The sequence below is a fragment of the Sus scrofa genome, chromosome 2 (assembly GCF_054392235.1).
Source record: "Sus scrofa isolate SSC_HxYL_T2T_F1_AM1 chromosome 2, Sscrofa_HxYL_maternal_Yorkshire_Landrace_v2.0, whole genome shotgun sequence".
Taxonomy (NCBI): Eukaryota; Metazoa; Chordata; class Mammalia; order Artiodactyla; family Suidae; genus Sus; species Sus scrofa.
In genome coordinates this window covers 76743086-76864981 of record NC_139384.1, presented here as the reverse complement: position 1 = coordinate 76864981, position 121896 = coordinate 76743086, and the positions used below count along the sequence as shown (strand labels likewise).

The 121896-nt window shown below is 42.8% G+C and overlaps 4 protein-coding genes, 1 long non-coding RNA gene and 1 pseudogene across 11 annotated transcripts in view; 1 reads left to right on the top strand and 5 right to left on the bottom strand.

Annotated features, from left to right (window-relative positions):
- The first annotated feature begins 829 nt into the window (after positions 1–829).
- LOC102167351 (uncharacterized) lies at positions 830–15185 on the top strand. Of its 2 annotated transcripts, XM_021083749.2 has the most exons (5): positions 830–991; positions 9417–9504; positions 11157–11283; positions 11485–11545; positions 12840–15185. In XM_021083749.2, exons 2-5 carry the CDS (start codon positions 9427–9429, stop codon positions 14557–14559), a joined length of 1986 nt encoding a protein of 661 aa, XP_020939408.1. In that variant the 5' UTR covers positions 830–991; positions 9417–9426; the 3' UTR covers positions 14560–15185. The 2 variants fall into 2 exon arrangements, with proteins under 2 accessions (XP_020939408.1, XP_020939409.1); XM_021083750.2 differs by lacking the exon at positions 9417–9504.
- Positions 15186–29923: 14738 nt separating this feature from the next.
- LOC146405482 (uncharacterized) lies at positions 29924–31789 on the bottom strand. Its single transcript, XR_014837559.1, has 2 exons — positions 31672–31789; positions 29924–31211 (listed from the first exon to the last, which is right to left on the bottom strand). It is a non-coding gene; the product is annotated as an uncharacterized LOC146405482 (long non-coding RNA).
- Positions 31790–32188: 399 nt separating this feature from the next.
- LOC100517751 (uncharacterized) lies at positions 32189–62376 on the bottom strand. Of its 2 annotated transcripts, XR_014837539.1 has the most exons (5): positions 62205–62376; positions 46350–46476; positions 46088–46148; positions 42993–44793; positions 32189–32238 (listed from the first exon to the last, which is right to left on the bottom strand). XR_014837539.1 is itself a non-coding variant. In XM_021083746.2 (4 exons), the coding sequence occupies exons 1-4, from the start codon at positions 62205–62207 to the stop codon at positions 43074–43076; spliced, it is 1911 nt and encodes a 636-aa protein (XP_020939405.1). In that variant the 5' UTR covers positions 62208–62376; the 3' UTR covers positions 41848–43073. The 2 variants fall into 2 exon arrangements, 1 of the variants encoding a protein (XP_020939405.1); XM_021083746.2 differs by lacking the exon at positions 32189–32238 and having other exon boundaries at positions 41848–44793.
- Positions 62377–70246: 7870 nt separating this feature from the next.
- LOC100518295 (zinc finger protein 791-like) lies at positions 70247–102448 on the bottom strand. 5 transcript variants are annotated; one of them, XM_085012785.1, is made up of 5 exons: positions 102330–102448; positions 76774–76900; positions 76518–76578; positions 72312–72426; positions 71049–71153 (listed from the first exon to the last, which is right to left on the bottom strand). In XM_085012785.1, the coding sequence occupies exons 1-4, from the start codon at positions 102330–102332 to the stop codon at positions 72330–72332; spliced, it is 288 nt and encodes a 95-aa protein (XP_084868911.1). In that variant the 5' UTR covers positions 102333–102448; the 3' UTR covers positions 71049–71153; positions 72312–72329. The 5 variants fall into 5 exon arrangements, with proteins under 5 accessions (XP_084868910.1, XP_084868912.1, XP_084868911.1 ...); XM_085012784.1 differs by having other exon boundaries at positions 70247–72426; XM_085012786.1 differs by lacking the exon at positions 102330–102448 and adding an exon at positions 81337–81447 and having other exon boundaries at positions 70247–72426.
- On the bottom strand, positions 74099–75209 carry LOC146405481 (uncharacterized; annotated as a pseudogene).
- A 19145-nt stretch (positions 102449–121593) lies between the features above and the next one.
- The window catches only part of LOC110255283 (uncharacterized), a 12914-nt gene continuing 12611 nt past the window's right edge, over positions 121594–121896 (bottom strand). Inside the window, exon 4 of the mRNA XM_021083745.2 lies at positions 121594–121896. This exon is cut by the window's right edge and continues 3136 nt beyond it. The gene's annotated coding sequence lies outside the window, so the exon portion shown is untranslated.

Below are 121896 nucleotides of genomic sequence, written 5' to 3'. Positions count from 1 at the left end.
CCCAGAACCCCTTGCTCTGGAGTCCATCTTTGCCAAAAGATGTGCATGCATGTGGAGGGGTAGGGGAAGAATTGGGGAGGTGAGCCTGGGTCTGGTCAAGTGTGAGAAATAGAACAAGATGATGGCCAAAGGTCAACAAAGACCCACAAGAACTGTGCTGTGTAAGTGATTTAAATCACCTCTCTGGTGTGCTAACTCAGGAGGCGGCCCACACCCACACTCCTCTTTTAGGAGTGTATTACTACTTTGCTTCTGACTTAAATAAATTACTCCTCTGTGTGCTCTTCCCCATGTCTTACTGTGACTCTTAACAATAGGCTTCGTACTGGTTTTTTCTGTCCTTGCCTCCTTGAAAAAGTATTGCTTTCAACAGAGGGCAAGAATCAGAGAAATTCTGCTCCCAGCCTCTCCCTGGTCTATCAGCTAGGATTCCTGGTTTTCATTCAGGCTGCCCAGATTCAATTCCTAAACAGAGATTCTTAACTGATATAGCTTTAAGCCATCACTCACTGTTATCTCTCTGAGATCAGTTCGCCCTGTCACCTCAATGCTTTGATAGATCTACGCAGAGCGCTTGATTTTAGGTTTGTTTGATGTTTATAGTGGATGGGAATCACCTTCTAAGCGCCTTAACTAACTGTGAAGCCTTATGATTCATTGCAGGGTCTGTGGAAAAGCCAGTTCCCTGCCGCTGCCGGCACAAGCTCAGCTCCAAGATCCGCCCTCTAACCTACGGTGACACAGGCCCGGGAGGGTGTGGCCTTGCGAACTGTCCAATCAGGGGACTCGCGGGTTAAGAACACCTTCCTTGTGCGCGCGTGCGTGTGTGGGTGGAGCGGGCTGCCACCAACTGGCTGTAGCGGCCGGAAGCCAAACTGGGTCCACTTAACTGCCTCAGATGAGTCTGTCACCTCCTCTGTCATTGTGACCCGCGCTTGCCGGCTGGGAGTCGTGGTGGTGGACGACCTGGAACCGGAGAAACGGAAACATGGTGAGTTGTGGGACCCAGTATCGGCCATGAGCACACCCTGGCTTCCCCGCGGCGGACCTGGGTACCCAGTCCGCGGGGGCGGGGGCGGGGCGCAGCGTGGGGCCAGGGCCAGCAGTCCGGGTGCGACGGTTTTTGCTCTAAGTTGTGCTGTGACCGCAAAAGGTCACTGGGGCAGCGGAAACTCGGTCTCCGAGGTTGGTGCGTGGAGGAGCTGTGGTCTGTGGGGTCCCCTGTCCCTTCTTTCTTCCCGGGAGACCCGTTTGCCCTCTTCGCTTTTTCAAGTTTGAGGAGCAGGGTCTCATATCCACGACCCTCCCCTCCGCCCCCGCCAAGACCAGTTTCTCCCAGGGCTGGCAAGAAATGTCTTGAAGTTTCCAGATCTTCCCTCTCCTATTCATAGCTTCCTTATTAACTTCTTTACGCGGAGCTCCGTGGCTACCTCTTAGGCCTGCATTTACAGCTCCAGTTCTCCCCTAGCCTGGGAACTTCGTATGCCGCACTGCTGCCCTAAAAAGCCAAAAAAAAAAAAAAAAGTGGGCACTATTTTGCTTATCATTTCTGCACGGAGCCATGGATGGCTTTTTGTTTTTTGCCTGCGCATAATTTCCAGGAGAAGAAATCAGGTGCTAATCACCTGGAACTACCTTGTATAGAAGCCCCACCCCCAGAATCTTTCCTGGGCACAGCCATCCTATTTGAGTCCTTTGGGTAGAGATTCCTTTTTGGAAACTGCTGGGTGGTTTGTCTTTTCATCACAGTTCCAGGTAGCCCTGCCTGTCCCTGAGTTTGTGATTTGGTTCTCTTTTTTAAGTCTCCTTTTTTCAGGTAAATATAAAATGTATTTAATCAATAGATTGGAAAATTACATTCCATTTTAAAAATTTTAGGTTTCTTTTTTTTTTCTTTCACCCCATGATTGAGTGTAGTTAAAGATCTGTTTTTCTCTTTTGGGTGATTTCAAATGCAATATCAGAGCTATGCTTCCATATCCAGAAGTGTGTTGGATTACAGTTGTTTTCCAGTTTCTTGCCACGAAAATAATAATCAACTGACATTTATTTTCTGAAATGAATGGATATTGCGGGAGCGGGGGTTGTTGCTAAATTGACAAAATGCCTTGCAGTTTTCGTTCGTCTTTTATACCCAAATACTGGGTTTTGGTGATTTTTAGTGGATTGTTCGAATACCGGGTGTGTGTATTTAAGGTATTAATGCTGGTCCAGGGCAACTAGCTGGGAAGCAGAGACCTGAAGTCAGTGTCTCTAAGGTAACCTGACCCTGCAAGGGAAGTACTTGAAAGCCTAGTTGATTCTTCTGCGGAGCCTCTCTGCCTGCGAGTGCAAACACCTGCTATGGAAGAAACCTTTTTACCTGAGAGAAGCTACAGACCTAGGAAGCCAGGGGTCTGCTGTACGTGGCAGGAGGGGCTTGTCGGAGGCTGGGGAGTGATGCCTTTTGTGAGGTTCTAATTGTGTTTTCCTGGGGCCTGTTTCTAGACATAGGCTTGACTTTGGCATCCACGGTGTGGGTGCACGTGTAGTAACTTGTGTATGTAGAGGAAGTCTGTGAAGTCAGGAGATTTGTCTTCTGGACAAAGTGTTTAGGAATTGGGGGGTTCATTTGAGTCACAGTCTGAAATTCAGTCTGGCCAGGAGTTTCTTTACTTGTGAGAAATGAAGCCTCAGAGGAGGAGTATTTCCATTATGTCTTGAGAAAAGAGAGAGGGTGTGTGAAGTTACCAGAGTTTGTTCCTGACACTGCTCAGGTGTCCCACAACCCTTCCACACCAGGGACTGCCCCACTCGAGGGGTTGCACCCCAACAAGGGAAGTCTGGACCTCGAGCTTGGGAATGTGGGTTTTCTTCCGGAATATGGGGAAGCAGTTGCTTGTCCTACCTGATTCAAATATTTCTATTTCTTGCCATGTAAATGTTTATATATTGAATATTGCAACTCTTAACTCTATTTTCCCTTGGTAGTGTGTGATATCCTTCCTTCCTTTCTTTTCTTTCTGTCTTTTTTGCCGTACCCATAGTATGTGGAAGTTCCTGGACAAGGGGTGGAGTCCATGCCACGGTTGGAACCTACTCCACAGCTGTGACCACGCCAGATCCTTAACCTCCTGAGCCACAAGGGAACTTCCTGTGATACAATTTTTTTTTGAGTGTGTAAGATTTTTCATAATTGAGCTATTTTAAATTTTTTTCATTAGAGTATTATTGAATTACAATGTTTTAGTTTTAGGAGTACAGCAGAGTGAATCAGTTAAACCTATACATATATCCATTCTTTTTCAGATTGTTTTCCCTTATAGGTTATTACAGAGTATTGAGTAGATTTCATTGTTTTCCCTTATAGGTTATTACAGAGTATTGAGTAGATTTCATTGTGCTATCTAGTAGGTCTTTGTTACTTATATATTGTATACATAGTGGTGTTTGTATTTTGATTCCAACCCCTAACTTATCCCTCCTCCCACTGTTTCCCCTTTGGTAACCTTAAGTTTGGTTTTGAAATTTTTGAGTCTGTTTCTGTTCTGTGAATATATCCTTTCATATCACTCCGGTTTTTTTGGGTTTTTTTGTTTTCATTTTTGGCCACCCCGATGCATATGGAGCTCCCAGGCTAGGGATCAGATCCAAGCCTGAGTCTCCACCTAAGCTGTAGCTGTGTCAACAACAGACCCTTAACCCACTGTGCTGGGCCAGGGATTGAACCTGTGTCCCAATGCTCCCAAGATGCCACTGATCCTGTTTGCCACAGCAGAAGCTCCCATTTTGTATCATTTTTTAAATTAGATTACACATATTATTGATGTTATATATTTGTCTTTCTCTGTCTGACTTGACTTAGTATGATAAACTCTAGGTTCATCCATGTTGCTGCAAATGGCATTATTTAGTCTTCTTTTTTATGGCAGAGTAATATTCATTGTATACATGTACCACCTCTTTGTTTATTCCTCTGTTGATGGACATTTAGGTTGCTTCCATGTCTTGGCTATTGTGTCTGCAGTGGACATTGGGGTGCATGTATCTTTTCAAATTGTGGTTTTCTTTGGATGTATGCCCAGGAGTGGGATTGCAGATCATATGGTCATTCTGTATTTAGTTTTTGCCTCCATACTGTTTCCCACAGTGGTTGTACCAATTTACATTCCTACCAGTAGTGTAGGAGGTGGAGTTCCTGTCATAGCACAGCAGTAACGAATCTGACTAGGAACTATGAGGTTGTGGGTTCGATCCCTGGCCTCACTCAGTGGGTTAAGGATCCGGCATTGCCATGAGCTGTGGTGTAGGTTGCAGACGCGGCTCGGATCTGGTGTGGCTGTGGCTGTGGCGTAGGCCAGCAGCTGTAGCTCCAATTAGACCCCTAGCCTGGGAACTTTCACATGCCGTGGGCATGACCCTAATATGACAAAAGACAAAAAAAAAGAAAAAAAATTAGTGTAGGAGGGTTCCCTTTTCTCCACACACACACTCCAGCATTTATTGTTTGTAGACTTTTTTTTTTTCCCTCCTTCAACCACCCTGTAGCATATGGAGTTCCAGGGCCAGGGATCTGATCTGAGCCACAGCTGTGACCTACACTGCAGCTGCAGCGACACTGGATCCTTTAACCCACTGTGCCCAGCCGGGGATTGAACCTATGTCATGGCACTCAGAGACACCACTGATCCTGTCCTGCCACAGTGGGATTATTGTTTGTAGACTTTTTGATGATGGCCATTCTGACTGGTAGAAGTGTTACCTCATTGTAGTTTTGATTTGCCTTTTTCTAATGATTAGTGATGTTGAGCATTTTTTCATGTGTTTTTTTTTGTTTTTTTTTTTTTTTTTTTTGGTCCATCTGTCTTCTTTGGAGAAATGTCTACTGAAATGTCTTATTTAGATCTTATGACCTCTTTTTTTTTTTTTTTCGCTGCACCCATGGCATGCAGAAGTTCCTCGACTTGAACCCGCCCCACAGCAGCGTCCTTAGCTATAGTAGTGACAGTGCTAGATCCTTAACCCACTGAGCCACAGAGGGACTCCTCCTGACTTTTTTTTCCTGTCTTTCTAGGGCAATACCCACAGCCTTTGGAAGTTCCCAGGCCAGGGGTTGAATGGGAGCTGTAGTTGCTGTCCTATACCACAGTCACAGCAACACCAGATCCAAGCTTCGTCTGGGATCTACACCGCAGTTCATGTCAGTGCCAGATCCTTAACCCAATGAGCAGGCCCAGGGATCAAACCCGATTCCTCATGGATACTAGTCAGGTTCCTTACCACTAAGCCAAAACAGGAACCTCCTGACCATTTTTCCATTGGGTTGATTTTGATATAAAGCTGCATGAGCTGTTCGAATAATCCCTTGTTGGTCACTTAGTTTGCAAAGATTTTCTCCCATTCTGCAGGTTGTCTTTTTTTTTTTTTTTTAGTTTTTCTTGGAATTCCCGTCGTGGCACAGGGGAAACAAATCCAACTAGGAACCATGAGGCTGTGGGTTTGATCCCTGGCTTTGCTCAGTGGGTTAAGGATCTGGTGTTGCTGTGGCTGTGGTATAGGCCGGCAGCTACAGCTCCGATTAGACCCCTAGCCTGGGAACCTCCATATGCCGCCGGTGCGGCCCTGAAAAGCCAAAAAAATTTTTAAAAAAGATTTTCTTTGCTGTTCAGAAGATTTTAAGTTTAATTAGGTCCCATTTGTTTATTTTTCTTCTTATTTTCATTGCTCCAGGAGGTGGATCAAAAAAGATATCACCGTGACTATGTCAGAGTGTTCTGCCTACGTTTTCCTCTTTTAAAAGAATTTTATAGTATCTGGCCTTATGTTTAGGTCTTTAAATCCATCTCGTGTCTTTTTGTGTGTATGGTGTTCTTTTTTTGCGTATGAACACTCTCATTCTTGGGCTTTAAAAGTGTCAACTGGTTGAGAGTTACAGTGGGAGGAAGGCAAGAAATTATGGAACCAAGCAGAGTATTTGGATAGGTGTATGACCCTAGAGAACTTTGAAAACTTAAATGCTATAATGGTGGTAAGGCAGATGAGTTCCTATTTTAATTGATAGGTGAAAAACTACTCAAAACTTAAACTTTTGAAAATCCTGATACATTTAGTGGATTAGGAACAAATCCTGAGTGTATTATAAAATGTTACCTATTCCTGGGGTTCATGCTATTGCACAGTGGGATAGGAGGTGTCTGCAGAGCCAGGACTCAAGTTGAATTCCCAGCCTGGCAGTGGGTTAAAGGATCTGGCGTTGCCACACAGCTGCAGCGAAGGTCACAACTATGTCTTGAATCTGTCCCTGGCCTGGGAATTCCATATGTTGTGGGGTGGCCAGAAAAAAAAAGTTAACTTATTTAGAGTGCCTGTGGTGGTTCAGCAGGTTAAAACCCAACAACAGTGTCGCTGAGCATGTGGGTTCAATCTCTGGCATCACTCAGTGGGTTAAGGACCCTGTGTTACCACAAGCTGCAGCATTAGTCACACATGGGGCTTGGATCCAGTGTTGCTGTGGCGTAGGCCTGAGGCTACAGCTCCCACTCAATCCCTAGTCTGGGAAATTCCATATGCCGCAGGTGCAGCCTTAAAAAAAAAAAGAACTTATTCTCCTGAGATGATCCCTAGAGTGAGATGTGAGGAGAAACTATGATGTCTCTTGTTATTTAAGTTGGACGGGGATTTGAAACTTCATTTTTTATGGTTTAAACTTTAAAAGTATTAGTCTTGAAGTTCCTATCATGGTGCAGCAGAAACGAATCCGACTAGGAACCATGAGGTTGTGGGTTCAGTCCCTGGCCTCGCTCAGTGGGTTAAGGATCCAGCATTGCCGTGAGCTGTGGTGTAGGTCCCAGACACTGCTCAGATCCTGCAATGCTGTGGCTCTGGCGTAGGCCAGCACTTGTAGCTCCAATTTGACCCCTAGCCTGGGAACCTCCATATGCAACGGGTACGGACCTAAAAAGCAAAAACACATAAAAAAATTTTTTTTAAATAAAAGCATTAGTGTTTAAAGGAGTAAATCTTAGAATGCTTTCCTCTGTAGAAAAGCAAAAATCAAAGTTTAAAATGAAAATTTTAGGAGTTCCTACAGTGGTGTAACAGGAACAGTGGCATCTTGGGAGCCCTGGGTCACAGGTTCACTCGCTGGCCTGGTACAGTGGGTTAAGGATCCAGCATTTCCACAGCTGCATTTTAGGTTGTGACTGCAGCTTGGATCTGATCCCAGGCCCGGGAACTCCATGTGCAAAATGGAAAACAATTTAAAAAGTAAAAAATAAAAAATTTAAGACAAAAGTAAGTTAATTAAGAATAAAGGCTATTAAATAGAAAAAATATATAAATTACTCAGTTTATTTTATTATTTAAAATTTTTTTCATTTTATATTCATTTTATATTGAGTATAGTTGATTTATAATGTGTTCGTTTCAGGTGTACAAGAAAGTGATTCAGTTATGCATATATCTATTCTTTTTCAGATTTTTTTCCCATATAGGTCATTACAGAATATCGAATAGAGTTCCCTGTGTTATACAGTTGGTCCTTGTGGAGTATCTGTTTTATATGTAGTAGTGTGTGTATGTTAATCCCCAACTTCTTTTTTTTTGTTGTTGTTGTTGTTGTTGTTGTTGTTGTTGTTGTTGTTGTTGCTGTTTCTTGGGCCGCTCCCTCGGCATATGGAGGTTCCCAGGCTAGGGGTTGAATCGGAGCCGTAGCCACCAGCCTACGCCAGAGCCACAGCAACGCGGGATCCGAGCCGCGTCTGCAACCTACACCACAGCTCATGGCAACGCCGGATCGTTAACCCACTGAGCAAGGCCAGGGACCGAACCCGCAACCTCATGGTTCCTAGTCGGATTCGTTAACCACTGCGCCACGACGGGAACTCCCAATCCCCAACTTCTAATTTGTCCCTCCCCTTAGTTTATTTGAAATTCTAATTCCTTCATGGGAAGGTTAGCAAAAATCTGTAAGAGGAAGAAGGTCAAGTAGACTCTGTTCAGAACATCCTGATCCACTCTAGGATGTCTTCGTTGGGGTTCATCGATGTGAGAGTGAAGCAGTGACACAGGCTGTATGGGACACACATTGAAGAGGGGGATTATATCCTGTGCAAGAGGTAGGTCCATTGGGTGGTCAGCCATGAAGAGGAGTTATGTAAAAATACAAAGAGAAGAGAGGGAGCAAGGCTGTATTAGGATGGCTGGCTTGAGTCCATCCCTCTAATTCCAGAGGGCTCCCTAGGACACTGAAGTGCCTCTGCTAATGCAGCTGCTGCTGCTGCTGCCTGTGGTGCAACAAGAATCCTGATCTTCCGGGTTATAGAGGACAACACTGTGGCACCCCTGTGGAACAGCCAAAAGATTAGTTCAAACCTGACTTCAGCCTACGTTCCTCATACTTTATAGCGCAACCACTTGTAATGGAGGAGGCCGGTCATCCTGATGGCACTGATTTAAGACTCCACGGAGGAAAAAATCATAAATACCAGGGTAGAGAGGACATCCCTCCTCTGAAGCATGTTCACTGACAAAGGACAAAAAAGAAAGGAAAAAACCAAAACAAGCAAAAAAAAAAAAAAAAAAAAAAAAAAAAAAAAAAAAAAACACGGAAAGACAGGAGGGAGAGAAAAAAAGATTCTGAAACAGATGTTCAAAATTTTTTTTGACCACGCCCATGACATGCAAAAGTTCCCAGGCCAGGGATTGAACCCTCGCCACAGTGATGACCTGAGCCACAGTGTCAGCAATGCCAGATCCTCAACCCACTGAGTCACCAGGGAACTCTGTGTACAAGGTTTTTTGGGGTTTTTTTTTGTCTTTTTCTAGGGCCGCACTTGCGGCATATGAAGGTTCCCAGGCTAGGAGTCTTAATTGGAGCTGTAGCTGCCGGCCTACACTAGAGCCACAGCAACTCGGATCTGAGCCTTGTCTGCAACCTACACCACAACTCACGGCAACGCTGGATCCTTAACCCACTGAGCGAGGCCAGGGATCGAACCCACCACCTCATGGTTCCTAGTCAGATTGGTTAACCACTGCGCCACAACGGGAACTCCCTGGTTCTTGTAATTATTAATAGAGGCAAGTTGAAGGTTCTGCCTTACATTTGTGGATTCATCAGTTTCTCCTTGCAGTTCCATCTGTTTTTTCCTGGTGTACTTTGCCATTCTATTGCTGTGCACATAACCCTAAAGATAGCTGTGTCTCCTTAGAGACTTGACCCCTTTATAAATATGTAATGCCATTCTTTATCCCAGTGCTTTGTCTGAGAGTAATATCGATGTTCCAGCTGTTTTTTAATGATGACGTGGGATATCTTTTCATCTCTGAGTCTTAATTTCTTTACTGTTAATGTAATTTTATTAAAAACAGCATATAGTTGGATGGGTGTTTGTGTTCTTTTTTCCTTAATTTTTAATTTTGTTTTTCTTTTTTAGGGCCTCATCCATGTCACATGAAAGTTCCCAGGATAGGAGTTCCTGTCGTGGATCAGTGGTAACAAACCCAAATAGTATCCATGAGGAGGTGGGTTTGATCCCTGGGCTCGCTCAGGGGGTTAAAGATCTGGCATTGCTGTGAGCTGTAGTGTAGGTTGCCAGTGCAGCTCAAATCCTCTGTGGCTGTGCCTGGGTGGCATAGCCTGGCAGCTATAGCTCCAAATCTAGCCTGAGAGCTTCCATAGGCTGCAGATGTGGCCCTAAAAAGACAAAAAAAGAAAGAAAAAAAAGAAAGTTCCCAGGCTAGGGGTCACACTGGGGCTAGAGCTGGTGACCTACGCCACCACAACAGCAACACTAGATCTGAGCCAAATCTGCAAATTACACAACAGCTCATGGCAATGTTGATCGTTAACCCACTGAGCGAGGCCAGGGATTGATCCCACATCCTCATGGATACTAGTCAGTTTCTTAACATGCTGGGCCACAACAGGAACTCCTGTATGTGAATGTGATCATAAAAAGACAACTCCCATGTGCCTTCCCTTGCTCTCTCAAGCTGTTTCATGCTCTCTTGAGAGGCCTCCCTTACCCTATCCATAAACAAAACCTTTGGAGGAATAAACCCTTTCCTAACCTCTTGCCAGTGAGGGATTCTCATGCTCGGGGGTTGAGGTCTCCTGCTCCTTTACTGCAAGGGGGATCATAGAAATGACAGACATTGGCTGGGTGGCCTGTAGAGCAGCTGGTCAGGAAACACTTCCTCCTGATTGGAGACTGGGGATTTTACGTTCTTTGGAAGAAAGCACTGCTGACACTTACACATATTTTATAATTGCGGGGAAATTCAGTATCAGACCATCATGGTCTTGAGCGAAGTCTTTGCCGTCTGCAGCTCTTAACGTGTTCCTCAAGGCAGCAGGGCCCAGGGTAACTAATGGTTCTGCCAGGAAGAGCTTTCTGGCCTATCGTTGATTCAGTTGGTGTTCCTGTGTGCCAGGAATTGGCTGGAAGCTGCTCAGAGGCACATGGGTATATGGATTTTGTAATGTAAGTTGTCACGCCTTCTTCCTTATGTCTGCGTTCTCAGATCCAAATTACTCACTAGCCCATCAAATACAACAGAGAGAGAAAGGAAGAATTGCATCTGTGATGATGATGACACAAGTTAAAAGTAATTTTCTCCACAGGAGTATTTGCATCTAGCCATCTGATTCCTTCTAATGGCCTGAAGAACCCAGAACTCTGTGGCCAGCTAGGCTTTGTTAAAGATTTGCTTTCCACAGGCCTCTTGGAATCTCATGTTTGGTGATGAAAATAGAAGAGAAACCCTCTAGTTCCTCGTCATGGTTTTATTCACTGGGACCTCATGGAGTGCTGTGAACAGTAGGTAATAAGGACAGAGAGCAAAGGTTTTCTCACAAGGAATGGGTGAAAACCATAACGTGTGTTTCATTTATAGGCATTGGGTCATTTTCCAACATACTCTGGACCCTGCCATTAGAGAGCAATAGCATGTAATGTGCTCACAATGAAGATGTATATAAATCACATCTGCGTATTCATGATGCTGTAGGTTTATGAGGAAGTCAGTGTGGACAGAGAGTTGGTTTCTGATGATCAAGTCATGGAATCGAGGTTTGGCGATGACAGAATCAGACATCGCCTTTCTATCCGTAGACTATAGTCTGGCAATGTCAGGCTCACACATCCTACCGTATCCACATTTGGCTATTTTAGGACTCAGTGGTTTTTGAGGATGTGGCCGTGAACTTCACCCTGGAGGAGTGGGCCTTACTGGATCTTTCCCAGAAGAAACTCTATAGAGATGTGATGCGAGAGACCTTGAGGAACCTGGCCTTAGTAGGTAAGGGTGACACCTTTCCTTCACTTTGTCAGAGAACAAGTTTTTCCTGCCCGTCAGCATTGTTCTAAGATGTAGAATGTGGAAAGGGGGCACATTGGTGAATAAGCTAGGCGTGGTCGCAGCTCATTGTAGCGCTAGAATCTGATATTTTTGGTGTAATTTCTAATGCTTTGGAGTCATTTTTCTGGGTTTGCATTTTAGGGAGAAAATGGGAAGGTCATGCCATTGAAGATGAGTACAAAAATCCGGGGAGGAAACCAAGGTGAGTCTCTCACAATAGAATAGAAAGTAACTGTTTCATGTCAGAGTCCTGGTATATTGTGAAATTTTAAAAACAAGAAAAATAAATAAGCTTGTCTACAATTTAAAAAAATTTTTTTAATTGTTGTATTTCTTTTTAGGGCCACACTCATGGCATATGGAAGTTCTTGGGCTAGAGTTTGAACTGGAGCTGCCATCACCGATCTACACCCCAGCCACACCAAAGCTGAGCCTCATCTGTGACCTATGCTGCAGCTCTCGGCAATGTGGATCCTTAACCCACTGAGCAAAGCCAGGGATCAAACCTTCATCCTCATGGAGACTGGTTGGGTTCTTAATCCGCTGAGCTACAACAGGAACTCCATTTTTGTTTTTAATAATCTAATCTTAATGGTACATGTGTTCCTTTCTTTCTTACTCTTTCTCTCTCTCCTACTCTCTTTTTCTTTCTCTCTCTTTTTTTCTTTTCCTGTCTTTTCGTTTATTCCTTGGGCCACACCTTCAGCATATGGAAATTCCTGGGCTGGGGATCAAACTGGAGCTGTAGCTTCTGACCTACACCACTGCCACAGCAACACTGAATCTCAGCCACATCTGTGACCTATGCCATAGCTTATGGCAACACTGGAACCATAACCCCCTGAGTGAGGTCAGGGATTGAACCTGCATCCTCATGGATAGTGCTTGGGTTCTTAACCCACTGAGCCACAATTGGAACGCCTCAAATGTATTTATTCTTAGAAAAATGTTAATGCTCTCATTAACATTTCAGTATTGGCAAAAGAGTTCACTTGGAAACAGTATTAATAAAGCCTATATATGAATGTGATTTTTTTTTTTTTTTTTTTTTTTTGGTCTTTTTTAGGGCTGCACTCACGTCATATGGAAGTTTCCAGGCTAGGGGTCAAATTGGAGCTACAGCTGCTGGCCTACACCAAATCCAGATCCAAGTCGTGTCTGCAACCTACACCATAGCTCATGGCAGTGCCAGATCCTTAACCAACTGAGAGAGGCCAGGGATAGAACCTGCATCCTCATGGATACTAGTCAGATTGGTTTCTGCTGAGCCACAACAGGAACTCCTGAATGTGACTGTTTTGATGGTAGCAAGGGTGAAGTCTTCTTGCACAGTTTTCAGTATATTCAATTCCAGATAATTTAGATGGGGCAAGAAACCTGCACTTTTGAGATAAATCATAAAATGTAGCTCACATGTTCTAGTAATGAATATAAAATCACTAATGAAGAAATCATTAGTAACTTGCATTTCCTTTTTTTTTTTTTTTTTTTCCCAGAAATCTTGTGGTAAGAAGACTCTGTGAAAATAGAGAGGGTAGTCCACCTGGAGAAAACTTGAGCCTTATTCCAAGTCTCAGTTTGAATCAGAAAACTCCTGGGGTGAAACCACATCCATGCAGTGCTTGTGGAAAGGGCTTCATGCATCGTTCATCCCTTAACAGACACATTAAATGTCACACTGAACCAAAACCAGATGAGTGTTGGAAATATGGAGAGAAGCCATATACATGTAAGGAAGATGGGACAGCCTTCAGTTATCTCCAGGTTTCTGAAAAACATGAGGGAAATCACAGTGGAAAGGAAATCTATACGTGTACAGAGGGCGGAAGAGCCTTCATGTGCCTCAGAGGTTTCCAGAGACACAAGGTAATGCACACTGGAAATGTTCCTCATAGATGTAAGGAATGTGGCAAAACCTTTACTTCCTCAGATTCTCTTCAAATACACGAAAGAACCCACACCAGAGAAAAATCCTATCCGTGTATACAGTGTGGAAGAACCTATAGATCCCATCACAATTTTCAAGCACATTTAAGGACTCACATAGAAAGGAAACCATTTGAATGTAAAAAATGTTGTAAAGTTTTCATTTGTCCTCGTTCCCTTTGGAAGCATGAAAGAATTCATAGTGAGGAGAAACCCTATACATGTAGAGAATGTGGTAAAGCTTTCCATTCTCTTGTAGACTTCCAAGTACATGAAAGAAGTCACACTGGAGAAAAACCCTACAGATGTGAAAAATGTAGTAAAGCCTTCAGTCGTCCCAGTTATCTTCGAAAACATGAAAGAAGTCACATCAAAGAGAAAAACTATTACTGTAAACATTGTGGAAAAGCCTTCAGAGATTACCAGTTCTTACAAATACATGGAAGAACTCATACTGGAGAGAAACCCTATGAATGTAAACAGTGTGGTAAAGCCTTCAGTTACTTTTCTTCCTTAAAAATACATGTAAGGACTCATACTGGAGAGAGACCCTATAAATGTACAGAATGTGGAAAAGCTTACAGATACTACAATTCTTTTCAAACACATCAAAGTATTCACACAGGAGAAAAACCATATGAATGTAAGCAGTGTGGTAAAGCTTTGACTTCTCAGAGAGGCTTCCAAATGCATGTAAGAAATCATACTGGAGAAAAACCGTATGAATGTAGAAAATGTCATAAAACCTTCAGTTGTCCCAGTTATCTTCGAAAACATGAGAGAATTCACGGTGTAGAAAAACCCTATGAATGTAAGGATTGTGGGAAAGCCTTCATCTGGTACACGAGCTATCAAAGACACACGAAAATACACAGTGGAGAGAAACCCTATGAATGTACGCAGTGTAGTAAAGCATTCGTGTGTTCAAGTTATCTTCGCAAACATGAAAAAACTCATGCTAGAAGGAAACGCTATGTCTGTAAACAGTGTGGTAAAGCCTTCAGTTTTCACCGTTCCTTACAAACACATAAAAACACTCACACTGGAGAGAAAACGTACAAATGTAAACATTGTGGTAAAGCCTTCAATTATAACTGTTCCTTACAAACACATGGAAAAACTCATGCTGGAGAGAAACCCTATAAGTGTGGAAAAGCCTCCCTTTGTCGCCCAAACTGTCTAAGACGTGTGAGAGTGCACAGGGGAAAGAACCACATAAATGTGAAGAATATGAGAAAGCCTGTAGTCATCTTAATCCCCTTAGAAGGCACAGAAAGACTCACTGGATAATCTTGAATGTAAACAGTGTGGTAAGATGTCATGAGCCCACATTCTTACATGTGTAAACTCCTACAGTGAAGAAGAAAAAAAGTAAGTAACATGACCAAGTTTGATGGAAATTAATTTATGTATGATGTTCCAGAAAACTTTGAGCCTGAAAGACTCGTTATTAATGTTGTGAATTTATTATGTTTATCCAGTCTCTTCCTTGACGTGCACCACTGGACTGTGGATTTCTACCTGTTAATTTTTAGAAAGGAATATTGAAGTGAGACTTCTGCGAATTGTTTTTTGACAGTGGTAATATGAGTACTAGGTAGTAATTTTTCCTTAAAAGAGTTAATATTTTTTCTCTCCATTTTGAGCCTATTGGATCCATGTGTGAGTTAAAGTGTGTTTCTGGTACATAGTAGGTTAATTGGTAAATAGTGTTTTCTTTGTTCTGTGTTAAGGGACCATTGAAGAATGATAGTTTGGTATTGGGATTTCCTCCCTGGCCTTGTGCGGCAGTTTCTAGATACCCCTACTCTATTATTTATACAAATATTCCACATTTGTTACAGACAAAGCTCTTTTGGGGTAAAGGGTATGTGAGCGTTTTCCCATTTTACATTCTAATAAACAGTTGAAATAAATTTTTATGTGTGTCAAATTTGTGAAAGAATATAGTTTCACATGAAATACTATTTTCTTATTTGGGCCTTTGCTTTTTGTCCATTACTCTGGCTGGTATTTGGTGAAGAGAGTTTGACTTAAAAAGAGAAGATGATAGGACCAAAAAAAGGTAAAAATGTGATATCCTCCCTGTGGATAATGTCAGGGACTAGATTTTACAAAACCCATTCCCATTTATGGTTCCATGTTAGAATTCACCAGGAGCCTCACTTGCATGGGATTTGGAAGGCAGAAACAAACAAGGCATTCTTAGTCAGAGTTTGGAGCCACCATCCAGGGAGAGAGACCAAGCCACAGGAGCTTCAAGGATTCCATCTTCCAGCCTGTTTTCTGGATTTTGTGGACCTTTTCATCAAGAGTATCCTCAAAACCACCCCCAGCTGTTTGATTTCTGTTTTCATAGAGCCGTAGGTTTGCGCTGATGTCTTCCTAAGATCCACGTCAAAGATCCACTGGAGTTTGGATTTCTTGCTGGGTTCTTTGGTGTCCATCAGGAAACTAATTGAGACTTTCATGCTTGGGAGTACTGTCTGATTCCCCACTTCTCTAATGATATCCATCTGAGGTCTAATTGGTATGGGAAGCACTTTATGCTTTTCAGAGTGCTAGGGGGAATGTTTGCGTCTACAAAGGTGCAGTCAAAAAGGACATGGGGGTGTGTTTCTCTACTGCCTCGTGCACTGGCTGCCTTAAGTGGTCCTTCCCTGTGAGAATAGGCACCTTCCTCCTGTCATGTCAGCAGGATGGACTGTGGGTGTCTCCTGTTCCCTGCAGCTGAATGTATGTCTCAGTGTTTTCCAACATGTATGTGTGTTTTTTTGGTCAAAGGAAAGTTTCTGTATTCCTTTCATTGAAATCTATTCTTAACTCCTTTCTAAGCTATCATATGGTAAGAAATATTGTTTTTTAAAATATCCTGAGAGGATATATTAATAATATGTCCCATTATAATTGTGAAATTTTTTTTGTCTTTTTTTAATTTTTTTGGGGCCGCACCCACAGCATATGGAGGTTCCCAGGCTAGTGATCTAATCCGAGCTGTTGCTGCCAGCCTATGCCACAGCAGTGCCAGGTCCAAGCTGTGTCTACAACTTACACCACAGCTCACAGCAACGCTGGATCCTTAACCCACTGAGCAAGGCCAGGGATTGAACCCTCAACCTCATGGTTCCTAGTCAGATTCATTTCGGCTGCGCCACAACGGGAACTCCCTAATTGTGGATTTTTCAAAGAAACTTGGTGATTTTTTCATTTAGTGACTCTAAGTTATGAGTCAGTGTTATCTTTTCCATAAAATGTTCTGGTAATTTGTCCTCAAGCATGTTTTTTTCTTCTTCAATATTTATAGTTTTTGATGTGAAACTAATTTTTCATTCATAATTTATAGCCAAAACTTAAATTACGTATTTTCAGTGCCCTCTTCCTAGTGACCCACACGATTGCACCTGTGGTCAAAGAGAAGGGTGTAATGAATTCTGATAATAAGAATGACCACAGCATACAGTGACCACGTGCTGTATCATAAAGGGTAGTCTGGACTTCTGTGGGTTTTGGCTTGTGTCATATGATTTGATTGCTATTGAAAGCATCAGGAATTTTTTTGTGTATTGAATGCTGTGAGGGCTAACCTTTATCATTGGTAATCATGAAGCTGGTTTTCTAGAAGGCAAAACAGTTGAATGCAGTGAAATCGAATTCATGAGGAGCCCCCCCCCCCCCCGCCAGTCCATCATAATAGTAAGAAGAGGGAAATATTGGTCATTGTTAGGATTTGAAACAGGTTTATAAAATCCCTTTATATGTGTCTTGACCCATGATGGTCACTGATTGCCTTTGATGCAGGAGGTCTGAGACATTTTGTCTTCAGCAGGATAAGATTAGGCCTTGCAGTGAATACAGGCCAGCTCCTGGTCCTTTGGAACAGCTTTTGCCTTTCCTGCTTATGACTAAAAACTGATGTATTTTTTAACATTGTTTTGGATTTTTTTCTTTTTGCCATAAAGTCTGTCAGTTAAAGTATATAAATTGACTTCTTAGTATGTGCTGTGTAATAGTTTCAGTAATAACTCCCTTATGATTCAACTGGGGCATTTAAGTAAATTGTGAGAAAACACAGGTAGCAAGGGAAGAAGACAGGACCTCTGTCCTCATCAAGCCTTCTTGCTCAGAGACTGTACTCTGGAGGTGACTGGTTCAGCATCTCTCATTGCCATGCAGTTGAGTCCGTCTCTCAGTCCCCTGAGACCTCTATCAGGTGAGTCATAAGCCTTTCCTGTCCTCCCGGGGTGTGTGTGTGCGCTACGCTACCCGGGCAGCAGTCTCAACCCCACTTCTGCTGGTGACCATGACAGCTGGCACCGTGAGCAGCATGTCCAGACATGACCAGCACCCGTGGGTCTGTCTTGCTTGGACTTGCTCACCTGCTCTGCTGTCTATTGGTGGCCAGCACTCGGGGCTGCTGGGGGCTGGGGAGCTCGTGCTGTGACCTGTGCTGTTCTGTGTTGCACTGTTTACACTCCCAAGCCTCAGTTCTGAGTTCAGCCCATCAGAATTGTCATTTTCAGAATTTTGAAAAACATAGTAGGCTAAACACTCTCTGACATAAACCACAGCAATAGTTCTCAGATCCACCTCCACCTCCACCTCCTAGAGTAATGACAGGAAGAGCAAAAATAAACAAATGGGACCTAATTAAACTCCAAAGTTCTTGCACAGCAAAGGGAACCCTGAACAAAATGAAAAGGCAACCCACAGGATGGGAGAAGATCTTGGCAAATGAAACGACTGACAAGGGATTAATCTCCAAAATACAGAAACACCTCCTGCAACTCACTACCAAAAAAACCCAAAACAACCCCATCCAAAAATGGGCAGAAGATCTAAACAGACAAATCGTCACAGGAGAGAGACATCAGACAGCCAAAAAACACATGAAAAGATACTCATCATCACCCATTCTTCGAGAAAGGCAAATCAGAACCAGGATGAGGTACCACCTTACACAAGCCAGAATGGCCATCATCAAAAAATCTACAGACAATAAATGCTGAGGAGGGTGTGGAGAAAAGGGAACCCTCTTACACTGTTGGTGGGAATGTAAACGGGTGCAACCACTATGGAAAACAGTATGGAGATTCCTCACAGAACTGAAAATAGAATGACCATTTGATCCAGCAATCCCACTCCTGGGCATCTATCCACAGAAAACCATGACTCGAAAAGACACACTTCCCCAGTGTTCACTGCAGCACTGTGTGCAATAGCCAAGACATGGGAGCAACCTGAATGGCCACTGACAGAGGAGTGGCTGAAGAAGATGTGGTGCATATACACAATGGACTGTTACTCAGCCATAGAAGGAATGCAGTAATGGCATTTGCAGCACCATGGAGGGACCTAGAAATCATCATCCTAAGTGGAGTTAGACAGTGAGACACAAAGGCCATATGCGATCACTTATATGTGGAATCTGAAAACAGGATACAGCAAACTTCTTTGCAGAACAGATACTGACTCCCAGACTTTGAAAAGCTTAAGGTTATCAAAGGAAACAGGTTGGAGGTGGGGAGGGATGTGCTGGGGGTTTGGGATGGAAATGCTGTAAAATGGGGTTGTGGTGATTGTTGTACAACTATAAATATAATAAAATTCATTGAGTTAAAAAAAAAAAAATAGGCGTTCCCGTCGTGGTGCAGTGGTTAACGAATCCGACTAGGAACCATGAGGTTGCGGGTTCGGTCCCTGCCCTTGCTCAGTGGGTTAACGATCCGGCGTTGCCGTGAGCTGTGGTGTAGGTTGCAGACGCGGCTCGGATCCCGCGTTGCTGTGGCTCTGGCGTAGGCCGGTGGCTACAGCTCCGATTCAACCCCTAGCCTGGGAACCTCCATATGCCGCGGGAGCGGCCCAAGAAATAGCAACAACAACAACAACGACAAAAGACAAAACACACACACAAAAAAAAAAAAAAAAGATAAAGAATTCTTAGGCACCCAGTAGGAGGAATGTGAGATGAGGCTCTCCTTAAAGAAGTCCAGGGTCACTGTCTTAGTCGGGATTTGTCTGTGTATTGAGTGAAGCCGTGACAGAGGCTGAGTTGGGCACAAAACGTAGGGCATATGTGCCTTGGATGGTCAGGCATGAAAGAGTAGTTACATTAAGACAGAGAGGAGTTCCCGCTGTGGCCCTCCTTTGGCGTCTTTGCAGTGCCAGGACGCAGGTTTGATCCCCAGCACAGTAAGCTAAGGGATCAGCCATTGCCGCAACTGCGGCTTAGGTCCCAACTGCAGCTTGGATCTGATCCCTGGTCCAGGAATCTAGATGCCAGCGGGATTTGGGGAGATTAAAAAACAAAACAAAACAAAACAAAGAACAGCAGAGAGGAGAAAAAGCTGTGTTAGATCGTGGGCTGAGTCCACATTCCTAATATTCCAGAGAGCTCCCTAAAACCCTGAAATGTCTCTACTGCTGCTGCCTCCTTTGCAATGAAAGGTCCTGTCCTTCAGGGCTGTAGAGGACTATGTCACCCCCGTGGAACGGGCAGGGGATTAGTTTCAACCGGACTTAAGCCCAGGTCCCTTGTACCTAGTGAAGCAACCACTTGTCTCAGGGGAGACCTCTCACTCCAGTGGCACTGATTGAGGCTTTCTGGAGGAAGACATTTATAAATACCAGGGTAGACGGCACAACCCCTTCCCTGAATATAACACTGGTTTACTGAAGAAGTGGCTATCCCCTTTGCTTTTTTTTTTTTTTTTTTTTTTTTGTATTACGGCACATTGACATTCATGTAACCCTTTTTTTTAATTTGGCCACATCCTTGGTGTGTCACAATTCTCCCACCAGAGATCAAATGTGCCACAGCAGTGACCTACACCACAGCTGTAGCCCCTTTAACTACTTTGCTACCAGGACTTCCTGCTTCCCCTTTTAACAGCTTTATTTGGCCCGTTTTTCCTTTCTTGTTTTAGGGCCACATCTGGGGCATATGGAAGTTCCCTGGCTAGGGGTCAGAATTGGCTACAGCTGCTGGCCACAGTCAGCCATAGTCAGCCACAGCAACACCAGATCTCAGCTGCGTCTGACCTACACCACAGTTCACAGCAACACCGGATCCTTAACCCACTGAGTGAGGCCGGGAATCAAACCTGCATCCTCACGGACACTAGTTGGGTTCTTAACCCGCTGAGCCACAATGGGAACTCCTGGCCTGTTCTTGAAGTTGGAAAGAATGATTGACACCTGAAAGTAGGTACAGCAGTCCCCAACATGGAAATTTTTTTTTACCCCATCCATTCAGTATCTGGTAAACATACTGCTCTCACTAATTTGGCTAAACCTTTTGTGTTTGTTTACTGCCTGCGTCAGAAGCCTCTCAACTGCAGTTTACCTTCACTTAAGTAACGTGATACACCTTTACCTGGTTAACCTTGGGGAACCTGACACAGTCTCTGCAGGCAGGCTCTGAACTATAGCCACTTTCCCCTAGAAGGACAGGTATGAATGACATTAATAATGTTATCCTCTGAGGACATCAGAACATAAAAGTGTTGACAAGGAATTCCCTGTTGTGGCTCAGCAGGTTAAGAGCCTGATACACAACAGATGATTGGATTAAGAAGATGTGGTATATATACACAATAGAATACTACTCAGCCATAAAAAAATTAATTTGAAGCAACGTGGATGGAACTAGAGACTCTCATACCGAGTGAAGTTAAGTCAGAAAGAGAAAGATGAATACCATATGATTTCACTTATATCTAGAATCTAATATACGGCACAAATGAACCTTTCTACAGAAAAGAAAATCATGGACATGGAGAACAGACTTGTGGTTGCCAAGGGGGAGGGAGAGGTAGTGGGAGGGACTGGGAATTTGGGGTAATAGAGGCAAGTGATTGCCTTCGGAATGGATAAGCAATGGGATCCTGCTGTATAGCACTGGAAACTATGTCTGGTCACTTACAATGGAGCAATAATGTGAGAAAAAAGAATGTATACATGTACGTGTGACTGGGTCACCTTGCTGTGTAACAGAAAATTGACAGAACACTGTAAATCAGCTATAATGGAAAAAATAAGTTATTTTTTAAAAAGACAAAACAAAAAACCCTATTTAGTGTCCATGAGGATGCAGGTTCAATCTCTGGCCTTTCTCAGTGGGTTAAGGATCTGGTGTTGTCGCAAGCTGCGGCATAGTTCGCAGCTGCAGCTTGGATCTGGTGTTGCTGTGGCTGTGGTATAGGCCAGCAGCTGCAGCTCTGATTCCACCCCTAGCCTGGGAACTTCCATATGCTGCAGGTGCGACCCTAAAAAGAAAAAAAAAAATGTTGACAAAAAGAGCTCCTAAAAAGCAGGTTATCTATTACCATGTGTTTCTTGTGAGGCCTTGGCATCTTGTTAAATTCCTAAAAATTACCAGATTTGATAATCTGGGACCTGCTCCTTCCCTGACATGGTGAAAAAATAAATACTGCCTCTCTGAGCACCCACAACCTTCTCTAGATTCTTCTGATATTCTAGAAGCATCTTGTTCCTTGTTTACAAATTTTACTTGAGCCCATTTGTGCTGTTCCTTGTAAATTGGCCACAAAATTTAAAAGGCAGTGGACTCCAGTCATAATGCCAGATGATAAGCACTCGCTTTAGTCTCATCAGACACTGATTCCCTTTGGAGGGCTCAGTGACCTCCTCTCGTGCCTCTGGAGTTACCCATCATGGTCTTAAGTTGTCCATTGGCTTCTAACACAGACTCCTTCCCTAGGCCCTAGTCTGTTTGTCATTGGAGCTGCAACAACCCCTTCTTCCAGAGCTATGCTAAAAATAGCCATGAGCATGTCACCCCTCATCCAGCTTCCCATCATGACTTGGGGCCTGTAAGTAGCACCCCAGGAGCTCAGCTCAGCTACAGAGCCCCCCAATGAATCAAGATAACTCCCCTCTCCTCAGTCCTTGCCATGTGCCTGGTGCTGAAGGAGGTCACTCCCTTCCCAGACATCCAGGCTCCCTGGGGGCCTCTTAGGTTCCCTGAGTGAGAAGCAATGGTGGTCACAGACTTTTGGAAACATGGTCACAGATTAGAGGTTGCCTAGGATTGCAGTTTGGAGGAGGAAGATAGCAAAATAAGGTAGTGACATATAAAGGATACAAGATTTCCTTCCTTCCCTCCCTCCCTCGCTCTTTCCCTCCCTCCTTCCTTCCCTCCTTTTTACAGCCACACCTGCAGGATATGGAAGTTCACAGGCTAGGTGTTGAATCAGAGCTGCAGCTGCCAGCCTACACCACAGCCATGGCAACACTGGATCAGAGCCTTATCTGTGACCTACTCTGCAGCTTTGGCAACGCTGGATCCTTAACCCAAGGAGCGAGACCAGGGACTGAACCTGCATCCTCACAGACACTATGTAGGGTTCTTAACCTGCTGAGCCACAATAGGAACTCCGGTTTCTTTTTGAAGCCACAAAAAATGGTGGTGATGATTGTACATATCTGTGAATATACCGAACACCATTGAATTATACGTGTTACGGAAATGCATTGTATGATATGTGTATTACATCTCAACAAAGCTCTTCAAATAAGTGCTTGAGGAGTTTTGAATCAACCTGTTAAGTATATTAAGAGTTTTCAGGTATGTACATATTTACATAATTTTTTCATTTTTTTATTTTGGTAACAATATAGCTTCAGTTGCCTTAGTGTTATAGCCATTTATATTTGAAAATTTTTAGGGGGACACTCAAAAGCTATCTAGAACACATTTTCTTCTAGTGTAAACTATATACCTGAGGGTTTTATATACACACCTCATAGGTTATGGTTGGTCAGAGCCAGGTCCCTTCACCCAGGTGAGGGCTGAGGGGATTCAAACTGCCACCAGAGCCAAGTGCTTGGAGGATTCTTTAGCTCAAGTGCAAGTGAATGGAGATGAAGACGGGGTGGGTGGAAGCCTCAAGCTGTTGACATAGGTCAGAACGGAGGGAGACTCTTTAGTACATTGTTGAGGTTATTTTCAAGTGTGTTTGTAAACAAGGGCCTGTACCACGAGTGGCCTTGCAGCCTAAGTCAATCTACAATCCCACCCCTCCTGCTCTGGTGCTTGTTGCTCGCAGGTTTGAGCCAGAGCTGCCGATGGCAGGAGCATGGCTGCTTCCTTCTCTTCCTTCTGGAGCCCCACCTCCCCGAGAGTAACCCCAGCAGGAGGACTGTAGATCTCCCTGCCCAACCAGACTAAAAATGTACTGTTTTTTTTTTTGGCTGTCCCATGGCATATGGAACTCCTGGGCCAGGGATCAGATCTGAGCCACAGCAGCGAACTAAGCCACAGCTGCGGCAATACCAGATGCTTAACCCACTGTGCTGGGCCGGGAATCAAACCCATATCCTATGTCTCCCAAGACGCTGCCAATCACCTTCTGCCACAGCAGGAGCTCCAGACTCAAAATGTTTTGATACCGAACCCAAGTTCTCTCTGCTCACTGCACAACAGGCCAATAAATTCAGAGACAAGTTGTTGGGGCAAGGAATAATGACTTTAATTGGAAATCTAGCAGACTGAGAAGATAGCAGACCAGTGTTTCAAAAAACCATCGTGCCTCGGAGTTCCCGTCGTGGCGCAGTGGTTAACAAATCCGACTAGGAACCATGAGGTTGCGGGTTCGGTCCCTGGCCTTGCTCAGTGGGTTAAGGATCCGGCGTTGCCGTGAGCTGTGGTGTAGGTTGCAGACGCGGCTCGGATCCTGCGTTGCTGTGGCTCTGGCGTAGGCCAGTGGCTACAGCTCCAATTCGACCCCTAGCCTGGGAACCTCCATATGCCGCAGAAGCGGCCCAAGAAATAGCAACAATAACAACAACAACAAAAAAAGACAAAAGACAAAAAAAAAAAAACCATCGTGCCTCAGTCTGAATTCAGGCTCCTTTTATACAGAGGAAGGGCAGGGAGGGGCAAACATTAACTCACTGTCACCTGCTTGGGCAGAGGGCTCATTGCAATAGTGACCAGTGGCTGAGCAGGACCACCGAAGGCTGCTCACTAACGGTTGCTCGATTACACTATGATAGGCCCACTCCTGTCCTTGTCCTTGATGTGACCAGGTTAAGGATGTCTGGGGGCAGAATGAGAGGCCCAAGGCCCACTCAAGATACGTGGGATGGTTCTGATTGAATTTCATTTGTTCAACAGTAATGGGAGTTCCTGTCATGGCTCATCAGAAACGAATCTGACTGGTATGCATGAGGATACAGGTTTGGTCCCTGGCCTCGCTCAGTGCATTAAGGATCTGGTGTTGCCATGAGCTGTGGTGTAGGTCACAGACACAGCTCGGATCCCGTGTGGCTGTGGCTGTGGTGTAGGCCAGCAGATGTAGCTCCAATTCGACCCCTAGCCTGGGAGCCTCCATATGCTGCTGGTGTTGCCCTAGAAAGACACACACACACACACCCCAGTAAATATGAAGTATCTACTATATGCAGGCACTTTCAGAGACACAACATAACTCAGCGAATGAAGCTGGCACAATACCTGGGCCACAACAGAGGAGAAGAGTCAGTGGACATCATTCACAGGTCCTGTCCCACTGTACAGCACATACGATGCCCTCATGGCAAGCGTCCTCTCATAATCCAACTGGGAGAATGAACCACAGGACCAGCTCAAAACCTGAGTTGTGTCTGGTCCCAGAAGAAGGGCCTCCTGTCTCCACCAAACAGATGGGGAGAGTATGGAGGCTGTGGGTAGGGAGTGACTGGCAGAATCCTGGATTTCACACACTCTTTTGACTCCCTGGGAAGGCTGAGGACTGATAACTTCAGCCTTAAAACAGGAGGAAAGAAAATTGTAGATAGGATCCCAGGTCCCTTGAGAACAAGAGAGGAGGATGGGCTGGGTCATGCCCTGAAATAACATCCCCAGCACAGTCCCATCTGGATCTACCTGCCCCTCTCTGCATCTGTCACACCTGATGACCACCATCGGGCCAGAACAGGAGGTGTGGGAGAAACGTGCTCTCAATTCTGCCTCAGTCCTCAGCCCTGATTCCCAGGGGCATGAAGGGCTGAGGTGCTATGTCCAGGATCTTGGGGGGAAGAGGAGACACTCCCGCAGATGCAGCGTTAAACCTGCAGGATGCTGGGAGGGTAGCTCACCCCAACCTCACAGGGAAGACCCTTCAGACCTCACCTGTGTATCTCTGAATGTTCGCTTATATGCTTTAAAATATCATTTGTAGTAAATTGGCAGTAGTAAGTCAACTGATTTTGGGTTCTTCGAGTCACTCTAACAGATTCTTAAGCCTGAGGTGGGGGTTATGGGAACTTCTGATTTATAGCCAAGTCAGAACAGAGGTTGTGGATAACCTGGGGACCTACTTGTGATTGGCCTTTGAGGTGAGAGGCAGTCTTGTGGTCCTGAGTCTCTATCCTGTGGGGTCTGTGCTAACTCCAAATAGTGTCAGAATTGAATTATAAGACACTCAGCTGATGCTGGAGAATTGGTCAGGGCAGGGAAAAAACTCACACATCTGGTGTCTGAAGTGTTACGCATGTGAGAGTAAAGGAAAAAACAATGAATTTTCTTGACAGTGGCCATCGACAGGCCGGGCAGAGAGCTCTCACCAGAGCCTGGCTATGCTGGTAACTTCATCTTGGACTTCCAGACTAGAACTATAGGAAAATAAGTTTCTGTTGTCTAAACCAAAACAAACAAACTAAAAAAACCCTGTAGGACTGAAACTGACAGCACTAATGGCCTGAACCTAGCAAGAACACAGATTAGGACCCAAACCCACGTGCTGGAACTCGAACCCAGCCAAAACCCAGACTGGGACTTGAACCCATGGTTTTAAATTAGAATTACCCTGTGTCCGGACTCACTGAGGTTCAGGTACTTTATGCCTCTGTGCAGAAGGAATTTAGCGAGACAAAGTGATAGGCAAGAAACAGAATAATTAGGATAGGAAGCTTGTGAGAGATGCAAGCGGGCAGGCAAGAAAGTGCTGCTGGAGGACCCGATGGGCCAGTTTTATCATGGGGGCGGGGGTGGGGGGGAATGGGGGTCAGAAAGGCCTGCCTCTTCCTTTCTGGGCGAAGCAGCTCTTCCTTAGTATCCAGTAAAGTGTATATTCAAATCAGCTGAAGGGCAGTCTTCAAACTGTTGCACTTGGTCTGAATCTGAATGCAGGCCTCATCCCATCCCCCACCCAATGACCAGAGGCAATTCTCTCACCTCCACTAGTCAAGCAGGCCCACCCTGTTCTGCTGGCTTTCTTGAACTTACAGTGGTCTCCCAACATCTCCCAGGCTTCCCTCTTTATCTATAATCCCCTATTGGGACTTCTACAACCACCTGTGCCTACTCCATCTCTATCAGGACAAGGCCTGCCACTGCCAGGACAGCACAGAGGGATGGGGAGTGGGGTGGGGCTGAAGCCTGGTCAGGAAGGAGAGAGCTTGGGGGCCCAAACACACACAAGGGTGTTGTCAAAGGCAGTGTGGAAGGAAAGGCCAGGCCTCTGACCCTACTGCCCCACTGCCTCCCCCAGCCCCGCCTCATCTATGTTGGGAACCTGGCCCAACCAGGTACGGGATTTCTGGGCACCCCTGCATTCTCCCTGTGACAAGCTGAAGCTGGCGTTTGTGAAAGTCCATTTGCCTGGATCAGATTTAGAGGGCCACACCCACCTTCTTTGAGCCTGGATACTAGTCAGATTTGTTTCTGCTGAACCATGACAGGAATTCCTCCTTTGCCTTTTCAAAGGCAAAGATCCCACTGCCTTGAAGGGAACACCAGCCCCTCACCCCCCACCCCAGGGAGTCTTCCAGACTTGGGTTCCCTCACATTTCAGCTCGGCCTCAGTACAAAATACTTCTTCCAGTTCTACTGCCCAACTGACTAGTATCCGTGAGGATGAAGGTTAGATCCCTGGCCTCACTCAGTGGGTTAAGGATCTGGGTGTTGCCATAAGCTGTGGTGTAGGCTGCAGACTTGGCTTGGATCTGGCATAGCTATGGCTGTGGCGTGGGCCGGCAGCTCTGATTCGACCCCTAGCCTGGGAACCTCCATATGCCACAATGCAGTCCTAAAAAGACAAAACATCAACAACAACAAAAATACTAGGGAAAAAAAAGTACAATAAAAGTAAGTTAAGGAGCTCCTGTTGTGGCTCGGTAGGTTAAGAACCTGACTAGTATCCACTGGCCTCACTCAGTGGATTATGGATCTAGTGTTGCTGTGAGCTGCAGCGTAGGTCCCAGGCTAGGGGTCGAATCAGAGCTGCGGCTGCTGGCCCACACCACAGCCACAGCAACACCAGACCTGAGCCACGTCTGTGACCTACACTACAGCTCACAGAAACACCCAGATCCTTAACCCACTGAGCTCTGCCCCCTGTCCCCCACCTCACCCCCACAAAGCTCCTGAAGGGCTCCCAACCCAGGCCCTGTCTGCATCCTATCCGTCCCTCTGTCCCTGGAACTGCAGGCAATCTGGGAATCCAGCTGCACCAGGTGGCTGCCAGCCAGTACCAGCTGGAGACTAAGGAGTGGCTTGGGGCCTGGTTCCAGTCTCTGGAGCCCCTTAGGAAGAGACAGGAGGCAGGATGGGAGACAGTTTGGACCAGAGGGAATGCTCTTGGATGGCAGCTGCAGAGCATCCAAGGCCATAGCTCCATTATCAGCCCCAGACCTTGTTGCTTGGTGACCCCTGGAGCAGCTGGATGCCAGCTGCTGGCTGGCACTGGAAGGGGGACCTGAGATGTGGCTCTTGGTAGTCTCACAGGTGCCTCCTGTACTTGAGCTACAGCCTGTCCTACCAGCTAGAGGCCCAGCACCAGAAGGTCAACAAAATGAGAATGGCTTTTAACTCTAACAGGGTCTGGCCATCAAGTTCAGGTCCGAGTGAGTGCCTGGGGAAGGCAGAGGCTAAATCCTGGGGTTCAGTGAAGCTTTGGGTTAAGCACAGGCCTGGGGAGTAGAAGCATCAATACTGGGATCCCTATTCCACCACTGACCATCCCGGTGATAGGGAGATTTTTTTTTTTTTTTTTTTTTTTTTTTTTGTCTTTTCTAGGGCCGCACCTGTGGCATATGGAGGTTCCCAAGCTAAGGATCTAATCGGAGCTATAGCTGCCAGCCTACACTACAGCCACAGCAACGCGGGATCTGAGCCCAGTCTGTGACCTACACCACAGCTCAGGGCAATGCTAGATCCTTAACCCACTGAGCGAGGCCAGGGATCGAACCCGCAACCTTGTGGTTCCTAGTTGGATTTGTTAACCACTGAGCCACAAGGGGAACTCCTGATAAGGAGATTTTCCTCCCTTTTCTGGGACTCATTCATCCTCTATAAAATGGATGATGCTGAAGGACCACTCCCATGGCGATGACAAATGGGGTGCTGTTGACTGAGCATTCAGCACAGGACTTGGAGCAGACTGTAGTGGGGCCAGTGAGGTGACTGCAGGCCTCACAGATAACCTGTCTTTTCTCTTCAGTTACCAAGCCCCTGACACTTTGACCAGAAGCAGTTGCTGATCGGACTCCTGAGGCCAGCTCAAGGACAGCCACTGCCTCTATAGTGGGGACACAAGTGGGACATTCACAGTGCACAGGGCCAGCTCTTAAGAGAATTTTATAAGCCTTTTCTTGGGGTCCCGTGAAGCCTCCAAATAGGGGGCACCCCCACCCATCTCCTGACATCTGTACACCCACTGTCTATTTACCTAGGCAAGGTGCAGTATTTAATTCTTGTAAACAGGATTTTCATATAATGTTCTATTCTGCTTGCATGAGAGCCTGGGTGTTGTGTGGTGGTTTTTTTACTTGTGCTCATGGAGACATACAGAATCTCATACCTCTCCTTGAAATAAGCCATGAAATAAGTCATCAGCTTCTTGTGTTTGGGAGAAGGGAGAAAGGGGAAGGGCCCGCCCCCCTCCTTGGCTATGAAGGACACCCCGTGTCCCCTTCCTCGGAGGACAGGATCATTTCAGTGTTGTTCAGCAGGGCCATCCTGGGATTTGCAGGTTGGAGGTTCTCTCACAGGCAGAGGAACTAACCCCAAAGTGGGGGTGTCTTACAGATAGTGTGTGGCAAGACTATGTCCTTTCCAAGGACGATGGATGGTTTTCTGCAGCTCTTGAGGCAGAGGCAACATTTCTGTTTCTCTTGTTCCAGTTTCTTTTCACCAAATGCTGGAACATCTCGTTGAACCTGTGAATGACCCACACTCCCCTTTGCTGTCCGGGGTAACTTCTGGGCCTGTGTGGTTCTGAGGTCCATGGTCTCAGAACAGTCTCCAATCTACATACTCAGCTGTGTTTTTAGCAACTTATAGGAAAGGTTCAGCAGGGCCTAAACCTGTAGACTGTCTTGCCCCGGGATGGCTGTGCACTTTTCCACTGTTGTGATGTTTATCAGGGGTGTGGGTATGGAACTTTCCCGTTGGGAGATTGGAAAGATGAGGCTTGAGAGGGTGGGAGCTGGGGGTCCAGCAGGGGAATGCCTCAAATTGACAGTGTGTAGACCTGATGGTGTGAAACAGTCTTACCAATAAAAATACTGACATGCAGTCAATCTGGGTGGTGAAAAGACACTGCTTTAAGCTCACCCCATGTACCCAGCCATATCCCCATAACAGGGACAAAATACAAGAGGCCCAAACTGATAGAATACAAGAAAATAAATCAATTCACTACTACAGTTATAGATTTCAATACCCCCTTATAATGAATTTTAAATTCCAGCAGGCAGAACATCACAAAAGACAGCATTAAACTCAACAGCACCATCTAACAACTGGAGTTAATTTTGCTATCAAGCAGAAGATGCATTCTTCTCAAATCCTCATGGAAATTTCTCCAAAAGAGAACACATTTTTCTAGGACATTAAAAGACTAACAAATTTGAAAGAACAGAAATTATACAAAATATGCTCTCACATCAATCACACAAGTGTTGTTCTAGGAATCAATAACAGGTAGTTTCAAAAAACCAAACATGTAGACATTCAGTAACTCACTTCTCTCTCTCTCTCCCTCTTTTTTTTTTTTTTCTGGCTGCACCCATGTAAATTGTAAGTTCCCAGGCCAAGGATCGAATCTGTGCCACAGCAGTGACCCGAGTTGCTGCAGTGGCCCCAAGCCGCTGCAGTGACAATGCTGGCTCCTTAACCCACTGTTCCGCAAGAAGACTCCCTCAATAACTCACTTCTAAATAACACATGGGATCAAAGAAGAAGTCTCAAGATATATGAAAAATTATTTCAAACTACACAAAATGATTATGCAACTTGTATATAAGTTGGGGGACGCAGCTTGGATCTGGTGTTGCTATGGCTGTGGCATAGGTCGACAGCTACAGCTATGATTTGACCCCGAGTCTGGGATTTCCATATGCTGCAGGTGAGGCCCTAAAAAAGACAAAAAATAAAACAACCAAAAAAACACCCCAAAACCAAAACCTAAAATGAACAGAATTTTAAAAATAATAAAAATTGAGGGACAATCAATGTAATTGTGAAGAACCAATGGAGAATATTAAAACGAAAAAAAATCTGGTTATTGGACAAGACTAATAAAATTGATAAACATCTAGTCAACGTAACTAAGAAAAGAAGAAATTATAACATAAGGCCATCCTGGGTAACTGTTGAGTTATGACAGCTGGTTGCTGAAGCCTCTACATTAAAGGACTCTCTGAGGACACTTCCAGGTATGACTGTAAACAGTGAAGACCCCTCTGTGGTAGGGGTGTCCATTCAAGGGGGGCCAAGTTGCAACACCATAAATGGACAGAAGTGCATACAAATGCACAAGAATAAGGAACAGGTTACTTCCTAAACACCACCAGAATCTAGACAATGTTGTGAGTGCTAAGAGGGATGACAGCTATTTCTTCATGGTGTCAGGAAGGGCTTGGCCCTGTGGGGTTTTTTTTGTTTGTTTGTTTGTTTGTTTTAAGGGCTGCACCCACAGCATATGAAAGTTCCCAGGCTAGGGGTCCAATCAGAATTGGAGCTGCCAACCTACACAAGAGCCATGGCAATGGTGGATTCCCAACGCACTAAACCTGGCCAGGGATCGAATCCATGTCCCCATGGATACCAGTTGGGTTCATTATTGCTAAGTCACAATGGGAACTCCACCTTGTGTTTTTAAATAATCTTTTTAATATAACCAAAAGGTCAGGGACTCTTATGTGTGGGGCCCATCCACTTTTTAAAAATAATTTTGGGAGTTCCCATTGTGGCGCAGTGGTTAACGAATCTGACTAGGAACCATGAGGTTGTGGGTTTGATTCCTGGCCTAGCTCAGTGGGTTAAGGATCTGGCATTGCCGTGAGCTGTGGGGTAGGTCGCAGACGCGGCTCGGATCCCGAGTTGCTGTGGCTCTGGTGTAGGCCAGTGGCTATAGCTCCGATTAGACCCCTAGCCTGGGAACCTCCATATGCCACAGGAGTGGCTCAAGAAAAGGCAAAAAGACAAAAAAAAAAAAAGTCCTGGAGTTTCTATTGTGGCTCAGCAGTAATGATCCTGACTAGTATCCATGAGGATTTGGGTTTGATCCCCAGCCTCGGTCAGTGGGTTAAGGATCTGACATTGCAGTGAGTTGTGGTGTAGGTCACACATGTGGCTCTGATCCTTCATTGCTGTGGCTGCGGTGTAGGCTGGCAGCTGCAGCTCCGATTTGACCCTAAAAAGTAGGGCACCAGGTATGGCCCTAAAAAGTGAAATAAAAAAAAAAAATGTATGTCTTGAATGTCAAACAAATGTCCATGAAGGAGAATACTGAGTTCCCTGGTGGCCTAGTGGTTAAGGACTTGGTGTTGTCACGCTGTGGCTCAGGTTTGATCCTTGGCCTAGGAACTTCCACATGCTGTGGGCATAGCCCTCCCCCCCAAAAAAAATACACAGAGGAGAATGTTATTAAGATAAGGTCATACCTCTGCTCCTGGAATTGGAAATGCAGTTCAGATCTTGCCTTTCGGAAGCTGTGTGCAGGGGCAATGATGTTGAGGTTCCTTGAGGATAAAAGGTAAAGGTGTATCAGGACCCTTCAAAGGTGAGGCCAAATGCAGCTGAAATAGGCCCTAAATAGAAGAGACAGCCAAACATGACAGCAGCGTATTTACTCAGTTGGTGAGTGGATGGAATCAGTAACTTCCATAATATTGGAGACTGGGTACAGGAGTTTATTTGGTGAGACCACAGCCTCAAGACTGCCACGATCCACTGTGAGGAGTCATTCATTCCTCCAAGTTTAAGAAGAGGGCAAATCCAGCTGTTTACAGTAGAAGTTATGGGAATAATCATGCTTTCCTAAAAGATTTGTTATAGCAGTTTTCAATCTTTGAAGGCCTTCCCTCCTCCCCCCTTTTCTTTCTTTTTAGGGCCACTTTCACGGCATATGGAAATTACCGGGCCGGGGTGGAATTGGGGCCACAGCCACAGCAACACCAGATCAGAGGCTCATCTTTGATCTATGCCACAGCTTGCAGCAATTCTTAACCCACAGCTTGCAGCCAAATTCTTAACCCACTGAGCAAGGCCAAAGATTGAACCCAAATCCTCTCAGAGACAATATCGGGTCCTTAACCCACTGAGCCACAAGGTGAATGCTAAAGGCCTTTTTTTAATGTATACTGGGCCATATTAACTCACTTAAGTAAGGGGTAAAGACCATGGAATCCCATTTTGTGAAGTCAATTTGGAGGTACGAAACAAATATTAATTAATAAACTGGTTTAGAGCTTTCTGACTCACCATGGGATATTTTAGGACATTGTGAGAAAAGGCAAAGCAGTTCTGATGGTTAAGCAAAGTGTACCAGTTTGTCCTCCATATTATATTCAATAGTTCCCCTAAGATCATGGTCTACCTTGCTTAAATTTACAAGATCCCAGGTATAACTGTAATTTGAAACCCAGAATTGAGTAACTGCATAAAGGGTTGTGAATTACTGTGTTACAGGAGATGGTAACATTAATTCAAGACCTGTGTTTTAGAGGCTCAAAAGCCAAAGGGCACCCTTGTATCCTTTTTTGTTACAAAAATTATTTTAACATATTTTAGCTTTCCAGATGGGTCAAATTGTGGCCCTTTGTCCACATAATTTTCCTGTTGTTCCTTCTCTCATGTTCTTCCCTGTTTTGTATTTTAGGTCTCTGCATAAACCTCAGGGAAGTGGGTGTCCTCTCTGCTCCAGTATTTATAAAACTGTTCCTCTAGAGGTCCTCAAACCTGTCACATCAGGTTAGAGCACTCTGGCATGGAAATGGTTGCTACATAGTTTAAGTATCCCGGGCTGAAATCTGGTTTGAACTAATCCCTTTGCTGTGCCATATCCCTTTACTGTTTTGCCCACAATAGCTCAGAGGATCAGTAGGGGCAAGGGCTGCAGCAACAGAGGTACTTGAGGGTCCTGGTGAGCCCCCTGGTATTAGGAGTGGACTCGGCCTGCCACTTACCGGCTGCCTTGCTCCGTTTCCACTCTGAAAAAAACCTCTCTTCTTCACAGTGTGTAATCATCCTTAAACTCACCTGAGACTACCCCACCCCTACTGTCAGGGCCACCGCAGCCTCACTCATGCATTCACTCTAAACGTACAGGCTAAATCGAAAACGATAACTGTTAAGTGGGCCCCATTTCCCGATGGCTGAAGCAAGAGCACCGAAGGAAATCAGGATGATTTGGAGGAAGTCTGCTTTTGATCTTCTTGTCTTACAGGGTTTCCCCCCGCAACCTTCCCAGGTATTGCTACTTAAACGAAGTAATTTTTATGAACCATATTTTTCTATTTAGTAGCCTGTAATTTTAACTTGTAATTTGTTCCCTGTCTTACTGTGGTCATTGCAAAATCTTGGGAGACGCGGGCACAGAGCTGCCGGGGGAGGAGCTGGGCAGTGACACCCGGGGTCCCAGCGGCCAGCCCAGCACCCCCACCTCCCAGTTCGTCCTTAAGGGAATGAGGTCTGAGCAGCGCCGAGAGGACTCAGGTCCACAAACTCCGGGGTCGACCACGAGGAGGCCCAGATCCTGCCACCGCTGTTCGGACCCCTCCTTCCCGTCCTCGGACACCCAGCCCCACACACTCACCAATTCCTGGGGTTTCGAGTCCCCGGGGTCGTCCCTTTGACTCCCACGACCTGCAGAACTCACAGCGCTCCTGACGCAGAACAGAAACACGGTTCCAACCTTCCCGCCTGCCTTCTGAAGCTTCCAGCTATTTGCTCCACCCAACTGCCCCTGCTGTACTCCTGATTGGACCGTTCGAAAGGAACCGCCCCCTTTTCCCTGAGTGACAACGGGGCAGGAAACTCATGTGGTGGAGCCCAACAAGCTTCGCCCGTGGGCGGGAACTTGTCCCCTCTAGGGACTTTTGCTTTTAAACAAACTCCTCCCTGGTCCTCGAGGGACAGTGGTGTCTTCCTACAGCTCCTTTTGAGTTCGAGACCCAGGTGTTCGTAGGGAATTCCAGAGTCATTTTCCAGACAGAGAGCCACCATTGACTGAAGTGAGAGGGGTCTCAAGTCAGGCCAACTGGGACAAGAGGGTCCAAGGATCTCCCGGGTCAGGGGTTGGCATAGGCTGCGAGCCCACTTGTGGTACAGGCCCTTGTTTACAAACACACTTGAAAATAACCTAAACAATGTACTAAAGAGTCTCCCTCCGTTCTGACCTATGTCAACAGCTTGAGGCTTCCACCCACCCCGTCTTCATCTCCATTCACTTGCACTTGAGCTAAAGAATCCTCCAAGCACTTGGCTCTGGTGGCAGTTTGAATCCCCTCAGCCCTCACCTGGGTGAAGGGACCTGGCTCTGACCAACCATAACCTATGAGGTGTGTATATAAAACCCTCAGGTATATAGTTTACACTAGAAGAAAATGTGTTCTAGATAGCTTTTGAGTGTCCCCCTAGAAATTTTCAAATATAAATGGCTATAGCACTAAGGCAACTGAAGCTTGTTACCAAAATAAAAAAATGAAAAAATTATGTAAATATGTACATACCTGAAAACTCTTTAATATACTTAACAGGTTGATTCAAAACTCCTCAAGCACTTATTTGAAGAGCTTTGTTGAGATGTAATACACATATCATACAATGCATTTCCGTAACACGTATAATTCAATGGTGTTTGGTATATTCACAGGTATGTACAATCATCACCACCATTTTTTGTGGCCTCAAAAAGAAACCGGAGTTCCTATTGTGGCTCAGCAGGTTAAGAACCCTACATAGTGTCTCTGAGGATGTGGGTTCAGTCCCTGGCCTCACTCAGTGGGTTAAGGATCCAGCATTACCAAAAGCTGTGGCGTAGGTCACAGATAAGGCTCCGATCCAGTGTTGCCATGGTTGTGGTGTAGGCCTGTCTGCAGTTCTGATCCGACCCCTAGCCTGTGAACTTCCATATGCTGCAGGTAAAAAAGAAGGGAGGGAGGGAAGGAAGGAAGTTAGGAACCCTTGTACCCTTTATATGTCACTGCCTTATCTTCCCATCTTCTTCCTCCAAACTGCAATCCTAGGCAACCTCTAATCTGTGACCATGTTGTCCCTATGAACGCCATTGCTTCTCACTTGGGGAACCTAAGGAGCCCTCAGGGATTCTGGAGGTCTGGGAAGGGGGTGACTTCTTTCAACACCACGGCACCTGGCAAGGACTGAGGAGAGGGGAGGCCACCCCTCCTGCAGGTGGTTATGGCCGAAGGCCCAGGTTTAGCTGTGTCTTGTCTCACGGGGGTCTCTGTAGCTGAGCTGAGCTCCTGGGCTGCTGATTACAGGCAGCAAGTCATAAGGTGCCTGGGAAGCTGGATGAGGGGTGACATGCTCAGGTGTTTTTAGCACAGCTCTGGAAGAAGGGGTTGTTGCAGCTCCAATGGCAAACAGACTGAGATCAAGGGAAGCAGTTTGTGTTAGAAGCCAGTGGACAAGAGTTTCCATTGTGGCTCAGCACTAACGAACCTGACTAGTATTCGTGAGAACTTGGGTCTGATCCCCGGCCTTGCTCAGTGGGTTAAGGATCCAGGGTTGCTGTGAGCTGTGGTATAGGGCGCAACTCAGATCTGGCATTGCTGTGGCTGTGGTATAGGACAGCAGTTGCAGCTCCGATTTGAGCCCTAGCCTGGGAACTTTCATATGCCACAAGTGTGGCACTAAAAAGCAAGGAAAAAAAAAAAAAAAAAAGGACGGGCCAAATAAGGCTGTTAGAAAGGAGAAGCAGGAAGTTCCTATGTAGCAAAGAAGGTTATGGATCCCATGTTCTTACAGCTGTGGTGCAGGTCATTGCTGTGGCGCATGTTTGATCCCTTGGAGGAGAACCTCCACACCAAGGGTGTGGCCAAATAATTAAAAAAACAAGTATCATGTGAATATCAATGTGCCATATTAAAAAAAGCAGAGGGGATAACCACTTTTTCAGTAGACCAGTGTTGTACAATGATGTGCAGCCCTTCATGATTTTCTTTCATTTATCGTGGGGCATATCAAGTAACTTAACAGGGCTGGGGGTGGGGGTAAGGTCCTGCAGTTCCATTTTCATAATGTACTTTGAAAGTGTCAAAGACTAAATTAAAACTGCACATATAACTCATTGCTTCAGACCCTCCCTGCTTGGTATGGGATATTTTAAAACAATGTGGGTGCTAGGACCATAGGAAATTTTGGTGAGGCCATAGCTCTCATAATTAAGGCGAAACATACCTATTTATATTCCACATGACAGTAAAGCCCCTAAGATTATCACAGGGATCTGCTTGAGTGGGACCCCAGGTATAACTGTAATTTGAGACCTGGTATTGATTCTTTGCATGAGGGTTTGTGAATCAGTGCAGTTAAGTAAAAGCCGATGGCAAAATTAATTCAGAACCGAGGTTGTAGAGGACCAAGAAACCAAACAGTACCCCTTTATCCTTTTCGTAGTGTACATTCTTTTAATATATTTCAGATTTCCAATTGGGTATAATTTTGGACCTACGTTTCAGTACTAATTCTTTATTCTCTCCCTCCTGTCCTTCCCTGGTTTTTTGGTCACTGGATATACTTCAGGGGAGGGAGGGGCTGTGCCGTCTACCCTGATATTTATAAATGTCTTCCTCCAGAAAGCCTCAATCAGTGCCACTGGAGTGAGAGGTCTCCCCTGAGACAAGTGGTTGCTTCACTAGGTACAAGGGACCTGGGCTTAAGTCCGGTTGAAACTAATCCCCTGCCCGTTCCACGGGGGTGACATAGTCCTCTACAGCCCTGAAGGACAGGACCTTTCATTGCAAAGGAGGCAGCAGCAGTAGAGACATTTCAGGGTTTTAGGGAGCTCTCTGGAATATTAGGAATGTGGACTCAGCCCACGATCTAACACAGCTTTTTCTCCTCTCTGCTGTTCTTTGTTTTGTTTTGTTTTGTTTTTTAATCTCCCCAAATCCCGCTGGCATCTAGATTCCTGGACCAGGGATCAGATCCAAGCTGCAGTTGGGACCTAAGCCGCAGTTGCGGCAATGGCTGATCCCTTAGCTTACTGTGCTGGGGATCAAACCTGCGTCCTGGCACTGCAAAGACGCCAAAGGAGGGCCACAGCGGGAACTCCTCTCTGTCTTAATGTAACTACTCTTTCATGCCTGACCATCCAAGGCACATATGCCCTACGTTTTGTGCCCAACTCAGCCTCTGTCACGGCTTCACTCAATACACAGACAAATCCCGACTAAGATAGTGACCCTGGACTTCTTTAAGGAGAGCCTCATCTCACATTCCTCCTACTGGGTGCCTAAGAATTCTTTATCTTTTTTTTTTTTTTTTTTTTTTGTGTTTTGTCTTTTGTCTTTTGTTGTTGTTGCTATTTCTTGGGCTGCTCCCGCGGCATATGGAGGTTCCCAGGCTAGGGGTTGAATCGGAGCTGTAGCCACCGGCCTACGCCAGAGCCACAGCAACGCGGGATCCGAGCCGCGTCTGCAACCTACACCACAGCTCACGGCAACGCCGGATCGTTAACCCACTGAGCAAGGGCAGGGACCGAACCCGCAACCTCATGGTTCCTAGTCGGATTCGTTAACCACTGCACCACGACGGGAACGCCTATTTTTTTTTTTAACTCAATGAATTTTATTATATTTATAGTTGTACAACAATCACCACAACCCCATTTTACAGCATTTCCATCCCAAACCCCCAGCACATCCCTCCCCACCTCCAACCTGTTTCCTTTGATAACCTTAAGCTTTTCAAAGTCTGGGAGTCAGTATCTGTTCTGCAAAGAAGTTTGCTGTATCCTGTTTTCAGATTCCACATATAAGTGATTGCATATGGCCTTTGTGTCTCACTGTCTAACTCCACTTAGGATGATGATTTCTAGGTCCCTCCATGGTGCTGCAAATGCCATTACTGCATTCCTTCTATGGCTGAGTAACAGTCCATTGTGTATATGCACCACATCTTCTTCAGCCACTCCTCTGTCAGTGGCCATTCAGGTTGCTCCCATGTCTTGGCTATTGCACACAGTGCTGCAGTGAACACTGGGGTACGTGTGTCTTTTCGAGTCATGGTTTTCTGTGGATAGATGCCCAGGAGTGGGATTGCTGGATCAAATGGTCATTCTATTTTCAGTTCTGTGAGGAATCTCCATACTGTTTTCCATAGTGGTTGCACCCGTTTACATTCCCACCAACAGTGTAAGAGGGTTCCCTTTTCTCCACACCCTCCTCAGCATTTATTGTCTGTAGATTTTTTGATGATGGCCATTCTGGCTTGTGTAAGGTGGTACCTCATCCTGGTTCTGATTTGCCTTTCTCGAAGAATGGGTGATGATGAGTATCTTTTCATGTGTTTTTTGGCTGTCTGATGTCTCTCTCCTGTGACGATTTGTCTGTTTAGATCTTCTGCCCATTTTTGGATGGGGTTGTTTTGGGTTTTTTTGGTAGTGAGTTGCAGGAGGTGTTTCTGTATTTTGGAGATTAATCCCTTGTCAGTCGTTTCATTTGCCAAGATCTTCTCCCATCCTGTGGGTTGCCTTTTCATTTTGTTCAGGGTTCCCTTTGCTGTGCAAGAACTTTGGAGTTTAATTAGGTCCCATTTGTTTATTTTTGCTCTTCCTGTCATTACTCTAGGAGGTGGAGGTGGAGGTGGATCTGAGAACTATTGCTGTGGTTTATGTCAGAGAGTGTTTAGCCTACTATGTTTTTCAAAATTCTGAAAATGACAATTCTGATGGGCTGAACTCAGAACTGAGGCTTGGGAGTGTAAACAGTGCAACACAGAACAGCACAGGTCACAGCACGAGCTCCCCAGCCCCCAGCAGCCCCGAGTGCTGGCCACCAATAGACAGCAGAGCAGGTGAGCAAGTCCAAGCAAGACAGACCCACGGGTGCTGGTCATGTCTGGACATGCTGCTCACGGTGCCAGCTGTCATGGTCACCAGCAGAAGTGGGGTTGAGACTGCTGCCCGGGTAGCGTAGCGCACACACACACCCCGGGAGGACAGGAAAGGCTTATGACTCACCTGATAGAGGTCTCAGGGGACTGAGAGACGGACTCAACTGCATGGCAATGAGAGATGCTGAACCAGTCACCTCCAGAGTACAGTCTCTGAGCAAGAAGGCTTGATGAGGACAGAGGTCCTGTCTTCTTCCCTTGCTACCTGTGTTTTCTCACAATTTACTTAAATGCCCCAGTTGAATCATAAGGGAGTTATTACTGAAACTATTACACAGCACATACTAAGAAGTCAATTTATATACTTTAACTGACAGACTTTATGGCAAAAAGAAAAAAATCCAAAACAATGTTAAAAAATACATCAGTTTTTAGTCATAAGCAGGAAAGGCAAAAGCTGTTCCAAAGGACCAGGAGCTGGCCTGTATTCACTGCAAGGCCTAATCTTATCCTGCTGAAGACAAAATGTCTCAGACCTCCTGCATCAAAGGCAATCAGTGACCATCATGGGTCAAGACACATATAAAGGGATTTTATAAACCTGTTTCAAATCCTAACAATGACCAATATTTCCCTCTTCTTACTATTATGATGGACTGGCGGGGGGGGGGGGGCTCCTCATGAATTCGATTTCACTGCATTCAACTGTTTTGCCTTCTAGAAAACCAGCTTCATGATTACCAATGATAAAGGTTAGCCCTCACAGCATTCAATACACAAAAAAATTCCTGATGCTTTCAATAGCAATCAAATCATATGACACAAGCCAAAACCCACAGAAGTCCAGACTACCCTTTATGATACAGCACGTGGTCACTGTATGCTGTGGTCATTCTTATTATCAGAATTCATTACACCCTTCTCTTTGACCACAGGTGCAATCGTGTGGGTCACTAGGAAGAGGGCACTGAAAATACGTAATTTAAGTTTTGGCTATAAATTATGAATGAAAAATTAGTTTCACATCAAAAACTATAAATATTGAAGAAGAAAAAAACATGCTTGAGGACAAATTACCAGAACATTTTATGGAAAAGATAACACTGACTCATAACTTAGAGTCACTAAATGAAAAAATCACCAAGTTTCTTTGAAAAATCCACAATTAGGGAGTTCCCGTTGTGGCGCAGCCGAAATGAATCTGACTAGGAACCATGAGGTTGAGGGTTCAATCCCTGGCCTTGCTCAGTGGGTTAAGGATCCAGCGTTGCTGTGAGCTGTGGTGTAAGTTGTAGACACAGCTTGGACCTGGCACTGCTGTGGCATAGGCTGGCAGCAACAGCTCGGATTAGATCACTAGCCTGGGAACCTCCATATGCTGTGGGTGCGGCCCCAAAAAAATTAAAAAAAGACAAAAAAAATTTCACAATTATAATGGGACATATTATTAATATATCCTCTCAGGATATTTTAAAAAACAATATTTCTTACCATATGATAGCTTAGAAAGGAGTTAAGAATAGATTTCAATGAAAGGAATACAGAAACTTTCCTTTGACCAAAAAAACACACATACATGTTGGAAAACACTGAGACATACATTCAGCTGCAGGGAACAGGAGACACCCACAGTCCATCCTGCTGACATGACAGGAGGAAGGTGCCTATTCTCACAGGGAAGGACCACTTAAGGCAGCCAGTGCACGAGGCAGTAGAGAAACACACCCCCATGTCCTTTTTGACTGCACCTTTGTAGACGCAAACATTCCCCCTAGCACTCTGAAAAGCATAAAGTGCTTCCCATACCAATTAGACCTCAGATGGATATCATTAGAGAAGTGGGGAATCAGACAGTACTCCCAAGCATGAAAGTCTCAATTAGTTTCCTGATGGACACCAAAGAACCCAGCAAGAAATCCAAACTCCAGTGGATCTTTGACGTGGATCTTAGGAAGACATCAGCGCAAACCTACGGCTCTATGAAAACAGAAATCAAACAGCTGGGGGTGGTTTTGAGGATACTCTTGATGAAAAGGTCCACAAAATCCAGAAAACAGGCTGGAAGATGGAATCCTTGAAGCTCCTGTGGCTTGGTCTCTCTCCCTGGATGGTGGCTCCAAACTCTGACTAAGAATGCCTTGTTTGTTTCTGCCTTCCAAATCCCATGCAAGTGAGGCTCCTGGTGAATTCTAACATGGAACCATAAATGGGAATGGGTTTTGTAAAATCTAGTCCCTGACATTATCCACAGGGAGGATATTTCCAACTTCTTTTTTTTAATTTTTAATTTTATTTTATTAAAAAAAAATTTTTTTTTTTACAATGATCATTACAATCCAGTTTTATAGGATTTCCATCCCACAACCCAAATACATCCCCCCACCCCCCAGACTGTCTCCTTTTGGAGCCAACTTTTTAAAAAAATTTTTAAATATAATTTTTTTCCATTATATTCAGTTTTTGATCCTATTATATCTTACCTCTCTTTTTAAGCCAAAGTCTTTTCATCAAATTCCAGCCAGAGTAACAGACAAAAAGCAAAGGCCCAAATAAGAAAATAATAATTCACATGAAACTATATTCGTTCACAAACTTAACACACATAAAATTTATCACAACTATTTATTAGAATGGAAAATATAAAAATGCTCGCATACCCATTACCCCAACAGAAGCTTTTTCCACAAGAGAGGTGGAATATTTATATAAGTAATGGAGTAGGGGTATTTAGAAACTGCCACACAAGGCCAAGAAGGAAAATCCCAATACCAAACTATCATTCCTCAATGGTCCCCTAACAAAGAACAAAGAAAACACTATTTACAAATAAACCTAACTCCTTATCAGAAACACACTTGAATTCACATATGGATCCCACAGGCTCAAAAATGGAGAAAATATTAACTCATTTGAGGAAATTACCTGAACTACGTTGCACTCATATTACTACCATTGAAAAACAACCCGAAGAAGTCTCACTTCAATATTTCTTTCTAAAAATTAACAGGGGAGTTCCCATTGTGGTGCAGCAGAAACGAATCCGACTAGGAACCATGAGGTTTCGGGTTCAATCCCTCACCTTGCTTAGTGAGTTAAGGATCCAGTGTTGCCATGAGCTGTGTGTAGGCCGCAGATGCAGCTTGGATCTCGCATTGCTATGGCTGTGGTATAGGCCAGAGGCTATAGCTCTGATTCGATCCCTTCCCTGGGAAGCTCCATATGCCTCGGATGTGGCCCTAAAAACCAAAAAAATAAAAATTAACAGGTAAAAATCCAGAGTCCAGTGGTGCACGCCAAGGAAGAGACTGGATAAACATAATAAATTCACAACATTAATAACGAGTCTTTCAGGCTCAAAGTTTTCTGGAACATCATACATAAATTAATTTCCATCAAACTTGGTCATGTTACTTACTTTTTTTCTTCTTTACTGTAGGAGTTTACACATGTAAGAATGTGGGCTCATGACGTCTTACCACACTGTTTACATTCAAGATTATCCAGTGAGTCTTTCTGTGCCTTCTAAGGGGATTAAGATGACTACAGGCTTTCTCATATTCTTCACATTTATGTGGTTCTTTCCCCTGTGCACTCTCACACGTCTTAGACAGTTTGGGCAACAAAGGGAGGCTTTTCCACACTTATAGGGTTTCTCTCCAGCATGAGTTTTTCCATGTGTTTGTAAGGAACAGTTATAATTGAAGGCTTTACCACAATGTTTACATTTGTACGTTTTCTCTCCAGTGTGAGTGTTTTCATGTGTTTGTAAGGAACGGTGAAAACTGAAGGCTTTACCACACTGTTTACAGACATAGCGTTTCCTTCTAGCATGAGTTTTTTCATGTTTGCGAAGATAACTGGGACACACGAATGCTTTACTACACTGCGTACATTCATAGGGTTTCTCTCCACTGTGTATTTTCGTGTGTCTTTGATAGCTCGTGTACCAGATGAAGGCTTTCCCACAATCCTTACATTCATAGGGTTTTTCTACACTGTGAATTCTCTCATGTCTTCGAAGGTAACTGGAACAACTGAAGGTTTTATGACATTTTTCACATTCATATGGTTTTTCTCCAGTATGATTTCTTACATGCAGTTGGAAACCTCTCCGAGAAATCAAAGCTTTACCACATTGCTTACATTCATATGGTATTTCTCCTGTGTGAATACTTTGATGTGTTTGAAGGGAACTGAGATATCGGTAAGCTTTTCCACATTCTGTACATTTATAGGGTCTCTCTCCAGTATGAGTCCTTACATGTATTTTTAAGGAATAATAGTAACTGAAAGCTTTAATACACTGTTTACATTCATAGGGTTTCTCTCCAGTATGAGTTCTTCCATGTTTTTCTAAGAATTGGTGATCTCTGAAGGCTTTTCCACAATGTTTACAATCATAGGTTTTCCCTTTGATGTGCCTTCTTTCATGTTTTCGAAGATAACTGGGACGACTGAAGGCTTTACTACATTTTTCACATCTGTAGGGTTTTTCTCCAGTGTGACTTCTTTCATGTACTTGGAAGTCTACAAGAGAATGGAAAGCTTTACCACATTCTCTACATGTATAGGGTTTCTCCTCACTATGAATTCTTTCATGCTTCCAAAGGGAACGAGGACAAATGAAAACTTTACAACATTTTTTACATTCAAATGGTTTCCTTTCTATGTGAGTCCTTAAATGTGCTTGAAAATTGTGATGGGATCTATAGGTTCTTCCACACTGTATACACGGATAGGATTTTTCTCTGGTGTGGGTTCTTTCGTGTATTTGAAGAGAATCTGAGGAAGTAAAGGTTTTGCCACATTCCTTACATCTATGAGGAACATTTCCAGTGTGCATTACCTTGTGTCTCTGGAAACTTCTGAGGCACATGAAGGCTCTTCCGCCCTCTGTACACGTATAGATTTCCTTTCCACTGTGATTTCCCTCATGTTTTTCAGAAACCTGGAGATAACTGAAGGCTGTCCCATCTTCCTTACATGTATATGGCTTCTCTCCATATTTCCAACACTCATCTGGTTTTGGTTCAGTGTGACATTTAATGTGTCTGTTAAGGGATGAACGATGCATGAAGCCCTTTCCACAAGCACTGCATGGATGTGGTTTCACCCCAGGAGTTTTCTGATTCAAACTGAGACTTGGAATAAGGCTCAAGTTTTCTCCAGGTGGACTACCCTCTCTATTTTCACAGAGTCTTCTTACCACAAGATTTCTGGAAAAAAAAAAAAAAAAAAAGGAAATGCAAGTTACTAATGATTTCTTCATTAGTGATTTTATATTCATTACTAGAACATGTGAGCTACATTTTATGATTTATCTCAAAAGTGCAGGTTTCTTGCCCCATCTAAATTATCTGGAATTGAATATACTGAAAACTGTGCAAGAAGACTTCACCCTTGCTACCATCAAAACAGTCACATTCAGGAGTTCCTGTTGTGGCTCAGTAGAAACCAATCTGACTAGTATCCATGAGGATGCAGGTTCTATCCCTGGCCTCTCTCAGTTGGTTAAGGATCTGGCATTGCCATGAGCTATGGTGTAGGTTGCAGACACGACTTGGATCTGGATTTGGTGTAGGCCAGCAGCTGTAGCTCCAATTTGACCCCTAGCCTGGAAACTTCCATATGACGTGAGTGCAGCCCTAAAAAAGACCAAAAAAAAAAAAAAAAAAAAAAAAATCACATTCATATATAGGCTTTATTAATACTGTTTCCAAGTGAACTCTTTTGCCAATACTGAAATGTTAATGAGAGCATTAACATTTTTCTAAGAATAAATACATTTGAGGCGTTCCAATTGTGGCTCAGTGGGTTAAGAACCCAAGCACTATCCATGAGGATGCAGGTTCAATCCCTGACCTCACTCAGGGGGTTATGGTTCCAGTGTTGCCATAAGCTATGGCATAGGTCACAGATGTGGCTGAGATTCAGTGTTGCTGTGGCAGTGGTGTAGGTCAGAAGCTACAGCTCCAGTTTGATCCCCAGCCCAGGAATTTCCATATGCTGAAGGTGTGGCCCAAGGAATAAACGAAAAGACAGGAAAAGAAAAAAAGAGAGAGAAAGAAAAAGAGAGTAGGAGAGAGAGAAAGAGTAAGAAAGAAAGGAACACATGTACCATTAAGATTAGATTATTAAAAACAAAAATGGAGTTCCTGTTGTAGCTCAGCGGATTAAAAACCCAACCAGTCTCCATGAGGATGAAGGTTTGATCCCTGGCTTTGCTCAGTGGGTTAAGGATCCACATTGCCGAGAGCTGCAGCATAGGTCACAGATGAGGCTCAGCTTTGGTGTGGCTGGGGTGTAGATCGGTGATGGCAGCTCCAGTTCAAACTCTAGCCCAAGAACTTCCATATGCCATGAGTGTGGCCCTAAAAAGAAATACAACAATTAAAAAAATTTTTTTAAATTGTAGACAAGCTTATTTATTTTTCTTGTTTTTAAAATTTCACAATATACCAGGACTCTGACATGAAACAGTTACTTTCTATTCTATTGTGAGAGACTCACCTTGGTTTCCTCCCCGGATTTTTGTACTCATCTTCAATGGCATGACCTTCCCATTTTCTCCCTAAAATGCAAACCCAGAAAAATGACTCCAAAGCATTAGAAATTACACCAAAAATATCAGATTCTAGCGCTACAATGAGCTGCGACCACGCCTAGCTTATTCACCAATGTGCCCCCTTTCCACATTCTACATCTTAGAACAATGCTGACGGGCAGGAAAAACTTGTTCTCTGACAAAGTGAAGGAAAGGTGTCACCCTTACCTACTAAGGCCAGGTTCCTCAAGGTCTCTCGCATCACATCTCTATAGAGTTTCTTCTGGGAAAGATCCAGTAAGGCCCACTCCTCCAGGGTGAAGTTCACGGCCACATCCTCAAAAACCACTGAGTCCTAAAATAGCCAAATGTGGATACGGTAGGATGTGTGAGCCTGACATTGCCAGACTATAGTCTACGGATAGAAAGGCGATGTCTGATTCTGTCATCGCCAAACCTCGATTCCATGACTTGATCATCAGAAACCAACTCTCTGTCCACACTGACTTCCTCATAAACCTACAGCATCATGAATACGCAGATGTGATTTATATACATCTTCATTGTGAGCACATTACATGCTATTGCTCTCTAATGGCAGGGTCCAGAGTATGTTGGAAAATGACCCAATGCCTATAAATGAAACACACGTTATGGTTTTCACCCATTCCTTGTGAGAAAACCTTTGCTCTCTGTCCTTATTACCTACTGTTCACAGCACTCCATGAGGTCCCAGTGAATAAAACCATGACGAGGAACTAGAGGGTTTCTCTTCTATTTTCATCACCAAACATGAGATTCCAAGAGGCCTGTGGAAAGCAAATCTTTAACAAAGCCTAGCTGGCCACAGAGTTCTGGGTTCTTCAGGCCATTAGAAGGAATCAGATGGCTAGATGCAAATACTCCTGTGGAGAAAATTACTTTTAACTTGTGTCATCATCATCACAGATGCAATTCTTCCTTTCTCTCTCTGTTGTATTTGATGGGCTAGTGAGTAATTTGGATCTGAGAACGCAGACATAAGGAAGAAGGCGTGACAACTTACATTACAAAATCCATATACCCATGTGCCTCTGAGCAGCTTCCAGCCAATTCCTGGCACACAGGAACACCAACTGAATCAACGATAGGCCAGAAAGCTCTTCCTGGCAGAACCATTAGTTACCCTGGGCCCTGCTGCCTTGAGGAACACGTTAAGAGCTGCAGACGGCAAAGACTTCGCTCAAGACCATGATGGTCTGATACTGAATTTCCCCGCAATTATAAAATATGTGTAAGTGTCAGCAGTGCTTTCTTCCAAAGAACGTAAAATCCCCAGTCTCCAATCAGGAGGAAGTGTTTCCTGACCAGCTGCTCTACAGGCCACCCAGCCAATGTCTGTCATTTCTATGATCCCCCTTGCAGTAAAGGAGCAGGAGACCTCAACCCCCGAGCATGAGAATCCCTCACTGGAAAGAGGTTAGGAAAGGGTTTATTCCTCCAGAGGTTTTGTTTATGGATAGGGTAAGGGAGGCCTCTCAAGAGAGCATGAAACAGCTTGAGAGAGCCAGGGAAGGCACATGGGAGTTGTCTTTTTATGATCACATTCACATACAGGAGTTTCTGTTGTGGCCCAGCATGTTAAGAAACCGACTAGTATCCATGAGGATGTGGGTTTGATCCCTGGCCTCGCTTAGTGGGTAAAAATCCAGCATTGCTGAAAGCTTTGGCACAGGTAGCAGATATGGCTTGAATCCTGTGTTGCTGTGGCTGGGCTGTGGCCAAAAGGCACAGCAGCAATTGGACCCCTAGCCCCAGAACTTCCATATGCCACAGGTGCAGCCCTATAAAGTCAAAAAACACAGGAAAAGTTCCTTAAGGACTAAGGTTAAGGATCTGGCATTGTCACTGCTGCGGCTCTGTTTACAAGTACTGCACAGGTTTGATTCCTGGCCTGGTAGCTTCCACACACTGTGGGTGCAGCCAAAAAGGAAAAAAAAAAAAAAAAAAAAGAAAGTACCAAAGTATTTGACAATATTCAAAATCCATTTATGACAGCAGAGTAGAAACAGAGCAATATTTCCTCTCTTGATTAAGACCATCTATAAGAAGTCTGTAGTCACCATGATACTTCATGGTGAGAAATGAGATACTTTCTTGGTAAAATGAGGAAGAAGGCAATGATATTCATTCTCACCAATAGTGATCAAAACTGTACTGGAAGTGTAAGCCAAGAACGAAGGGGCACACAGAATGAGAAGTAAGAAATACATCTCTCTGTCACACATGACATGACCATCTAAGGCGAAAACCTCAAAGAATCAACAATAATAAAAAAAAGTCCATGAACCAATAAGAGAGTAAATTAATGTTGAAGGACAAATGGTTAACATACTCAAGTCAATGTTCTCCTATAGATCCAAGCTAATACACTCAACTGATCTTTGACAACTGATCAAAGGCAATTCAATGAAGAAAACTTAGCCTATGCAACAAATAGTGCCAGGAAAACTTGACATGCAAATATTAAACCCCACAACTCTAGATATGGATTTTATACCTTTTACAACAGTTAACTCGAAATGGATCATAAATATACAATACAAAATTACTAAAAGATCACATTAGAGAAAATATAGGTGACCTTGCACATGGTGACAAATTTTTATTGATTGATTGATTTTTTTGGCTGCCCTGCAGCATATGGAGTTCTTGAGCTGGGAATCAGACCTGAGCTGCAGCTGCAACCTAAGTCACTGCACAGGGTCAGGGATCAAACCTGCATCCCAGAGCTCTCAAGATGTTGCCAATCCACAGGGGGAACTCCTGGTGACTAATTTTTTAATAAAACACCAAAAACAATGAAGGAAAGATAGTAAATTTGAAATTGTTAAAATGAAAATCTGCTCTATGAAAGACAACATTAAGAGACTGAATACACAGGCCACAGTGTGGGAGAAGAATCCTTGCAAAACACTTCTCTGAAAAAGGACTAATATCCAAAACATCTAAAAAAATTCTATAACTCAACAAAAGAAGACAGGTAACATACTGGGCAAAAGATCTGAACACACATGACCAAAGAAGGTATACGGATTTGAAGAAGCCTAAGAAAAGATACTCAACAACATATGTTATTAGGAAATGCAATTAAAAGGAGCTATCATTAGACACTATAACGGTTAAAATTCAACATCATTTGGAACCAACACCAAATGATGGAGAAGATGTCAAACAGGAACGCTAATTCATTGCTGGTGGGAATGGAAAACAACTTTGGAAGATGGGTGGTTTCTTTAAAAATGAATCCTATTCTTGTCATACAAGTTAGCAAACAGGCTCCTTCATATTTCCTCAGGAGGTGAAAAATTTTGTTCATTAAAAAACTTGCAGGATGGGGTTAAGATGGCAGAATAGAAGGACTGGAGCTCAACTTCTCTCCTAAAAACAACAAAAGTCACAACTAAAGGCTGAGCAATCTTCAACCAAATGGACTGGAAACCTTAAAAAAAGATATCCTACTCCAGAAGACAAAGAGGAGGCCACATCAAGAGGTAGGAGGGGCGATTATACGATATGAGCAACCCCATACCTCCAGGTGGGAAGCCCCACAGACTGGAAACTAACTGGTTCACAGAAACTCACCTACAGGAGTGAGAGCCTTGAACCCCACATCAAATTCCCATGTGTGGGGATCTGGCACTGGGAGAAAGAGCCCCTGGAGCATCTGACATTGAAGGCCAGTGGGACTTGCACGCAGGAGCTCCACGGGACTGGGGGAAACAAAGACCCCATTCTTAAAAGGTACACACAGACTTTCACGTGCACTGGGTCCCAGGGCAAAGCAAAGTCTCCATAGGAATCTGGGTCAAACCTGACTGCAGTTCTTGGAGGACCTCCTGGGAAAACAGGGGTGTATGTGGCTTGTTGTGAGGGAAGGACATTGTAAGCAAAGCTCTTGGGAATATTCAGCAGCTGCCTTTCTCTGGAGGTGGCCGTTTTGGGAAAATCTGGCCCCACCCCATCAGTCAGAGCTGAGAAGCCCCAGGGCAAACAACAAACCAGGTGGGATCACAGCCCCACCCATCAGTAAACTGGCTGCCGAAAGGCCCCTCAGGCACACAGCTGCCTCTAATCCCATCCAGAGACAAAGCCCCACCAGAGAGAAGAATCAGCTCCACCTACCAGTGGGCAGGCATCAGTCCCTCCCATCTGGAAGCCCATAGCAAGCCCCATACCAACTTCAGGAACAAGGGGGGCAGACACCAGAAGTAAGAGAGGCTACAACTCTATTATCTGTAAAAAGTTCACCCCACCAGAAACCTATAAAAGTGAAAAGACAGAGAATTATAACTCAGATGAGGGAGAAAGAAAAAACCCCAGAAAATCAGCTAAATGATCAGGAAATATTCAGCCTCCAGGTAAAAGACTTTAGAGTGTTGATGTTGAAGATGATGCAAAACATTGGAAATAAATTGGAGGCAAAGATAGATAACTTACAGGAAACACTGAGCAAAGAGATACAAGACATAAAACTTAAACAAGAAGAGATGCAAAATACAATCACTGAAATAAAAAATTCACTAGAAGCAGCTAACAGCAAAATACAGGTGGCAGAAGAACAAATAAGCAAGGTGGAGGACAGATTAGTAGAAATTACAGATGAGGAACAGAAAAGAGAAAAAAGATTGAAAACAAATGAAGAGAGTCTCAGAGGACTCTGGGACAATGTTAAATGCACCAACAACCATATCATAGGGGTGCCAGAAGGAGAAGAGAGGGAGAAGGGGACAGAAAAAATATTCCAAGAGATAATAACATGGGAAAGGAACCACTCACTCAAATCCAGGAAGCACAACAAGTACCATATAAAATAAACCCAAGGAGGAATACACCAAGACACACATTAATCAAACTGACCAAAATTAAAGACAAAGAGAAAATACTGAAAGCAGCTAGGGAAAAGAAACAAATTACATGCAAGGGAACCCTGATAAGGTTATCAACAGATTTTTCAGCAGAAGCTCTGCAGGCCAGAAGGGAGCGGCATGATATACTCAATGTGATGAAAGGAAAAAACCTCCAACCAAGATTACTCTATCCAGCAAGGCTCTCATTCAGATTTGAAGGAGAAATCAAAAGCTTCACAGATAAGCAAAAGCTGAGAGGATTCAGCAACACTAAACCAGCCTTATAACAAATACTAAAGGAACTTCTCTAGGCAGAAAAGACAGCAACAGGAAACAAAAACACCACAAATGACAAGGCTCACCAGTAAAGGTATATATACAGTAAAGATAAGAAATCATCCATGCACAATTATGCCACCAAAATCGAAATCATGAGAAGAGGTGAGTACAAATGCAGGACACTGGAAATTAACTTGCAGTTAAGAGCCCAACAACTTAAAACAATTTCACATATATAGAGACTCTTATATGAAAACTTCAGAATAACTGCAAACCAAAAATCTACAACTGATACACAAATAAGAAAAATCAACTCAAATACAACTCTTCATCAAACCAGAAGAAGAGAAAACAAGAGAAGAAGGGAAGAAAAATGAGCAACAAAAACAAATCCAAAGCAATTAATAAACTGGCAGTAAGAACATACATATCAATAATTACCTTAAATGTTAATGGACTAAACGCCCCAACCAAAAGACACAGACTGGCTGAATGGATACAAAAACAAGACCCATATATATGCTGTCTTCAAGAAACTCACTTCACTGCTAGGGACACATACAAATTGAAAGTGAGAGGATGGAAGAAAATATTTCATGCAAACAGGGATCAAAAGAAAGCTGGAGTAGCAATACTCATATCAGACAAAATAGACTTTAAAATGAAGAATATTTTAAGGGACAAAGAAGGTCACTACATAATGATCAAAGGATCAATCCAAGAAGAAGATATAACAATTTTAAATATCTACGCACCCAACACAGGTTCACCACAATATATAAGGCGACTGCTAACAACCTTAAAAGGACAAATCGGCAATAACACAATCATAGTTGAGGACATTAACACCCCACTTACAGCAATGGACAGATCATCCAGACAGAAAATCAATAAGGAAACACAGGCCCTGAATGAAGCATTAAACTAGATGGACTTAATAGATATTTATAGGACATTTCATCCAAAAGCAACAGAATACACATTCTTCTCAACTGCACATGGAACATTTTCTAAGATTGATCACATCCTGGGCTACAAATCAAACCTCAGTAACTTTAGGGAAATTGAAATCATATCAAGCATCTTCTCTGACCACAATGCTATATGACTGGAAATCAACAACAAGAAAAAAACTGCAAAAAACACAAACACATAGAGACTGAACAACATGCTACTAAACAACCAATGGATCGCTGAAGAAATCAAAGAGGAAATTAAAAAATACCTAGACGCAAATGACAACAAAGATACGACACTCCAAAACCTATGGGATGCAGCAAAAGCTGTTCTAAGAGGAAAGTTTATAGCAATACAAGCCCACCTCAGGAAACAAGAAAAAGCTCAAATAAATAAGCTAACTTTACATCTAAAGCAACTAGAGAGAGAAGAACAGACAAGACCTAAAGTTAGTAGACGGAAAGATATCATAAAGATCAGAGCAGAAATCAATGAAATAGAATCAAAGAAAACCACAGAAAAGATCAATGAAACGAAAAGCTGGTTCTTAGAAAAGATCAACAAAATTGAGAAACCCTTAGCCAGATTTATCAAGAAAAAAAAAAAAAGAGAAAGGACTCAAATCAATAAAATTAGAAATGAAAAAGGAGAAGTCACAACGGACATCACAGAAATACAAAGGATCATAAGAGACTGCTATATGCAACTATACGCCAATAAAACAGAAAACCTAGAAGAAATGGACAAATTCTTAGAAAAGTACAATCTTCCAAGACTAAACCAAGATGAAATAGAAAAGGTGAATGGACCAATCACAAGAACTGAAATTGAAACTGTGATTAAAAAACTTCCAACAAACAAAAGTCCAGCACCAGATGGCTTCACAGGCGAATTCTATCTTAGCTCTTCTTCAATTTAGAGAAGAGCTAACATCTCTCCTTCTGAAACTATTTCAAAAAATTGCAGAGGAAGGGATATTCCTAAACTCATTCTATGAGGCCACCATCACCCTGGTACCAAAACCAGACAAAGATTCCACAAAAAAAGAAAACTATAGGCCAATATCACTGATGAACACAGATGCAAAAATCCCCAACAAAATACTAGCAAACAGCATCCAACAATACATTAAAAGGATTGTACATCATCATCAAGTGGGATTTATCCCAGGGATGCAAGGGTTCTTCAATATCCACAAATCAATCAGTGTGATACACCACATTAACAATCTGAAGAATAAAAACCATATGATTCTCTCAATAGACGCAGAAAAAGCCTTTGACAAAATCCAACACCCATTTCTGATAAAAACCCTTAAGAAACTGGGCATAGAGAGAATCTACCTCAACACAGTAAAGGCCATATATGACAAACCCAGAGCTAACATCATTCTCAATGGTGCAAAGCTGAAAGAATTCCTGCTGAGATCAGGAACAAGACAAGGATGTCCTTTCTCGCCTCTACTCTTCAACATAGTTTCGGAAGTCCTAGACCCAGCAATCAGAGAAGTAAAAGAGATAAAAGGAATCCAAATTGGAAAGGAAGAAGTAAAACTATCACTATTTGCAGATGACATGATATTATACCTAGAGAATCCTAAAGACTCTACCAGAAAACTGTTAGAGCTCATCCACGAATTTGGCAAAGTCGCAGGATACAAAATCAATACAAAGAAATCGACAGCATTTCTATACACTAACAATGAAAGACCATAAAGAGAAATTAGGGAAGCAATCCCATTTACCATCGCATCCAAAAGAATAAAATACCTAGGAGTAAACCTACCTAAAGAGACAAAAGACCTGTACTCTGAAAACTATAAGCCACTGATGAAAGAAATCAAGATGACACAAATAGATGGTTAGACATACCGTGCTCTTGGATTGGAAGAGTCAGTATTATCAAAATGACTATATTACCTAAGGCAATCTACAGATTCAATGGAATCCCTATCAAATTACCAAGGACATTTTTCACAGAACTCAAACAAAATATTTTAAAGTTTGTTTGGAAGCACAAAAGACCCAGAATAGCCAAAGACATCCTGAAAAAGAAAAATGGAGCTGGAGGAATCAGGCTCCTGGACTTCAGACTATACTACAAAGCAACAATCATCAAAACCATATGGTACTGGCACAAAGACAGAAATATAGATCAGTGGAATAGGATAGAAAGCCCAGAATTACACCCACACACCTACAACCAACGCATCTATGACAAAAGGAGGCAAGAATATACAATGGAAAGGACAGCTTGTTCAATAAGTGGTGCTGGGAAAACTGGTCACAGGTAAAAGAATGAAATTAGAATACACAAAAATAAACTCCAAATGGATTAAAGACCTAGATATAAGACCAGACACTATAAAACTCTTGGAGGAAAACATAGGCCAAACACCCTCTGACATAAACGACAGCAACATCTCCTCAGATCCACCTCTTAGAGTAATGACAGTAAAAACAAAAATAAACAAATGGAACCTAATCAAACTTACAAGTTTCTGCACAGCAAAGGAAACCCTACACCAGCTGAATGGCCATCATCAAAAAGCCTACAAACAATAAGTGCTGGAGAGGGTGTGGAGAAAAAGGAATGCTAGTACACTGTTGATGGGAATGTAAATTGGTGCAACCACTGTGGAAAACAGTATGGATTCCTCAGAAAATTAAAAATAGAACTACCATTTGATCCAGCAATCCCACCCCTGGGCATCTATCCAGAGAAAACCATGACTCGCAAAGACACATGTACTCTGATGGTCACTGCAGCACTAATTTCAATACCCAAGACATGGAAACCACCTAAATGTCCATGACAGAGGAGTGGTTCAAGAAGATGAGGTACATATACACAATAGAATATTATTCAGCCATTAAAAGGAATGAAGTACCAGAATTTTTAGCAACATGGATGGACCTAGAAATTATCATGCTATGTGAAGTCAACCATACAATGAGACACCAACATCATATGCTTTCACTCACATGCGGAATCTGAAAAAAGGACAGACTGAACTTCTTTGCAAAACAGATACTGACTCACAGACTTTGAAAAACTTATGGTTTCCAAAGGAGACAGTTTGAGGGGTAGGGGGATGTGCTTGGGTTGTGGTATGGAAATCCTATAAAATTGCATTGTGATGACCATTGACAACTACAAATGTAATAAATTCGTTCAGTAATAAAAAAAAAAAAACACTAAAAAAAAAAAAAACTTGGAGTTCCCGTTGTGGCGCAGTGGAAACGAATCTGACTAGGAACCATGAGGTTGTGGGTTTGATCCCTGGCCTCGCTCAGTGGGTTAAGGATCTGGCGTGGCTGTGAGCTATGGCGCAGTCGCAGACGCGGCTCAGATCCAGCACTGCTGTGGCTGTGGCATCGGCCGGCAGCTACAGCTCCAATTAAGACTCCTAGCCTGGGAACCTCCATATGCCGCAAGTGCGGCCCTAGAAAAAGACCAAAAAAAAAAAAAAAAAAAAGACCAAAAAAAAAAAAAAAAAAAACAACAACAATACCTTGCACACAGAGTTCCCTGGTGACTCAGTGGGTTGAGGATCTGGCATTGCTGACACTGTGCGGAGGGTTCAATCCCTGGCCTGGGAACTTTTGCATGTCATGGACGTGGTCAAAAAAAATTTTGAACATCTGTTTCAGAATCTTTTTTTCTTTTTTTCTCTCCCTCCTGTCTTTCCGTGTTTTTTCTTTCTTTCTTTTTTGTCCTTTGTCAGTGAATATGCTTCAGGGGAGAGATGTCCTCTCTACCCTGGTATTTATGATTTTTTCCTCCGTGGAGTCTTAAATCAGTGCCATCAGGATGACCGGCCTCCTCCATTACAAGTGGTTGCGCTATAAAGTATGAGGAACGTAGGCTGAAGTCAGGTTTGAACTAATCTTTTGGCTGTTCCACAGGGGTGCCACAGTGTTGTCCTCTATAACCCGGAAGATCAGGATTCTTGTTGCACCACAGGCAGCAGCAGCAGCAGCTGCATTAGCAGAGGCACTTCAGTGTCCTAGGGAGCCCTCTGGAATTAGAGGGATGGACTCAAGCCAGCCATCCTAATACAGCCTTGCTCCCTCTCTTCTCTTTGTATTTTTACATAACTCCTCTTCATGGCTGACCACCCAATGGACCTACCTCTTGCACAGGATATAATCCCCCTCTTCAATGTGTGTCCCATACAGCCTGTGTCACTGCTTCACTCTCACATCGATGAACCCCAACGAAGACATCCTAGAGTGGATCAGGATGTTCTGAACAGAGTCTACTTGACCTTCTTCCTCTTACAGATTTTTGCTAACCTTCCCATGAAGGAATTAGAATTTCAAATAAACTAAGGGGAGGGACAAATTAGAAGTTGGGGATTAACATACACACACTACTACATATAAAACAGATACTCCACAAGGACCAACTGTATAACACAGGGAACTCTATTTGATATTCTGTAATGACCTATATGGGAAAAAAATCTGAAAAAGAATAGATATATGCATAACTGAATCACTTTCTTGTACACCTGTAACGAACACATTATAAATCAACTATACTCCAATATAAAATGAATATAAAATGAAAAAAATTTTAAATAATAAAATAAACTGAGTAATTTATATATTTTTCTATTTAATAGCCTTTATTCTTAATTAACTTACTTTTGCCTTAAAATTTTTATTTTTTACTTTTTAAATTGTTTTCTATTTTTGGCCTCCCCACAGCATGCGGAGTTCCCCGGACACAGATTAGATCCAAGCTGCAGTTACGACCTAAGCTCCAGCTGCAGCAATGCCAGATCCTTAACCCACTATACCAGGCTGGGAATCGAACCTGTGAACCAGGGCTCCCAAGATGCCATGGATTCCATTACACCACAGCAGGAACTCCTAAAATTTTTATTTTAAAATTTATATTTTACTTTTCTACAGAGGAAACCACTCTAAGATTTATTCCTTTAAACACTAATGTTTTTAAAAGTTTAAACCATAAAAAATGAAGTTTCAAATCTCTGTCCAACTTAAATAACAAGAAGCATCATAGTTTCTCCTCATATCGCACTGTAGGGGATCATCTCAGGAGTAAGTTCATATTCTTTTTAAGGCTGCCATCTGCCCCATATGGATTTCCCAGGCTAGAGGTCAAATAGGAGCTGCAGCCACAACCACAGCAGATCTGAGCCCCATCTGTGAGCAATGCCACAGCCTGTGGCAATGCAAGATCCTTAACCCACTGAGAGAGGCCAGGGATCGAACCAACAGCCTCATGGACACTGCGATGGGTTCTTAACCCACTAAGCCACCACAGACACTTGAAATAAGTTAACCTTTAAACTTTTAAATCCCAAGAATAAGAATGTTCATACACAAAAAGAACACCTTACACAAAAATAAATGCAAAATGTATTTAAAGACCTAAACATAAGGCCAGATACTATAAAACTCTTTTAAAAGAGGAAAACGTAGGCAGAACACTCTGACATAAATCACAGCAATATTTTTTTTTTTTTGATCCACCTCCTGGAGTAATGAAAATAAGAACAAAAATAAACAAATGGGACCTAATTAATCTTAAAAGCTTCTGAACAGCAAGGAAAACCTTAAAAAAAAAAAAAAAAAAAAGACAACCCACAGAATAGGAGAAAATCTTTGCAAACTAAGTGACCAACAAGGGATTATTTGAACAGCTCATGCAGCTTTATATCAAAATCAACCCAATGGAAAAATGGCCAGGAAGTTCCTGTTGTGGCTCAGCGGTAAGGAACCTGATTAGTATCCATGAGGAATCAGGTTTGACCCTTGGGCCTGCTCAGTGGTTAAGAATCTGGCATTGCCATGAGCTGTGGTGCAGATCACAGACAGCTTAGATCTGGTGTTGCTGTGGCTGTGGTATAGGACAGCAAATACAGCTACCATTCAACCCCTGGCCTGGGAACTTCCATAGGCTGTGGGTATAGCCCTAGAAAGACAGAAAAAAAAAAAGGTCAGAAGGAGTCCCTGGGTGGCTCAGCAGGTTAAGGATCTGGCACTGTCACTACTATAGCTAAGGTCGCTGCTGTGCGGCAGGTTCAAGTCAAGGAACTGCATGCCATGGGTGCAGCCAAAAAAAAAAAAAAAAAAAAGTCATAAGATCTACATAGACATTTCAACAGACATTTCTCCAAAGAAAAACACATGAAAAAATGCTCAACATCACTAATCATTAGAAAAAGGCAAATCAAAACTACAATGAGGTATCACTTCATACCAGTCAGAATGGCCATCATCAAGAAGTCTACAAACAATAATCCCACTGTGGCAGGACAGGATCAGTGGTGTCTCTGAGTGCCATGACATAGGTTCAATCCCCAGATGGGCACAGTGGGTTAAAGGATCCAGTGTCGCTGCAGCTGCAGTGTAGGTCACAGCTCTGGCTCAAATCAGATCCCCGGCCCTGGAACTCCATATGCTGCAGGGTGGTTGGAGGGGGGGAAAAAAAGACTACAAACAATAAATGCTGGAGTGTGTGTGTGGAGAAAAGGGAACCCTCCTATACTACTGGTAGGAATGTAAATTGGTACAACCACTGTGGGAAACAGTATGGAGGCAAACACTAAATACAGAATGACCATATGATCTGCAATCCCACTCCTGGGCATATATCCTGAGAAACTAAAATTTGAAAAGACACATGCACCCCAATGTCCACTGCAGCACTATTCACAATAGTCAAGACACAGAAGCAACCTAAATGTTCATCGACAGAGGAATAGACAAAGAGGTGGTACATATATACAATGCATATTTCTCTGCCATAAAAAAGAACACTAAGTAACGCCATTTGCAGCAACATGGATGAACCTAGAGTTTATCATACTAAGTCAAGTCAGACAGAGACAAATATCATATAACATCAATAATATGTGGAATCTAATACAGAATGATACAAAATGGGAGCTCCTGCTGTGGCAAACAGGATCAGCGGCATCTTGGGAGCACTGGGACATAGGTTCAACCCCTGGCCCAGCACAGTGGGTTAAGGATCCGGTGTTGACACAGCTACAGCTTAGGTGGAGACTCAGGCTTGGATCTGATCCCTAGCCTGGGAGCTCCATATGCATCGGGGTGGCCAAAGATGAAAAAACAAACAAAAAAACAGAGAGAGAGATGCAAGGATATATTCACAGAACAGAAACAGACTCAAAAATTTCAAAACCAAACTTAAGGTTACCAAAGGGGAAACAGTGGGAGGAGGGATAATTTAGGGGTTGGGATCAAAATACAAACACCACAATGTATAAAATATATAAGTAGGAGTTTGAGTCATGGCTCAGTGGTTAATGAATCCGACTAGGAATCCTGAGGTTTCGGGTTCCATCCCTGGCCTTGCTCAGTGGGTTAAGGTCCGGCCTTGCCCTGAGCTGTGGTGTAGGTCACAGACGCGGCTTGGATCTGGTGTTGCTATGGCTCTGGCATAGGCCAGCAGCTACAGCTCTGATTAGATCCCTAGCCTGTGAAATTCCATATGCCGCAGGAGTAGCCCTAGAAAAGACAAAAAGACAAAAACACACACACAAAAAAACCCATATATATATATGTGTGTGTGTAACAAAGACCTACTAGATAGCACAGTGAAATCTACTCAATACTCTGTAATAACCTATAAGGGAAAACAATCTGAAAAAGAATGGATATATGTATAGGTTTAACTGATTCACTCTGCTGTACTCCTAAAACTAAAACATTGTAATTCAATAATACTCTAATTAAAAAAAAATTTAAAAATAGCTCAATTATGAAAAATCTTACACACTCAAAAAAAAATTGTATCACAGGAAGTTCCCTTGTGGCTCAGGAGGTTAAGGATCTGGCGTGGTCACAGCTGTGGAGTAGGTTCCAACCGTGGCATGGACTCCACCCCTTGTCCAGGAACTTCCACATACTACGGGTACGGCAAAAAAGACAGAAAGAAAAGAAAGGAAGGAAGGATATCACACACTACCAAGGGAAAATAGAGTTAAGAGTTGCAATATTCAATATATAAACATTTACATGGCAAGAAATAGAAATATTTGAATCAGGTAGGACAAGCAACTGCTTCCCCATATTCCGGAAGAAAACCCACATTCCCAAGCTCGAGGTCCAGACTTCCCTTGTTGGGGTGCAACCCCTCGAGTGGGGCAGTCCCTGGTGTGGAAGGGTTGTGGGACACCTGAGCAGTGTCAGGAACAAACTCTGGTAACTTCACACACCCTCTCTCTTTTCTCAAGACATAATGGAAATACTCCTCCTCTGAGGCTTCATTTCTCACAAGTAAAGAAACTCCTGGCCAGACTGAATTTCAGACTGTGACTCAAATGAACCCCCCAATTCCTAAACACTTTGTCCAGAAGACAAATCTCCTGACTTCACAGACTTCCTCTACATACACAAATTACTACACGTGCACCCACACCGTGGATGCCAAAGTCAAGCCTATGTCTAGAAACAGGCCCCAGGAAAACACAATTAGAACCTCACAAAAGGCATCACTCCCCAGCCTCCGACAAGCCCCTCCTGCCACGTACAGCAGACCCCTGGCTTCCTAGGTCTGTAGCTTCTCTCAGGTAAAAAGGTTTCTTCCATAGCAGGTGTTTGCACTCGCAGGCAGAGAGGCTCCGCAGAAGAATCAACTAGGCTTTCAAGTACTTCCCTTGCAGGGTCAGGTTACCTTAGAGACACTGACTTCAGGTCTCTGCTTCCCAGCTAGTTGCCCTGGACCAGCATTAATACCTTAAATACACACACCCGGTATTCGAACAATCCACTAAAAATCACCAAAACCCAGTATTTGGGTATAAAAGACGAACGAAAACTGCAAGGCATTTTGTCAATTTAGCAACAACTCCCGCTCCTGCAATATCCATTCATTTCAGAAAATAAATGTCAGTTGATTATTATTTTCGTGGCAAGAAACTGGAAAACAACTGTAATCCAACACACTTCTGGATATGGAAGCATAGCTCTGATATTGCATTTGAAATCACCCAAAAGAGAAAAACAGATCTTAGACTGGGTGTTAGTTACTACACTCAATCATGGGGAGAAAAAAATGAAACCAAATTAAAAAAAAAAATGGAATGTAATTTTCCAATCTATTGATTAAATACATTTTATATTTACCTGAAAAAAGGAGACTTAAAAAAGAGAACCAAATCACAAACTCAGGGACAGGCAGGGCTACCTGGAACTGTGATGAAAAGACAAACCACCCAGCAGTTTCCAAAAAGGAATCTCTACCCAAAGGACTCCAACAGGATGGCTGTGCCCAGGAAAGATTCTGGGGGTGGGGCTTCTATACAAGGTAGTTCCAGGTGATTAGTACCTGATTTCTTCTCCTGGAAATTATCCGCAGGCAAAAAACAAATCTTAAAAAGAGCCATCCATAGCTCAGTGCAGAAATGATAAGCAAAATAGTTTTTGGGTTTTTTTTGGGGGGGGGCGGGGACTTTTCAGGGCAGCAGTGCGGCATACGGAAGTTCCCAGGCTAGGGGTGAACTGGAACTGTAAATGCAGGCCTAAGAGGTAGCCACGGAGCTCCGAGTAAAGGAATTAATAAGGAAAAGCTATGAATAGGAAAGGGAAGATCTGGAAACTTCAAGACATTTCTTGCCAGCCCTAGGAGGAACTAGTCTGGGGGCGGGAAGGTCGTGGACTTGAGGCCCTGCTCCTCAAACTTGAAAAAGTGAAGGGCAAACGGGTCTCCCGGGAAGAAGGAAGGGACAGGGGACCCCAGAGACCACAGCTCCTCCACGCACCAACCTCGGAGACCGAGTTTCCGCTGCCCCAGTGACCTTTTGCGGTCACAGCACAACTTAGAGCAAAAACCGCCGCTCCCCGACTGCTGGCCCAGCCCCGACGCTGCGCCCCGCCTCCGCAGACGAGGGATCCAGGTCCGCCGCGGGGAGGCCAGGGTGTGCTCATGGCCGATACTGGGCCCCACAACTCACCATGTTTCCGTTTCTCGGATTCCAGGCCGTCCACCGCCACGACTCCCAAGAGGCAAGCGCAAGTCACAGTGACAGAGGGGGTGACAGAGTCACCTGAAGCACTTAAGAGGACCCAGTTTGGCTTCCAGCCTCCACAGTCAGTTGGTGGCAGCGCGCAACCCGCACTACCTACACACGCTCGCGCGCACGCCGCGGGCAAGGGAGGTGTTCTTAACCAGCGACTCCCCTGATTGGATGGTTCGCAAGGCCCCACCCTCCTCGGCCTGAGTGACAGTAGCTTAGAGGGCGCTTCTTTGAGCAGGGCTTCTGAAGGCTGCGTCCAGGAACTGGCTTTGCCAGGGACTCTGCAATGAGTCATAAGGCTTCACAGTTACTTAAGGAGTTTAGAAGGTGATTCTCAACCACTATAAAAATTAAACAAACCTAAAATCAAGAGCTCTGCTTAGATCTATCAAAGAATTGAGGTGACAGGGCAAACTGATCTCAGAGAGATAGCAGTGAGTGATGGCTTAAAGCTAGATTTTAATTCTCTGCTTAGGAATTGAATCTGGACAGCCTGGATGAAAACCAGGAATCCTAGCCACTGGAAGCATAATTGCCCTGATTCTTGCCCCCTGTTGGAAGCAAGACTCTTTCAAGGAGGCAAGGACTGAAAAAAACCCATACAAAGATTATTTTTAGAGTCACAGTAAGATATGGGGGAGAGCTCACCAAGGGGTAGTTTAAGTCAGAAGCAAAGAAGTAATACACTCCTAAAAGAGGAGTGTGGGTGAGGACCAGAGAGGTGATATAAATCACTTATACTACACAGTTCTTCTGGGTCTTTGTTGACCTTTGGCTATCATCTTGTTCTATTTCTCACACCTGACTGAACCAAGGCCCATCCTCCCCAACATGTGTGCCACATCTTTTGGCAAAGATGGACTCCAGAGCAAGGGGTTCTGGGATGGTTGCAGGACTTATTATGGCCTGGAGCCCCCATCCCCTTTTGACCCCTAGGAGTCTAACTGTGCATGTGTAATTGGGGAGCTCTCCTTGACCCCAGGAGTGACTGAAATGGTCATCTTATCTTTCTACTCCAGCAGAGCTCAGCTCCTGCCACTAACTTTCTCCTTGAGGTGTCAAAGAGAAACAAGGCCCAATTTACTCAGCCTGACAAGTCCCAGCTGTTCGCAGCCCAGGGGCCCAGCTACCGCCTACCTCAAAACCACTGCCTCCAAAATCTGAAAGCAAGACAGAAAAGGAGCTCTTCTGAAATATGCCCCACATACTCTATTCTGCTCGACAAGGCCTGTACTCCAAAGATTCTCGTTCACCCAAAATCTAACTACTGGGATTTTGCTACAGCCTAACTGGCCTAGTGGGAGGGAAACTGCCACCCTGGCAACTTGCTTCCTCTAGCCTTTCTGCCTCACCTAAGGTGGGGGTGGTCGTGGCTACTCAGAAACACTTGTGGGGTTGCTAGGTTATTTTCCCCTCCTGACAGTAAACCTGAAGTGTGTTTTGCCAAAGCGCTTATTCAACTCTCTAAAACCAACTGGGTGGCTGGCCTACAATTCAATTCAGTTCTCACCAAGAACTCACCAGAGTTCAGTTCAGATGCCACAGTATAAAGGCTCAGTCTCACGAGACTGCCCGCATGTCAGATGCCAGCAGCAAATGGGGTGGGGGTGGGCTGGGGGCAGCCTACGCACATTTCTTTGTGGCCCACTACAAATTCGGAGGCTCCTTGAACGCATCCTCACGTTTGTTAACTCTCTAGAATGACCTGAAGAATGAAGGAAACCACTTTTCTTATTATTGCCCGGTTGTTGTAACAGATACAAGTCAGGAACAGCCAAATGGCAAAAGGGGGCCCAGGGCAAAGTGGTGGTCAGGGCTAGGGAGCCTCCAGACCTTCTCCAGGCATGACGGCCTCCCAGCACACGATGTGCTCACTAACCTCGATCTCTCTGATCCCCAAGGTTGAGAGGTTTTCACGGAGTTTCCTTACATAGGCATGACTGGTTAACTCATTGACCACTGGTGATTAACTCCATCTCCAGCCCCTTCTTTCTCCCCAGAGATTGGGAACTCGGCTGAGAGTTCTAAGTCTCTAATCAAAGCTTGGTTTCCTAGCGACCAACCCCATCCTGAAGCCATCTGGGGGCCTGGAAACAATTGGCTCATGAGAACATAAGATGCTCCTATCACCCTTATCACTCAGAAAGGCTTTATTTACTAGGATCAAAATTTTTCTTCTTATATTACAGAAGGTCACAGCCCAGGGGCACCGGGTCATTAAAATACTGACACCAAGAAAAAAAAAAAAATGCCGCGAGCTGTGGTATAGGTCATAAACGAGGCTCAGATCTGGTGTTGCTGTGGCTGTGGTGTAGTCCAGTGGCTACAGCTCTGATTCGATCCCAGCCTGGGAACCTCCATGTGCTGTGCATGCGGCCCTAAAAAGACGACAAAAAAATTCTGTTTAATAACAGTGGGAAACACTTAAAGAACTGTATGTTTCAGAATTATCTCTTATAGTTTCAAGGTGACATGGGAGACAAATAGGAGGAACCTGAGGATATTTTAGCCACTGAATGTTGCAAGAGACAGTCAATACAGCCTAACCCTCAGATAGACATAAAACCTTCCACTAATGGCCTGTTTATCTCAGTTTCTTTTTACAGTGTCATAGTCAACAAAAAACTAAAAGACACAATTAAAAACTTTTAAATTTTTTTCAGGAAAGAGGATAAAAGAACTTAATTCAGATGTAGCAGATATCTTGCAGTTGCCAGACTAGATACTTGAAGCAACAATGATTATCCTGAAGGCTCTAATAGAAACAGTATATATGTGCAAGAACAGATAGGGAATGAATGCAGAGATAGAAACTCTAAGAAAAAAAAAAGAGAAATTTAAGACATGTAAAACATACAAAGAGAATAGCAATGAAGTGTACTTGTGAGAGGGGGAGTGATCATCAATGCAGTGGAAATGCAAACTTTTGTTAGAAGTCTACATTTTGTTTTGTGCAAGTCTTGGCCTATGAGTAGTGTTGTGGCTGGACCAGGCCTTGTGGTTCTTACTATGATTGCAAGTCGCCCTTCAGCAATAACCACCAAGAAACTTTGAAAAAATAAAGGCTTAGGGAGTTCCTGTTGTGGCTCAGTGGTAACAAACCTGACTAGTATCCATGAGGATGCAAGTTTGATCCATAGTTTCACTTAGTGCATTAAGGATCCTGCGTTGTTGTGGCCGTGGCATAGGTTGGCAGCTGCAGCTGTGATTCGACCCCTGGCCTGGCAACTTTCATATGCTGCAGGTGCCACACCCCCCTAAAGAAAGGCAAAAAAATATATAAGAAATTAATGAAAGAAACTGAAGACACAAATAAATGGAAAGCAATACTATTACCAAAAATATTACCGCAATCAATCTACTGATTTAATGAGATCCCTATCAACTTACCCATGACATTTTCCACAGAACTAGAACAAATAATCCAAAAATGAACACGGAACCATAAAAAACCCAGAACTGCCAAAGCGATACTGGGGGGTGGGGGGAAGCAGGAGGCTTCTCCCAGACTTCAGATAATACTGTGAAGCCACAGTCATCAAGATAGTGTGGTATTTGCACAAAAATAGACATATGGATTAATGGAACAGAATAGAGAGCCCAGAAATAAACCCACTTACCTATGGACAATTAATCTTCTACAAAGGAGGGAAGAATGTACATGGGCAAAAGACAGTCCCTTCAGCAAATGATGTTGGGAAAGTTGGACAGCTGCATGCAAATCAATGAAATTAGAACACGCCCTCACGCCACACACAAAAATAAACACAAAATGACTTAAAGACCTACATGTGAGACATGACACCATAAAACTCCTAGAAGAGAACATAGACAAAACATTCTCTGACATAAATTGTACAAATGTTTTATTAGGTCAGTCTCCCAAGGCAATATAAATAAAAGCAAAAATAACAAAAGGGACCTAATCAAACCTGTAAGCTTTTGTACAGCAAAAGAAACCATAAACAAAATGAAAAGATAATTTACAGACTGGGAGAAAATATCTGCAAATGATACAGCCGATAAAGACTTGATTTCCAAAATATACAAACAGCTCATACAACTCAATAACAAAAAACCAAATAACCCAATCAAAAAATGGGCAGAAGACCTAAACAGGCACTTCCCCAAAGACATGCAGATGGCTAACAAGCATATGAAAAGACCCTCATCATCACTAATTATTAGAGAAATGAAAATCAAAACTACAATGAGGTGGCACCTCACAGCAGTCAGAATGGCCATCACCGAAAAGTCTATAAATAACAAATGCTGGAAGAGGGTGAGAAGAAAAGGAAAACTGCCTACGCTGTTATTGGGAATATAAAATAGTGCAGCCACTATAGAAAAGAGTATAGAGATTTCTCAAAAAACTAGAATTAGAGTTGCCCTATGATCCAGCAATCCCACTCCTAGGCACAAATCTAGACATAACTCTAATTTGAAAAGATACATTCACCCTCATGTTCATGGCAGTACTATTCACAAGCATGGAGACAGTCTAAATATCTATGAATGGGTTAAGAAGATGAGGTACATATATACAATGGAATACTACAGCCATTAAAAAAAATAATGCTATTTGCAGCAACCTGGATGCACCTAGAGATTCTCATACTAAGTAAAGTAAGTCAGAAAGAGAAGGACAGGAGTTCCCGTTATGGCTCAGTGGTTAATGAATCCGACTAGGAACCATGGGGTTTCAAGGTTCGATCCCTGGCCTTGCTCAGTGGGTTAAGGATCCGGCATTGCCATGAGCTGTGGTGTAGGTCACAGACGTGGCTCAGATCCCAAGTTGCTGTGCCTCTGGCATAGGCCAGTGGCTACAGCTCTGATTAGACCCCTAGCCTGGGAACCTCCATATGCCACAGGAGCAGCCCTAGAAAGGGTGAAAAAAAAAAAAAAAAAAAGAAAGAAAGAGAAGGACAATTACCATATGATATCATTTATATGTGAAATCTAAAATATGGCACAAATGAGCCTATCTACAAAACAGAAACAGACTCACAGACGTGGAGAACAGACTTGTGGCTGCCAGGTGGGCAAGGAGAGGGAGTGGGATGGACTCGGAGTTTGGGGTTAACAGATGGGAACTATTACATTTAGAATGAAAAGACAATAAGGACCTACTGCACAGCACAGGGAACTATATCCAATCTCCTGGGATAGACTGTGATGGAAAAATTATATATATATATAAACAGAAGAAATAAGTGAAGCAATGTTGACTGAGATTTTCCCGAAATTAATGATAGACTGAGTTCCCTAACACAGAGAACTCGTGTGTGTGTGTGTGTGTGTGTGTGTAACTGAATCGCTCTGCTGCATAGCAGAAATTAACACATTGTGAATCAATGACATGTAAATAAACTTTTAAAAAAATTTAAATAGAAATATATTCCATGCTCATGCACTGGAAGAATCAACATTGTTAAAACACCCAGACTACTCAAGCAATCTACAGATTCAGTGCAATCCTTATCAAGATTCAAGTGACATTTTTCACAGAAACAGAACAGACAATCCTGAACCTTGCATATAATGAAAAAAGACCCCAAATGTCCAAAGTCACCATGAGAAAGAAGAACTCAGCTGGAGGCATCTCATTCCAATTTCAAAGCTATAGTACTTAGAAGTACAGTATGGTATCCACATAGAAACAGACATATAGATCAATGGAACAGAATAGAGAGCCCAGAAATAAGCACACATGTATATCTGATCAATTAATTTATGATAAAGGATCCAAAAACACACAAAGGGGTAAGGGAAGTTTCTTCAATGAATGGTGCTGGGAAACTCGGACAGTCATATGCAAAAGAAAGAAACTGAATCACACTAACATCATAACCCAAACTAACTCAAAATGGATCAAAGACTGGAACATAAGACCTGAAACAATAAAATTCCTGGAAGAAAACACAAGCAGTAAACTTCCTGACACAGGTCTTGGCATTGAACTTTTTATTCTGACACCAGACACAAAAGCAACGAAAGGAAAAATAACTGGGAACACATCAAAATAAAAAAACCTTCTGCACAATAAATGAAACCATCAACAAAATGAAAAGCAATGTGCTGAATGAGAGAAAACTTTTGAAAATCATCTGATAAGGGGCTAATATACAGAATACATAAAAACGCTACACAGCTCAATAGCAATAAAACAATGTGCTTAAAAAATGGGAAGAAAGGAGTTCCTGCTGTGGTGCAGTGGGTTAATTAAGAATCTGACTGCAGGAGTTCCTGCTGTGGCGCAATGAAATCCTAAGCATCTTGGGAGCACTCGGATGGGGGCGGCAGGTGGGGTTCAATCCCCAGCCAGGCACAGTGGGTTAAGGATCTGGCATCGCTGCAGTTTGGGTGGAGACTGCAGCTCGGATCTGATCCCTAGCCCGGGGAACTCCATATGCCTTGGGGCAGCCAAAAATGAAAAAAAAAAAAAAAAAAAGCATCCGACTGCAATGGGTTGGCTTGCTGTGGAGGTGTGGGTTTGATTCCCAGCCTGGCAAAATGGGTTAAAGGACTTGGCATTGCTGCAGGTTTGGTTTGGACTGTGGCTCAGATTCAGTCCTTGACCTGGAAACTTCCATATGCCTCAGGTGCAGCCATTAAAAAAAAAAAAAATGGGAAGAAGATGTGAACATTTTTCCAAAGAAGATATATATATTGCCAAAAGATACATGAAAAGATGCTCTACATTGTTCATCATCAGGGAAATGCAAATCAATACCACAATATTACTTCATACCTGTTGGAATGTCTATTATCAAGAAGATAGAAATAAAAAGTGTTGGCAAGGAGAGTTCCCTGGTGGCCTAGTGGTTAGGATTTGGTGCTTTCACCTCTGCAGCGCAGCTTCAGTCCCTGGCCTGGGAACTGAGATCCCACATCAAGCCACTGCATGAGGTATCCCCCTAAAAAATGTTAGCAAGGATTTGGGAAAAATGGACCCCTTTTACACTGTTGGTGGGAATGTAAATTGGTGCAGGAATTATGGAAATCTGTATGGAAATTCCTCAAAGAGTTTAAAAATAGAACTACCACGTGATGTAGCCTTTTGACTTCTGTTTATCCAAAGAAAACGAAAAAAACTAACTTGAAAAGGTATACACATCCCCATGTTCATTGCATCATAATTTACAATAGCTAAGATACAGAAACCTAAGTGTCCATCGATGGATGAATAAAAAATTGTGATAGATGTGTGTGTGTGTGTGTGTGTGTGTGTGTGTATGATAGGATATTCTTCAGCCATAAAAAGAATAAAATCTTATTGCTTACAACAACATGGATGGACCTAAAGGGTATTATGCTATGTGAAATCAGTCAGGTAAAGAAAGACAAATACATATGATTTCACTTAGACGTGGAATCTAAAAAACAAATGAAGAGGCATAACAGAAACAGAGTTTTAGATACAGAAAACACACAGCTGCTTGCCAGAGGGGAAGGGAGCGAGGAGAGGAAAGAAATAGGTGAGAAAGATGAAGAAGTACAATTTTTCAATGTCAAAATAAATGAGTCATGGATATGAAATGTATAGTTTGGGGATTATAGTTAATATTAAATGTTAATAATAATATTAAATATTAGTAATTAATATTAAAGTAATATGTAATATCTTTGTATGCAGATCTTAACTAGACTTACCATAGCGTTCATTTTGAAATATATAAAAATATCAAATCACTATGTTGTGTAACAGGAACTTACGGTGCTGTATTGTAGGTCAGTTACACTTGAAAAACAAACCAACCCATAGAAATAGTGATCAAATTTGTCATTACCAGAGGCAGGGTAACCTCTGAGGACTTGGATGAAGGCAGTCAAAAGGTACAAATTACCAGTTATAAGGTAAATTAGTACTAGAGATAAATGTAATGTACAACATAAAATTAGCACTGGTGTATGTTATATATGAAAGTTCTTGAGAGTAAACTCTAAGAGTTCTCCTAACAAGAAAAAGAATGTTTCTATTTCTTTTATTTTGTATCTAGATGAGATGATGGATGTTCACTACACACTGATAATTATATTATGACGTATGCAAATAAAACCATTATATTGTACATCTTAAATTATACAGTGCTGTATGTCAATATCTCATAAAACCAGGAGGAAAAAAAATTTCTATCCATAATGCTTTGCAATGCAACACTTCTGTTTCTTTCAGCTTGAAAGTCCCAATGATTGGCTGACCAGGGACCTCGAGACCATGGAAAGTATCCAAATTGTTTATGGTTTAAGGAAAAATGAAACCAAAGCAATTTTAACCAAGAAGTGAATCCAGGGAGCACATGAGTTATTTAATTTCCACATATTTGTGAATTTTCACAGTAAGATTTGAGATAAATAGACCTTTAGGGTGACGTTTCACATTTTCTTGATTAGGGGTGAGACTATGTTTAGTATTTGCTGTAGCTGACAGAATCAGGGGCTTCAATATACTCCAATGCCCTTGTGTTTTTCTCCCTTGGTGTGTTTGGGTTGCCCCAGAAACCCATTAGTAAGTAGAGTCTGTGTTTTGCAGCTGTTTTAATCCACTGTTTTTTATACTGGAGCCCTGTTGTAATGGTGGTCAGGTACGTGGGTAGAAAAATGTTCTGTTATAATTAAACCTGTAATCTTTGGGTGTGACAGAATCTCTGGACTATGGCCTTCAGAAAACATTCCTAGATTTCATCAGCGGGAGATAATCTGAAGCCTCTGGGAATTATCTTGACTGCTCTTCCCCTAATCACCTAAGGTTTTGGCAAATCAGTATTTTTTGTGGGATGTTCTGTTACAGAGAACAGAATGCTTTGTGTGTATATCAAAGTTCCACCCATTTCCAGCAAGAAGCATGAGGAAGTTTTTTTTTCCCCAAATTTTCACGTTGAGAACCTGCAAGAAAGCAAAGTTGGAGGAGATTCCTTAGGACTGGCCTCTTTTAAATCTTTTAACTCACAAGTCCATAATGTGTGTCCAGCCATTCATCTCTCAAGATGACCTACTTTGAGCACCATGTGCATCACCAAAATACATCTTCCTTGTGTTACCTTCTGTTTTATCATTCCCTTGGGGGTGGGGGCAGGATGAATACCCTACACAAAATGGGTTGTGTGACTAAGCAAGTGGATCTGATAAAATATATGACAGCAGGGGTTGAGGAAATGTGCCCATGACATAGGCAATGCTTCTGTTACCCTCTTAGTTCATAGCCCCATGGTATTTTTTGAGAAATTTTCCAGAGTAAGGTATGCATGGATTCCTAAAGATGTGGAAATAAGCAGAGAAAAGTAGGCTTTGGTTAAGAAACAAAGAGCCAAAAATAACCTACAGCAATGGAAAGAAATTATGCTGATGCACATGAAGGAGGATATCCCCAGGCAGATTCCACTTGGGACACACCTTTATGTTGCATAACAGCAGTATTTCCAAAGATCTTGATTTAAACCCAGATTCTGAAAGCCCTCTCACTTCACTCTTATTTTATGTGATGAAATGACAGCAGGTGCAGCCCTAGAGGGTGTTTTCTCAATAAAGACAGGGTTGCAAGGCCTGTTGTGGCCTTTCCCTTCTTCCCCAGTCTTGCAAGTCTTCCTAAGTATCCCAGGGTGGTGAGGAGTTGAGCACATAAAGTTCAAGACTCAGAAGCTTAACACTATCCTATCATACAAAAGCAATTGTGCTGTTTTCAATGGTATATGTGTATATATATATATATATAGTGGACCCTGAACATGGGGGTTAGGAGGCAACAATCCTCCATGCAGTTGAAACTGGACCTCTGAATCTATGATTCCCCATTTGTGAATTCTACCAACCTCAGATCATGCAGAACTATAGTATTTACTATTGAAAAAAAATCCACATATAAGTGGACCAGTGCATTTCAAACCTGTGTTGTCTGAGCATCAGCTGTATAGGATTCTAGTTGTACTTCTGAATTTTTCACAAATGTATAGTGATATTGCCATCAAAAGATGGAAAACATTTGATCTCCCCAAAGAATACCTGTGAGTCCATTTGAACAAAATCTGTATAATGAATAAAGATTACAGAGAGTTCTCTGATGGTCTAGTGGGTTGTGGCTCCTGCATTCTCGCTGCTGTGCCTCTGGCTGCTGCTGTGCAGCGTGGGTCCGATCCATGGCCCAGGAATTCCCATGTACTGCCTGTGTAGCAAAAAAGAAAAAAAAAAATTACCAAAAAACCCAGAACAAAACAAGAGAAAACCTGAAATAAATGTTGCAACTCTCATTTTAAAAAAAGAAAATTACAAAGTTTATCTGAAAATTGATATAGTGGGACATTTTCATATATTCTTTCAGAAAATAAAAAACAATACTTGGTAGCCCTCAATGGCTTAGTGAACAGTTAATAAAATTTTTCTATGGTACAGCTACCGAAGCATTCCTGTGACAAGACTCACATACTTCTACTTACTTATGAACATAATTTAAAACAGACTGAAGGAGTACATTCAACTACAAGAACTGGACACACCAACACAGAGAGTTTTTTCTCACATGGAAGCATCAGGTGAAGGCAGCCAGTGTACATTGTAGCAGAGAAACAAACTCCCCTGTTGTTTTTTTCACTGCACATTGTAGATCTCACAGTGAATCAGGAAAATAAACTCACTAGCACCATTAACAGAAATAAAGTGTTTGTTATACACTTTAGACTTTAAATACATATAATCTAGAGAAGTGTAGAATCAGACAATACTCCCAAGTAGTAAAGGCCAAAGTAGTTTCCTGGTGGATACAAGAGATCTCACAGAAAAATCCAAACTCTGGTGGATCTTTAATGTAGATCTTGGAAAGACATCAATGGAAATCTATAGATCTCAGAAAATGGAAATCAAACAGTTGGGTGGTGGTTTTGAAGATACTCTTGATTGGAAGGTCAAAAAATTCCTAAAAGGAGTTCCCATTGTGGCGCAGTGGTTAACAAATCTGACTAGGAACCATGAGGTTGAGGGTTCGATCTGTGAGCTGTGGTGAAGGTTGCAGACGCGGCTCAGATCCTGCGTTGCTGTGGCTCCGGCATAGGCTGGCAGCTACATCTCTGATTCGACCCCTAGCCTGGGAACCTCCATATACCGTGGGAGCGGCCCTAGAAAAGGCAACAAGACAAAAAAAAAAAAAATTCCTAAAAAAAAAGGGGGATGGAAGATGGTATCCTTGAAGCTCCAATGTATTGGTTTCTCTTCCACTATGGTGGCTCCAAACTCTGACTAATGTCTTGTTCATTTCCGCCTTCCAAATCCCATGCAACTGAGGCTACTGGTGAATTCTAGCATGGAACTATAAAGGGGATAGATTCTATAAAATTTAGTTTCTAACATTACCCACAGGTCATATATCTGTCCCATCACAAGTCCCTCTTCTTAAAATCTATTCACCAAGTACCAGTCAGAAGAAGGGACAACAAGCAAAGGCCCAAATATAAAAATAATAATTCACATGAAACTCCAAAAAAAAGGAGCTTTGTCATTAAGAAAAGCAGAATAATATGTAATAGACTAAAGATATCCAGGAACTTTCCAGTATGCAGATATCCAGTACAAAATCCCAACAAATGCCACATTTTCCAACTGCCCCTTATCACAGAATAAAACTATAAAAAATTAAACCTGATTAAATATCAGAAATACATTTCAATTCACCCACGGATCCAACAAACTTCAAATTGGAGAGAAAAAATACTAATTGATTCAAGGAAAAAGTACTACTTATTAATCTTAGGTGCTGTCGTTAGAAGACAATTTGCAGAATTATTTCACCTCAATATTCATTGATGAAGCTAGCAGAAACCCACACTCCAATGATGTACTAGAAAGAGGCTTGATAAACACAAATATATTTACAACTTGTTAATAATTCTTTTTTGTGTTGAAAGTTTTCTGAAGCATTATACATGGATTGATTTTCATAAAGCTTTCTCATGTTATTTACATTTATATTTATTTCTGGTGGGAGTCTTAACATACAAGGTTGAAGGCCAATTGAAGTCTTTTCCACGTTGTTTACATTCAAAAGGATTTACCCCGTGAGTGCTTTCATGCCTTTGGAAAGAAGTGGGATGATTGAAGGCTTTCCCACATTCTTTACATTCATAAGGTTTCTCTCCAGTGTGAGTTCTTTCATGTCTTCAAAAACTCTGATACCATCTGAAAGCTTTCCCACATTCCTTACATGCATAGGGTTTCTCTCCTGTGGGAGTTCTTTCATGTGTTTATAAGGAACTGAAACCTCTGTAGGCTTTACCACATTGTTTACATTCATAGGGTTTTTCTCTGGTGTGAGTTCTTTCATGTGTTCAAAGATTTACTGGGACACCTGAATGCTTTACTACATTTTTTACACTGAAAACTCTGAAAACATCTGAAGGCTTTTCCACATTGTTTACATTCATAGGGTTTCTCTCCAGTGTGAGTTCTTACGTGTGTTTCTAAGGAAATGTAATCATTGCAGGCTTTTCCACACTGTTTACATTCATAGAGTTTCTCTCCAGTGTGTGTTCTTTCATGTATTCGAAGTGAAGTTGAACAACTAAAGGCTCTTCCACACTCCTTACGTTCATAGTGTTTCTCTCCAGTATGACTTCTTTCGTGTTTTTGAAACGAAGGGTAATATCTGAAGGTTTTACCACATTGTTTACATTCACAGGGTTTCTCACCAGTGTGACTCCTTTGATGGGTTCGAAATGAACTGGGAGAAATAAATGCTTTCTCACACTGCTTACATTTATAGGGTCCAACTCCAGTGTGAGTGATCATGTGCACTTGAAGGCTTGCAAGAGCTCTAAGGGCTTTCCCACATTCTCTACATTCATAAGGTTTTTCCCCAGTATGAGTTCTTTCAAGTTTTCGAAAAGAACTGGGACAACTGAAGGCTTTACTACATTTTTTGCATTCATAGGGTTTTTTCCCCAGTGTGATTTCTTTCATGTATTTGGAAACCTATATTGGAACTGAAAGTTTTACTACATGGCTTACATTCATAGGGTTTCTCTCCAATATGAACTCTTGTGTGTTTGGAAGGAAGAGTAATATTTGAATGTTTTACTGCACTGTTTGCATTTATAAAGTTTCTTTTCAGTGTGAGTTCTTTCATGTATTCTAAGAAACTGAGACAACTGAATGCTTTACTACATTTTTTACATTCATAGGATTTCTCTCCTGTGTGAGTCCTCTCATGTGTTTGAAAAGTTTGATGATATCTATAGGCTTTTCCACAATATTGACATTTATAGGGTTTCTCTCCAGTGTGGGCTCTTTCATGTATCTGAAGTGAAGCTGAAGATCTAAAGCTTTTCTCACAATCTTTACATTTATAAGAGGCACATCCATATATGTTACCATGTGTCTTTGAAAAGTTTTGAGCCACTTAGAGGTTTTCCCACATTCCTTACATTTATAGGTTTTCTCTCCACTGTGATTTCTTTCATGTTTTTCAAAACACTGCAGATAACTAAAGGCTTTCCCACAAACATTACATTTATATGGTTTCTCTCCATTTTTCTGACACTCATATGGCTTGTGTCCAATGTGGCTGCTGGTGTACCTATTACAGGATAAATGATGCATGAAGACTTTTCCACATGCTTTATGTTCCCATGGTTTTACTCTGATAAAGAGTTTTCTTGTTCAGACTGAGTTTTGGAATAAAGCTGAAGTTTTCTCCACATGGATTATTCTCTTTCCCTTCATAGATTCTCCCTACTTTATGTCTTCTGTAAGAAACAAGAAGACAATTATTAATGATTTCTTTATTAATGATTTTATCTTTATTAGAATATTTCAGCTACCCTTTTACGATTTATAGCAAAAATTAATGTTTTTTTCTATCTTCGGTGAACTGCTTGCAATTAAATATACTGAATGCTCCACAAGAAGACTCACTCTTGTTCATCAAACAGTGATATTTAGGAGTTCCTGCTGTGGTGCGGTGGGTTAAGGATCCAGTGTTGCTGCAGCTGTAGCTTGGATTCAATCCCTGACCCAGTAACTTCCATATGTCACAGGTGTGGCCAAAAAAAAGAGATGTTTATATATATATACGGTTTATTGATATTGTTTCCAAGTGAACAATTTTGAAAACACTGAACATTATGTCATATATAAGAAAGTAATTGGGTGAATTTTTTCTGAGAAACAATAAATTTGAAGCATGGGTTGTTTTGATTCTTTTTAAAATTTGGTACAATAATATAATTCTCATGTGAGACACTGCTTTCTACTGTGAGTGCCACTCACCTTAGTTTTCTCCCCTGGTTTTTGTGCTGATCTTCCATGTCATGATCTTTCCATGTTTTTCCTAAAATGCATACACAGAAAAATGATTCCAAAGTAGCAGAAGTTATAGAAAAATTATAAGATTCCAGTTCTACAATGAGCTGTGACCATGCCTAGTTTTTTTTAACATTCACACATTCTACCTCTTAGAATAATACTGATGAAAAGAAAAACATGTCCTTTGACTGACAAGGTGAAGGAAAGTTTTCATCCTTACCTAATGAGACCAGGTTCCTGAATGTTTCCCCCATCACATCTCTGGAGAGTTTCTTCTGTGAAAAATCCAGTAAAGCCCACTCCTCCAGGGTGAAGTTCACAGTCACATCCTCAAAGGCCACTGAGTCCTAAAACATTCCAAATATGTATATGGTAGGATGAGTGAGAATGACTTCACTGGAAATCTATACTTAATTTACAAGAAGGTTACATACGACTCTGTCATCTCTAAACATTTACTCTCTGACTGGATCATCAGAAATTTACTCTCTATCCCACTTACTTCCTCATAAATTTAACAGCGTCATGAATACATGAAAATTATTTACATAGTTTTATTGTGATCACATTACAAATTTTACTAGTCTCCAATGGCAGGGTCCAGAATATGTGGGGAAATAAAAGAAATGCTACACAAATGAAATAGATATCAATTTAAGATCATCAATTTCTTGTGAGAAAAACTCTTTCATCTCCTTCCTTGTATCCACCATTTACAGCATGCCATGAGCCAAAGGGACAAATCTGCATGAGGTTAAAACGAATAAAAACACAGTGAAGAACTGAGAGTTTTTGCCACAGCTTGGGGCAACTGGGGATCCTTAACCCACCAAGCGAGGCCAGGGATTGAACCCATATCCTCATGGATACTAGTGGGATTCATGAACCTGCTGAGCCACAACAGGAACTCCTCCATCATATTTAACATAAAATGTTTTACAATAAGAAGACATTAGGGGTTTCAATTAAGCCCTGAAATGTACTAGGAATTTCAAAATTTCCAAAAGCTTTAATGTATTTTCCTCATGTCAATAGAAAGTCAAAATTTAACTGCTTTATTTGTCATATCCATTAAAACAGGAATAGTAAGTATAACCTCTTAAAAGTCAAAGTTCTCTAGTGACATGAACAAGTACTGACCTAAAAATGGAAAAAGCACCTGAGAACTTAAAAACACCCATATCTTTGGAGTTCCTTTGTGGCACGGTGGGTTAAGGATCTGGTATTGTCACTGCAGGGGTGTGGGTCCCTGCTATGGCATGGGTTTGATCCCTGGCCTGGGAACTTTCACATGCCCCAGGCATAGCCCCCCGCAAAAAGACAAACAAACACCACTCATATCTCACATCTTGAGGTTTTCTTGCCTAAAATGAACTAAAACTCCATTTGGTTCCACAATATATTTTTTTTTTTTGTCTCTTTTTTGGGAGGCCACACCCATGACATATGGAAGTTCCGAGGCTACGGGTCTAATTGGAGCTACAGCTGCCAGCCCACGCCACAGCCGCAGCAATGCCAGATCTAGGCCACATCTTCGACCTACACCACAGCTCACGGCAATGCCAGATCCTTAACCCACTGAGCAAGGCCAGGGATAGAACCCAAAACCTCATGGTTCCTAGTCAGATTCATTTCTGCTGCACCAAGACAGGAACTCCTGGTTCCACAATATTCTTATCTTACATTCTATGTGTGAATTAACTTACATAGCCTTAACCCAGAATACCAATGCAAACTAGTTTCAAAGGGCTGCCTTAGTCACTGGATAAAAGAAAAAGAAAAGAAACACAAATATTGCAGATATGCAGCATGCTTCCCTAAATTCAGGGGAAACACACACACACACACACACACACATTCAGAGAGTTGACCGTAATTGCAACTTGGGTTCTCAACATTTCTGGTTGAGATGTAACCCCTGCAGTGGGACAGTGGGTCAGTCCCTGGTGAAGAAGGGTAGGGACACCTGAGAACCCACAGGAATGAACTCTGGGAACTCCAAATGATCTCGCCTATGCTGTTAACATGGAAGCTCTCCCTCTCTCATGCTTCTATTCTCATGAGTAAGAAAACTCAGCCTGACTCTGTTTTAGGTTCTGACCCAAATGAACTTCCAAGTTCATCAATCCTTTGTCTATGAGACCCAACACCTGATCTTCAGACTTTCTCAGTGTGTACCAATGACACTCTGAATGCAAAACTCAAACATATGGTCTAAAAATATCTAGACCTAGGAGTTGCCATCATGGCTCAGCGGAAACGAATCTAACTATTATCCATGGTGCAGGTTCAATCCCCGGCCTCGCTCAGTGGGGTAAAGACCAGGCATTGCCGCGAAGCTGTGGTATAGGTTACAGACGTGGCTCAGATCTGGCATTGCTGTGGCCGACAGCTGTAGCTGCGATTAGACAGACCCCTAGCCTGGAAACCTCCACATGCCACAGGTGCAGCCCTAAAAAGACCAAAAAAAAAAAAAAGAAGAAGAAGAAGAAGAAGTCTAGACCTAAAAACCCCAACTACGAACTCAGAAATAGAAATAGCATCATTCGCACCTTAACACACACCCCTCCCCCACCACTCCATGTGAACATGCATCCCCAGCAAACTAGAGTTTGGTAGATTTTCTAAGAATCAAGAACTCCTTCTGTGGTGGGTGTGAGCAGGAAGGACACCTGCAGAAAGAGGTTCCCCAAGAATCCAACAGGCCTTTAAGTACTTCCCTTTGCAAGACAAGGGAACCAGAGCTTGGGTCAGCGACCATAGGCCTCTGCTCCACCCTGTAGTTGCTTTGGAACAGGGTTGATACTTTTTTTTTTTACTTTTTAAGGCTGCACCTGGAAGTTCCCAGGCTAGGGATGAATCAGAGTTGCAGCCACCTACCTACACCTCAGCCACAGCAACGCCAGATCCAGGCTGCATCTGCAACCTACACCACAGCCTACAGCAACGCCGGATCCTTAATCCACTGAGAGTGGCCAGGGATCAAACCCACTGTGCTGCAACAGGAACTCCCCAGGGTTGATACTCTAAATGACATAAACCCAGCGTGTGAACAACCCCCCCCAAAAAAAAAATCACTCAAATCCAGAATTTACACTGAAAGGAGGTATGAAAACTGTAAGGGACTTTGACCAGTTCAAACAGAAAATCTCAAATATCTATTCCTTTCAGAAAAAGACGTCAGTTAATTATTATCTCCAAGGAGGGAAATTGGTTTGCAAAAACTATTCATACTGGAACATTTCTACTCTGCAATTCCAAGCCCTGGAAATTCACCTGTAAACACTAAAAAGTAGATAACATCTCAAAAACTTTTTTTTTTTTTATTGTTTGCCTTTTTTTTAGGGCTGCACCCATGGCATATGGAGGTTCCCAGGCTAGGGGTCGAATAGGAGCTGCAGACGCCGACCTATACCACAGCCACAGCGACATGGGGTCTAAGCCACATCTGTGACCTACACCACATCTCATGGCAACGTCTGATCCTTAACCCACTAACGAGGCGAGGGACCAAACTGCATCCTCATGGATCCTAGTCGGGTTCCTTAACCGCTGAGCCACAAAGGGCACGCCTCAAAAACTTCTTATACATGCTCAGTGGAATAAAGAGTGAAAGAATCCTATACAAATGGAATGTAATACCTGAACATATAATTTTTCTTCTCAAATTCACCCCTCTCTCACCTGTCTATAACTCCTTTTAAGCTCTATTGATTAAATACATTTTATTTCTATTGACAACCTGAGACTTAAATAAGCAAAAAAAAATCTTTCCAAGGTGACAAATCCAGGGAGGGGCGGTGCTGACAAAACACCCAGGAAAATTTCCAAAGAGAACCTCCACCAACCTCCACCCAAACAACTTCCCATAGGATGTGTGTGTCCAGGAAATATCCTAGGGGGAGAGACAAGAGGATTTAGGTGGTTATTCTCGGCTTCCTTCTCACAAATATAGGCACAAACAAATATAAATCTCTTTTTTTTTTGGTGTTTTTTGCCATTTCTTGGGCCGCTCCCATGGCACATGGAGGTTCCCAGGCTAGTGGTCTAATTGGAGCTGTAGCCACCGGCCTAAGCTAGACGCGGGATCCGAGCCACGTCTGCAACCTACAACACAGGTCATGGCAACGCTGGATCCTTAACTCACTGAGCAAGGCCAGGGATCGAACCCACAACCTCATGGTTCCTAGTCGGATTCGTTAACCACTGCGCCACGACGGGAACTCCACAAATATAAATCTCTTTAAAAGAGCATTCCATGACTCTGAAGAAAAAAGATAAAATCTGTTTGACATGCAGTAGGAGAACAAATAGCTGATTATAATGCTGTGAGTTAGAGAGTGTAAGTAGGCTTTGGAAAGGAGATGAGGGATCTGAACATTTTGGCATTTATTACCAGTCCTAGGAGGTGGGGGCAGGAACAGAGATTTGAGACCCTGCTTCCCAAATATTCAGAAAACTCGAGAGAAAAATAGGTGACCCCTGGGAGAAAGAAGACTACAGCCCCTCCCCCCCGCACGAACTCCAGAGACTGAGGCCTGTCACTAATGATCCCCTCTATGGTCACCACACAAACTAAGTGGAGACACGGGGATGTGGGCACAGCGTTTCCCAGGGAGGTTTTGGAGCTTGGACTAAGCAGCCTGGCACAGTGACGAAAAGGCCCAGCTGCCGGTCCAGGGCCCACGCTAAAGGCTGGAGAAAACTGAGGTCCTAGTCCCGCCACAGCCGGTTCCCACAAGATTCTCAGCCTCGACTCTGCACCTGGGGGCAGAACACTCACCATTTCTAGATTTCCCAGGGTCTCCCTTCCTACGACTCCCACAACCAGTGCAGATTAGAACGCAACAGAGACCACGGCGGCGGCCGCACCAGGAACGTGAACTACATACCTTAAGACAGGCCAGCAAGTCCACGTTGGTGAGGTGCGTCATCCCCACCCACCTGCGCCAGTGGAACCCCTGATTGGTTAGTTCCAAAGGCCATGCCCCCCAGCTTGAGTGACAGCCTGAAGGACTCCCGTCTCACCCAAACCAGCTTTCACCAGTGAGTAAAAATCTAACTCAGCCACGGTCATTTGCGTTGGGAAAAATTTTCCCTGGCTTGGGGTTGCCTCGACAGTTTGTGAACTTGTGGGCACATTTGTTCATAAGGACTTCTTGGTTGAGTTTCCATGAAACGAGCACACAGCATAAGGGTTGGCCCAGGCCCAGATGGAACAAGAGGGTCTTATGTCTCTAGGGGTCAAGGGATTGGCGTAGATGGAGTTCCCGTCCTGGCACAGTGGTTAACGAATCCGACTAGGAACCATGAGGTTGTGGGTTCGATCCCTGGCCTTGCCCAGTGGGTTGGGGATCTGGCATTGCCCTGAGCTGTGGTGTAGGTCGCAGATGTGGCTTGGATCCTGCGTTGCTGTGGCTCTGCCGTAGGCCGGTGGCTATAGCTCCAATTAGACCCCTAGCCTGGGAACCTCCATATGCAGCAGGAAGCAGGGAAGCGGCCCTAGAAAAGGCAAAAAGACAGAAAAGGGGGGGGGGATTGGCGTAGAGCTGTCAAGTCATTCATGGAACTGTGACCCTTGTTTAGAAGCACAAAAGTCTTAATGTGACCTTGCCATTTACAATAAAGAACCCGGCTCCATTTGATATTTGATCCTTGCAAGGGTAGAACCTTCCATCCATCCCTTTCCTACTTCCACTCATTTGGTACTTAAATGAATGAAAGCCAGGGCACTTGGCTGTGTAGAAAGTTTGAACCCAACAGCCCCAGGCTACAACAGGGTCCAACCACAGGGTACAAGATGTGCTCATTGAACTTATTAGGTGATGAAATAAAAATTCATATTCGAGGCAAGTCAAAAAAATCAAAACAAAAAATTTTCTCTGTCCTTTGGCCTCATTTCTCTTATGTGTTGTGTATCAGCATTATGCATCAACTGAAACTCCCCCATGGCAGAAATACTTGCTCAACCATAATGCTCAACATTCTCCTAGCACCAAGAAGATAACTCCTTAGGAGATAACCATTTCTGCTTTATCTTGTAAGGGGCCACGATGACCCATGACCCACTATTCATGCTTGCTTTGCATGTGTAGACCTGGACTGTGTAAACTGTGGGTAATACATCATTTAATGTACAGGTCTCTATCTAAAAACCTTACATAATTGTGCTTTGACCTCTAATGGGCAGAACAGTTCTTGGGGCTTTCTGAGGGGCTATTCCCAGGCTATAATCCTCAATTTGGCTCAAATAAAATTTTCCATTTTTTTTCCTAGGTCAACTGATTGATTTTCATCAACACAGGTTTCATGAATTCACATTTTAGGAATTCCCTTGTGGTGCAATGGATTAAGGATCCAGCATTGCCACAACTGTGGCTCAGACTTGATCCCTGGCCCAGGAACTTCCATATGCCACAGGTGTGGCCAGAAAAAAAAAATTTCACATTTTACATCAGAGGGAAATTTATTTAGCTCAAATTTTGCCTGTGTTTCTAAAGAACTTCAAAATGTGAATGACTATACTATCCCTAAGGCAACTAATTCCCATTTTCACTGATAGAAGAAAAATATTGTCTTTATGTAAACATAGGAAGTATCTTGAAAACCCTCCCTCACCTGCTTTACTGAGGTAAATAACTAATAAAACTGTATTTGGAGTTTCCTTGTGGCACAGTGGGTTAAGGATCCACTGTTGTCACTGCAGCAGCCTAGGTGGTTGCTGTGGCATGGGTTCAATCCCTGGCCTGGGAACCTCCACATGCCTTGGGTGCTGCCAATAAATAAATAAATAAATAAATAAAATTTTAAACCCTGTATTTGAAGATTACAATGTGATGATTTAATATAAGTATCCTACGTTGTAACCTGATATCAGCCAAGACATTGGATTAAATGATCTCAGCACACACACAAGAAGTAACCATGTGTGGTGATGGATGTGTTAATTATTCTGAAACTCTTACAGGCCTACAAGATTGAATTGCAGAACTCTTAATGTATTTATGTGAACACCTTTACTGAGACATAATGCACATACTACTCAATACACATTAAAGAGCACAATTCACAAGTTTTCAGTATATTCCCAGATATGTGCTATCATTCCCACAGCCAATATTTGAAGATTTTCACCACCTTAAAAAGAAATTCTCCTACAGTTTTTCACTCCCAATATTCCATCCTCCTCATCCAACATCCAGATTTAGGAAACCTTAATCTACTATCTGTCTCTATAGATTTCCTTATTCAGGGCTCTCAAATGAAAGGAATTACATAAAAATGCTCTTTGTGATTGATTTCATTCACTCAGCATTTTTTCAAGGTTCATCCATGTTGTAGATTAATCAAGACTTCATTTTTATGGCCAAATGATATTCTATTAGATGGATAAAATGTTTTGTTTATCCTTTCATCTGTTAATAGACATTCAAATTATTTCCACTTTTTGACCACTATGAGTAACACTGCATAAATTACATGTACAAATTTCTGCTTGACCATATGTTTTCATTTTTCAATTGGATTTAATTGAAAACCATGCAATAACTCTACCAAACAACAGGAGAATATACATTCTTCTCACATACATATGGAAAATTCTTGGAGCTAAAATGCATTCTATAACATAAAATAAACCTTAAATTTAAAAGAAGAGAAATCATACAAAATATGCTTTCAGACCACAAAGGCATTAATCTAGAAATCAATAACAGAAAGATACCGGGAAATCCTCAAATATTTCAAAATTAAAAAATACATGTCTAAATAGCTCATGGATCAAAGGAAACAAGAATGATTAATAAAATTATTTTTGATTAAAAGTGAAAGTACATTATCAAAACATTAGAAATCACCTACACTAAAAGTGAAAAAAAATGAAAGTACAATTTATCAAATTTTGTTGGATCTAGCAAAAGAGTGCTTAAAGGAAATTTATAGCATTGAAGGCACACACTTAAAAAAAGAGATCTGCAGTAGGAGTTCCCTTGTGACGAAGTAGGTTAAGAATCTGGCGTTGTCACTGCAGCAGCCTAAGTCACTGCTGTGGTGAGGGTTAGATCCTTGGCCCAGGAACTTCCACATGCTGCAGGTACAGCCAAAAAAAGAAAAAAGAGATCTGTAAGCAATGACTAAGCCTCAATCTGACAAAACTAGAAAAAGAAGAGCAAATTAAGCCAAAATTAAGCACAAGAAAATAAATAATAAAAACTGGATACATAAATCAATGAAGAGAGTTCCTGGTGTGGTGCAGCAGAAACGAATCCAACTAGTATCTATGAGGATGCGGGTTCAATCCCTGGCATCACTCAGTGGGCTAAGGATCCAGCATTGCCACAAGCTATGACATAGGTCACAGATGTGGCCTGGATCTGACATTGCCATGGATGTGGTGTAGGTGGGCAGCTGCAGCTCCAATTCAGACCCCTAGCCTGGGAACTTGCATATGCCTAAAGTGCAGCCCTAAAAAGCAAAAAAAAAAACAAAAAAAAACAACAACAAAAAAAACAACTTAAATTATGGGAGGTCAATGGAGAAAAATCAATAAAACCAAAAGCTGGCTCTTTGAGGATATTAATAAAATTGAGATATATCTATAAAGCTGAGGAAAAAATATTAATATCAAGAATGAAAACAGAGAAAATGAAACCGTAAAAGCATTTGACAAAATGCATTCATGATGGCAAACTACAAATAGAATGGAATTTCCTCTTCCTAAAACCATATACAAGAAACCTATAGTTAACATCATACCCAATGGTGGGAAAATAGATGCTTTCTTGGTAAGATCAGGAAGAAAGTAATGATGCTCCCTCTCACCAGTCCTGCTCAGCACTGTACTGGAAATCTAAGATAATAGAGAGTAGAAAAAGAAATAAAAAGGATAAAGAATGGAAAGTAAAAAAATAAAAAACAAACCAAAAAACTGTCTCATATGACATCTTTATCTACAGAGAAAATCTCAAAGAATCAATAACAAAGAAAATCCCTTCCACTAAAATGAGAGAGTAGGAGTTCCCGTCGTGGCACAGCAGAAATGAATCCTACTAGGAACCATGAGGTTGAGAATTCGATCCCTGGCCTCACTCAGTGGGTTAAGGATCTGGCATTGCCATGGGTTGTGGTGCAGTTTGCCGATGTGGCTCAGATCTCAAGTTGCAGTGGCTGTGGTGTAGGCCAGCAGCTGTAGCTCCGATTAGACCCCTAGCCTGGGAACCTCCATGCCACAAGTGTGGCCCTAAAAGCAAAAGAAATAAAATAAAATAAGAGAGTAGATCAAAGCTGAAGGATAAATGCTTTATATATACCAAAGTCAGCGCTTTATATGTACCAAAGTCAAAGATTCAAACAAATACAGTCAACTGATCTACAAAGGATCAAAGGCAATTTAATAGAAGACAACAGTCTTCTCAAAAATATAGTTTGAGGAGTTCCCATCGTGGCTCAGTGGTTAACGAATCCGACTAGGAACCATGAGGTTGTGGGTTCGATCCCTGGCCTTGCTCAGTGGGTTGAGGATCCTGCATTGCCATGAGCTATGGTGTAATTTACAGACACGGCTTGGATCCCGAGTTGCTGTGGCTCTGGTGTAGGCTGGCGGCTACGGCTCGGATTCGACCCCTGGCCTGGGAACCTACATATGTCGAGGGAGTGGCCCAAGAAAAGGCAAAAAATACAAAAAAAAAAAAAATAGTTCGAGGGAGGAGTTCACATGAATTTTTATAAAAGCTTTACTCATGGTTGCTAAGACTTACAGGTAACCAAGATATCCTCTAATAAGCAACAGAAAAAATAATCACGGGAACATCCATTCAATGATATATTATTCAATAATAAAAGAATACGAGGTACAAAAACAGACATATGGATCAATGGAACAGAATAGAGAGTCCAAAAAAAACCCCAGACACCTATGATCAATTTATCTTCGACAAAGGAGGCAGGAATATAAGGTGGGAAAAAAGGCTCTTAAGCAACTGGTGCTGGGAAAGTTGGATAGCTTCATGTAAATCAATGAAATTAGAACACACTCTCACACCATGCACAAAAATAAACTCAAGGAGTTCCCGTCGTGGCACAGCAGAAACGAATCTGACTAGGAACCATGAGGTTTCGAGTTCAATCCCTGGCCTCGCTCAGTGGGTTAAGGATCTGGCGTTGCTGCAAGCTGTGGTGTAGGTTGCAGACTCGGCTCAGATCCCTCATTGCTGTGGCTCTGGTGTAGGCCAGCAGCTACAGCTCCGATGAGACCCCTAGCCTGGGAACCTCCATATGCTGCGGGTGCAGCCCTAAAAAGGACAAAAGCCAAAAGCCAAAAAACAAACAAAAAAAAACCCTCAAAATGGCTTAAAGACTTAAACATAAGACATGACACCATAAAACTCCTAGAAGACAACACAGGCAAAACATTCTCTGACATATATCATACAAAAGTTTTATTAGGTCAGTCTCTCAAGTCAATAGAAATAAAAACAAAAATAAACAAATGAGATCTAAATCAAACCTATAAGCTTTTGCACAGCAAAGGAAATCATAAAAAAAAAGACAACCTACAGAACAGAATAGTTGCAAATGACACAGCTGACAGGGCTTAATCTCTAAAATACACAAACTCATACAACTCAACAACAACAAAAAACAACCCAATTGAAAAATGGGCAGAAGACCTAAATAGACATTTCTCCAAGAAGACATAAAGATGGTCACGAGGCATATGAAAAGATGCTCAATATCACTCATTACTAGAGAAATGCAAATCAAAACTACAGTGAGGTCCACCTCATACCAGTCAGAATGGCCATCAACCAAAAAGTCTATAAATAGCAAATGCTGGGGACAGTGTAGAGAAAAGGGAAACTTCCTACACTGTTGGTAGGAATGTAAATCAACCACTATGGAAAACAATATGGTGGTTCCTCAGAAAACTAATAGAATACCATATAATTCAACAATCCCACTCCTGGGCATATATCTGGACAAAATTATAATTCAAAAAGATACATGCACCCCTATGTTCCTAGCAGCACTATTCACAATAGCCAAGACATGGAAACAACCTAAATGTCCATCGACAGACAAATGGATAAAAATGTAGTCCATAAATACAATGGAATATTAGCCATAAAAAGAATGAAATAATGCCATTACCAGCAATGTAGATGGACCTAGACACTCTCAGACTGAGTGAAGTAAGTCAGAAAGAGAAAGACAAATACCATATGATATCCTTATATGTGGAATCTAAAATATGGCACAAATGAGCCTATCTACAAAACAGAAACAGACTCAGAGATACAGAGAAAAGACTCGTGATTGCCAAGAGGGAGTGGGAGGGAGAGGGATAGACGGGGAGTTTGGGGTTAGTAGATGCAAACTATTACATTTAGAATGGATAAACAATAAGATCCAACTGCATGGCACAGGGAACTATATCCAATCTCCTGGGATAGAACATGATGGAAAATATATATAAAGAATGTATACATATGAATAATTGGGTCACCTTGCTGTACAGCAGAAATTGGCACATTGTAAATCAACACTAATTTAAATAAAAAGGAAAAGGATGAGGTATCAAGCCCAAAAGACTTGTAAATACCTTAAAATAAGATTGCTAAGTGATCCCATAGTTCTAAAAAGGACAAAACTATGACAAAGTGAAAGATCTTTGGTTGCTGGTGATTTGGGGCGGGAAGAAGGAATAAAGAGGTGGTGCCCAAAAGATTTTTGGAGCAGTGAAAGTACATGACACAGAAATGATGGGCACATGTCATTCCATGATGTCAAAGCCCAGAGGCTGTATAACACGACTAATGCAATCTTAGATGTACATTTTTATGCATCAATATTGGTTCACTGAATGTAACAAATATACCATAGTAATACAAAATATTAAAAACAGGGAAAACTACATGGCGGCACAGGGGTTATGTGGGAACTCTCTGTACTTTCTGATCAAGTTTTCTATTAACCTAAAACTGCTGTAAAGAAGTCTATGTGGGGAGTTCCTGTCATGGCACAGTGGAAACGAATCCGACTAGTATCCATGAGGATGTGGGTTCAATCCCTGGCCTCTCCCAGTGGGTCGGGGATTTGGCATTGCCATGAGTTGTGGTGAAGGTTGCAGACGAGGCTCAGATCCTGTGCTGCTACGGTGTGGGGTAGGCTGGCAGATACAGCTCTGATTCAACCCCTAGCCAGGGAACTTCCGTATGCTGCGGGTGTGGCCCTAGGAAGACAGAAAAAAAAAAAAAAAAAAAAAAAGTAAAGAAAAATCTATTTGGAAAAAAATGATAAAGACAAATGCATTAACATTCATCCCAGATGACTAAAAAAGGCCATTTTTCACTCAACTGATCTGAAGTTACTTCAACGAGCCATTTTTGAGCTCTCAAGAGGCCCGCACCCGAGAGAGGGTGAAACTACACTGAACGCCATGTTCCACAGCCCAGGACTGCATCATCTGAGAAGTGGAATGAGTGCCTTGGTCATTATCCAGAGTCTGGTGTGCTGAAGTGGATAAGAGCAGCCTGGCAAGGCCTCCTGCTGTGGCCTCAGTACATATACAGACAAGCGTTACCTTGATTTACATGGCGGTATCTGTTAGGCAAGAGATTCACAGGATTCTTTTACTACAAAGTGGCAGCTCTTAAGACAACCATCCAGGGGTTTGTAAACATATGCTGACGAAGCCAATTGCTGGTCAGTGCTAAGACGACAGCCTGGTGTTTGGTCAGCTGTGGACCCTTGAGTCCCTTCCTTCATCAGGATGTCCAATGAAGAGATGGAAAGCAGCCACTCTGCCTGAGCTGGATCATGTGTGAATGTGACCACGCTGTCCTGAAGTCTATGCATCCCACTGCTTCTCACTCAGGGAACCTAAGGAGCCCTCAGGGAGCCTGGGGGTCTGGGAAGGGGGTGACCTCCTTCAGTACCATAGCACCTGTCAAGGACTGCAGAGACAGGAAGCCACCCCTCCTGCAGGCAGGTTATCTTGACTCAGTGGGGGGGGGGGGGCGCTCTGTAGCTGAGCTGAGCTCTTGGGGTGCTGGTTACAGACCCCAAGTCATGATGGGAGGCTGGATGAGGGGTGACATGCTCAGGCCTATTTTTAGCATAGCTCTGTAAGAAGGGGTATTGCCGCTCAAATGGCAAACAGACTGGGGCCTAGGGAAGGAGTCAAAAGCCAATGAACAATTAAGGGCACAATGGGTAACTCCAGAGGCACAAGAGGAGGTCACTGAAGCCTCTTTTGGGAATCAATATCTGACAGCACTAAAGGAAGTGCCTGTCATCTGGCATTCTGACCCAAGTCCAGAGCCTTTTTCGTTTTTTTTGCAGGGGGAATATTCAAGGTGGACCCATTTGCAAATAATAGAATAAATGGGCTCAAGTAAAATTTGTAAACAAGGAATAAGATGCTTCCAGAACACCAGAAGAATCCAGGCAAGGTTGTGGGTGCTGAGAGGGGCAACACTTATTTCTTCACTGCATCAGGGAGGGAGCAGGCCCCAGATTACCAAATAATTTTTAGGAATTTAAGCAAATTACCTGGAACCTCAATATCGTATGTGTGCAATTGCCTTTTTAATCTTTAGGAGCTGTTTGTGTCAACCTTTTTATGGTCTGATGTCCTCAGAAAACAATGTCATTGGTGTAATGTCATACCTGTGCTTCTGGAGGAAGGAGGCTACAGTTTAGACCCTGCCTGCAGACACTGTGTGTGTTTACAATAGCGTTGAGGTTCCCTGAGGATAACCAGTTAAAGGTGTATCATGCCCCTTCAGAAGTAAAGGCCAACTATGGCCAAGAGGCTGTTGAAACAAACACTGAACAGAACAGACTTAGCCAAATCTGTGAGAGCAGAACATCTGCGCCTGTTACTGAATGGATGGAGTCGAAATTTTCCATAATGTGGGGACTGGGAAAAGGGATTTTTTTGGTGCATCCAAAGCCTCATAGTTACAGTAATCCAGTGTGAAGTGTCATTCACCCTTTCCAGGTTTAAGAACAGGTTAAATGAGGCTGTTAAAAGGACAAACAGAGGAGATAATCACTTCTTCATTAAATAGGTGTTATATAGTAGTTCTCAATCCTTCAAGGACCAATCTAAGGTTTAGTTTATATTGAGCCAGATTAAGTAATTTAACTGGTGGGTAAAGCCGGTGGTGTTCCATTTTCCCTATATAATTTGAAAGTGTCAAAGACTAAATTAAAATTTCATTTTTAACTCAATGGTTTGGACTTCTCTGCTCAGTGTGGGATGATAAAGACAATGGGTGCTATGATCAAGAGGAATTTAGTTCTCATGGTTAAGGTCAAACATATCCATTTGTCCTCTCTATGATTTAACAACTCCCCTGAGATTATTCAGAATATTTTGCTTAAATTTTGTGGTATTCCAAGGTATCTCTCATTAGAGCCCTAATACAGATTATCTGCCTGAGAGTTTGTGAATGAGTGCATTACTGCAAATAGGAAAATTATTTCAGAACCTATGCTATAGAGGCCCCAAAGCAGAACAGTGTCCTTTCATATCTTTAATTTTTTTTTTTTTGTCTTTTTGCTATTTCTTGGGCCACTCCCGCAGCATATGGAGGTTCCCAGGCTAGGGGTCCAATCAGAGCTGTAGCCACCGGCCTATGCCAGAGCCGCAGCAACGCGGAATCCGAGCCGAGTCTGCAACCTACACCACAGCTCACGGCAACGCTGGATCCTTAACCCACCGAGCAAGGGCAGGGACCGAACCCACAACCTCATGGTTCCTAGTCGGATTGGTTAACCACTGCACCATGACAGGAACTCCCTAATTTTTTTTTTTTACTTGGTCTCTTCTTTTATTCTTTTTGTTGTATAAGTTCTTTTAGAATATTTTGAATTACGAACTGAGTTAAACTGTAGACCTTTGCTTCTATATTTTTTTTTTTTTCTTTGTTCTCTTCCTCTTATCTTTCCCTGTTTTGTTTTTCTGGTCATTAGATATATTCCCAGGGTAGGCGTTTCCTCTCTACTCTGGTATCCATAAACTTTTTCATCTAGAGAGCCACCAAAAGGTGCCATCATGGTTAAGGGCCTCCCCCATGACAACTGCTACCTTTTATTTTATTTTATTTTATTTTATTTTATTTTATTTTATTTTTGTCTTTTTGCTATTTTTGGGGGCCACTCCCATGGCATATGGAGCTTCCCAGGCTAGGGGTTGAATCGGAGCTGTAGCCACTGGCCTACGCCAGAGCCACAGCAACGCGGGATCCGAGCCGCGTCTGCAACCTACACCACAGCTCACGGCAATGCCGGATCGTTAACCCACTGAGCAGGGGCAGGGATCAAACCCGCAACCTCATGGTTCCTAGTCGGATTTGTTAACCGCTGCGCCACAACGGGAACTCCATAACTGCTACCTTTTAAATGTTAAAAAAAAAATAAGACAACAAAGGAGTTCCCTGTGGCACAGCAGGTTGAGAATCTGGCCTTGTCACTGCAGTGGCTTCAGTCGATGCTGTGGCATGCGTTCAAACCCTGGCCCAAGATCCTCCTCATGCCTCAGATGCGGCAAAAAAAAAATAAAATAAAATAAAATAAAAAACAAAAACCCACGCACACACACATGACACATATATATAAACAAAACAAAAAAACAAGACAACAGGCTCAAAACACGATTACTTATACAAAGCAGCATGTCACCAAACCAAGACTTAATACTTAATTTCAGTTTCAGTTATCTAAGAAGTGGAATCTCTCTCTTTTTTTTTTTTTTTTTGTCCTTTTAGGGTTGCATGCTTGGCATATGGAGGTTCCCAGGCTAGGGAATGAATTGGAGCTACAGCTGCCAGCCTACAACACAGGATCCAAGCTGCGTCTGTGACCTACAACATAGCTCATGTCAAAGCCAGATCCTTAACCCACTGAGTGAGGCTAGGGATGGAACCCACATCCTCATGGATGCTAGTCAGATTCGTTTCCACTGAGCCACGATGGAAACGTCCAGTTATCCAAGAAGTAGAATCTTAAACCATCAATCAGGAATTACCCAGTCAGCACTAGTTAAGTAACCAACCACACAAACCACTACCATCCCCGGAAAGGAAGTGACCTTTCGAGACCAATCCACTTTCTGCTAGTATTAAAGTTCCTTGTCTCCAACCACCTCTGCCTATGTAAGCCTTCCACTTTGTGCAGCTCTTCGAAGCTCCTTTCCATCTGCTAGATGAGATGGTGACTGATGTAAGAATCACTGAATAAAGCCAATAAGATATTTAAAATGTATCAGTTGCATTTTGCTTAGTATAAAGTGTAAGGATTGTGGGCTTCTGTAGGATTTGAAACCCTTTGCTGTGCCACAGTGAGGCCATGGTTGTTGTTCCCTATAACCCCTATGATTGAGATCTTTGCTACAACAGAGGAAGCAGCAAGAAGTACTAATGGGTCCTGGAAGTCCTCTAGTATTAGGAATGTGGATTCAGCCCACCATCTAATGGCTGCTTTTCCCCCCATGTTTTCCCTCTTTCTTTGTTTAAATAATTGTTCTTTCAGGAAGAACCATCCAATGGGCTCATCTCTTGCACAGGCTGTAATTTCCCTCTCTCATCAGTGATACAATGATGGGGTTGGGGCCAACCCATCCTCTGGCAGATTCACTCTAACACACAGATAAATCTGGGCAAAGAAACTAATTTAAGATTTAAGGACGACCCCAATCCTATACTCCTGCTCCCAAAAGCCTAGGAATTCTCCAGTGTCAGCTCTGGTCCATTTAACTTAGAACTGAGGCTTGGTGGTGTCAACAAGGCAACAGAGGGCAGCATGGCTCACAGCAAGAGTGCCCGGGGCAGTTGAGCAAGTCCAAACAGAAGACAGACCCACGGGTGGTGGTCATGTCTGGACATGCTGCTCACGGTGTCAATTATTATGGTCACCTGCAGAGGTGTGGTTCCCATGTTGAGTGACACCAGTGGGGCATAAATACACACACACACAGAGGGAGAGGGTAGGAGAAGGCTTATGAATCACACAATTGAAGTTTCAGAGGAGGGCAGGGCAGACCTCTCAAGCAGCTCCAAAAGGACTTCAGAAAGCAAGGAAAGGAGCCTGGCCTATGTGCTCACTGGGGTTGGGGGTTGGGGTTGGGGCAAGAAATCCTGCCCAAGGGCAGGGATTCATGTGACTTGAATCTGTTACCATCTCTAGAGGGGAGAACACCCAGATTTTCTCATCTGCTGGTCCAGATGGAGGCACAGGGGAGGAGGGAGGGATGAGGCTTAAGCTGAGAGCAGTCAAATACCAAAAAGTGGGGGCTCATTCCAAGGACAAAAGTAAGAAAAATATGCATTCACAACTGCTTTTTTAGATAAAGAAATACCAGATATTCAAGAAATGATGGCCCCACTGGCTTTTGGGGTGGCTAAAGCAAGAGCACCAGAGGGGAACAAAATGGTCAGGCATGGAATCTAATTTAGACCTTCTTATCTTACAGAATTTTGCTGTCATATGATTATTTAAAATAGGCAGAGTAATTTATATGAACCAAATTCATCTATTTAAATTCATTTTTAGGAGTTCCTGTAGTGGCGCAGTGGAAACGAATCCAACTAGAAACTATGAGGTTTTGGGTTCGATCCCTGGCCTTGCTCAGTGGGTTAAGGATCCAGTGTTGCTGTGAGTTGTGGTTTAAGTCGCAGACATGGCTTGGATCTGGTGTTGCTATGGCCCTGGTGTAGGCTGGCAATTGACAAAAAAAAAATTTGAATAATAAATAAATAAATAAATTCTTAAATTATTTTTTATTTTTTAAATAAATTTATTTTTTGGCCATGCCCACAGCCTATGGAAGTTCCCAGGCAAGGGACTGAACCTGTGCCATAACATCGACCTGAGCCAGAGCAGTGACAACACCAGATCCTCAACCTGCAGAGTCACCAGGGAACTCTGACTTTATTTTTTATTAACTTGCTTTTGCTTTTTAAAATTTAATTTTTGGAGTTCCTACTGTGGTACAGGAGACTGCAGGAGTTCCCCCATGATTCAGCAGGTTAAAGATAAGGCATAGGTCACAGCTGTGGCTAGGATTCAATCCCTGGCCTGGAAACTTCCATATGCTGAGGGTGTGGCCAAAAATTTTTTTTTTTTTTTTTGTCTTTTTAGGGCTGCACCCGAAGTATATGGAAGTTCCCAGGCTAGGGACTGAATCAGAGCTACAGCTGCTGGCCTACGCCACAGCCATAGCAAAACGGGAGCCAAGCCGCGTCTGTGACCTAACCACAGCTCACGGCAATGTTGGATCCTTAACCCACTGAGCTAGGCCAGGGATCGAACTTGTGTCTTCATGGATATTAGTCAGGTTCATTTCCGCTGAGCCATGACAGGAACTCCAATTTTTTTTAATTTATTTAATTTTTACTTTTCTACAAGGACACTATTCTAGAATTTAATCCTTTAGACACTGATGCTTATAAAAATTTTAACCATACAAAAATTTCAAATCTCTAAGAGGCATTATGAACTACAATTTAAAATACTGTACACCATAAGAAGTATTATACAAACTATTACATTTAGAGTAGATAAGCAATGAGGTCCTGTTGTATAGCACAGGGAACTATATCCAATCTCTTGGGACAGACCATGATGGAAATAATATAAGAAAAGGAATGTATGTATATATGTGACCAGGTTGCTTTGCTGTACAGAAGAAATTGGCACAACACTGTAAATCAACTATAATTTTTTTTAATTTTTAAAAGAGGTATTATAGCTTCCCCCTTATATCTTACCCTTGGGGATTATTCAGGAATGAGTAACATAATGCACTGAGGATTTGGGAGCAATCCATTAAATGCATCAGATTTCTTAAGACTTACGTAAGTTTTAGGTAGTTTTTCTCATAGCTATTAAAATAGGAACTCATGTGCCTCAGCAATATTATAGAATTTAAAATTTCAAAGCTCTCTAGGGTCATGCACATACAAAAACTGACCTTAAAAAATGTAAAATCTGGAGTTCCCGTTGTGGCTCAGCAGTAACTGACTAGCAGTAACTGCCTAGTATCCAAGGATGCAGGTTCGATCCCTGGCCTTGCTCAGTGGGTTAAGGATCCAGCGTTGCTGTGAGCTGTTGTGTAGGTCACAGACGTGCCTCGGATCCTGTGTTGCTATGGCTGTGGTGTAGGCCAGCAGCTGTAGCTCCAATTCAACCCCTAGCCTGGGAACTTCCATATGCCTCTGGTGCCACCCTAGAAAGAAAAAAAAAAAAAGTAAAATCCACCTGAGAACTCATATACTCTCATCTTGAGAATTTCTTGCTTAAAAGGAACAAATATTCTGTTCCTGCCAGAATTTCCTGCCTTACCTCCACTGTATCTCTCAATCAACTTACATTTTCGAAGCCCCACAAAGAAAAGTCTTATGCATTTGTGGAAAATAATATCACAAATTGGCAAGGGAAAACAAAGTTAAGGGCTGCAATATTCAACATGTCAAAGTATACAAAGAAAAATGCAAATATTTGAACAAGGAAAAATGCAAATATCTGAATCAGGTAAGCTAAGCAGTCTGTTTTCCTACAGTTCAGAACAAAATCCAGATGCCTAAGCCTGCAAACCAGTTTCCTCCTTAAGGGCTACAATCCCTAGGGTCTCCCTTGTAATGGAGGGTTAGGGGACACCTGAGCAGCCACAGGAATGAACTCTGGGAACTCCACATATCCTCTTGTCAGGGCATGATAATAATAATCCCTCTCTAAGTCTTCACTTCTCCCAAGTGAGAAAACTCCTGGCCAGATCCAATTTAAGGTTGTGATTCAAATCAGCTCTCTGCAGAAAAACCATTTGACGAAGTCCAACATCCATTCATGATAAAAACTCTTATGAACGTGGGTATAGAGGGAACATACCTTAACATAATAAAAGCCATTTATGACAAACTCACAACCAATGTAATACTCAAGGGAGAAAAGCTAAAAGCCTTCCTGCCAAAATTTGGAACAAGACAAGGATGCCCACTCTCACCACATTTATTCAACATAGTATTGGAAGTTCTAGTCACAACAGTCTTACAAAAAAAAAAAAAAAAAAGAAAGAAATAAAAGGTATCCAAATTGGAAGAGAAGAGGTAAAATTGTCACTCTGTGAAGATGACATTATACTCTACATTGAAAAGCCTAAGACTCCACACAAAAACTACTCAAACTGATCAACAAATTCAGGAAAGTAGGAGGATACAAGATTAACATTCAGAAATCAATTGCATTTCTGTATACTAACAATGAAGTATTAGAAAAGGAATATAAAAATATAATACCTTTTAAAGTTGCACCCCTGAAATTAAATACCTATGAATAAACCTGACCAAGGAGGTGAAAGACTTATATTCTGAGAACTATAAAACATTAATTAAGGAAATTAAAGAGGATTCAAAGAAATGGAAAGATATTCCATGCTCCTGGATTGGAAGAATCAACATTGTTAAGATGGCCACACTACCCAAAGCAATCTACAGATTCAATGCAAATTAAAGCTTGTTCTAGTTTTACAGAACTAGAACAAGCAATCCAAAAATTTATATGGAACCATAAGAGACCCAGAATCACCAAAGCAATCCTGAGGGGAAAAAAAACCAAGCAGGAGGCATAACTCTCCCAGACTTCAGGCAATATTACAAAGCTACAGTAATCAACACAGTGTGGTACTGGCACAAAAACAGACATACAGACCAATGGAGCAGAATAAATAACTCAGAAATAAACCCAGACACCTAGGGCCAATTTACCTTCAACAAAGGAGACAAGAATATAAAACGGGGAGCTCCCATCGTGGCTCAGTGGAAACAAATCTGACTGGCATCCATAAAGACGCAGGTTCAATCCCTGGCCTTGCTCAGGGGGTTAAGGATCCAGTGCTGCTGTGAGCTGCGGTGTAGGTCACAGACAAGGCTCAGATACCATATTGCTGTGGCTGTGGCTGGCAACTATAGCTCTGATTGGAGTTCTAGCCTGAGAATCTCCATGTGCCACGGGTGCAGCCCTAAAAAGCAAAAAAAAAAAAAAAAAAAAAAAAGGAATATAAAATGGGAAAAAGATAGTCTCTTCAGCAAGTGGTGCTGGCAAAACTGGACAGCTGCATGTAAATCAATGAAACTAGAACACACCCTCACACCATGCACAAAAATAAACTCAAAATGGCTTAAAGACTAAAACATAAGACATGACACTATAAAACTCCTAGGACATTGGCAAAACATTGTCTGACATCAACTGTACAAATGTTTTCTTAGGCCAGTCTCCCAAGGCAACAGAAAAACAAAAACAAAAAAATAAACCAGTGAGACCTAATCAAACCTACAAGCTTTTGCACAGCAAAGAAAATCATAAAAAAAACAAAAACAAAAAGACAATGGGAAGAAATAGTTTCAAATGACGCAACTGACAAGAGCTTAATCTCTAAAATATGCAAACAACTTATACAACTCAACAAGAAAACCAACAACCCAACTGAAAAATGGGCAGAAGACCTGATTAGACATTTCTCCAAAGATATACAGATGGCCAACGGACTCTTGAAAAAATGCTCAACATCTATAATTATCAGAGAAATGCAAACCAAAACTACTATGAGGTACCACTTTGCACTTGGTCAGAATGGTCAGAATGGCCATCATTAACAAGTCTACAGATAACAAATGCTGGAGAGGATGTGGAGAAACAAGAACCCTCCTACACTGTTTGGTGGGAATGTAAATTGGTACAACCACTATGGAAAACAGTATGGAGGGCACCCCAGAAAAGTAAATATAGAACTACCATGTGATCCAACAATCCCACTCCTAGGCATATAACCACACAAAACTTTCCTTGAAAAAGATACATGCACCCATATGTCCACTGAGCACTATTCACAATCGCCAAGACATGGAAACAAGCTAAATGTCCCTCGAAAGATTAATGGATTAAGAAGATGTGGTATATATACACAATGGATTACTACTCAGCCATAAAAAGAACAAAATAATGACATTTGCAGCAACATGGATGGAACTAGAGACTCTCATACTAAGTGAAGTAAGTTAGAAAGAGAAAGACAAATATCATATGATATCATTTATATCTGGAATCTAATAAATGGCACAAATGTACCTTTCTACAGAAAAGAAACAAACTCATGGACTTGGAGAGCAGACTTGTGGTTGCCAAGGGGAAGGGGGAGGGGTTGGGATGGACTGGGAGTTTGGGGTTAGTAGATGCAAACTATTGCATTTGGTGTGGATAAGCAATGAGATCCTGCTGTATAGCACAGGGAACTGTATCTAGGCACTTGTGATGGAACATGATGGAGAATAATGTGAGATAAAGAATGTATATATATATATATATATATAGAGAGAGAGAGAGAGAGAAAGAGATATGAATATATGTATGACTGGGTCATCACTTTGCTGTACAGCAGAAATTGACAGAACAATGTAAATCAACCATAACAGAAACAATAAAAACCTAAAATATGAAAAAAAAGAAAAAAATGAGCTCCCTAATTCTTCTATTTTTTTAATGGCCACACCCATGGCATGTGGAAGTTCCCAGGCCAGGGATCGAATCTGAGCTACAGCTGTGACCTACACTGCATCTGCAGAAACACCAGATCCTTTAACCCACTGTACCAGGCTGTTGATCAAATCCTTGCCACCACAGTGACCCGGGCTGCTAGAGTCTAATTCTTAACCCACTGCTCCACAGGAGGAACTCCAATCTCCCTAATTCTTTTTTTTTTGGTCTTTTTGCTATTTCTTTGGGTCGCTCCCACGGCATATGGAGGTTCCCAGGCTAGGGGTCTAATCGGAGCTGTGGCCGCTGGCCTACGCCAGAGCCACAGCAACGCAGGATCCGAGCCGCGTCTGCAACCTACACCACAGCTCACGGCAATGCTGGATCATTAACCCACTGAGCAAGGGCAGGGACCGAACCCCCAACCTCAAGGTTCCTAGTCGGATTCGTTAACCACTGCGCCATGATGGGAACTCCCCAATCTCCCTAATTCTTTTTTTTTTTTTTTTTTTTTTTTTTTTTTTTTTTTAAAGGTACAAACTTCTTTTTTTTTTTTTTTGTCTTTTGTCTTTTTGTCTTTTGTTGTTGTTGTTGTTGTTGCTGCTATTTCTTGGGCCGCTCCCGCGGCATATGGAGGTTCCCAGGCTAGGGGTTGAATCGGAGCTGTAGCCACCGGCCTACGCCAGAGGCCACAGCAACGCAGGATCCGAGCCGCGTCTGCAACCTACACCACAGCTCACGGCAACGCCGGATCATTAACCCACTGAGCAAGGGCAGGGACGGAACCCGCAACCTCATGGTTCCTAGTCGGATTCGTTAACCACTTCGCCACAACGGGAACTCCCTCCCTAATTCTTAAACTCTTTATCCAAAAGACAGAACTCCTGACTTTCAAAGACATTCTCAAAGGACTCAAATTACTGAGTGCACCCACACTATGGATGCCTACCTCTACAAGCACAGTTAAAGCTTCAAAAAGGCCTTACCTCCCCACCCCAACCCCACATCCCACGTGCGTCCCTAGCTTTCCAGGTCTTTACAGCTTCTCTCAGTATGAAGGGTTCTTCTGCGGTGGGTATTAGCAGGTAGGACACCTGCAGAAGGAGGCTCCCCAGGAAGAACTGGGCCTTCAGGTACCTCCCTTTGCAGACTTAAGGGGGTCTTAGCTTAGAGAAACTGAACTTCCCATTTAGGTGCTCTGGACCACCACATTGATACTTTAAAGAAAGAAACCCAGGTTTGAACAATCCAGAAAAATCATTTAATCAAGTGTTTATACAAAAATCATGAAAGAAAATAGAAAATTATAAAGAAAATAGAAACTGGTTAGAAATAGAAATTTTCTATTTCAAAAAAAGCCCCACAAATATCTATTCCTTTCAGGAAATAAATGTCAGTTAATTACTATTTCCATGCTAAGAAATTGTTCAGAAATATTATTTCACTTACATGTGGAATCTGAAAAAACAAGCATAATAAAATAGAAACAGACTCAGATACAAAGAACTAGTTGTTGCCAGAGGGGAGGAGGGTGAGAGATGAGTGAAGTAGGTGAGGGAGATCAAGAGGTAAAAACAATGGAGTTCCTATGATGGCTCAGTGTTAAGGAACCCGACTAGTATCCATGACGCTCTGGGTTTGATCTCTGGCCTTGCTCAGTGGGTTAAGGATCCAGTGTTGCTTTGAGCAGTGGTGTAGGTTGCAGACGGGGTTCAAATCTAGCATTGCTGTGGCTCTGGCGTAGGCCAGTGGCTACAGCTCCGATTCAACCCCTAGCCTGGGAACCTCCAAATGCTACAAGTGCAGCCCTTAAAAAAAAAAAAAAAAGTGAGTAATTGGCAAATTCATGCAGGACAGCACCAACCTATAACTGTGAGGAAAGGACAGATCATCAGGAGAGGTATCAAAGGAACCTCTGACTGAAGGACTCCTATAGGATGTCTGTGCCCAGGGAGATTCTGAGGACAGACACTACAGCAAACAACATAGTTCCAGGTGGTTAATCTCCGATTTCCTCTCATGTAAAATACCCACAGGCAAAAAAACAAATCTTTGGGTGGGGGGTGTGCTTGGGTTGTGGGATGAAAATCCTGTGAAATTGGATTGTGATGATCATTATACAACTACAGATGTGAAAAAAAAAAAGCTATAGTAATCAACAGTATAATATTGTCATTAAAAAAGATTTTGTCATTAAAATAAATAAATAAATAAATAAATCTTTAAGGAGTTCCCACTGTGGCTCAGCAGAAAGAAACCTGACTAGTATCCATGAGGATGCAAGTTTCATCCCTGGCCTCACTTAGTGGGTTAAAGATCCAGTGTTGCCATGAGCTGTTGTGTAGGCCAGCAGCTGCAGCTCCCATTCAACATCTAGCCTGGGAACTTCCATATGCTGCAGGTACAGCCCTAGAAAGAAAGAAAAAAAAATTTTTAAAAAGAACTATCCAGGAGTTCCCCTTATGGCTCAGCAGCAATGAACCTGACTATTATCCACAAGGATGCAGGTTCCACCCTCGGCCTCACTCAGTAGGTTAAAGATCCAGTGTTGCTGTGAGCTGTGGTATAGGTCACACATGCGGCTGGGATGGCGGTGGCTGTGGCTGTGGCTGTGGCATAGGCTGGCAGCTGCAATTCGGATTTGACCCCTACCCTGGGAACTTCCATATGCTATGGGTGTGGCCCTAAAAAGCAAATGAATGAATGAATGAGTAAATAGATAAACAAATAAGACTATCCATGTGGAGAAATGATAATTAAAATACTGTGTACTTTAAAACTCACCATGGGCAACAGTTAACAAAGAAGCTATGAACTGGAGAGGGGAAGATGGCATTTGGGAATGTGGGGAAAGATCTGGAAATTTAGGCATTTATTGCCTGCCCTAGGAAGAGCTAACGTGGGGTACAGGGATTTGTGACCCCATTCCTCAAACATTCAGAAGAGAGAAGGGAGAAGGAGGGACTGGGGACCCCTCATACCAGAGCTCTGCCCATGCATGACGCCCTGTCACCAAGTCTACGATTGTTCCCCAACGGCCTTCCCTGTGGACACCATACAATCTGGAGCAGATGCAGTGAGCGGAATGGACGTCCGGGATCCTGACTGCCGGCCAAGCCCTCAAAGTAAGGGCCACGCCCCCAGCAAACTCAGAGTTGACCGCAGGATGGCCCAGGTCCCGGCACGGTCAGTCCCAACAGGTCCCTCCGCCCCCGTCTCCTGACACCCGGTCCCCCAGCTCACCATTTTTCTGTTTCTCGGCTTCCCGGTTATCTACCTCAAGACCGTCGCGGCAAGTGCCAGTCACAGCGACACAGGATGCCACGGAGCTACTGACAGCCTTTAATGGCAGAAACCAGTGTGACCCAAGCGAGGAGGGGCAGAGCTGCACCAAGCGCCTGCTCCACTCCGCCCATGTCATCATTCTAGCGGCGCCCACCGTCGCCCACAACCCATGTAACCAGCGACTCCTCTGATTGGACAGCTCGAAAGGCCCCGCCCTCCCATGCCTGAGTGACAGCAGACCAAAGGGCACATCTTAGAGCCGATCTGGTACTGACTGGGCTGGAACTGCCCTCTCCACAGACACTAAACAGAGCCATAAGGCTGAAAAGCCTTCACGGAGTTGTGACTTCTTTACAAACAGGGACACTTACAAGTGACCTCACCGTATGTAATAATGAGTCTGGCTCCACTTTGATCTTTGACTATTTTCCAAGGGGCCTCAGAGGCACTTGGCTCTGGCTGGGAGGATAAATCCCACAGTCTAGACCAGGCCCTGGGCCTCAGATGCTAGCATGTGGCATACACGCAGAGAGAGAAAACCACTGAAAACCTTTTTAGTGGAATTCCACTCATTGAAATGTCAAAGGTGGAAACACTGAAAAAACCCTGCTGAGTGAAAAACAAAATATGGTAAAGGTTTGAAGAAGAACAATTCCCTGATGGCCCTGTGGGTTAAGGATCCAGCATTGTCAATGCAGTGAGTGTCTTGGGTTGCTGCTGTGGAGTGGGTTCAGTCCCTGGCCCAGGAACTTCCACATGCCGCTGGGCACAACCAGCAACAACAACAAAAAAGGATATGATGGATAAACAGAAAGTCAGGAGAATGAATGTCAAATCAGGTGGTGAATAAAACAAGATAGCTGTGAGTCAAGAAAAGGAGTATAAAGACTCTCATCTCTGCCCAAAGGCCATTTGTGTCCCCAAGATGACTCCAAGGACATGTACCTTGTCATTACTGAATCTTACTGCAAAACATTTTGTACATTCTTTCCTGAATATATTTGACATCAAAACTTTAAGAAGTAATTAAGGTTGGAAACAACATAATTTGTATGTTTCCTCATCCTGTAATGTGGCAATCTGAGTTTTCATTCACAACTTTGACAGCAAAAATTGTTAACAAGCCAAGTGCCTAGTAAGAAAGTATGAGTTACAGGAATTCCTGCTGTGGTGCAACCAAATCAGGTTCTCTGGAGCACTGGGTCTCATGCTTGACCCACAGCACAGTGAGTTAAGGACCCAGTGTTGCCATAGCATCATATCTGATCCCTCTCAGGGAACTCCATGTGCCTCGGGGCAGCCAAAAAAGAAAAAATATGAAAAAGACTGGGTTGGAGTTCCCATCATGGCACAGAGGAAACAAATCTGACTAGGAACCATGAGGTTGCAGGTTCAATCCCTGGCCTCACACAGTGGTTTAAGGATCTGGTTTTGCCATGAGCTGTGGTATAGGTTGCAGACACAGCTCGAATCCTGTGTTGCTGAGGCTGTGGTGTAGGACGGCAGCAACAGCTCCAATTAGACCCCTAGCCTGGGAACCTCCCAATAGCCAAAAAGTGGAAGCAACCCAAGGGTCCATCAACAGATGAATGAATAGGCAAATATGGCCCATCCATACAGTAGAATATTATTCAGCCTTAAAAGGAAATAAATTCTGACACCCAAGAACAGGGTTACATAAATTTATCATTAAATTCATCATCTATATACTCTTTTTTATCATTAAATTCATCATCTATATACTCTTTTTTTCTTTTTTTTTTTTCAGTTGTGCCCATGGCATGTAGAAGTTCCTGCCAGGAATCAAAATCACACCAAAAAAGTGACCCAAGTCACAACAGTGACAACACTGGATCCCTAACCAGCTGAACTACCAGGGAACTCCCATCTACGTACATTTTTAAAACAAAGGGTCCAGAGGATTTATCAATAGAACAAATAAGCAAAATATATTTATGTAGATAGATCTAGATCTATATATATTATAGATTATCTATATATCTATACCTATCTATATATATAATGTTAGCTTTTCAACTACCTTTGGAGACAAGTGGAACCTCAATAGCCACCCAAGGTTTGGCTGAGTCCTAGAGAGTAACACCCACCCATCAGGAATAGATGAAAAGGATTCATTATTTTGGCAACTGAGGTCTCTGGGGAGAGCAGAGCAGGCCTCTCAGGCAGGTGGGAAATGCCTTCAGAGAGCAAGGAAAGGAGGCTGGCCTGCACTTTTTATTGAGGTCAGGGGTGGGCTAGGATGGGAGTTCACAAACACAGTAAGGAGTTTGCTGACTGAATCTCTTACCAGCCCCAAAGCAATGAGCAACCTGGCTTTCTTACCACCTTGTACAGATACAGGGCATATGGGGAAGAAGGAGGGGTATAGACCTTAAATGTCAGCCGTCAGATAATAAATATATACATACTGGTAACTGCCCCCAGTTCCTGGCACAGGGCTCCGAAAACCTTTGTATACGCCTAAGGGATGAGATTACTAGGAGTGTCTCCTGTTTGAATTTTTGGTGTTTATCCCTTCTCTAACACAGGTCTGAAACCCTGTAAGCTCATAATTGATAAGAGAACAGGAGCATCTTTTGTTCTGTTGAAGTGATTCTGGTGGGGCTCCTGGATGGGAGCTGGTCACCAGAAAGACTATGCCATGCTTAGGAGCTTGGGATTTGCAGTCCAACACCCCATCCTCCAGAGAAGGGAGGAGGGCTAGAAATGGAGTTAATAATTGATCATGCCTACAATGGTTTGGGGTTCAGAGAGCTTCCAGGTTGATGAGCACATCCAAGCGCAAGAAGGATGATGTGCCCCAATGCCACAGGAACCCTCCTAGACCTCACGCTGGGCATCACTTCATCTGGCTGTCCATCTGTATCCTTTATCATTTCTTTTAATAAACTGGTCAATGTAAGTAAGTGTTTCCCTGAGTTCCGTGAGCCACTCTAGCAAATTAATCAAGCCCAAGGAGGGGGTTGTGGGAACCTCTGATTTATAGGCGGGTCAGACAGAAGTTGTGAGTAACCTAAGGGCCTACTACCTGCGCTTGGCATATAAAGTGGGGAGGAAGCAGTCATGTGGAACTGAGCCCTTAATCTGTTGGATATGATGTTATCTCCAAGTACATAGTGTTAGGGTTCAGTTAAGTCATAGGACACTCAGCTGGATTCACACTGGTGACTAGAAGTGTCAGATGTGAAGTGTTCTGGGTGAAAGTGAAGGAGACACACAGGTGGAAAGAACTGGGTTTTCTCTACTCAGGAAGAATACTGAGTTTTCCCAACACATCAGCAGTCAAACATGAAAAACATGGAGTCAGGGAATTCTCTGGTGGCCTAGTGGTTAAGGATTTGGCATTGTCACTGCTGTGGCTTGGGATGCGATCCCTGGCCTGAGAACTTCCACATGCCAGGTCCAAGGCCCAAAAAAATGGAGTCAGAGACCTCTGGTTTCTGGTCTGGCAGATAAAGGAGTTTAGAAGGTAATGGTTCTGTCTTGACTATAAAAAAGCAAACAGGAGTTCCCGTCGTGGCGCAGTGGTTAACGAATCCGACTAGGAACCATGAGGTTGCGGGTTCGGTCCCTGCCCTTGCTCAGTGGGTTAACGATCCGGCGTTGCCGTGAGCTGTGGTGTAGGTTGCAGACGCGGCTCGGATCCCACGTTGCTGTGGCTCTGGTGTAGGCCGGTGGCTACAGCTCCAATTCGACCCCTAGCCTGGGAACCTCCATATGCCGTGGGATCGGCCCAAGAAATAGCAAAAAGACAAAAAAATTAAAAAATAAAAAAGCAAACAAACTTAAAATCAATGATTTTCTCAGATCTATCAAAGAATGCAAATCAGAGGGCAAACTGCTAGCTCCAAAATTGGCAAGAGACTTAAAAACAGCCATTTTGAATTATGACCACAATATTCTGATCTTCTAAACAAGTCCTGTCCTCCAAAGTTTCTGTTTCACCTGATCCTAACAGACTGGGATTTTTCCAGCACCTAACTGATGTGGTGGGTGAGATGCTGGCAACATGGGTCTCCTCTAGCCTTCCTGCCTCACCTAGGTCAGGTAACATTTTGCTCAAAGTCTGAATAGGAACAATGTGTTCCTAATATATAGCTTATGGGTAAGTGAAATGAATGTCAGCAATGTCACAAGGAATTGGGAATACTGTTAGGAGGAATTTGCACATCCAAGGACAGGTATAATGTTATCTCCAAGAAGATTTGGGTTAGTTGTAGATGTATACTAAAAATCAAGCCCAATTACTAAAAAAAAAAAAAAAAAAAAAAGTGTAATAATATACAAGTGAGGAGAAAAAACAGAATCAGTAGAATGCTCAATAAAAAAAAAAAAAAAAAAAAAACCAAGAGTTCCCATTGTGGCCCAGTGGTTAATGAATCCGACTAGGAACCATGACGTTGCAGGTTCGATCCCTGGCCTTGCTCAGTGGGTTAAGGATCTGGCATTGCTGTGAGCTGTAGTGTAGGTTGCAGACACGGCTCGGATCCCGAGTTGCTGTGGCTCTGGCGTAGGCCAGCAGCTACAGGTCCGATTGGACCCCTAGCATGGGAACCTCCATATGCTGCGGGAGTGGCCCAAGAAATGGCAAAAAGACAAAAAAAAAAAAAAAAAAAAAAGAGAGAGAGAGAGAGAGAGAAGGCAGAAAAACATAGAAGACAAAAAGAAACAAAAAGCAGGAAACAAAAAGCAGTCAGAATGCAACAGATATTAATCCAACTATATCAGTGATAGCATTAAGTATCAATGGTCTAATTATCACAAGTGAAAAAACTATTCTGGATAATAAGATAGCCATTATATGTTGTCTACAAGATTCAGACTTTAGATATAGAGACACAGATAGACTACAAGTACAGGGATGGAAAAGGATATACCATGTCAACACTAAGCACAAGAAAACTGGCATAGCTACATTAATCAGACAAAGCAGACTACAGAGCAAGGACAATTCACAGAGATAAAGAGGAACATTATTACATAATGACAAAGGGGTCAGTTACCCATGAGGACACAGCAATACTTAAGAGTATATGTGAAAAAACAGCAGAGGGGCAAAATATAAGAGGAAAACATGATTGAGCTTCAAGGAAAATAGATAAATCCACTACTATAATAGTTTTCAACCCCTGCCCCCCATCAATAATTAAGAGTTCCAGCAGGCAGAAAGGACATAGTTAAATTAAACAGCACCATCAAACAAGTGGATTATTTTTTTCTTTTTGGCCATGCCTATGGCATGGGGAAATTCCTTGGCTAGAGATCGAACCCAAGCCACAGCACCGACCTGAGCCATAGCAGTGACAATGCAAGATCCTTAACCCACTGAGCCACCAGGGACTTCCATACAAGTGGATTTAAATGAAATCTATGCAGTGCTTCCTCCAAACACAGAATACACATTCTTCTCAGCTTCACATGAAACATTCACAAAGATTGACCATGTTTGGGGGCATAAAACAGACCTTAGCAAATTTGAAAAAAAAGAGATCTATAAGATATGTTCTGGAGACCACAGTGATAATAAACTGGAAATCAAGAGAACAATAGTTGGAAAATTCCCAAATACTTGGAGATTAGACAACACAATTCTAAAAAACACAAGTCAATAAAAGTGTGATGCCTGCAAAAACATGGAGTAAGAGTTTTCTACTGTCATATCCCCATACCCAAGGACAAGAATACCTCTGTGGAAGTCTAGGAGTCCAGTGGAGAAGTTCCAGCACCACTGGAGCAAAAAAATCTGAAAACAAAACACCATCAGAAAGGTAAGAATAGTCTCACTTCACCCCAGAGGCGGCACAGCTCAATGCCAACAAAGACCTTCTCAGTTTATGATTCCCTGACCAGGAAAGTTGAGAACATAGTGTTTTCAGCCTTCAGATTGGTGGTGTAGGACACTGCCTAAGAGACTCACTAGCCAGGTTCGTGACCTGCTGAGCCACCATGGGAATTCAGGAAACAAGAATTTTTAAGACAATCAAGTAATTCTAGACTATTTTCTTTTTTTCTGATATTCACCTATGTCCTGCCTCTTGGGAAATATTTTATACTATCTTTCAAGCTCTAATGATTATATAAATTTTAAACCTTTGAAAATTGAAGCTCAAAGAAGTGAGTAAATCTTTTCAAAGTAACAAACCCAAGGAGGCGCAGTGCTGGCAGGACAGATCACTAAGGAACATTTCCAAAGAAGCAGCTTCACCCAAAGGACTTCTCACAGGATGTCTGTGCCCAGAAAAAATCTTAGGGGAAGAGGCACAAGCATTTCATACACGTAGCTCCAGGTGGTTATTTCTGCTTTCCCTATTTGGTAGGATATCCAAACACAAAAAAATTAGTCTTGTAAAAAGAGCTATCTGTTACTCTGTGGGAAAAGGATAATCTATATGTGTGTGTATATATATGTATGTGTGTGTGTGTATATATATATATATTTATTTATTTATTTATTTTGCTTTTCAGGGCCACACTCTCGGCATATGGAGGTTCCCAGGCTAGGGGTCCAATTGGAGCTACAGCTGCTGGCCTACACCACAGCCACAGCAACCTGGAATCCAAGCTGAGTCTTCAACCTACACCACAGCTCACAGCAATGCTGGATCTTTAACCCACTGAGTGAGGCCAGGGATTGAACACACAACCATGGTTCCTAGTTGGATTTGTTTCCCCATGTGCCACAACAGGAACTCCAGGATAAGCAATATATTAAATCTGTTTGAAACTTGTCACGGAGGATAAATATTTGATAGGCACTGTGACGCAGAGAGGGGATGCTGGCGTTTAGGAATGCGGGAAAGTTCCAGATATTTAGGAATTTATTCCCAGCCTTAGATTTGAGGCACTGTTCCCCAAACATTTGGACAACTCAGGAGAAAAAGGCGCCCCCCACCCGCACCCCCGGGGGAAAAAGGAGAGACTGGGCATCCCACACAGACCTCAGAGCGTCTAACGCAGGAACCAGGGACACCCAGTCAGGATTAACCTTTGAAGACCCTCCCTGTGCTCACCGCACAATCTGGAGCAGACACACCTGCTAACAGTGAGCAAAGAGGCCGCCCAGGGTCCCCGCTGCACACCAAGACCCCATGCTTCCAGGGGCTACAGACTCCGGAGCTGACCACCTGAGGCCGGGGTCCCGCCACTGCTTGTTCCTACCAACCCCCTGGTCTGTCCTGGGACACCTGGCCTGGCACATGCTCCCCTGCACACTCACCGTTTCCCTATGACCTCTGCAATGGTGCAGGTCACAGCGTGATCGAGGCTCCAGCAGAAACACCTGAGCCCCTTAAGTGTGACCACCAGATCTGGCTTCCACCAGATAAGAAGTGTGGAAAGCAGAGTTCAAGTGATTCCAGAGCGTAGCCCCACCCACCTGCCCCAGATGCACTTCATTAGGCGCAAAACTCGCCCCACCTTTTCCCAGTTACAGCCGTGCACGAGGCCCCATTATTGAGCAGAACCAGCTTTGGCCACAGGGTGGGCACGAGTCCCCTCCGGGTATTTTTTTTCTTTTTTCTTTTTTTTCTTTAGATTCCCCTCACCCACTGGCCCACCCCCACATATGGAAGTTCCCAGGCTACGGGTGGAATTAGAGCTAAGGCTGCAGGCCTAAGCCACAGCTACCCAAGCAGTGTCTGGGGCCTACACCACAGGGCGGAGGCAACACCAGATTCCCAATCCACCCAGTGAGGCCAGGGATGGAACCCGCATCCTCATGGATACTAGTTGGATGTATTTCCATTGCAGCCACAAGGGGAACTCCTCCAGGGAAATTTTCTTTAAAACAAAACTTGTTACTGGTCCTAGACAGGCACTGGTGTTCTCCTGCAGCTCCTTCCAAGCTCAGGAGCACAGGTGTGTGAGGGAAATTCCAGAGTCAGTTTCTAGATGGTGCCATGACCTTGTCAAAAACAGGAAGGTGCCCAAATCAGACCAACTGGGACAAGAGGGTCTGAGGTCCTCCCCGGTCAAGGGTTGGCACAGGCAGCCACTCACAGAACTCTGACCTTTGTTACAAACACCCCTCAAACGACCTCAGCGTGAAGTTCCTGCTGTGGTTCAGCAGCTTAAGAACTCTGTGAGGATGCAGGTTCAATCTCTGGCCTCACTCAGTGGGTTAACGATCTGGCAGTGCCCCACGCCGCAGCCAGATATCTCTCCAATCTGGTGTTGCTGGGGCTGTGGTGTAGGCCGGCAGCTGCAGCTCCAAATCAGCCCCTAGGCTGTGAACTTCCATATGCTGCAGGTGCTATGAAAAAAAAAAAAAAAAAAAGACATACAATGATTAATTATACAATAAAAATACATTAAAATTAGATCTATATTAATTTCACTCAATGTTTTGTAGATTTCAGAGTTTGGGTTTCTCTTTTGTTAATGTTAAATATTTTACTCCTTTTGATACTTTTGTAAATTGATTTTTCTTAACTTCATTTTTAGATTGTGCATTGCAAATACGTAGACATACAATTGATTTTTATGTGTTGATATTGTAACCTACAACTTTGCTGAATTCCACTATCAGTTCTGATAGTTTGGGGTTGGGTTTGTTTGTGTGTGGATTTCTTAGAACTTTCTATACACAAGATATGTCATTTGCAGGTAGAGATTTACAGTATCCTATCCAATCTGAATTAATTTTATAAGGACAGTGTCAGAAATGGTAAAAACAGACATCCTGTATTCTTCCTGATATTCAGGGGAAAGCACCTGGTTCCAACATTAAATATAACATCAGCTGTGGTTTTTTTCACTGATTTTCATTTTCACATGAAGGAGGTTTTCATCCATACCTAGTTTGTGGATGGTTTTCTATCATGAAAAGGGTGTTGGATCTTGTCAAATACTTTCTGTGGGTTTACTGAGATGACCATGCTCTTTATTTTTTTGGCTGTGCCCGAGGTGTGTGGAAGTTCCTGGGCCAGAGACTGAACTCACGCCGCAGCAGTGACCCAAGCTGCTGCAGTGACAATGCTGGATGCTTAACCAGCTGTGTAACAACAGAACTACTATTTCTGCTTATTATTCTAGTAATACGTTGTATTGCATCAGTTAATTTTAAGATATGGACCAGACCTAGCATCCCTGCAACTAAGTCATCATGCCTATTTGTTTTAAGATGTCGCTGGATTAGGTTTTCTATTATTGATGATTTTTTTTGCATCCATTATCATAAATGAAATTGGTCTCGATTTTTAAAAATTTTTTGTCTTTTCGCCTTTTCTAGGGCCGCTCCCACGGCATATGGAGGTTCCCAGGCTAGGGGTCTAATCAGAGCTGTAGCCACCGGCCTACGCCAGAGCCACAGCAACACAGGATCCAAGCTGCGTCTGCAACCTACACCACAGCTCACAGTAACACTGAGCAAGGCCAGGGATCGAACCCGCAACCTCATGGTTCCTAGTCGGATTTGTTAATCACTGTGCCATGATGGGAACTCCGATCTCTTGATTTTTTTATGACAGTTTTTCTGGTTTTGGAATCAGAGTAATACTGGTCCCAAAGAATGAGTTTGAAGTGTTGTGTTCATTCTGTTTTTGAGGAGAATTTCTGAAGAGTTATATTAAACCTTTGAATGTTTTGGAGAATTATGTGGTGAAGCAGTCTGGGTCAGGGTTGGGTTTTTTTTTTTGGTTAGTAATTCAATCACATCACTTCACTTGTTATAGTCAGATTTTCTTTTTTCTTGAGTTAATTTCAGTAGCTTGTTTTTTTTAGGGGTCCAAGTTATCTAATTTGTCATACAGATAGCTATTCATTATATTCCTTTATAATCCTTTTTATTGCTATGAAGTCAGGAGCAATAGTTGCTCTGATTTTAGAAATTTGAGTCTTCCCTTTTTCTCTACATTAATCTAAAGCTTTGTCAATTTTGTTGATCTTTTCATAGAATCATTTTTTGACTTGACTGATGTTCTTATGATGTTTCTATTCTCTCAATAATTCTTTCATCTTATTTTGGGTTTCATTGCTCCTTGTCAAGTGTGTAGGATGGAAAGTGAGGTTATTGATTTGAAATCTTTCTTCTTTATAAGTATAGGCAGTTATACCTATAAATGTTCCTCTAAGTAGCATTTCTGATGCAGCAAGACACACTTGTATATATTGTGTCCTCAATTCCTTTAACACAAACAATTTTCCTCATTTCTATATTGACATCTTCTTCGACACATTAATTAGGAGTGTGTTGTTTAATCTTCTGATATTTGTGAATTTCTCTAGTTTTTCCTAAGTTTGATTTCTTTACTTTTTTTTTTTTTTAATCCTACAGGTTCTGCTGATTCTCTCATTCAGCGGCAGGGCTCAAGTCATTGTTAGAGAATTTTATTTTATTTTTTACTATTATATTTTTTAAAATTCTGTTTTTCTTTTCTTTTTTTTTTTTTTTTTGTCTTTTTGTCTTTTTAGGGCACACCTGCGGCACATGGGGATTCCCAGGCTAGGAGTCGAATTAGAGCTGCAGCTGCCAGCCTACACCACAGCTACAGCAATGCCAGATAAGAGCCACGTCTATGACCTAAACCACAGCCCACGGCAACGCCAGATCCCCAACCCACTGAGCAAGGCCAGGGATCCAACATGAAACCTCATGGTTCCTAGTCGGGTTCATTAACCACTGAGCCACGATGGGAACTGCCTAAGTTTGATTTCTAATTTCATTCTATTGTTATCACAAACTGTTGATTGTTTTTATTCCTAGTGTTTTGTTTCTTTGTTTTTGTTTTGCTTTTTAGGGCCACACCTGTGGCATATGGAAGTTCCCAGGCTAGGGGTCTAATTAGAGCAGCAACTGCTGGCCTACACCACAGCCACAGAAACGTGGGATCCAAACTGCATTTGTAACCTACACCACAACTTGCGACAACGCTGGATCCTTAACCCACTGATTGAGGCCAGGGATCAAACCTGCATCCTCATGGACACTAGTCAGGTTCTTAAACTGCTGAGCCACAATGGGAACTCCCCCTAGTGTTTTAAATGTAATGAAGCTTATATTTTAGCATTTGTTCTACCCTAAAGAAAGTTCCAGGTCCACTTGCAAAGAGTATATATTCTTTGTTGTTGTTGGGTGGAACATTCTGTAGCTATATTAGGTGTACTACACAGTACACAGTAAGAAACGTTTGAATGTTGGAGCTCCCGTCGTGGCGCAGTGGTTAACGAATCCGACTAGGAACCATGAGGTTGCGGGTTCGGTCCCTGCCCTTGCTCAGTGGGTTAACGATCCGGCGTTGCCGTAAGCTGTGGTATAGGTCGCAGACGCGGCTCGGATCCCGCGTTGCTGTGGCTCTGGGGAAGGCTAGTGCTACAGCTCCAATTAGACTCCTAGCCTGGGAACCTCCATATGCTACGGGAGCGGCCCAAGAAATAGCAAAAAGACAAAAAAAAAAAAAAAAAAAAAAAAAAAAAGTTTGAATGTTTAGATAGTAAGTGAGAAGGAAAAACAGCACTGGCTAACCGGGAGCTGCCTTCCACTTACCAGTAGGGCAATTCCTATATGTTGAAGAGAAAAAGGTCACATACTTCCACCATCAGGCAATGCTGTTTGGCAACCATGATGGATCATAACAAGATCAAGGGAACTCTGTAATCATGTCTGTCAAAATGGTAAAAGAGATCAGAGTCCAAGCCACCAAAATGACCAACTATTCCAAAAGATTATGGTTACTAATCACAGAATTACATTTAACTCCTCACAATGCCCCAAAGACAGCAAGGTCTTGCTTTATTAAATGACAATAAAATCACCTAACACCAAATTCTATATGGAGTCTTTTAGCACGTACTTTTTTTTTTTTTTTTTAGGGTCACACCTTCAGCAATATGGAGGTTCCCAGGCTAGGGGTCAAATCAAAGCTGTAGCTGCCGGCCCATGCCACAGCCACAGCAACTCAGGATCTGAGCTGTGTCCACAAGCTACACTGCAGCTCATGGCAATGCCAGATCCTTGCACTGAGTGAGGCAAAGGATCAAAACCGCACCCTCATGGATGCTAGTCGGGTTCGTCACTGCTGAGCCACGATGGGAATTCCACTTAGAGCATACTTTTACTGATACACCCACAGTCATTTATCACTTACAGTCATGCTTATTACTTCAGGTCAATATACCACTCTTTATGACTACAGGTATGTCGTATGGCCTTTGGCAAGAGTGTATTGAGACAAGCATGATTTAAGGTTTTGGTATTATAAGTGAATAAGTTAGTTTTATGAAAAAAAATTTAAATTAAAAAAAGACACTAAATTTGCCCTAATATAAATTTCCCCAAATTTCTGTGACTTGCTAGTATAATTTCAGAATGTACAGATTAAACGGAGTAAATGACAAAGTGGATCTGCAAATATAGGCATCTCTTGGAAATACTGTGGGTTCAATTCCAGAGGAGAGGCAGAGAGAAGGGGTAACACCTAGTCGGTGGAGCAGTCAGAATACACATATTTATCTGTTAAGTTTGTCATCCTATATGGGCACAGTTCGTGACACCCCAAAACAATTACAATAGTAACATCGAAGATCACCAGTCACACAGGTAACCATTAACAAATATACTAAAAATGAAAAAGTTCGAAATATTGCGACAATTATCAAAACGTAACCAACACAAAGTGAACAGATGCCATTATAAAACTGGCACCAATAAGTTTTCTTGCGGCACAAAAGGTTGTAGATCAGGCACTTTCTCTGTAGCAGTTTGGGTTGCTGCTGTGTTGTGGCACAGGTTTGATCCCTGGCCCCAGTCAAAAAAAAAAAAAAAAATGGCACCAATAAAATTGTTCCACTCAGGGCTGGCACAAACTTTCAATTTGTAAAAAAAATGGCATGTCTGCAAAACACAATAAAATGAAGCACAATAAAACATATGCCTGTACATAACTGAAAAGGAATATTTTATTGGCCACACCCATGATATGCAGAAGTTCCCAGGTCAGGTATCAAACCTGCACCACAGCAGTTAAAATGTTGGATCCTTAACCTGCTGAACCACCAGGGAACTTGAAAAGGATTTTTTTTTTTCCCCCAAGGGCCGCACCCATAGCATATGGAAGTTCCCAGGCCAGGAATCAAATACAACCCACAGCTGTGACCTATGCCACAACTCTGGCAATGCCGGGTCCTTTAGCCCACTGTGCCCAGCCAGGAATCTAACACACACCACCACAGAGACAACACCAGATCCCTAACCTTCTGTAAAGCAGCGAGAACTCCAAAAAGGAGTATTTTAATGTATGCTTTCAGTAAGGGAAAAATAAAGACAATATTTATACTAGTCGTTTGAAAATACAGCTAATAGGAGGAGTCCTCATTGTGACTCAGCGGTAACGAACCCATCCATGAGGATGTGGAATCCCTGACCTAGCTCAGCGGGTTAAGGATCCAGCATTGCCATGGGCTCTGGTGTAGGTCTCAGAAGAGTCTCAGATCCAGCCTTGCTGTGGCTATGGTTAAGGCTGGCAGCTATAGCTCCTATTAGACCCCTAGCCTGGGAACTTCCATATGCCACAGATGCAGCCCTAAAAAGAAAACAAAAATGAAAATAGAGCTAATAGGATATTTCTAAGAAACATCCACATAAAGTTGCACATTGTTGTTTCTTATAAGAGGTTAAATTCAATTATTCTTAAGGATTTTGAATTTTGTCCTTTTTAAAAAAAAATTTATGGCCATACTCAAGGCATATGGAAGTTCCTGGGCCAGGGAGTGAATTGGAGCCACAGCTGCAGCAACATCAGATCCTCTTTAACCCTCTACACCAAGCTGGGGATCAAACCGGCATCTCCACATTGACTGGAGGCACTGCAGTCTCGGTTCTTAACTCACTACACCACATTGGGAACTCCTGAATTTTGCCCTATGTTTTTATTTTTGCAGTTTATCTGTTTAGTGTTTGAAGCATAAAGAAACACATTTTTTCTTCAAATGTGGATGTTCATATAAAGATAACTGTTCTTAATGCTCTCAAATACAACACTTCATTGTTTTCAGCTTGAATTTCCCAAAGATTGGCTAATACCTGACCAGGGACCTTATGACTATGGAAAATATCCAAATTGCTTATGGTTTAAGGAAAAGTGAAACTGAAACAACAACTTTAACCAAAAACTGAAAACAGAGAGCACACAAGTGACTTCATTTCCACATATTTGTGGGTTTTGTTGTTGTTGCTTTTTAGGGCCACACCCGAGGCACATGGAGGGTCCCAGGATAGGGGTTGAATCGGAGCTGCAGCTGCCAGCCTACACCACAGCCACAGCAACTCGGGATCTAAGTCAAGTCTGTGACCTATACCACAGCTCCTGGCCACGCTGCATTCTTAACACACTGAGCGAGGCCAGGGATCAAACCCACACCCTCACAGATCCTAGTTGGGTTCATTAACTACTGAGCCACGACGCGAACTCCCATGTTTGTGATTTGTTTTATCACAGTAAGATTTGCGGTAAATAGACCTTTAGCGTGACATTTCGTGTATTCTTGAACAGGAGTTAGACTGTGTTCAATGTTTGCTGTAGGTGTCAGGGGCTTCAATATCCTCCAGGATACTTGTGTGTGTCTGAATATCCTCAGAAACTCATTAGTAAGTAGAATATCTTCCATTTCTCTGTTAATCCACTGTTTCTTTACTGGAGTCCTGTTGATATGGTGATAGGTATTTAGATGGAAAAAAGCTCTTATGTTATAATTAAACCTGTATATCACCGTGGTTTGTTCACATCAGGTGCACTGGCCAGTTGCTAAGCGGCCATGGCAGAGAAGGGATGGCTCATGAATTCTGCCTACCATTGAGGTTAGAGGCCTCCAAATGCTTATGGATTGTGGGGGCTCACAGGGCCAAGGTAATACCATCAGATCCCAGGTGAGAGTGTGGTCAGAAATTCAAGTCAGTTGATTGCCCTGTACATTGAAATGAGCCTCTGCAGACTGCAGTTTAATACATGGGCAGAGTAAGGACTGGCATTGATTTGTCCTTGGATATTGTGAGGCAAATACCTCAGCGTTCTTATGCCAAAGGGGGCAACCCTGGAAAGGAGCTATTAGTGGAAAAGTCACCTGGATCTTGGCAATGGCCAAAGGACCTATAAATATGCGGGTGAGTTCAACTGGTAGCAGCGCTACCACCTTTGCCTGGAGCTGGATTAATCCCTCTAATGCTTGGGTACAATCTCTCATCCCAGGTGGCCTGCTTGATTTAGGGACAGAATGCAGCACCTCTGCAGTGGACCCTATCAGGGGTGGTAGCAGCACCCTTTACATAAACTATGTGAACTCCGTGGTCTCCCATGTGATCCAAGTGACTCCTCACGTGGCAATGTTTCCAGAAAGAAGGGACCTACTACAGAAGGTTCCTCCAGTAAGTGGGATGTGACAGAGGGACCAATTTTTGCTCTATGCTTCAAGTACCAATGCTTTTTTTTTTTCTTTCTTTCTTGGCTGCACTGATATATGGAATTTCCTGGGCCAGGGATCAAATCCCAAGGCTGGATCCTTAACCCACTGTGCCACAGTGGAAACTCCACCAATGCCTTTTTAATGGGGAGGTCTCTGGGTTAGCAAAACTGGGTTAGCATAACCCAAGGAGAAATGGGAAGTTGGCTGGGGAGGCTCAACTCAGGCCATGGGAGGGACTCCATTTACACAATGACACTTCTCTAATTGTACGCAGTAACAGCTGAGACTAGTTTCCAGTCCAATAATGTCTTGGCCCACTTACGGTCACCATGGGTGGTTTAGAAATACTTGGATGCATAATGGAGACTGTTAAAGCCTCTATGGAAAAGGGGTGGGAGGAGGGAGATAATATTGGAGTAACTATTACTCAAATTATAGAGCATTTGATTTCCCCATGCAAACTCAGTAAAAATTAAAGTATTGTGTGAATTAACAAGCAAGCATATTTGATAAACACGATACAGGAGTTCCCGCTGTGGCACAGTGGGCTAAGAATCAGACTGCAGCAGCTTGGACTGCTGTGGCAGTTTGGGTTTGATCCCTGGCCTGGCACGGTGGGCTAAAGGATCCCATGTTGCCTCAGCTATGGCTTGGATTCAGTTCCTGGCCTGAGAACTTCCATATGCTGCAGGTGTGGCCATAAAAATAAATAAACAAACAAATAAATAAATAAGATGGCTACAGTTTCTGTGGCTGATGGAATGTGCCCATGATATAGGTTCTTCCAACTCATTCTGTCTCCCTTTCAATTCACAGTCACTGTTGTTGCTTCAGAAAATGTTCCAGAGTGGGCTATGCACAGATTATAAAGATGTTTCCAAATTAGCAGGTAAACAGTAGGCTTGAGAGCTGGAGATGGTCTAAGGATGGCCATGGAAAGAAACAATGCTGATTTACATGAAAGACAAATGTCCCCAGATCCCACTTGGGATCCACCTTCACATTTCAGAACTATAGTGTTTCAGTACATCTGTCCGAGGAAGCTGACAAAGTGTCAAAGATGAGTTCCCCTTGTGGTTCAGTGGAAATGAACCCGACTAGTATCCATGAGGATGTGGCTTTGATCCCTGGCCTTGCTCAGTGAGTTAAGGATCTGGTGTTGCTGTGAGCTGTGGTGTAGGTTGCAGACCTGGCTCAGATCCCACACTGCTGTGGATGTGGCATAGGCCGGCAGCTGCAGCTCTGATTCAACCCCTAGCCTCAGAATATCCATATGCTGCAGGTACAGCCCTAAAAACAAACAAACAAAAAGCGTCAGAGAGATCTGGGAGCCTTCTCACTTCCCTCCTAGTTATGGGACCAGATGAGGGCAGGGGCAGCCCTAGAGGGTGTTTTCTCAATGAAGACAGGGTGACAAAAAGGGCCTCTTGGGAACTGAATTCTTCCCTATCCTTCAGTTCTTCCTAAGAAGGACCCCACAGTTGTGGAAAGAAATGCTGAACCCCCAAAAATCAAGGTTCCAGATAGTTTAATGTTCTCCTAGCAAGTGAAAGCTTTTGTTATTCATTTTCTATGAAATACATATGCCCATTTGTGTTAATTCAAGCGTAATTTTGAGTTCTAACATATGTATAATGATACTGCCATTGAAGATGGTAAACATGCCATGACCCAGGAGAGAACACTCTTATGGCGCCCCTTTAAATAAAATCCCTCCAGAAGTTTACTGAACGCTGAAAAACAGAAAAGATTTCATTTCCTGTGCTTGTTAACAAAAATTGAAGTTGTTACTTTTATTTTCCAGTCTTCAGGAAAATCTGCTGGAAGTCTAAGCATACAGAAACGAAACCTATGAACAGCAAAGTGCGCTATGGGCTTTGTGGAACATGGAAACAAAAGGCTTCCAGCTCCTCCTGTTAGAAAAAACATTAAATGTTTTCCATCTTTCCTCTTATTATTATTCAAAATGACACAAAGTACCTGAACTTATAGGCCTCGGCTGAGTCAAAAAAGGAGACGATAAAGTGATCACATCATATACTAAGCAGAAAAAATATATTTTTTTAATATAAAAAATTGTATTTTTTTTAGTCGTGCCCATGGTTTGTGCAAGTTCCCAGGCCAGTCTCTGAACCTGTGCCACAGCTGGGACCCAGGCCATTGCAGTGACAATGCAGAATCCTTAACCCACTGTGCCACAAGGAAACTCCCCAGAAAATTTATATATTTTTAACTAAGGTACTTAATTGTACCTCAGGAAATATATACAGTGTTCAGATAACAAGCAGGAAAGACAAGAGCTGTTGCCTTCAGCTCCTTCAGTTCAGAACTGAACTGCAAGGCCAAGTCTTTTTCTACTGAAGAGAGAAATGCTGCACACCAAACATACTTGGTGACCATGATGGACAAAAACATCTATAGCGACATTTTATAACACTATCTCAAAAAACGGGAAAATATAAAAATGATCAGTATTTTCCTTTTCTTACTAAGATGACGGACTGGAATGTCCTACAAATTAAATTTAGCTTCTATATTCGTTTTGGCCTTCTAGAAAACAACAATTATGATCACCAATGTGAGGATTAAGTTTATCTCCTAAGGCATTCAATACAGAAGAGTGTTTTGCTTGCTGAACTGGCCGTCATATCCTCTACAAAAAGGCAAAATCCAATAAGAAATCCACTTCAGCATCCTGTTTCTCTTTTTTGTTTGTTTTTTTGTCTTTTTAGGCATACGGAGGTTCCCAGGCTAGGGGTCAAATTGAGCTATAGCTGCCAGCCTACGCCAGAGCCACAGCAATGCCAGATCCGAGCCCCATGTGCGACTTATACCACAGCTCATGGCAATGCCGGATCCTTAACCCACTGAACGAGGCCAGGGATAGAACCCATATCCTCATGGATCCTAGTCAGGTTTGTTAACCACTGAGTCATGATGGGAACTCCAGCATCCTGTTTCTATTACACTGCACAGTCCTTTATGGTCAGAGGTTATTCTTACTAACATTCATTGCACTCTCCTCTGACTATTGGTGCAATCCTGTGGGTCAATTCCAAGAGGGCGCTGAAAAAAATTGACTTTTAGGGAGCTCCCTGGTGGTTTAGTGCTTAGGATTCAGCACTTTCACCACTGCAGCCTGGGTTCAATCCCTGGCCTGGGAACTGAGGTCCCATATCAAGCCTCTGTATGCTGTAGCCAAAAATAATAATAAATTTAAGTGTTTGGCATTAAGAGTGAATGAAAAACCCCCTTGTGACATGGCAGGTTAAGGATCTGGCGTTGTCACTGCAGCAGCCAGGGTGCCTACTATGGCGCAGGTTAGATTCCTGATCTGGGAACTTCTACAAGCAGCAGGCATGGTCAAAAAATAAATAGTGAGTGAAAAATTAGATTCATGACAAAAATGATAACTAAAGAAGCATAAAAAGTAAAATTTACCTGAGGGGGGGAAAAAAAACTTTTACACACATAGTATTACTGACTCATAATACATAATGAACATGTGAAGAAAATTGCAAGATTTATCTGAATATCCATAATTATAATGGTTATTTTAATAAATTCTGAGGAAATAAAAACATAATATGAAAGCTTAGAAAAGAGCTGATAAAATACTCTAAAGAAAAAAAGCAGCTTTTGTTTCACAAAAAAAAAAAAAATGAACAAACTTTTGGAATTTTGTTTTCTTTTTTTGTCTTTTCAGGGCCGCAGTGTAGGCTGGCGGCTACAGCTCCGACTAGACCCCTAGGTTGGGAATCTCCATATGCCTCAGGTGTGGCCCTGGAAAAGACAAAAAACAAAAAACTTTTTTTTTAAATGAACATACTTTTAATCACATACAAGCAAACATAATTGAAAGCATATTTAGGGATTATATTCTGCCAAGCAACAGGAAACACAGTCTTCCTGCTATGAAGAAGCAGCTTATTATCATATGGAAACAATGGGTCAAGGCAGCCACTGCCCAATACACCAGAGAAACAAACTCCCATGTCATTTTTTTTTTTTTTAATCCCACACCCATGTGGAAGTTCCGAGGCCAGGGATCATACCTGCGCCAGAACACGAACCCAAGCCAATGCAGTGACAATGCCAATGCCAGATCCTT

Coding starts and splice junctions, on each gene's coding strand:
- LOC102167351 (XM_021083749.2), top strand. CDS start 9,427: ATGTCACATGAAAGTTCCCAGGATAGGAGTTCCTGTCGTGGATCAGTG. Junction 11,284..11,484: donor GAGGAACCTGGCCTTAGTAG/GTAAGGGTGACA, acceptor TTTGCATTTTAG/GGAGAAAATGGGAAGGTCAT. Junction 11,546..12,839: donor AATCCGGGGAGGAAACCAAG/GTGAGTCTCTCA, acceptor TTTTTTTCCCAG/AAATCTTGTGGTAAGAAGAC.
- LOC100517751 (XM_021083746.2), bottom strand. Junction 46,149..46,349: donor GAGGAACCTGGCCTTAGTAG/GTAAGGGTGACA, acceptor TTTGCATTTTAG/GGAGAAAATGGGAAGGTCAT. Junction 44,794..46,087: donor AATCCGGGGAGGAAACCAAG/GTGAGTCTCTCA, acceptor TTTTTTTTCCAG/AAATCTTGTGGTAAGAAGAC.
- LOC100518295 (XM_085012782.1), bottom strand. Junction 76,579..76,773: donor CAGGAACCTGGTCTCATTAG/GTAAGGATGAAA, acceptor TATGCATTTTAG/GAAAAACATGGAAAGATCAT. Junction 75,995..76,517: donor AACCAGGGGAGAAAACTAAG/GTGAGTGGCACT, acceptor TGTTTCTTACAG/AAGACATAAAGTAGGGAGAA.